General features: G+C 45.2%; 1 pseudogene across 1 annotated transcript; it reads left to right on the forward strand.

Moving 5' to 3' along the window:
• The first annotated feature begins 12401 nt into the window (after positions 1-12401).
• Positions 12402-99467, forward strand: LOC311226029 (NEDD4-binding protein 1-like; annotated as a pseudogene). Its single transcript has 8 exons — positions 12402-12419; positions 21398-21538; positions 47030-47046; positions 48598-48728; positions 76085-76181; positions 82384-82495; positions 89188-89287; positions 99317-99467. The product of its transcript is annotated as an NEDD4-binding protein 1-like (transcript).
• The last annotated feature ends 44712 nt before the right edge of the window (positions 99468-144179 follow it).

Raw genomic sequence — 144179 nt, forward strand, 5'->3', positions numbered from 1 at the left:
GTGCTGCTTTGCCATAACATTTATATACAGTACAATGCTTAAGACAAACATTGTCATTTGATTATTTGCTTTGACTCTGCCAACAGGATGAGATTATTTCACTTGTTTCAATAGATATTTCTCGGAACAAGTGACGATATCATAATGCAGATCACTATTGTCAAGATATTGTCTCTCTTTTCAAGGGAATTCCAGAAATGAAAGTGGAATTGCACTGAAATTCATTGCACGTCATCCATTTTTTCCCGAAGAGGTCTGGAAAATTTCTTGTCAAAAGGTTGTTTAGAAAGGGTTGGTGAGGGCGGTCAGGTGGCGTAGCGGAGATTGCGCTCGTCACCAATGCAAGAGGCTGCGGTCTCGACTTCCGGAGTCAGCATTGCCTTGGCTTGGGCTGATCGCTATACTAACTCGTTTGGCTGGGTTAGGGGGAGGGAAGCCGTGGGTGGGAAACTGGCGTTGTGGACAGCAACGCCTACAGGTCAGGTATGGGTGCTTGCTCAGCGGAGGCAGGACTTGAGGAAGGCAGCGTGAACTCCCATGCGTTACACTTCACCAATGAGAGCCCTCGCTGCCAAGTGAGAAGAGAGCCACTGGCTGTCGCCGCACGTGTCGGAGGAAGCGTGCGGATACTTCAGGGTTCCCTTGTACCGACCAGTAGGAGAACATGCGCACAACAACCAGGTAGGGGAGGGGTGGGAATTGGCACAACGACTAAATTGGGACGGGGAGAAAAACAGAGAAAAATCGGAGAAAGAGAGATACAAAGAAGGAAAAAAAAAAGGGTTTGTGACACAGTGGGTTATCGCCGTGTGTCAAACCAGTCACATTCAGCTTGGCAGAGCGGGACAGGAGGGATGTGTGTGCAAGGAGAGTTGTTCAAATACCATTTGAAATTGGAGGGCCAATCAATTTGCTGTCGATGTCTCCCTATTTTCACCAAATTTTGCCTCAAGGGAGGTTGTTTATAAACATCGCTTCAGCGCCAAACCCGAGAAAAGTCGGGTTTTGGTCGTTATTTCTTTTATTCGCTATTTCCATTCATAATCCATCAAGGGAGCCTGATGTTATCATTGGGAATGGGTCTGAGATCGCAAACGTCCAATACCGCCACCTAACGCCTTGCGGCCGGTATTGCACATCCTTGGAATCTCTCTGGCTTGGGCTGTACGTCGATCTAAAAAGTCCGGTCTGGGTTTTCCTTGTCGGGCAGGAGTAACGTTTATAACACATGGATTGGGGAGAAACAAGCACCGCCGATTCATGTTCTTAGGTGGATTATGTTGGCAACACGATCGACATCAATACTTGGAATGGCGATCAGATAATTGGAATATTCTTTTTGCAGTACATCCTAGTCAAGGTAAGTGCTATATGGTATCAATCTTGCGTTGATCCAATAATTCCTTCCTCGCGATCGGAGCATGTGTCTGTAATGTACTGTGTAACTTATTCCGTTGGTGACGGTCAAAGCATAGACATTTATTTTTCACAAATTGAACGATACTCAAATGGGCAATAGTTTTATATCCATAGCAATGCTATTTAATATAGTTTTAGCCCTGCAAACACCGGCATGTATCCCCATTCATGTTAAGCTGTAGGAATACTTCGCCTAAAGGTACATGCCTAAGTAAATGGAAGATTGCTCCACTTCTGCAAGGTCAATTTGCATGTTCTTGGTGTCTAGGAACATCTAGGGACCTGGGGGTATGTATTTCCAGTGTCAGAAATATTGTGTCTGTTACTAGGCAGAGTAAATTGTAATGAAGAAAGGAGAATATAAATTATGATTTATTTTTGCATCTTTGATGGTGAATAATACCATGTTAAATCTGCGGGGTACGAGAAAATGCTCACTGAGCTCATTCACCACCTTATTGAGATCATGTGTACAAAAAATCTAAGCAAATGAATAAAGGGAAGATGATTAAACAGAAGGATTTGTAGATACAGTCATTAATGATAATCGATTTTAATTATAAATTCTTATTACATGGCGTTTTAACATTCGCCGAAATGCTTGATTGTGATTGGTCAATAGCGCTCGTCAGAGGTCCATTATTACTCGATAACGGACCTCTGCCGAACAATAATGACCGCTGTGTGCAGCTGTAGCAATCAAGCCCACTGTCATCAGTGCAATCAGACCACAGACCTGCCGGCTGCCGCACCGGCGATGACAGCGGGAGTGACAGAACAGAACTGCGTCTGCATTTGATCTCGTCTTGTCGATGGTGTAAAATTAATTAGGTATATTGTTAGTAAGTTAGCCATGTAATAAGCGGGATAATGTACAGCCCATACCGAGGCGCCTCGGTATTTTAAACTCTGTGTCGGTCAATTATTTTGCGAAAATGACCTCGTCATTATCCCTTACATATTTGACCTTGAACTTGACCTTATTATGGCCACATCATACATCTATGGATAGGGAAAATGCTCCTCTTTCCAATGGCAGTGTTGAATCTGGATTTAGTCATTTCCTTGCGTTTAAATTTTTTTTGCTGTCACTAGGCCAACGGTGACTTTCATGAAGAGGGGAAAATCGAAATTGACCCAGTTTTAGCGTTTTTATCAAACATTTTGTCTGCCCAACCACAACCACCACGCACGTGGATATTTTAATCCATGGTTCATAACGTGCGTGTGGAATCTTAACACATTGGCGCCCGACCACGAGTTATACGTGTTTCGAATCCATACGTTCTGGACAGAATCACGGATAAAGCCGTGGCAAGTTGTTATTGCTTTTATTCCATTTTAATAACCTGTTCAAGGTCGCCGACCGGCACTGCAGATATACCCTACTCTGTGAATTCGAGAAGGTGCAATACCGGTCAGATCCTCTTAGGGGCGCTATCGCGATAATAGAGTGTTCCCTGTGGCAGAAGTTGTCTTTTTTTTTTGGATCTCTAATGTAGTTTTCTACTCATCTGAAGTGATAGCTATTGTCTGATGCACGGATACGTTTTGAATTGCGGATTTCACCATGCAATAAGGGGATTTATCATCAGCCAATGGACATATCGATCTACCAGATGGCGATCGATAACGGGGAAATGCTCGGGGTGATCAGCCCCGACCACGGTAAGATCCCCTTCACGTAAATTACAGCCCGATCGGACACCGTTCTGATAGCCATCCAGGCGAACGGCCTATGTGGCTAGTTAGACGAACACTGTTATTGGTAATCAATAATAATAAACGACGTCCCCCGCCCCCCCCCCCCTTCATGCATACATGCTTTGGGACAGTCCCGATCATATGCAGTTTGAGTTATTTATGTAGCATCTGTCAAACGGAAATGCCATTGGATATAACGTTAGCAGCTATTAGCCATTTATCTAGCCTCCCAGAAAATATACTAGCCCAAATCCGCTATAAAGCTTATATTCACTGCGCTATAAAATGATAACCTATTGATGCATTTTTTTTTCTTTAAGCCATTTAGAAGGGACGGTTTATGAACTCAATTGACAATGAGAACGGACAGATAGCAATACTATAAAGTATGAATGAATGAATGAATGAATGAATGAATGAAAACTTTATTTAACAGATTGCAGAATGGGTACAATACAGTACGGCTCAATACATACAATTGTTAAGGGGATGCAGACCTGAGAAAGACGTTTGTCTTGTTTCCATCAGGGTCCCCCATTTTCAATTCATATAGACATTTATGACATACACAACATACATGACATTTATGGCATAGGGACATATAGGTATTTAGTACTGATACATTTGTGACATAAGCGGTATTCAAATATACAGTACTGTTACCCCTAGATCCTGACAGAGTATATACATATGATGGGGAGGGGACTGTACATTAGGAGGGGGTGGGTGGGTGGGAGGGAAATATACATACGGCGGGGAGGGAATATATACATGCGGTGGGGAGGAGACTGTCTATTAGGAGGTGGTGGGGGTTTTGGGCATTTACGGTGGCCAGTTTCGAATTGCAGCCTCCCGTAGGTGCTCTTTAAGAGCGGTTTTGAATGTGGGCAGGGATTCACATTCCTTTACAGCTTTGGGTAGGGCGTTCCACATTGTTGTGGCATAATTGCGAAACGTGTTTAGTCCCTTGTTTGAGGCAAATCTGGGTTTAACATGATTTGTTGAGCTTCCTCTGGTGTAGTGGTTGTGGTATTCACTGACCTTTGGGAAGTATTTTGACATGTACATGGGCACCCCGGTCGTATAGTGTATCTTATTAGACCAGGCCCATTGCAAGTTGCTGTACTCTGTCGTCTACTCTAAGCCATCCTAGGTTGTCAAAGTGGGCAGGGGTGAGGTGGGTTCTGGGGTTCAGGTCAAGTAGTAGTCTGACCAGTTTGTTTTGTGATGTTTGTAATTTTGTTTTAAGCACCTTTGAGGTGCTTTGGTACCATGAGGTGCACGCATAGTCATAGTACACTTGAATGAGTGCTCCTGCCAGAGTCTTCAGGGTATTCTTGTTTACCAGAGAGGAGATCCGGTACAAGAATCTAGTTCGTTGGTTGACTTTTTTTATTACATTGGATGTTGGCTGTTTTGCCCATGTGTAATGATAGTTTGTTATCAGCGAGCCATATGCAGATTTTGCCTAGTTCCGTGCTGAGGGTTTTTTCAACCTGCAACTTGTTCTTGTCAGAGACCAGCAGGGCTGAGTCGTCCGCAAACAGGAACAAGTTGCAGTCACAGGCTGACGACATGTCATTTGCATAAATTAGGAAGAGTAGCGGTCCTAGTATGCTTCCTTGTGGAACACCACAGCTCACTGTGAGGGGGGGGGATAGAGTACCGTTTACCTCTACCATCTGTTCTCTCCCCTCCAGGTAGGATTGCATCCAGCTCACTGATAAGCTATCAAAACCAATTGCTTTTAGCTTGTCCATTAGAATGGAGTGATTGACAGTGTCGAAGGCCTTTTGTAGGTCCAGCATGACCATGCCGCAGTATTTGCCCGCGTCCACCTCTTGTTTGATGTGGTCGTTCAAATAGAGGAGGCATGTGTCAGTGGAGTGGGACGTTCTGAAGCCAGATTGGAATTCGTAGATTAGATTTTTTTTGGGTATAGATTTAGCTCTACAAAAACCCACACGTTTGTTTACATTCCCCGGTCATCTTGCCACTAATTAGACTAAGCCCAGTGGTCGCGAATCACAGGCAGGTAGTGGCAGAAGCAAAGCCTTCTTGTTATTACTAGCCGAGGAGCTAGTATTTGTTTCACCTAACACTATTGCTCCGTGATCATAGCCATTTATCTCTAAAGCTAACCACTATTTGTAAAAGCCACAACCACGTTACCATATTTGTAAATACTAATGTAAATCATTGTGTCATTGTACATATTGTGTATATCATGTTAGTAGCTAAGTTAGCTAGCTTGCTAGTGTAGCTGGTTTAAGGCCACTCTCTTTTATGTCGGTCGTATGTGAAGTGATGACAGCCGTGATTCATTTCAGCATTTAATTCTGTTGAGACATCCCAGATAGGCACATATTTAACATTGGCCAGCAGATGGCGTCAACAGCTCACATATGCCCTTCAAGCTTCCAGACAATCTGAAGTTTAGAATCATCACTGAAATATCCCATTAAAATAAAACAACACAATGAAATAATACAAAATAAACAATAAGACATCTCAAATTACCTGTTGAGACATCCCAGATAGACACATATTTAACATTGGCCAGCAGATGGTGTCAACAGCTCACATATGCTGCAATGGGGAAATATCAAGTCACATTTCAGACTGGGGCCTTCAACACATTGCTCAGCCATTACCACTAGCTCAGTCACATGTGTCCTTCCAAAAGTTCGCCACTACAGCTAAATTACATTACAACAAGTACAGAATTGCTCATTATTAACACAGTTACCATTATATATAACCCCGGTTCATTGCCCGGCAACCTATTTACAATATGTAAACCATCATACGTTCTCTTAAACCAGAAATATATTTACAGGTGATGAACGAACATCTTACCCCTTCAAGCTTCCAGACAATCTGGCGTGAAGGGGGAAGTGCAAGGGGAAATACGTCACTTCGGCAGGAAGTGACGATTTCAAAATAAAAGACTTTGAGAATAAAAGATAATAATAAACAAATTAAAATAAAACGTGAGGGAGGGATTCTTTGTGGAATGCATAACAGTATATTTTATATATACCTGCTACATACTCCCCCCCCTGAATTCCGCTAAAATCCCGAACCGACAGGACACACTAACTGGGACCTCCAACACTACGTCAGAACCGGCACGGGTTTACTTGAAGATACAAATCTCCAAAATCAACTAGAAGTTACCTGTCACACAGGTTCAGAGAAAACAAAAGGGTGTACAGTCCTATGTTCCTCCTAGAATCACTCGGTGCCTTGTACACCAAACTACCCGACTTACTTGAGTCCCATATCTCATCTGTGAGCACATGTTGTAAGTACGCCACTTACAGTGTCACAGTGCAAGATAAAAAAAAAATACTCAAATAATAAAAAAAACTGAAAGAGATAGCACAGAACGCCTAGAACAGAGCGAGAAGAGACTGGGACCTCCTACCAACTGAACGGCCCCTAAACCATTGTCTCTATCAAACGGTCAACTCTCTTAACCACCCTGCCAGCCCGTGTCCTGACTACACCCTCTGTGCCCCCTAGCGTGGGTGTTCGGCAGTCTAGGTCCCGTTCTATAATAGCCGGAACGACTACAGGAATAATGGGCGGGACCCTTGGCACTGTGTCTGATGTGTCAACTGTAGACACTGGTCTGGAGGACTGGGCACTACTTGCATCAATCACTGACACCGTCCCTGGTACACTTCGCAGACTCTGGTCCACATCAGACTGATCTTCGTCCGCATCAGCTACGTCACAGGAGCCATGACTGGAAGCCTCTTCAGCCCCACTCAACACCCATGCGCCCGTCCTATCCTCCGAACCTTCCTCCACCTCCAGAGAGTCGACGAGACCCCTCTGAGACCCGTCCTCTGATTCTCTAAGACTGTCCTCAGTCACCGGCGCGTCCCCATCAGGAGCCTCTATGGGTAGGAAGCTGATGTCCAGAATAAGGTTGCGATGCACTACTCTCGCCTTCCCCTTGTCATCTTCCAGCTTGTAGACATGAGTCTGTGGGTTGCTGTCCATGACAGTATAGACTGTTGGTTCTCACTTGTCCGCAAGTTTCTTCTTCCCCCTCTCGCCTTTGTTTGCAAGGAGCACTCTGTCTCCCACGTTCAAGCAGATCCCCTTGACTTTACGGTTGTAACCTCTGGATGCTTGTCTTGCTCCTTGACGGCATGTCTCCGAGCAACATCCGCTGCTTCATGGAGGTGGGACATAAGCGTTGTCGCATAACTGCTGTAGTCAACAACTACTGGGTCATGCAGAACCTGTCTGAACATCACATCAACAGGGAGCCTCGGAACCCGCCCAAACATCAGGTGGAAGGGTGCATACCCAGTTGTCTCATGCACCGTCGCATTGTATGCAAATGTCAGGGTCTGTATTTGCTGAGGCCACCTGGCCTTCTCCCTCAGCGGCAGTGAACGGATCATGCCTCCCAGGGTTCTGTTAAACCTCTCAGTCCCTCCGTTCCCCATGGGATGGTAGGCGGTAGTGTGTGACTTGGAGACTCCCGACAATCTAAGCAATTCCGCAATGAGCTCGCTCTCGAAGTTGGCTCCTTGATCCGTATGCGCTTCGCAAATCTATATACACAGAATACGTGATCCCACAACTTCCTCGCAACTTGCTTCGCTTGTTGATTTGAGCAGGGAAAGGCATGTGCCAACTTCGTGAAATGATCTGTCATGACAAGGATATCCACTGAACGCTGATTGTTATCCTCTGCACTCCAGAAGTCCAAACACACTAGTTCCATGGGAGCGGAGGTCCTTATACTCTCAAGTGGAGCCCTGGCAGACGGATCTGGAGTCTTGGCCAGAATGCACCTCTGGCAGCACCTCACATAGTCTTTAACTTGACCCTCCATCCTCGGCCAAAAGAAGCGTTGTCTTGTCAGGTAGATCGTCCTTGCCTGCCCTTGATGTCCGGCTAAGTCATGTACGCCCCGCAAGGCCTTGTCCACTAGCCTCCGGGGCAAGACAAACTGAAGCCTCCTCTGCTTGCTCAACGGATCCTTAGTGACTCTATAGAGCACTCCATCAGTGACCTTCAGTCTCTCCCATTGTCTGATCAGCACCAGAGCACTCGCGCCCAGACCGTCTCTCTCTCGCCTCGATGGCCTCCTCTGTTTAGTCAGAAAAGACGTGACCTTTAAGATGTCAGGGTCACTCTCTTGGCTCCTCTGAAGCTCTGCCAGAGAAAAGGCAGGCAGCGAATCCTGTCCCGGTGGAGCAAGATGTTGAACGGTTTGGACCAACTCTGTTGCCCTGGACTCTGCAGCTGCATCCCAATGGTCATGAGAATCAAGGACCGCCTTCACAGCGTTGTTACACAAGGGTGGCGAACACTGGGACTGCATCACAGCGACGCGCTATGACCTCTCCGCCCCGTTGACACTGGACCCTTAAACGGAAAGCATCTTGAACTCCGTTCATTCCAACCTCACCTGCTTGGGCGAGCAGATTGCCGTAGGACTCAGTGACCAGCCGGCGCCCAACCGTCTTGGCAAACGGATCCCGACTGAGAGCATCAGCCACCACGTTCTTGACTCCTGCGATGTGCTTCAGGCTGAACGTATAAGGAGCGAGCTTCGCGACCCACCGTTGTTCGCAAGCGTCGAGTTTAGGCTTGGTCATTATATAAGTGAGTGGATTGTTGTCCGTCCATACAGTGAAGGAGTTGCCCTTCAGCCAATGGCTGAACTTGTCGCACACACTCCACTTCAGTGCCAAAAACTCGAGCCGATGGGCTGGGTAATTCTTCTGAGAACTGCTCAGGGTCTTGCTTGCGAAAGCTATGGGGCGCGCTTTACTTTCACCAGCTGGTACTTGTGACAACACCGCTCCGAGCCCGTCCAATGAAGCATCGGTTGACAGAATCAAGGGACGTGAGAAATCAGGATGCGCCAGAACCACACAGTCCAGCAGACTCTCCCTTAGACTGACGAAGGCGACGTCACACTCTGAAGTCCAGTCATCGGTTCCCAGTCTCCTGAATGTTCCCGCCTTCACCTTCACCTTCATCCTTCCTTTCCTCTTCTGTCCCCCAGTCAGAGCGAATATCGGCTTGGCGATGGAAGAGCAATTAGGGATGAAGTGCTGATAGAAGAAGACCATTCCCAGGTAGGATTTGATCCTCCGTACTCAGGGTGTGCACCCGTCTTCTTCCATCAGATCCGTCCTAGACATGCTGGATATGACTTCCACCTTCGCAGGATCCACAGCCACTCCACTACCATCTATGATATGGCCCAGAAACTTGACAGACGACCTCATCAGATGACACTTTTTCGGACTCAACTTGAGATTGTGGTCTCGCAGCCGCTGGAAGACGACCTCCAGTCTTTGTAACGCCTCCTCTTCCGTTGATCCGAAGATCAGTAGGTCGTCCAGATAGCATAACAGGCTGCTGAAGTTCATGTCCCCGAATATACTCAGCATCATGCGCATAAATGAGGCAGGACTATTGCACAGTCCCTGCGGCATTCTATTATACTCATGCAGGCCTATCGGTGTAGTGAACGCTGTATATCTCTTATCCTCTTCAGCCATGGGAACGTTGTAGAAGCCGGACGTCAAGTCCATCATGCTGAAGAAGGTGTTCCCTCCCAAGGCAGCCAGACAGTCCGACTGATGTGGAAGAGGATGGGCGTCCTTGAGTGTTCTCGCATTCAACCATCAGAAATCGGTGCAGATCCTCAGATTACCGTCCTTTTTCCATACCATCACCAGCGGTGAAGCATAATCACTCACTGATTTTCGGATTATCCCTTGCTGCTCCATGTCTGTCAAGACCTGTCGTAGTTTCTGGTAGTGAGCAGGGGGGACTCTCCGGTAAGGAAGGCGGAATGGACGATCATCGGTCAGTCGAATGCGGTGGACGAAGCCCTTTGCCTCACCACAGTCCATCTCATGCTTGGAGAAGATGTCGGTGTAAGACTCGAGCAGCTGGACCAACTTCTCCTTTCCTGCGTCGCTGGTATGACAGGGTTGGATATCGAGTTTGTCAAGACCAACATCACGTAGCCTCTGCTAGAAGTCAGAAGGACTGGTTGCCGTATGGTGCTCAGTCGGAGGAGCCCTGTCGATCCGACTACAGCCTTGGAGTAGCTCCAAATCCTCCACAGCTAAGCAGGGAGACACATCTGCCAGCTTACAGTTCGTCTTCAGCGTAACAGGTCTATCAGACAGGTTGGTGACCTTCATGGGGACCCACCCATCACCCCACAGAGGTGTCACGACCCGACCAACCATGATATTACGTGACATGGACCTTGATGAAGTCGGCTCCACTATCACGGTGCTTCCCGGCGACATGATAGTATTTTTGGGTAGTTTACCCCAGACGAGGTGTTCTTGCATCGCCAGAAGAGTGATCGACTGCTTGAGCTTGACCGTGCCGATCTTATCCGGTAGCTCTTCACCCCTCCAACGGGATGTATTCGCCATGAGGTCCAAGAACTGTTCACACCCTGGGGATGAGGATGGACTGCAGACGGAGATGAGCCGCCAGTAATCATCACTGTCCTTCAACTTGTGCATGAGGAACTTGATCACATTTGTGCCGATGATGAGATCATCCCTCTGGCCCGGCACCACAAGAACTGGTACGATGCAGCTCACCCCATATACTTTCAGTTCAACTTCGTAAACACACTTCGGTTTAGTGAGTTTTCCTCCACACCCCACTAAAACCACGTCCTCAGTCATCGGTCTTGGTTCTTGCAATACTTTTCCCTTCAACATCCTTTCCTCTGCATCTTCACTGAAAGTACAGGCCATGGAGCCTGAGTCGAGCATCCCTTGCATCTGAAACATATTATTTACGTTGACTGGAGCATAGAACAGCTCATCATACGACTCAACTCTTTGCGTGTTCTGTGCTATGATCTTCACACCAGCCGGTGCTGCACTGCACTCTTTCACATAACACTGTTCATGTTCACTTTCAGCACTGAGGGTCTGACTGTCCTCACCCACATGTTCCCTCCTCCAATGCGGGTTAGTCAGTTTAAAGACTGCTGCTCTCTGGGTGAGCGTGCGACCTGGTCTCTCTGTCTGGGAGGGGAACTGCGACAGTCTCTACGAATATGGCCAGGTTTAAAGCAACCCAAACATAGGTGCTCCCGCATGCAGTGTGCCACAGTGGAGTGCTCCGCCGATCTGCATATCTTGCAGTTAAACTGTTGTCGTCCATACATTGGCTGGTTGTTCTGAGCCATCGGCCGGTAGCTCTGAGCCATCGGTTGATTGTCCTGAGAGATTGGCTGATTGTTCTGAGCCATCGGTCGGTTGTTCTGAGCCATTACTTGGCTGTTCTGAGCCATCGCTTGACTGTTCTGAGAGAGTGTCCTGTCAAGCAGGCCAATCAAAGTCATCAGACAGTTACCATCTATCTGAGGAGCAGACGTGACACTCGCTCCGACCTGGACAGGGGGCGACTCTGGAAGGCTAGGCGTAGACACCTCCTCAAACACAGGTGTCTGGACATGAACTGTTAAAGGTCTCCCCAGACCTGCACGGTTTGTTCTGGCGTCCAGCTGTCCTCTCATGCTGATCTGATGACGGTCAACATGCTCCTGTATTTCACCAGCTGTCCACTTCTCTGGCGCTTTGAACCGCAAGATTGCAGCAAGACAAGGATCAGGGCAATACTTTACGAACATCATGGTCACCTCTCGACGGGGGTCATCAATATGTCGCCCATGCCTGCTCAGGCCCTCTTCTGCTGCATCAACAGCCTTGTTAAGTCGGATCCAATACTCGACAGGGTCCTCCCCTGTCACAGACACAGTGTTGTAGAAATCAGCAAGAGGCATACTTGAGCATGACACGCCACCGAAATGTTGTTTCAGTATGTCAGTTACAACCCTCGGGTTCTCTTGAGGCTTTAGTAATGGGTTGCTACGGAGCGTTACTTTCACAACGTCTCTGGCTCTGCCCATCAGTCTGGACAACATCTCTTGATGCTGCTCATCCACTCCTATACCTCTCTTCCTCAGGTAGGTGTCCATGAGCTCCTCCCACTCACGCACTGAGAGCTTGTCAGACCCATCTCCTCTGTACACTGGAGGCTCCCTCACATCCGACTGCATGACCAGCTTTACACCAGTCAGATTGAGTGTGGAGTCGACGCGTGGTTGGCTCCCACCCGGGTATTGGACCCGCTCTTGACTGCCTTCATTCGCCCGGCTCTCTCCTCTCATCTGAGCCGATATTGACTGTCCCACCTGCTGGGCGATGTGTGATATCAGGTCACTCAATGCTGGATCGTTTCTGTCGGGGATGGCCGCAGGTGAAAAGGTTGGTCTGTGGGCAAAGGGTGTGTGGCTCGGTAGATGGGTTGAGGTGAAGACTGGGGAACCTTCATTGCCCGGGACACTAACCTGCTGGGTCTGACTGGGCGCTCGTGACCTCCCCTCACCTGGGCTCGGCCCTGGGGTATTAAATAGCTGTAACCCTCTCCCATAAGAATTAAGCAGCGATGAACCCCTCCCCAAACCAACACCCGGCGAGTTAAATCGAGCCAACAGCTGTGCCCCCCTCCCGGACGCAAAATCACTAGGGCCATGAACCACCCTCTCCCCAATGGCTCCCCCCTCTACAACAGACCTGCTCTCTGCGACGGCCCCCTCCTCTACAATATTGGGATCCATTTATTTCTATAAAATGAGCTATCAGCAAAGAAAGAAAAAAATATATATTCTACGGATCACAATACCTTGGCCATTACCAATACTACGCCAAAAGAGGAGAAAAATATTTGATTACAATATTTTTCTTGGCTATTCCTACCACAAAAGAGGAGAAGAAAAATATATAAGTTGGTCACAATATTTTTCTATTGGTTATTCCTATACCAAAAGAGGAGAAGAAAAATATATAAGTTGGTCACAATATTTTTCTATTGGTTATTCCTATACCAAAAGAGGAGAAGAAAGATATATAAGTTGGTCACAATATTTTTCTATTGGTTATTCCTATACCAAAAGAGGAGAAGAAAAATATATAAGTTGGTCACAATATTTTTCTATTGGTTATTCCTATACCAAAAGAGGAGAAGAAAAATATATAAGTTGGTCACAATATTTTTCTATTGGTTATTCCTTAGTGCACTGCAACCTTGCCCAGGCCCGACGGGGTCCGGCCCGGCGGGTTCGGGCTGGGTAGGGCTTTTTTTTTTATAAATAATTCGGGCTCGGCCGGGCCCGGGCACCGCCGTTTTTTATTATTATTATTTTTTTTTTTTTTTTTTTTCATATAACTAGGGTTATATGATAACCTTCGTTTTAAGATTCGCTTTCTCTTTTGCGCCAGAGAAACATTTGGATGTAATTACTGCAGCGCGCAGGGAGAAGAACTCAGGGGACAAGTTCACCTCGATTGGTTGTGTTGGAATAATTATAGCCAGTTGGCGAACGTTTTAATTTGTTCTTGGGATGTATGTAGCCGGTTTTGTTAACGGTGTTCAACGCGTTGCTGACGTCGTGGTGAGTGATATGTTTATTATTTGCTGGGTCGCGACTCGCTACCTGTTTTGTTGCTCTGCTCGAAATCTGATTTCTGTTTTCTGTTTGTTTGTTTGACTGAGTAGGCTATTGTGTGTCGTGTGTGTGTGTGTGTGTCAAAGAAGATTCTATAGCCTTCAATACGTTTTGAGGCTGATGTGTGAGTCAGTCTATATAAGCGAGCACTGGGAGTGACGGCATTGCGAAATGCTTCTTCGTTTTGTGTATTTATTACGTTCATATAAAACCGTGTTTCAAATATTTTAAACAAATACAAAAAAAATTATATTTTAATAATAATAATAATAATAATTGTTTTCGGGTTTTCATGCGGGCTAGGGCTTAAAATATTATTTACAGTCGGGCTTATTTTCGGGCAGGGCCTGAAGTTCAAGGGCTCGGGCAGGGCTCGGGCTTTATTTCAAGGCCCTTGCAGACCACTAATTCCTATACCAAAAGAGGAGAAGAAAAATATATAAGTTGGTCACAATATTTTTCTATTGGTTATTCATATACCAAAAGAGGAGACGAAAAATATATAAGTTGGTCACAATATTTTTCTATTGGTTATTCCTATACCAAAAGAGGAGAAGAAAAATATATAAGTTGGTCACAATATTTTTCTATTGGTTATTCCTATACCAAAAGAGGAGAAGAAAAATATATAAGTTGGTCACAATATTTTTCTATTGGTTATTCCTATACCAAAAGAGGAGAAGAAAACATATATATACTGATTACAATATTTTTCTATTGGCTATTCCTATACCAGGAAAGAGAAAAACCAGATATTAGAAATTAAAGAGAGAAGAAAAAAAATTCACTTCGACGACTCTTCCCGGCGACCAAGCTGGTGTTGGCACTTGCGTCGTCCTGGTCAACGGCACCAATGTAGCTGGTTTAAGGCCACTCTCTTTTATGTCGGTCGTGTATGTGAAGTGATGACAGCCGTGATCCATTTCAGCATTTAATTCTGTTGAGACATCCCAGATAGGCACATATTTAACATTGGCCAGCAGATGGCGTCAACAGCTCACATATGCCCTTCAAGCTTCCAGACAATCTGAAGTTTAGAATCATCACTGAAATATCCCTTTAAAATAAAACAACACAATTAAATAATACAAAATAAACAATCAGACATCTCAAATTACCTGTTGAGACATCCCAGATAGGCACATATTTAACATTGGCCAGCAGATGGCGTCAACAGCTCACATATGCTGCAATGGGGAAATATCAAGTCACATTTCAGACTGGGGCCTTCAACACATTGCTCAGCCATTACCACTAGCTCAGTCACATGTGTCCTTCCAAAAGTTCACCACTACAGCTAAATTACATTACAACAAGTACAGAATTTCTCATTATTAACACAGTTACCATTATATATATAACCCCGGTTCATTGCCCGGCAACCTATTTACAATATGTAAACCATCATACATTCTCTTAAACCAGAAATATATTTACAGGTGATGAGCGAACATCTTACCCCTTCAAGCTTCCAGACAATCTGGCGTGAAGGGGGAAGTGCAAGGGGAAATACGTCACTTCGGCAGGAAGTGACGATTTCAAAATAAAATACTTTGAGAATAAAAGATAATAATAAACAAATTAAAATAAAACGTGAGGGAGGGATTCTTTGTGGAATACATAACAGTATATTTTATATATACCTGCTACACTAGCCAGCTATCCCGAAACTCCTAACATGCCCCGATTTAAAATGGTTCTCTCCTCTTTGTATACCTTTGTCCTCACAAACAAAGTATTCTGCCAGGGAACTTATGGACACGACAGTAGTATAAGGTGTTTGAGCTTGTAACGTTAACGTTAGTTAGCTATCGTGACTGTGATGCACCGAGTGGGGCTACTAGGGGACTACTATCGTATCAACATGCCGTGACGTGTAGCTTGCTAGCCGTCATGATGCGTGTGCAGTGCTTTGCCCCACAGGTCTGAAAAGAGGACCTGCACATTTTACTCGTTCCCCAAACTCTTTTACATGCCCCGATTTAAAATGGTTCACGACAGTAGACATAATTCTAACGTTAGCGGGGTAACGTTAGCCAGAGCCATAATAGCCAGCTTGATACTATGACCCGCGACAGCCCACAGACCAGTAGCGCTGCTGTACTGAACAACAGGCTGCCTAGTGGTACATGTAGTTCTTTTACGGCATTAAAAACCTTATAACTACCTTGTTTCAACCAATTGTAGCTGGTCCATCGAAATCTCTCCGATGATTAAACCCACTAGCTTTCTGCACTCGTCAAACTCCATTGTAGTGGATCAGAAGTAGGGAAAAGTTACCTGAAGTGACGTCACGGCACTGATAGCGTCTGCTAAGCTTTTTCATTGGCTCCATACATGTTATTCATGCATGGACCTTTTTAACCCTTTCTGAGTGGAATTTCCGGCATCAAATGGAAAAAAATAAATAATGAAATTAGATACCAATGATGTAAACTACCCATAATTGAAGAGTAGGGTTTAACCTGCAAGTGGCACTTTAAATAATTCTAGGTTCATGTAATTATATGAGGCAATTCAAAAATGTTATTCAAAACCTTTAGGTAAATAATGTACACGTGTCAGAATGAAAACGTAAAAGCTAACCTCGATTTTGAAATTCCCCTTTGACAGATTAATCTTGCAAGATGTGACATCACAGTAACCACAGTAAAGTCATTATTTTTGGTAGTAACTAGTACTCTAACGCATTACTTTTTAAATTCAGTAACTCAATTACCGTTACTAAATGGTTTGTTACTGTGTTATTTTTATGTATTGTTAAAATGTTACCTTTTTCTGTATTGATCTGAACCGTAGTAGAGTACAGGGGAGCGTTCTCCTAACCCTCCAAGTGCCGGTCATGTACAGTAACATGCTTGTTACAGCTAGCCGGACTTTGGGGTAATTCCCTCTGTAAGGTGGTGACCAGTAAACCAGGAAACCGTTCTCTCAATGACTGGGCATTTATTTCCATTTGCAGGGTTGACAACAGCTACCTTTCTCTACCGTACACTCTGACTATATGACTATTCACTGCTTGCATAGACCACCTATATATCCCACAACGCATCACTCTTAACTCTTTAATTGCCAGACCCGAGATATCTCGGGTTAACTCGCCATGCGTTGTCTGCCAGACCCGAGATATCTCGGGTTTTGGTTGTTTTTTCTTTTATTCGATATTTCTATTCATTATTCATCCACTGACCTCGGTGTTGCCATAGGAAATTATTTTGAGATCGCCAAAGTGCAATACCGGCCGCATCCTGCCAGATGGCAGTGTCGCCCACCCTTTGAAACCTTATATCTAACTCTTACACTCAAATCTCTCCGGGCACTATATTTAGACGGAGCCGAGTAAGTCGCTTCATCAGACCACGTCGAAATGCATCTGGCACACTCAATCCATAAGTTGTGCCAAATTATGTCCGGGACCAGATGGACACCAATACTGGAAATCGCGATCAGACAATTGGAATATTCTTTTTGAAATACCCCCGACCAGAGGTAAGGACTATCTGACATCAATTTCAGCTTTATCCAACAATGTTTTGATACCGATCCAGCTGATCAGAGTTTTTAGTGTTCAATACGAATGCCGTTACTGGCAATCATAGCATCAGAAACGACCCCCCCCCCCCCCCTTTCATGCATTCATGATGAAACATAATACATATTATATACCTTTGATTTGGAAATAGTAATGTGTCCATTGAGCAACGCGAACGCCTTTAGCTAAATTTACATAGCACTCCATAACGCAGCTTCCAGGAATTTGCCCGGATCACTCTGAAACTATACTATATTCACCACGGGATAACACGCGGACGTATACATGAAAAAATTTACTCTTTTTTACATGTTGGACGAGAGATAGTGACTGTCAAATGAGCCATAGTATTGTCTCCATAGCTATAATATACCTATCTTTTAGCGTGGCCTACACGCTACAGGATGAGGATAATAGCTGGCGCTGAATGAGTTATGCCCGACGGGTCCGGTACCCGACCCAAAATTACACATCATAAATCAATGTCTACAGACTGTGTGAATATAAGTAGCGTTTTTTTTTCTTCAAATGTATCCAAGAGTAAGGACCCTAACCATGTCACAACAGCAGTCATAGTGTATATTATTTTCAACAATACGTTTTTTTTATATATATTTTTATTTCATTTTCGGATGAAAGGCACAGGTACAGGCATACAATGCACATAAAACATAATTTAAATTATTTGCCAACTACAAGCATTGGCTTGCCCCTTGCCTCATTTAAAATAAAAAATCCTACCCCCAAACCCCTGCACCAACCACCGTTGACAAAAAAATTATAATAATAATCCCCCCCAACCCACCCCGTCATAGGCCTGAAAAGAAAAAGAATTGAGCAAAGATTTCAACAAAGACCAAAAAAATAAAGGGAATTATACAGATATAATTAGTTATGTCATGCTAGTTATATAGTAGAGGTCCTTACTTGATAGAGAATATGGTTCCAGCTATCTATTGCCATCGCAGCAGGGGCGGACTGGGACACAAATTCAGCCCGGGACATTCAGACGCACCGGCCCCGAAACCGGCCCACGCACGGCCGTTATGAAACACTTGTCCAGTATTAAACAACCCAAGGCTGTGGCTAAGGAGTCAACATCAGGGAGACCAAATCTACACCCCGCCCGCACAGTGCACACACACACACACACACACACTCACATATATACCATTACTTCCTGTCATTGGCATACGTTTTCTTTTTTTTACTAACATCTTAGTGCCTCATTAGCCTAGGGATTAAGGATACGTGAAGTATTAACTACACCATAATAATCTTGAGGTTTTGATCCATAGAAATGTCTGTGCTACACAATTTCAGTTAGATTCGATTTATTGTCCTTTAATTTTGCGCTCATGACATTGGTTGCTTGCCATTTAATCAACATCGAAAGACCCCCCACTCCCGCCCAGACACCCATTCCAAGAGCCTGTTCGCTTTCCAGGTCTCTCTCTCTCTCTCTCTCTCTCTCTCTCTCTCTCTCTCTCTCTCTCTCTCTCTCTCTCTCTCTCTCTCTCTCTCTCTCTCTCTCTCTCTCTCTCTCTCTCTCTCTCTCTCTCTCTCTCTCTCTCTCTCTCTCTCTCTCTCTCTCTCTCTCTCTCTCTCTCTCTCTCTCTCTCTCTCTCTCTCTCTCTCTCTCTCTCTCTCTCTCTCTCTCTCTCTCTCTCTCGTGTCTTTCTGTGTCTGTCTGTCTGTCTGTCTGTCTGTCTGTCTGTCTGTCTGTCTGTCTGTCTGTCACTCTCTCTGTCTCTCCCCCAATTAAACTGTCCTACTCTACATCACCAGCATGTTTCGCAGCAAGTCACTTGTTCCTTCCTCTACTAAACAGGTCTGTAATTTTATATTGTTCTGCAGCTTTTACTAGCCATTTTAGTTTTTTATTCTAGCTTTTTCAGCTCCACCATTTCTTTTTTTTACAGGGGCCAATTTCGAATTGCATATCATTCTTGGTTGACACTGAAGTTAATAAAATGCCATCTGAATTATGAAAAAGCTTTCTTGATGGAGAAACAGTGTATCAAAATGCCATCCGAATGATGAAAAAGCTTTCTTGATGGAGAAACAGTGTATCAAAAAACTGAAAGAAGGAAAGATTTACTGTTTGAAATTCTCCCAGTTGTTAGATTACTGCTTCCCTCTGCTGATCAGCTCTTCCACCTTAGAGCTATATCTCCAGGCAGCTTCACGTTGTTCACTAAGCACAACATTTGACGACACAGAAGCGAATCTTCATTCAAACAGCAATGGCAGGCAGCTCGCACAGTAGAAGCAATCGTCCGTGTTATCTGATTTGGAGAGTATTCCTTCATTAAAAGGACAACAAAAAACATCTCTGAAGGCTTATATTGTCAGAGAATAGGCTACGGTGTCAGAGAATTAGGCTACGCGGTATGCTCCAAATGGCATTGAGTTTTTCTCGTTCGATGTCACGGATAGGCTAGGGGACACAAATTCAGCCTGAGACGTTCAGAGTCGCTCCGGCCCGCACGCACACACACTATTGTCACCTATGTGTGTCGTTGCGCTCTGGGTCATGTATCTGTAGTAGAGCGCTATAGGCTACATCATCTGGATGGACTGTTTCTGTGCGAGCGAGCATGCGTACTATGGAATTGAATCCTGCCGGCCCACACACCGGCCCTCACACTGGCCCACACACTAGCCCACACACCGGCCCACACACCGGCCCTCACACTGGCCCCACTGCCGGCGCCACTGCCGCCCCACAAACCGGCCCTCACACTGGCCCCACTGCCGGCCCACACACCGGCCCACACACCGGCCCACACTCTGGCCCACACTCCGGCCCACACACCGGCCCACACACTGACCCACACACTGGCCCACATATCGCCCACATTAGTGGCCCACACAACGACTCACACACTGGCCCACACACCAACTCACACACTGGCCCACACACCGGCCCACATACCGGCCCACATTAGTGGCCCACACACCGACTCACACTGGCCCACACCGGCCCGCCGTACAGACCTGGGAGCCTGGGAGATGACTGAAATCACTGCAAGAGCTAGTAGGCCATTTTTAAGCATCTTTCTGTTTCATTTTTACATCTAACTTTTTCAGCCCTACCCTACCAAAGTGGGCCGATCTGAGTGGACTAAATTGGCCAGTCGAACCCTCCCATAAAAAAAAAAGAAAAGTTAAAAAAAAAATATATATATATTTTTTCTTTTTTTTGGACCAGCCCACTTTACTTCTGGCCCATCGGGATTCGTCCCGATGGCCAGTCCGGGCCTGCATCGCAGTGCCAATTTTTTTTTTGCAGCGGTACTTCCTGCCAGCCAAAATCGTCTCTGAACAATACTAAAAGATAAAGGATCATCATCATTAACACATTGGGCGCCAATAACGTCGTACAACGGGTTTCAAGGTCAGGCGAATTCTGCCAAACCACGGCGTATGACGTTATTGATATCATATTTCATTTTCTCGCCATGGTATTCATAATTCCCTCACCCAGCCTCGGCTGATACAGTGGGAGCCTGCACAACTCTGCAACGCTTCAATACTGCCGCCTGGTGGATGATCGGCGAGTTACAACCGAAAATAGATCTCTGGTGATCTCGGTGCATCTGGGAAATGCGTCCGGCACTCACATATTGTTGCGGGACATTATGCATTCATGGACATTATGTTTTCCACAAAAAAACCATTAATTTGTAAATTTTATTGTATAATTCATCAGAATTTCCTTGATGACACAAATAAATAAACAATATTAATAAAGTTTTAGAGAAACATTTTGAGTTTATTAAATATAAAATTAAGTCAATGGTCCATACAAATCAATGTGTACGCATTGCGCTAATGAGAATTTAAGCACAAAATGTACTAAAATATTAAAATAATTAATTGTAAACAACTCATTGTACAAGAAAGAGCACATTTTTATCTTTAATATTATGGTTTGTTTACTTGAATAAATGCTAACCTTTATTTAGAAAAGATCACGGCCATGGTAAATCATTGATTTCATGAGAATGACCCAATTGAGCAACCATTCAGGAGAAGACTTTCCAGGAAAATAAATGCACCTCCAATATTAGCATGCCATTTTAGTGGTGGAGTTTCATAGGTTTATGTGGCGTTTGAGACACATTTTCAGATACAATGGAAGTCTTATGTCAGTGGTGAATTGGCAGAAAATAACTTGGTACTGTATTTGTGTTAACCAGGAGAAGCGTAGTCTGCCCAGCAACAGGGAGCCAGCGGTGAAACGGGCATTCAAGGCCTTCGTTGAGGAGCGGGACGACAAGTACACTATGGAGCTCCCCAGTGCGCTGAAGGAGGAGCTACTGGGGCTGGCTCAGAGCCTGGTAGGTACTCTGTACATACAGTACCAACACACACACTGGTAGGTACTCTGTACATATACAGTACCAACACACACACTGGTAGGTACTCTGCACAATGTACACTCTGTACATTGTGACAAGCCTGGTGGGGACCAGACTCGCCATGGTTCAAACACAAACAAATTCAAAGGTCCACACAAGAGCAATATCAATCAATAAGAATATTGATTGAATTAAAGGCAAACATCTAGTTTGATAGGCAAGAGAATGGTCATAGACAGTCCGATGGTCAACAGTCCGATGGTCAAAAACACAAAACGGGCTCGCAGACAGAAAAAGGGATTGTTCAATACTCGTTGTCCGGTCCAGGGTCATTACACAAGGGGGAATCTCAGCCAGTCCAGGGTCCAGTACACAAAGAACACCTACTCGCTTTCTTCTCACCTATCACTACCTCTCACCATCACAACTCTGAATACACAATCTCTCTCTCTCTCTCAATACCACAACTCCAACTCCTACTCCGCTCAACTTACTCCTGACTAACCAAGTGGTTTTGTAGTGTGTGTGTCTGGGGTGTGTGCATGTGAGATGTGTGAACTAATTATGCGCAGGTGTATTCTATCAGTACTAATCAGCTAGTGTGTGTGTCGGGAGTGTGTGCATGTGAGATGTGTGTGAACTAACGCTGCGCAGGTGTATTCTATCAGTACTAATCAGCTACCTAATTGACTACTCCTGTGGCAGAAGTATCTCCCATCCTTCGCATATCCATGGCAGGGGGGAGGAGATCTGTCACAACATATTCAGTACCAACACACACATACAGTATCAACACACACACACCAGGCCTGGTAGGTACTCTGTACATATTGTAAGATATAGGTTCTTTTGTTGACTGCAAGTGTCGGCTGAACAGAGATGTTGAGGCAGAGTCAAGTTGGAATTCAGTTGGTAATAGCCAAAGGAGGTTTACTTCTGAATCACAGGTAAAGTCATACAGATCTAGGGATGGGAATTGATAAGATTTTATCGATACGATTCCATTATCGATTCTGCTTAAAGATCCGATTCTTTATCAATTACCTTATCGCTTCTTGATCAATTTATAATTTAAATAAATAAATTGGAAATGCAACAGAACTAAGCTGGTTAGAATAACAACATGCAACTTGACATTTCTGATTGTCATTTATTGTTGAGCCCCATGTCAGAAAAATACAAAAACTGTAAAAAAAATTTTTTTAACTATAGCCTACACTTAAATAAAATAATGTATTTGAGATTCTCTTAAAATTTATTTATTATTTGAATTTTTTTATTCTTAAACTAATTTAATCTATTGAATAACGACCTGTTGAATGTATCTACAGTTCAATATCTTAAACTAATTTAATCTATTGAACCGTAGTTGCATTCAACTAGGTGACTTCTCTGTCTCTGGTCTTTCAGAGACACACACACACACACACACACACACACACACACACACACACACACACACACGCACACACACACACACCTAAACACACACACACACACACACACACACACACACACACACACACACACACACACACACACACACACACACACACACACACACACACACACACACACACACACACACACACACACACACACACACACAGAGCTCCCTCCCCGGTCCCCGCTCACCCCTGTCCTGTAAGGTATTGGCTTGTGTTGCTACACGGACATGTTTGTATGTTGCACGGTACTTCCTGACTTACCTACTAGTAACAGTCAACAGTCAACGTGATCACACGCTCTCCGTCTATTACTATATGTGAACTAAAGAGTACAAGGTTTACACACCAGCCCCCACCCCCTTTTTTTATTTGATTTGTACCTGTACTACCTGCTGTCAGCTGTTCTGTATCATTAGGGGATCCGCTCGGCATCACTCATGCACTCCCTCGCGTACGTGCACGTGCACTGAATAAATTCCACAAATGTACCTTTAATACCAGTATTCGTCTGACCACACCCCTCGTTAGCTTACCTTCATAAGCAGGTGTGTGGTCACCTGCTCTCCTCCTTCTCGCTTTCACCACAAGGAAGTTGCCTCGGTAGTACCCCACTTGACGTGTTGTTAAAGTTGAAAAGAGTTGTGACGAGTTTACATTGTGCTTAGTTTTTTTCTTCTCTCATAAATATTCGATAGAAAAAGCTAAGTCATAATGTATTCTTCGGAGAGTAGACCTGCTAGACCTACTCTTCATCAGCGGTTCTCCATTCCCGCCTCCGTCGTGCGTTCTGGTGCTGGGCTGTTGCCACTTTCGTGGTTGCCGACCCAGCCCAGGAGACAGCCGGTGGATAGTTTGCCTCTATGAAGAGCCGAGGAGTCGGTGCCGTAGCTCTGGCGATGGCCTGATCTCGACTCTGGTTCCTCTGGTTCCAGGGAATCGTTCGTTGGTGAACGGGCGGTTGTTTTGGAGCCGGAGGATTTGCGACGCAAACTTTTCGCGTCTGCCCGTTCACGTCGCAAGATGGTGGCATGCAGGCACGAACGGCCTGGGTTTGGGGACTTGCTGGACTTGCTTATCCTGCCGACTCCTATTACAAACAGGAGCCGTGTGCAGGGTTTCCCCCGTCATAGTGATGTTGCTATGGCGACGCCTTCCATGAGTTACAGAGTGTTGAGGTGTCGAGTTAGAGCGTAGGGCTTATGGGTCTGCTACGCTCGATTTATGTGTAAACTTGAGTCAGTTGGTCACGTGACTCACAGTTGGCATGCCTTTTTCATGACTACGACTCATGTGGGAAGGTTTCTGGGAATGTCCGGTCTTTACTCTTTGACAAAAGGAGTGACTGGATGTAAAAACATGTAAACAGGTTTTTACTCCCAGCTGTGCAGTTGGGTTCATACGGGTGATGCTTCTTCTTTATTATTATAAAGAGTTGGATGTGTCTATATGAATTGGAAATGGGGGTCCCTGATGGAAACAAGACTAACGTCTTTCTCAGGTTTGCCTCCCCTTAACAATTGTGTGTATTGAGCCGTACTGTGTTGTACCCTTTCTGCAATCTGTTGGTTAAAGTTTTCATTCATTCATTCATGGAGTTGGTTGCATCCCGCCCCTCTTGTCGTTCCCCTGGGCGTCTTGGCGATTCAATAAGATGGTCTGAATAGAGCCCGTCGCCTGCAGAGATTTATGTCTGTATTGGTACACTGCGATCAAACTGGTTTTATCCCGGGGCGTCTGGCTGCAGATAATCTTAGGAGGCTGTTGCATGTAATCGATAAAAGTAAAGACAATACAACTCCATCCACAGTTCTGTCTTTGGATGCCATGAAGGCGTTTGACAGACTTGCGTGGTCATACCTGTGGAAGGTACTTGAGGTCATGGGTCTTGGAAAGAGTTTTATTCGTATGATTAAAGTCCTGTATGCCTCGCCGTCTGCGATGATACTGACAGGCAAAAACTGTTCCACACTCTTTCCAGTCTCCAGATCTTCTAGACAGGGTTGCCCTCTGAGCCCGGGACTGTTCGCGCTTTCCCTCGAACCTTTGGCCCAATTTATTAGGCAATCGGAGGACATTGTCCCCATAATGGTCAACAATACTCCACACAAAATTGCTCTCTATGCGGATGACCTGCTGATTTTCATGGACGACCCCTCCCGGTCGGCCACAAAATTATTGAGGATAATCGACGACTTTGGTAAATTGTCAGGTTTTAAGATTAACTGGAACAAATCAGCCTGCCTACCTCTTAATGAACTGGCCAAGGCGGTACGACTACCAGCTGATATCCCCATAGTAGAACATTTTAAATACTTGGGCATAGAGATATTCCCCACGCTGAACCAAACTACTAAGTACAACTTCACGGGTACTTATGATAAAATACGCCAGGATCTAGACAGGTGGTCGTCCCTTCCTAACTCCTTACAAGCCCGGGCTTCCATAATCAAAATGAACATCCTGCCTAGGATACATTTTATTAGCTCAATGCTCCCCCTGCCCCCTCCAATAGACCACTGGCGCAAGGTACAATCGATGGTATCTAAGTTTATCTGGAATAACAAACGCCCGAGAATCAAAAGGGCTACTACTCAACGTAGAAAACAAGATGGGGGCCTCGCAATCCCTGATTTTAAACTTTATTTCTGGTCCTTTTCACTGAGACCTCTGATGTGCTGGCTAGACCCTGTAGAGGCTGTATCGTGGCGCTCCTTAGAAGCGGCGGCGGTATCTCCGCTAAGATTGCAGGATGTAGTGTACTCCACTGTCTCTATTTCGAAATGCCGGCTGAGGTATGGACCGATCATAACTCACGTGATCCAAACGTGGCGTAATGTACAGAGGTCGTGTGGGGTTAAATGCCCTTGGCACCTGGACTCTCCAATTTTTAATAACCAGCAATTACTTGTTGGACACAAGCCGGTTAATATTCCTCAATGGCAAAGGAGGGGAGTGCATTCTCTGGAGGATATTTATGATAAGAACGGCCTCCGTGCGTTTCAGGACTTAAGAGAATTTTATGATCTTCCCGGCGAGTCCTTCTTTCTTTACCTTCAACTAAGGTCAGCACTGAGAGCGCATGGCGTACCGTGGGCTCAGGCCTTGCACCCACACCCCTTCCTCAGGCTCATAGTGGACAGGACGACATCCAGAGGTTTTGTCTCCGACTTTTATACGCTCTTAATTCAATCCACGTATAAAAATGTATCATTGGATACAATCTGGCGTGTGGATATCCCGGAGTTGGACCCCGAGTTTGACTGGGATGATGTTTGGGCAAATGTGGCATTATCTTACCGCAACCCCAATCACCAGCAAATTAATTTTAATTATATTCATAGGACCTATCTTACACCTAGGAAGCTATATGCTATGGGACTGATAACCGACTCTCGGTGCACTTTGTGCTCTCAAAAGGCCACTGGCACTTATATGCATATGTATTGGGATTGCCCACCAGTGGCCCGTTTCTGGAGGTCAATAACGGACAAACTTTCAGATCTGTGTGGCTTAACTATCCCATTCACAGCTGTTACGCTACTCCTGAACGATATAACGACACTACCCGCGTCCGTACAAATGAAAAGGGTTGTCCTAGCGGGCGTCACAGCAGCGAAGAAGCTAATAGCAATGAGATGGAAGGAGCCTGAGAAGCTTACAATGATTAACTGGTCCCTAACTCTATTGGATGTGATTTATCTTGAGATATCCACAGCCCGGGTGATTGGGGTGGGGCAGGCTGGAATTGACCTATGGTTCGCAGCAGCTGAGAAGGTAAAGACCGCAGTGTGCGGCTGAGCGGGGTTGAGGTGCGTGTTCGGGTGAGTCCGGCTGTCTCTTGGGAGGGGGAGGAGGAAATGTTTTGTCTGTCTTGTCTTTTGTCTTGTCATCTTGAGTTTAGCTGGGGATATTATGGGGGGGCAGCTATTTAACTATTTCTTCACTGTTTGGCCACTTTTACACGGTCTCTGTGAGTCTATGGAACACCTCTACAGGTTTTTGTTTTTTCATGAAGGTTCATTGCTCTGTTTTCGGGTCGTGTTCTCAAAAAATGGTCCTTGTGGTGGATTGGAGATGTACGTTTTATTAATATAGGGTCACACGGCCGGGAATCGGGGCTGAACACTGGGAAAGACCATTTATTAGATAGTACCCCTTGGAATTAAAATTTAGAAGGTTGAACTCTGTTTTCTTTTCTCTTGTCTGTATAATTGTTAGTCTGTATTATTATTATTGTTTTTGTTATTTTCTTGTGAAGTTCTATGTACTGTGATTGTGGTTAATGTGTTGTCTTGTTTCATGTGAATAATAATAAAAAATTTGATCAAAAAAAAAAGATGGTCTGAATAGCCTATTGATGTGGATATGCTCAACGCACACATAGTGCTAGCTCAGGATGTTCTGTTGGACATTAGGTAACTGACTGGCGCGCCTTGGTTGCTCGGGGTTAAAACAGTGTTTTTATAAAGCAATTGGGATGGGGGTTTTCCTCTTCCGACGACCTGTGTGGTTGTCGACGGGTTCTCGTTCATATCAGGGGATGATAACGGAATGGATCTGAACATATGTGGAAGGGTCTCACGGCCTGGGGGTGGGCCGCCGGGCGCGGTTCGCACCGAAACGTCTGAGTGGCGCCTTCTTTTTATGTTTAAGATCAACACGCATATCTGCCCCTTCTCCTGGAGTTGGCAGGTCGGCGTGGTTAGGGCACGGGACTGGTTCTGGTCACGCTGGTCCGGATCAGTTAAACCCGTTGTCCGCCGGGGATGCAGTTCTGCTGTTCTGGTACCCTGAGGGACTTGGGCTTTTTTCAGGGGGAAAAATGCTAGGTCGGTCCGGGTGTCGCAGGGTTAAGCGCTATGGAACCCTTGTTGGGTACATTGTATTCTACACTGTCGTAATGGCTTACGGCCGTACCAACCTGTACACGCCCGATCTCGTCGGCTCTCGGCCGCCACGCAGGTTGGTCTTGGTTAGTACTTGGTTGGGTGACCTCCTGGGAATACCAAGTACGGGGTGTTGGGGCTGGTTTTCCATTCTTGCGCTCTTCTCTTACGCGTGGCGAAGAGGGGCCTGTTTGAGTGGTCTTTGACCTCCTTGGGGGACCCTGTGCTCCCCGTATCACCGGGCCCGGTCCGAAGTAATGTTTTCGTTGACCCGTAGGCCCGGGATAACCCTGTTGGAAACTGGAACACGGTTACTGCGGCAGTGCCGCAGGTGTGTTTTGGAGTTTTTTCCTGGGGGGTTATGGGACCAACCACTGCATAGGGTAACGACTGGGTGGTTGGTTCTCTGGTGTGTTGGGGCAGTGTCAACTCCCGGGTTAACCGGTTGAGGGTGCCCCTGCACGTTCATGACGTCTGCCAATCGTGTCAGCCTTCTCTGCCTCCACCCCTCTGGGTGGGGTTTTTTAAATGGAGGCTTGGTCATGCAACAATGCCAGCATGCGCCCCTTCCGCCGGGGCGGCTGTGTTCAGCTATCCCCTTTGGCGCCTGTCTCGTCCGCAGTCTCCAGGCTCGGGTTAACAGCCTGTTGCCTGGTCTTTTCCCCGGTGCGCTGCCTGCTTCCGTTGGTTATCCTTTTTTGTGTGCTTATGGCCATGTTGACTGCCTGTTCTGCAGGGTCAGTGTGCCAGGCGGTGTACTATTGGGGGGACAGGGCCCGCTCGGCTGAGGGGCCTTTGTCCGAATACGCTGGCGATGTGGGGGGCGGGGTCACTAAGTGCCCACCTGGTGGGGTCTTGATGCTGGCATCATGGACTTCTCCGGGCCCCCGTTCCAGGGGATCCAGTCCCTTTGGTGGGTCTGGGTCTTCCTTCGCGCTCCGCTGCTACGGCCTTGCCACAGGGTTGGGTTTACCCTTGACCCCGTGATTCTGGGGGCAGTAACGAGGTTGTTCCCTCCGTTCGTTCCCGGGTGGCATGCGGGTTGTGCGTGTGTGTAGTCGTGGGGTCAAGCCACGGTCTGCTCACCCTGTGCGTTGAGTTGCTTGAGTGCCTCTTCGCACGGTCGGGTCCGTCGCCCTCCCGGGAAACCTCTAATAGGGGGGGTGCCCTCCATTAGGGGGGGTCGGGGGGGCTCGGCCCTCCCTGTTCTGATGGTTGTGGGGGGCCTTCAGCGGGGTGTATTTGTCGGCCGGTGGCTCCGCTCGGCCTCCCTATGTGCATGAGTGATGCCGAGCGGATCCCCTAATGATACAGAACGTTAGGTTATGACTATAACCAAGTTCTGTTAATTAGGGGTGACGCTCGGCATCCGACGCCGCTGCAGCCCTTGACCTCACCTTGTGGTGAAAGCTTGGGAAGGAGGAGAGCAGATGACCACACACCTGCTTATGAAGGTAAGCTAACGAGGGGTGTGGTCAGACGAAAAACTGGTATTAAAGGTACATTTGTGTAATTTATTCAGTGCGCGTGCACGTACGAGGGAGTGCATGAGTGATGTCGAGCGTCACCCCTAATTAACAGAACTTGGTTATAGTCATAACCTAACGTTATCTCTCTCTGTGAGCTTGATTAGCTAGCGTTAGTTATCCGAGGACTTGACATGGACCACACACATTGACAGTGTTGTAAAGAAGGCACGGCAACGCCTCTACTTCCTCAGGCGCCTGAGGAAGTTCCAAGTCAGTCAGAAGATCCTTAACAACTTCTACTCATGCACAATAGAGAGCATCCTGACTGGCAATATCACCTCCTGGTTTGGGAATAGCACCGCACAAGGCCGCAGCAGACTACAGAGAGTGGCCCGTTCAGCCGAACGCACAATTGGAGGGGGGCTTCCCACTCTCCAGAACATTTACAACAAGCGGTGCATGGGTAAGGCCAAGAGAATTATCAAAGACTCCAGCCACCCAAACAACTGCCTCTTTGAACTGCTGCGGTCAGGCAAGCGATACCGGAGTCTCATGCCAAGCACAGAAAGACTCAGAAGAAGCTTCTATCCCCAGGCCATCAGGTTGCTCAACGAACAATAACACTATGCAACAACCATCAAAAGCACTCACAGCACACACATCCACACGCACACACTCACTTTAAACAAACAACTCACTGCAGCACCCACTCTACACACTTTAGAACACCTAAACACACTTTATATTTATTGGCAAATAATTTGCACTACAACCCATACCTCAGTACACCTTACTGTAAATTGTACCTAAATTGTACCTCATCACATTTCTGCTTTGCACTATATCGTATATTGTAACTAGTATATTGTATAGTATATTGTATGGTAACTCAGTTACTTCTACTATGCATTGAACATTGTACATATGTATATACTGAACACTTGTGTCTACGTACGTGACTTCTATTTTATACTTGCTATACTTATTTTATTTTATACTTATCCTTTTGTCTAGCACAGAGCGTAACAGAAAGAAGCATTTTGTATAAAAGTATTCTGTATGACAACTAATAAAGAAACTTGAAACTTAGCTCCGCGGCTAATCTTAGGTTACCCTGAATTAAATCAATGACTAGGTTCTAAAACATTGGACTAGTTTTCACTGCACATAGAAACAGCCAAACAGCGGGAGCATTTCGGGAGCATATGACCAAAACCCAGGCAATTTCGAGCCCTTAACACTTTCTCCGCCGAAAACGGCTTACGACGTGTTTCAAGTTCATGCGAATTAGATCACGGCGTACAACGTTATTCTGATCATATTTCATATTTTCGCCATGGTATTCATATTTCCCTCATGGAGGCTGGTCTGATGCTAGAGAGAGAATTAGTATCCATAACTCATTATGCAAACCACGCCCCCATTTAGATGATTTATGACCCATAAGTCCCGCCCCCTTCTCTGATTGGTCGAGGATTCAATGAGCGGGACATCCGGTTTCGAGGGGATGGACTTCCGGTTTAGGGAGGGACTTCCGGTTGCAGATGTATTTTCAAAATAAAAGTTTTTTTTTAATTTTTTAAATTTTTTTCAAAATAATTTTTATTTTTTATTTTCAGATAACCCTTAGAGGTCACGCTGGAGCTTTGAACCCGTCGGCGGACAACAAAAGAAATTAGAATCCCTCTTAAATGCTCAAAAAGGACATCTTTTCAGAAATCGATAAAAATAGAAAAATTGCCATTTCTAGTGCTTTGACATGTAAGGTATACGTCCCCCAACTTGCTAAACCTAATACGAATTGTAAATACGTTTAATTCTTGCTAGATGGCATGATTGTAATAATCTCCATTTGCGATAAGAACTACAATCGCGTCACGAAACGCACATACATGGACGCGCGCACACACACAATAGCGGCGTGTGCGCTGTGAATAGGTGTTACACTTACACCCCCGCAGAGGCGTGAGACTGGTATCAGAGCCTACCCCCCCATCCAAATTCTAAACATAATAATGTATGAATTATCTGTTGCAATAATATCCACGGGACTCGACTTTTTGCAGTCGTTTCTCCTCTCCTGCGTGAGGAGTCTGAGGACATTCGCGGACATTCTCTCAGATAAAAAAAAAAAAAGCTTACATACACATACACACACTCTCGCTCTCTCTCAATTCAAATGGGCTTTATTTAACATTAACTACTGTATGGCAGAGTGCGTCTGTGTATACGAGGTATGAATGATCACTGGCTGCTGTGTGACGAGTTTGCTCACCCGCGCTGTCGCGCTATATAAATCCAAGTCATTATTATTATTATTATTAAACACAGACCGCTTTAGTTGACAAAATTACATACATTTCGGGTCATTTCATAATAGCAGTGTGGACCAGCTCTGTAACCAGCTCTGTAACAAGTACAACGCATCTCGCTAGTTGACAGCTTACGCATGATGTAAAAATTGCAACGTTTCAACTAGAAAGGTAGGCTCAGTAGAGCCCAAATCTCTACCAGACGGGAGCTTTCTCTCTCTCTCTCTCTCTGTCTGAGAACCCAGGTTCTGGCTACTGTGTGACGCGTTTGGTGTTTTGGTCACCCGCGCTGTAGTAAACACGATGCTTTAGTTGACAGCGTTCGATGCGCTTTGTGAAGGAAAGATGACGTCGCCTCTCTCTCTCTCTCTCTCTCTCTCTCTCTCTCTCTCTCTCTCTCTCTCTCTCTCTCTCTCTCTGTCTGTCTGTCTGTCTGTCTGTCTGTCTGTCTGTCTGTCTGAGAACCCAGGTTGCTTTCTAACCTATATATATCTCTCTCCCTCTCTCTCTCCCTCTCTCTATCTATATCTCCCTATCTCCCTCTCTCTCCCTCCATCTCTCCTCTGTATCTCCCTCTCTGAGACTACTCCCGGTCTGAGTCATGTAAATCACAAATCATGTAAAACCCAGATTCGGCTCAAACAAGGGACTAAACACGTTTCGCAATTATGCCACAACAATGTGGAACGCCCTACCCAAAGCTGTAAAGGAATGTAAATCACTACCCACCTTCAAAAACACTCTCAAAGAACACCTACGGGAGACTGCAATTCAAAACTGGCCCCTACAAATGTCCTAACCCAGTTGTACAATAAAGACCAAGCATGGCTATTCCAATGTACAGCCCCACCCAACCCCACCCCACCTACCCAACCTCCTCCAATGTACAGTTTCCATGTCAAATGTATGTCAGTACTCCAATGTACAGTGTCCCCCCCCCCTACCCAACCCCCCCCCCCCCCCCCCACCTCCAATGTACAGCCCCACCCCACCTACCCAACCTCCCCCAATGCACAGTTTCTATGTCAAATGTATACTCTTCTTCTGGATTTTTTTAGTATCACAAACAGTACTGTATTTGAAAATCTGGTATGTCATAAATGTATAGATGTAGCAGTAATGTCTATCTGTATGTCATGTGTGTCATATGATGAATTGAAAATGGGGGACCCTGATGGAAACAAGACGAAAGTCTTTCTCAGGTCTGCATCCTCTTAACAATTGTATGTATTGAGCTGTACTGTACTGTACCCATTCTGCAATCTGTTAATAAACTTTTCAATCAATCAATCAATGAGACTACTTCTGTGTGTGTGTGTAACCAAATGCATACCTACATGTATGACCTATATCTATCTAATACTTTTGGATATGAGCATTCTTTTCAATAAGTATGGAAGCCTGAACACAGAATGATACCAGTATCACTGACTACCACGGCAAGCCTATAGAAAATTATTCTATTTAATAATAATAATAATAATAATTATTATTATTATTATTATAAATGTCTCTCTCTCTCTCTTTCTTTCTTTCTTTCTTTCTTTCTTTCTTTCTTTCTTTCTTTCTTTCTTTCTTTCTTTCTTTCTTTCTTTCTTTCTTTCTTTCTCTTTCTTTCTTTCTTTCTTTCTTTCTTTCTTTCTTTCTTTCTTTCTTTCTTTCTTTCTTTCTTTCTTTCTTTCTTTCTTTCTTTCTTTCTTTCTTTCTTTCTTTCTATCTCTCTCTCTCTCTTTCTATTATATTACTATTATATATCTATCTAAATATCTAAACCTCTGTCTATCTAGTGTGTGTATATGCATGGCATCAAATCAAAGTGTGTGTTGCCTGTATTGATCAGTCACACTATACCCCCATTCAGCTGTAATTGTTCCCTGCTGGGCCTTTGTTTCATGGTGTGAATTAGTCATTGAAATTAACATTGACATCACATTGAATTCTGGGAAGGAGTGTAGTTCCCTTATCATTAGCTGAATTCACTGAATTCTCTTCAGAGGCTCCTGCTGCAAATTTGTAATGACTGTACCAGAATGTTTGATAGGACATTGATTGAAAACTATCGTCTCAAATTTGACAATTGATGGCTTATTTTGAAGGTATGAATCTGTAATTTTATATTATGTAACAAAAAAAAGGGGGAAATTCTCAGGAGGAGGAGCTATTTAGGTTAGACTTCTAAGGGTTAAACATTTCAGAATGTATGTGTGGGGGAATATTTTTTAAGAAAAATACAATGTGTCTATCTTCAGAATAAATGTATGTCGACATAAATACACATTTCACAATATTTGTAGGGGAGTTAAGAATAAGTGTGTGTGTATTCCAAGGTCTTCAGAATAAGTGTGTGTGTATTCCAAGGTCTTCAGAATAAGTGTGTGTGTGTGTGTTTTCCTTGATAAAGCCATGTGCATGTTAGGGGAATATTTTTTAAGAAAACGTGTATATGTTCACAATAAAGTTTCAGAATAAACATTTCAAATGTGTGTGGGGGAATTAAGTTACAGAATGTGTGTGTGTGTGTATGGGTATATTTTTAAGAAAAATACTATGTGTCTATCTTCAGAATAAGTGTCTGTGTTCAGAATAAAGTTTCAGAATAAGTGTGTGTGTGTAGGGGATTTAAGAATAAGTGTCTGTGTTCTACATGATTCTTCTGTGTTCAGAAAATGGATACATGGAGAATGCTTTCTTCCAAGTGGTTGCTCAATAGCCTCTGAATGCTGTCTCCCCCTCCATAGGCTGAAATAACATTCAGAAACACTAGATTGGTACTGCAACGACACTCCTCCAGCGGTGTCATGGAGGAGGGTGTCCACCCTGAAAATTATGGCACACCCCCCTGGTGAGTGGATAACAAAGTATTCAGGTCCTGTCAACCGGCGTCATATATTTATGACTAGTTCACAAAAAAAAAAGCTTACGGCCCCCAAAGGTGTCTGTGCGTGCGTGTGTGCATGTGTGTGTCTGTTTTCCCCCCTTTAGTGATTAGAGGTGTCTCTGTCGTTCTGAAACCCATAATGTTTTTACAGAAGGCCCGACTGTATCTCTGATATGACATTCGGTTAGAGTGATAAAGAGAGGTGTCCGGGGGGTTGCTCTCACGTGCTTAATATCATAGTTATATTAAGAGGAAGTATGTCAACATTAGCACAGCTTACAGAGACCGTAGAAGGCGTTACTACGGTAGATCTCTCAGAATGTGATCAAAGCAGTATTATATTGGTAAATACCATTAACCCCCTGAGGTCTAGAGTTTCTAGCTCCACCTTCTCAGAATATTTTTTTTTGTTACATAATGTAAAATTACAGATTCATACCTTCAAAATAAGCCATCAATTGTCAAATTTGAGACGATAGTTTTCAATCAATGTCCTATCAAACATTCAGGTACAGTCATTACCAATTTGCAGCAGGAGCCTCTGAAGAGAATTCAGTGAATTCAGCTAATGATAAGGGAACTACACTCCTTCCCAGAATGCAATGTGATGTCAATGTCAATGTCAATGACTACTTCACACCATGAAACAAAGGCCCAGCAGGGAACAATTACGGCTGAATGGGGGTATAGTGTGACTGATCAATACAGGCAACACACACTTTGATTTGATGCCATGCATACACACACTAGATAGACAGAGGTTTAGATATTTAGATAGATATATAATAGTAATATAATAGAAAGAGAGAGAAAGAAAGAAAGAAAGAAAGAAAGAAAGAAAGAAAGGAAAGAAAGAAAGAAAGAAAGAAAGAAAGAAAGAAAGAAAGAAAGAAAGAAAGAGGGAGAGAGGGGGAGATGGGGAGAGAGAGGGATATAGAGGAAGAGAAAGAAAGAGGGAGATACAGAGGAGAGATGGAGGGAGAGAGAGGGAGATATAGATAGACATGAAACCTATCTTTCCTTGTGACAATATTGTCACCCACTGTACAAGACTGTACAAGAAATTCCTTCTGTAATGTACTGATTTCTTTTGATTTCTCTGTTTGAGAGAGAGAGAAAATAAAATCACACCCACAACAGAGAGAGAGAGAGAGAGAGAGAGAGAGAGAGAGAGAGAGAGAGAGAGAGAGAGAGAGAGAGAGAGAGAGAGAGAGAGAGAGAGAGAGAGAGAGAAGAGAGAGAAAGAAAGAAAGAAAGAAAGAAAGAAAGAAAGAAAGAAAGAAAGAAAGAAAGAAAGAAAGAAAGAAAGAAAGAAAGAAAGAAAGAAAGAACGAAAGAACGAAAGAAAGAAAGAAAGAAAGAAAGAAAGAACGAAAGAAAGAAGAGATGGATGGAGAGAGAGGAAGAGAAGAAAGAGGGAGATACAGGACAGAGAGAGAGAGAGAGAGAGAGAGAGAGAGAGAGAGAGAGAGAGAGAGAGAGAGAGAGAGAGAGAGAGAGAGAGAAAGAAAGAAAGAAAGAAAGAAAGAAAGAAAGAAAGAAAGAAAGAAAGAAAGAAAGAAAGAAAGAAAGAAAGAAGAGATAGAGGGAGAGAGAGGGATATAGAGGAAGAGAAAGAAATAGGGAGATACAGACAGAGAGAGAGATAGAGAGAGATAGAGAGAGAGAGAGAGAGAGAGAGAGAGAGAGAGAGAGAGAGAGAGAGAGAGGGAGAGAGAGAGAGAGAAAGCTCCCGTCTGGTAGAGATTTGGGCTCTACTGAGCCTACCTTTCTAGTTGAAACGTTGCAATTTTTACATCATGCATAAGCTGTCAACTAACTAGACAGAAAGAAAGAAAGAAAGAAAGAAAGAAAGAAAGAAAGAAAGAAAGAAAGAAAGAAAGAAAGAAAGAAAGAAAGAAAGAAAGAAAGAAAGAAGAGATAGAGGGAGAGAGGGGGGGAGAGAGGGATATAGAGGAAGAGAAAGAAAGAGGGAGATACAGAGGAGAGATGGAGGGAGAGAGAGGGAGATATTGTCACCCACTGTACAAGACTGTACAAGAAATCCCTTCTGTAATGTACTGATTTCTTTTGATTTCTCTGTTTGAGAGAGAGAGGGTGTGTGTGTGCAGGGGAGTAGCTGGGGGGGGGGGCGGTTAGGATGATTCCAAGGGCCCAGCAAATGCCCCAAATTTTTTTATAGATTGGGGGCCCCACATTTTTTAATAGATTGGGGGCCCACAAATTGATTCTTTCATCGGGCCCAGAATCTCCAGCTACGCCCCTGTGAGCGCACCTTTCTACTCTAGAGAGCTGTCATCACCGTGATGCGCGCTTGAATGAACTGCGAGATAACTCATAACTCGTACACACACGCACTCTGTCTCTGCCATACAGTAGTTTATGTTGTTTTAGCGCGACGTGGGTATATACACGGGCGAGGATGAAAAGCATAAGACTACTTTTAATACATAAATTAACGTTCCGCCGGGTCCCGTGTATTCTCGAGAATGATAATAATAATAATAATGCAGGACCTCTTCAGATTATATTATCAACGACAGACAGTGAGAAACACAACCCCCCCCTCTCGCGCTGAAGAATATGCATATTAGATCACTCAGTGATTAACACCTATGCGCTGTTTGTGTGTGCGCGCGTCCATGTATGTGCGTTTTTCGTGACGCAATGTAGTTCTTATCGCAAATGGAGATTATTACAAGCATACCATCTAGCAAGAATTAAACGTATTTACAAGTCGTATTAGGTTTAGCAAGTTGGGGGACGTATACCTTACATGTCAAAGCACTAGAAATGGCAATTTTTCTATTTTTATCGATTTCTGAAAAGATGTCCTTTTTGAGCATTTAAGAGGGATTCTAATTATTTTGTTGTCCGCCGACGGGTTCAAAGCTCCAGCGTGACCCCTAAGGGTTAGGCTACTAATACGGGTAGGGTTTGGAGGTATGTGCATAGGGAGTGTTATTGGTGTATGTATGTGCCTATGGAAGGTATGCGATATTACGCGTGACATAAATGTGGGTGTTATATAAAAAAAAGCTATATATTTAGAATGGCCTCTTACAGATAGTCCTCGAGCATAATGGCAGACAATATATGTACACCGGTTATACACACAGCGGACAGACTTGCTCGTATTAAGGCATTGTTACAGGCACCGTGCAGATATGGAAGTGATATTTATAATGAAGTGTGGCCGACATCCGATGGATTATTGAGTCTGGAATATGACGGAAGATTAGATAGAGTTGCAATATACAAACTGGCTCTAACGGATTTACAAGGCATTGGAAGAAGACCAAAAATCTATTTAAGTGAGAGAGAATTCTGGCAACTAAAGAAAAATTATTTTTAGGTTTTATATTGAAATTCTTTATTGGGAATAACCCCTTGAGATGTAGCATTTCGTTTTCGAGGGGATCCTAACACAATACAGCGTATGTACATTTTCAGAAAAAGAAAAAAAACACACAAAAAAAACATTGGACATCAAAACAGTCTACAACAACAAAATCAACTGAGAAATGAAATTACAAAATAAGTAAACAAACATACAAGATCACAAAATAAAATAAACAGGACAAACAAAACAAAACAAAAATCCAGCAAGGATAGGAATGGATCGTTACTTCGTACGAGATAAGTAATGAAAGTCATGATAGTATGCAATATATAAATGATAAAACTAAAAATGATAAACTAAAAATGATAAAAATGATAAACTAAAAACATGTACATGTACTATGGAAGTAAGAAGACAGCGCATTTTTAAATGAATAAAAAGATGAGATGGAACGAGTATTTGCAGGTAAGTTATTCCAATCAGAAGGGGCTTTGAACAAAAAGGCTTTCTTGGCTGTTGCTTTTGAGAGTGTTGAAAGTGTAGGTATGCAAAAATAGAGTTGGCTAGAATGCCTTAAATAATAATTGGAATAATATGGAGTCAAGTATTGTTTTAGATATTGTGGATAATTAAGATGAATACATTTGAAAATAAATTGTAACCAGTGGTGCTGTCTTCTTACAGTGGGAGATGGCAAATTCAGTGTTTCATACATTAGACAGTGATGAGTTGTAAAAGGGCATCCAAGAGCAAATCTGCATAATTTATTGTAAGATGTATTGAGAGGAATGAGATTTGTTTTGGATGCAACCTGGTAGACAATATCTGCATAATCCATAAGTGGCAAAATAAGTTGAATTACAAGCTTTTTTCTAACAGAAAGAGTTAAACAGTTTCTGGAGCGGTAGAGAATACCCACACTAAGATTAATTTTTCTTACAATATGATCAATGTGACACTTAAATGATAATTCAGAGTCGAGCCAAACACCCAAGTATCTTGTGTGTTCGACTCTTTGTAAAGGTGTACCATCTAAACTATGAATAGCACATACACGAGATTTGGCTTTAGATTTGATGCACTGGGGAGTACCAAAGATCATTGTATATGATTTGCTTTTGTTGAGTAGTAATTTGTTAGCAGCTAACCAATGTTGCAAGGAATTGAAATCAGATTGCAGAGCTAATTCAATGTGTGATTTGGAGGTGTAAATTACTGTGTCATCAGCATAGAGCTGAATACAACATTCAGAAATAATTGAAGGGAGGTCGTTTATAAAAATAGAAAAAAGAAGTGGACCAAGAGTTGAGCCCTGCGGCACACCTCTTTGTTGAACTAATAAATCAGATTTTCTACCTTGAATTGCTACACATTGCTTTCTATTATGCAGATAGGAATTAAACCATAATAAAGAATTCCTTGACAAACCAACAGAATATAATTTATCTAAAAGGAGGTAGTGGTCAACGAGATCAAAGGCCTTGCTTAAATCAATAAAAATAGCACCAGTCAAGTTACCATTATTAGAGGCAGAGAAAATATCACTAGTAAGTTTCAATAGTGCTGTAGTTGTGGAATGATTTGATCTAAAGCCAGATTGATTGGGTGATAATATATTGTGTTCATCTAGATAATATGATAATTGGTTATAAATTAACTTTTCAAATATTTTTATAGTGGAGCAGATAATTGAGATTGGACGGTAATTATTAGGTTCTAGAAAATCAACCCCTTTATGCAAAGGAGTGATACAAGACCACTTCCAGATAGCCGGTATTTCACAAGTGGATAATGACATGTTGAAGAGATCACAGAGTGGATACATGATAATGTGTGATGCTATAATTAGAAATTTTTTCTCAATGTCATCTAACCCGGGACCACTACCTACCTTCAGATCATTAATTGCAGCATGGACCTCAACAGGTGTTATTTTCTTAAAAGAGAAGGAGCTGTTACAGGGCTGAATATTGTTAAGAGCAATATAAGGATCATGCATTGTGGGAGAAGAGACAGAAGAAAAGTGTTGATTGAATGCATCCGCGACTAAATTAGGATTGTGTAAAATAATATTGTTGACTCTTATTTGGTTGGAGGATATATTTTTATCCAAACCAGTTAAATCTTTTATTTTCTTCCAAAAGTTTTTGGGATTTTTAAAATCACGAGTAAGAGACTCTCTATAATAATTGGCTTCTGCATTTCTGGTCATGGTTTTGGACACATTTCTCAACTGCCTGTACTTTTTCCAGTCAGCAGGATCCTTAGATTTACGAGATGCTGCCCAAGCTTTGTCTCTCTGCCTGAAAATACCTATAAGTTCAGAAGTAATCCAGGGGAGATGCCTTCCTTAGACTTTTATATTTTTATAAGGAGCATGCTTGTCAATAGTTTTAGTAAACTCAGAGAGAAAGAAGTCCCAAGCACAGTGAACATTTGGTATTAGTTGGTACCTATCCCAGTTGATGGAAATCACGTCATTGATAAATTGGCCAATGTTCATTTTTTTATATTGCCTGATTTTAATCAGTTTGGGTGGTGATTTAGGAAGTTTAATTTTCCAAATACAATACACAAGTGAGTGGTCACTGAAACAATCAGACATTACTCCTGATTTTAAAATTCTATCTGGATGAGATATCAGTATCCAGTCAATTAGAGATTGAGATGTGGGTGTGACACGAGTGGGCTCATTAATTAGCTGGCTTAAATTCAAATGACCAAATATGCTTTTTTGTTTGTTAGATGATTTGTCAATCAAATTTTTATTAAAGTCTCCCAGAATAATAAGTTCATTTTTATTACTTATAGAGTTTATGGTAGAGGCTATAGAATTAAAGGATTCAGCAGGTGAAGAAGGAGGTCTGTAAATATTTCCTATAGTAATATACTTGTTTTCATGCAGAGTTACCTTTACAAAAATACTCTCAAAGTGAGACGGCTCAACAACAGGTGTAATTAGTTCGGAAGCCAGAGTGGATGACACATATGTGGCTAAACCACCTCCCTTTGTTCCCCTGTCAGCTCTATATAAGACATAATTTGTGAGTTTAATTTCATTATTAGATATTCTAGTGGAGAGCAAGGTTTCAGACAGGGTTATAATATTTGGTTTATATAGTTCAACCCATGCACGAAGTAGAGTGATTTTGGTACGAAGGCTTCTGATATTCAAATGAATAATTTTCAAACCTTTAACACTATCCAGTTGTTCATACGTTTAATAAGGATACTATCATTGACCAAACATAGAGTAAAGCAGATCCATAAAATATTATAAAACACAAGAGCACACAGAGACAGGACAAACAGACAGAACACATAACTGGCACACACAGAAAACATAAAAACAAAAAACAGAAAACAAGACTGGCACATTGATCCTTGACCCCTTAGGCCCAATGATTTAGGTGAGTAGGCCAGAACCTCCACCTCACTGAGCATTGTCTGTTTATGTTATGTATATGTAGCTCAGTAGTAACTTTACAAATGGTAAGATAAGTTAGTACCACATGTGAGGTTGGAAAGGGTACAGTGTACATTTCAGTGACAAGATTCATTAAAGGGAAATATATATATATATATATATATATATATAAATACAACTAATAATTCAATATATACATATATATATATATTATTTTTATAATAATAATACCCTCAGTCCAACCTGATAACAACAAGTACAAGATAACAACCTAAAAGAAAAACTGAAATAAATTATTCCTCTTAGTGTAAAGATAACGAGACTACACGTTGCAACACTTTACAACACTATGCTACCGCTTTACGGCAGTAGAAAGTAGACGGAGGCGCCACACTTTCCGGCAAACAAAAAAGTCAGCGTACCCAACCTGTTGGACGCGAGTTTAGAGAACGAAAGAATATCAGCCAAAAAAAAGACTGACAGAAACAAGGCGATTCCACCGGTTAGTTCAAAAAGTCACTATTTTCATGTCGATGGAGTTAACAACGATCATGAAGAGGAATGTTAACAAACGTGGGATATTTTCGAGAGATTGACTTAACGTTAGTGGCGAGTGAATGGCTAAAGCTAGCCTGTTGGCATCGATTGGAGTCAGCAACATTGTCATCCAAGAACATGAGGCGACATCTTCGAAAGACTTTGACGAGAATGAAAGTTAATTACGCTGTAGTCTTGAAGAAAGCTTCGGCAGTTTTGTGGTCGCGGAACAGCTCCTCTTTGCCGTTGACGGTCACACTCAGGGTGCTTGGAAAACGAAGTGAGTATCTTAAATTAAGATCTCTGAGATGCCGTTTCACTGGTAGGAAGGCCTGGCGTTTTCTTGTCAGTTCAACACTGTAGTCGGGGAAGATGAAGACACGCAAGTTATTAAGGAACAACTATTTTTTTCACGTGCAAGTCGGAGGATCTTGACTTTATCCTGAAAGTGTTGTAGCTTTATCAGGATAGGTCTCGGGTTGGATCTGTCATCCTGTCGAGAGGTCGGATTGCGATGAGCCCTTTCAATGGATAATGGAGTGGGGAAGTTCTCCTGCCCCAGGAGTTGAGGAATCAGGTCCCGACCTTCAGCGGCCTCGGGTACTTTTATGAAGCGGAGGTTCAAAGATCTGCTTCTGTTCTCCATGTCATCAATCTTTGTCAGCAGGTAAGAGTTGTCTTTTTCAAGTTGTGTGACCCGGGTGGTGAGATCATTTACATTATCTTCATTGGCTCCAACACGGTGCTCCATTAGCTGCAGATGGTCTGCTAGTGTGGATACAGAGTTCTGAATGCCGTTCAAAGTACAAATAATAGGTTCCAGTTTAGCATCCAAGAAGGCAATCATGTCAGTTCTTATCTGTTGGACGATGGATTGAGATAAGGTTCTCATTGTGTCTTCATCCATTGTTTGTACTACAAACAAGCAGTCGTTTAGCCAAGCAGAGTTGCAACATTTTTGTGATATAAAGCCACAAGTCTTGTCTATAGATATAGAGGTTTAGGAAGTCATTAAGCTACAGTTTAAATAATGAAAGAGTCAAACAGTGTATAGATGTAGCAAAAAATGTATAGATGTAGCAGTTTTAGACGGTCTAGTCGCTAGAAAACTCAAGGATGGCCAGCTAATCAATCTGTTATCAGGGTCTAGTGATATAGAAAACTATTTTGTATATTACACACAGTGATGCCGGTAACGCGTTACTAAGTAACGCGTTATTGTAATCTGATTACTTTCCCCCGAAAATAGTAATCTAACGCGTTAATCTTTAAAAGCCAGTAATCTGATTGCAGTTACTTGTCCAAGTGGCTGTGCATTACTATTTCGTTACTATCTCATCATAAATTCATAATGCAGGCGGAATGCAGTATTTTATTTCGTTTTCGACAGTCAAAAATACATTTTGAGCTGTTTTTCTTTTGGGAGTGACGTAGTGTGGCAGTGAAAGGGTTACACAAGAATGTGTCCCGCGGGCCGCGGCGTGACTGGACACTCTGTCTGTGAGTGACTCTGCTTTGGTACAATCACATTCCCCATCCACAGTCTGCGAATCAGAGGCAGAGTAGGGCGGGTCTTTACAGCACGTCATGTGACATATGTTTCTGTTCAGACTTCCATCCCAAAACGCTCGTCAGTCACTACTTCACGTTCATATGCGGAGGAAACAAAATACTGTCTACCGCTAAAAACAGCACATCCAATTGCATTGAAAGCATCTGGAATCACAACACTAGCCGACGCTTCGACTAGTAGGTACAGGAGGACTCGGAGGCCAGCCAAACAGCAAAAGAGAGAGATTGTTTCTTTCCCTTTTGATTAATGTATAATGGTGGCAGAGCAAAAGCTCTTATTTGCCAGATTTACAGTTAATTTACATGTTAAAGAGAGACTGATTGTATGTTTATAGAGAGACATTTATAAAAACAATTTAATAGTTACAGTTGATATAATTGAATAGTTCAGCCTGCATTTGTTAGATGTGAATGGATACACTGGTTTTGTAAAACCACTGGCTGGCTGCTCTAATGCTGTGAGCATCATAGACTGTTGCTTTACCATACTTGATGGTACAGAAGCTGAAGCACTAGTTTAACAATTTACGTTATGTGCAGAGAAACAAGTTAAAAACAATTTATGCACTTTCAATAAAGCGTTTAAAAAAAACGGTTGGGGGAACGACGACGACTTCGTAACCTAGTTACTTTCAAAGTAACTAAGTTACTCTGATAATCAAGTAATCAGTAAAGTAACTTGGATTACTTTTTAAAGGAGTAATCAATAATCAGTAATCGGATTACTTTTACAAGTAATCTGTGGCATCACTGATTACACAGCACGTATTTCTATACATAACACCCCAGGTGTTAGTGGGGTTGGGGATATGGCAATCTTCAAGAGGTATGCTTTCGGCCCCGAGAGCATCCTATTTACTGTTCCTGTAAACACGTGGTTAGAGTGTCTTCACACGTGTGGAGCTGTCACGAGCAAGATGCTAAAGGTGCAAGCAGATATGGACCACCTACGGAGACGGCTCTTCCCGGACATCGAGTCAGGGGAACAGGATTGTGAATGTCCTAGCGATGGTGTGAAAGAAGGGGCGTGTTATCCATAAAGTACCATTTTAAAAAGAGTTACAGCGCTTATGTACTTTAGACAGTAATCATGACCTACTCTCCGTACGAACTCTACACTGGATACGAACTGGACTCTGATGAATCCAGCTCACCGCTACTCTACGTACCTCTAACCACTAGTGTCTCCTCCGGAGTGCAAATACATGCTTGTCTATACAGAATCGCAGAGCCAACGGTATCTCTGGAGCGGGGTAACGATGAATACCAACGAAACACCTGATCTGTCATCACAAGAGACCGTCACCGATGCAGCGGCAGGGTACACACCGCTGAATAGCCCGTGGCGCTCACACACCCCCGAATCTGGCTAGCTTGACCGCCAGGAGCTTCAGGTTCCCGATGTCGTAGTTGATCTCGGCTGGGGTTAGGCGGCGTGAGAAGAAGACGCAGGGGTGCAGCTTCTGGTCGGTGGCGGAGCGTTGGGGAAGAACCGCCCCCACTCCAGTGCAGGAGGCGTCCACCTCCACCACGAACTGGCGGGACGTGTCCGGCTGGACGAGGATGGGTGCGGTGGTGAAGCACCGGCGCAGCTCGGCGAAGGCGGAGTCCACTGCGTCGGACCAGACGAAGGGCACGGAAGGCCAGGTGAGTTGGGTGAGGGGCGCCGCAACCAGGCTGTAGTCCCTGATGAAGCGCCGATAAAAGTTGGCAAACCCCAGGAAGCGTTGGAGCTGCTTGACGTTGGTGGGACGAGGCCAGTCGGACACCGCTCTGATCTTCTCGGGGTCCACCCGGATCTTGCCGCCCTCAATGATGTAGCCGAGGAAGCCGATGGAGGAGACGTGGAACTCACACTTCTCCGCCTTGACAAACAGCTTGTTCTCCAGAAGACGCTGGAGGACCCCGCGGACGTGCTGGACATGCTCCTCCATGGAGTGGGAGAAGATCAGAATGTCGTCTAAGTAGACGAAAACGGAGCGGTGGAGTACGTCATGGAGAACGTCATTGACGAGGGCCTGGATGACAGCAGGGGCGTTGGCCAGTCCAAAGGGCATTACCTTGTACTCGAAGTGGCCGAGTGGTGTCTTGAAGGCCGTCTTCCACTCGTCTCCCTCCTGCATGCGGACAAGGTGATAGGTGTTCCTGAGGTCCAGTTTTGTGAAGATGGTGGCACCTTGCAGGGGCTCAAAAGCAGAGTCTATTAAAGGCAGGGGGTACTTGTTTTTTACCGTGATGTCGTTGAGACCCCGGTAGTCGATACAGGGGCGAAGGGAACGATCCTTCTTGGAAACTAAGAAGAATCCTGCGCCGACAGGAGAGGAGGAGGGGTTGATTATGCCCGAGGCCAAGGATTCGTGGACGTACTTCTCCATTGATTCTCTCTCTCGGCGTGAGAGGTTGAACAGGCGACTAGCGGGGAGTGGCGCTCCGGGGAGTAAATCAATGGCACAGTCATATTGGCGATGAGGAGGCAGGGAGAGAGCCTGTTGTTTGCTAAAAAACTCTCTTAAATCATGGTAGGCAGGCGGAATTGCAGACAGATCAATGTTCTCATTGGGGGGGTGCGAACCGGTGCCCTCTAGTGGCGGCCGAGCCGATTGCAGACATGCGACGTGACAGTGGGCGCTCCAGCTGGTCACTAGGCCGGTAGGCCAATTGATAACGGGGTTGTGTAACTTGAGCCAAGGCATGCCCAGGACAATAGGATTGTTGGGAGAGTTGGTAACGTGAAACCGAATATTCTCGCTGTGATTCCCGGATAGCAGAAGGCGGAGGGGTATGGTGTGGCGAGTAATTTGTGTGAGAAGTTTTCCGTTTAACCCCCTGGCGTCACAGGTTCAGTGGTGATGTTGTAACGGGAGACTACCCCGGCGTCGATGAGGTTCTCGTCGGCCCCTGAGTCAACCAGGGCGGATAGCGGGAGCGATTGGTTATTTAGACACAGCGTAGCGCTGAATAGCATGTTTGGGCCAGAGCTGGGAGCGATATCAAGACTCGAACAGACGCCCAGCGCTACTGTCGAGCCCCGTCGTCTTGGGCGAAGCGAGCACGAGACAACGGATTGACCTAATTGGCCGCAGTATAGACATGCTCCTGTGGCGAGCCTGTGTCGACGTTCGCTGGGGGGAAGGCGTGAGCGGTCGAGATCCATGGGCTCGGAGGAACTCGATAGCGTATTCGCTTACACTGCGACCTCCCTGGCGGATCGAAAACAAGCCAGAGGCCCCCTCTGAGCCATCTGGAGGGTGGTCAAATACTTTACGCATGTCGTCGACGTACTCGGAGTACGAATTGCAGAGGAAGGAATTATTAAAGTGGAGAGCGGTGGCCCATCTCAACGCCGCGCCTGTGAGAAGAGCCGACAGGTAAGCTACCTTAGACCGATCGCTGTGAAACGTGTAAGGTTCCTGTTCGAACACCAATGAGCACTGAAATAAAAACGCACAGCATTTGGAGACGCTTCCGTCATAACGTTCTGGTGCGGGGACAGGGGGTTCTCTATGCGGGGGACTCGGTGCAGCGGGGGAAGCGGCTGGTAGGGCCTGCTGTGCCAAGTGTGCCTCGATACGGCGATATTGTGTTTCTCGCTCCGCAGAGCCGCGTGCGAGAGCGGTAAGCTGAGCAATGATGTCATCCAACGAGTGAGCGAGTTGGTCTACCCGAGCATTCTGGTCGTCGATAATACTCACGGGCTCCCCTTGAAACTTCCTCTTACGTGATGGATGTGTGTCCTCCTCCTCGGTCTCGAGTGCAGCTGGTGCAGCTGACAGCACAGCCCAATTGCTGAATACACAGGAGAGGAGATAGGAGCGGTTTCAAGGGTGTTTAATGAAATGAGCAACACAGGAATTGGGGGGAATAGAACAGGGTTATGTTCTGTCTTGTGGCTGCCGTGGCGGCAGCGAGCGAGCAAGCGGTCCTTGTGCTTGTCTTGGACGCTGCTGGGCTGCAGCGGGAGAACAAGTGTTCCTCTTCGGGGACAGGAGACGTCCAGGCAGGGACGGCGGTCCTTTGGGGCACAGGAGAGAACAGGTTAGAGTAGGCAATACAAGGATGGAATCCAGCAGAGCTTTAGGCAGAGACGTCGTAACTGGGTAGTGGTAATTAATACCACGACAGCTTCTGGTCAGCGTCGAGGAGTAGAAGTAGGCATTCCATCAGGGGAGGATTGAGTGCAGCTGTGGAGAGTGAGGTGCCTGACCGCGTGTGCATTAGGGGGATGGAGTGCAGCTGGGCGTATGAGGGTAAAGGGAGGGGTGGATGGAGAAGGAGAGGACGAGGAGGAGTGTGTAGTGGGTGGAGAGGGGGATGAAGAGGAGCGTGTGGAGGACGTGAGGGGAAAAGGAGGGGGAGTGAAGTATGCCCGTGCTGTGATCATGACACTTTCAGCGTCAGGGGTCTGCGCTTTGGAGGGGCGCCGCCCCCATCGCTTCCTGATTCTACTGCGCAGGCGCACCAACCGACCTGTAGGAGTCGCTGTCCACAACGCCCGATCCCCACCCATCAGTTTCCAACCCCCTAATACTGCCAATGTGTATTAGTACGGACGACCAGCTAAGCTGAAAGCAATGTGGAGCGCTGGACTTGAACAGGCGAACCCAGCATCTCCAGTATTCGTGGTGAGCGCCTTGCCCACTGCACCACATAGCCACCCTCTTAAACTGCATCTTAAGGCAAACCAGAACTGCGATCATTTTTAATCTGATTTAGTTTATGTAACTTGTTTCTTGTTTTTATTGTTGTTTTTACCATTGATTGTCACAATGCTTTTACCCTAAGCAGGCTATTTATTTATTGAAAGAGGTTTGCTGTCTTCTGGTGTAAATTAGCTCTTGCTACATACAACCCTGCATGTTTACATTTTGTGTTTTGTACTTGATGTTCATTAACATGTGCTGTCCCTATCAAATAAACTATCAAATCAAACTACTATTTTTTTGCTTTAATCCCCAAACCCCATTGACTTTGTATTGATTTATGTCTATATATCAGGAGCTAGTATGAGGAACACCTTGAATTGTGCTGAGAAAGGACTGTACCAATCAATAGCATCATTATCAACAACTGGCTTTGTATTTATTCTATCTGTGAAATTGCCACGGAAATGACTCCTTCCCTCTGCCAGCATAACACCTCTCTCTATGTTTCTCTATCTCTCTCTAGTCACGGCCTCCATAGTTTGTTCTCGTGTCGAGGAATAGCTCTGGCAGTGGAGGCATTCTGGAAGCGAGGCCACAGACAGATCACAGTCTTTGTCCCCCGGTGGAGACAGGAGAGAGACAGACTCACCACAGGTATCGTCTATGATCACATTCAATAAAGATGACTCAATAAAGATGAAAAAACTTCAATTTAAATTGAGAAAAAGCTAAAGACCAAAACAGTAGGCAGTGAATTAGGCCTAATGAAGAGGCCTTCTGAAATAACAAAATTGAAATATCGAAATAGTTTGGGCCAGTCCTAAGTTAGTTAGACTCTGTGCTTGTTGACAAATACAGTGTTTGTTGACGGACCTGGTTACAAGCTAAATATCCAATCTAAGTGATAAAATATTAAGGTTATTTCTATCTTAGCTTGGTGGGTCGAAGCACAGCCAAACACAACATCACACACGTGGAGAGACACAGCAACGTTATGTTACTAACATTAGATTGTTAGAAGCATGTATGACTCTAATGGTTGTAGCCAGTTACAGCTTGCCTCAGCTCAGACACTGCTGTATATTTTTAACAGGCATCATGTACTAGCATCAGTGATGAGGAAAGGTTTGTAAATCACCCAATTTTAAATATACATTTTTTAATGCAGTCGAACAGCTCTCAATGTAACTTTGCTTAACAGCAGATCACAGATTTACCAACGGTACATGGCTTTACATCAGTGAGAGAGAGGAGAGATGCAGAACTGAGGAGTGTTTGGGGGCGAGGTTACACAGAGTGAGAGAGAGAGGAGAGATGCAGAACTGAGGAGTGGTTGGGGCGAGGTTACACAGAGTGAGAGAGAGGAGAGATGCAGAACTGAGGAGTGTTTGGCGGTGAGGTTACTCAGAGAGTGAGAGAGAGGAGAGATGCAGAACTGAGGAGTGTTTGGGGGCGAGGTTACTCAGAGAGTGAAAGAGAGGAGAGATGCAGAAGTGAGGAGTGTTTGGCGGCAAGGTTACTCAGAGAGTGAGAGAGAGGAGAGATGCAGAACTGAGGAGTGTTTGGGGGCGAGGTTACTCAGAGTGAGAGAGAGGAGAGATGCAGAACTGAGGAGTGTTTGGCGGCGAGGTTACACAGAGTGAGAGAGAGGAGAGATGCAGAACTGAGGAGTGGTTGGGGGCAGGCCCGGACTGGCCATCGGGAGCACCGGGAGTTTTCCCGGTGGCCTGGCCTGCACAGATAAAAAAAAAGTTGTGGCGGCGGCACAGCACGATAGTTAGATAACCTAGGTGGGTGGGGAACAACCAGGATTTCACTGTCTGCGACAGAGTTGGAGAACTATCTGACTCTCTCCCTCGGATCACACACACACAATGTATGTGCTGCCGTTTGTGATTGGTGGAGGCGGGACCAGGCGATACAACTGATTGATAGCGGAGGCGGCGAATGGAATGACAGATGGCACTCAGATGCAGAATAACAGCCAGGCAATGAGCCAGGTAGTGAGGGACTCGGGAGAGATACAGTAGAGCGAAAGTCAATTAACGTTGATGTCAAGATGGACAGTGGAAGAAAGAGAAAGGGTGGAGGAGAGAGGGATAAAACAAATAAAAAGAAAGGCCCTTACAGGAGATGCTGCTAAATCCAGCACCATTTATCAAATGTTTTCTTGCACCAAGGTCAAGGAACCAGCAGGTTAGTCAGTGATAAAAATAAACATGTGGATGTTAGCTAGCTAACGTTACCATGCAATGCATCATCTCCCCTGTCAAAAGCCCAATGTTAAATCTGCCAAGAAACAAATAAATAATTTAACCCTTGTGTCTGAAAACTAAAGTGTTATACTCTTACCATATTGGGGGACTAAATTGAAAAATGCCATAAAAAGATTATATGTTGAAATAATTTCCCACTTTCTTTTCCACAAATATTTTATTCAACTTCAGATTAAAAATGAAATACTCCCACTTTTCTGAAAGGAGTTGTTAAATCTGACATTACAAAAAACAATATGTGGTGTTTATGATTGTGGCTGAAGTTGAATAAACATTTTATGAAAGAGAAAGTCAAAATAATTCAAAGATAATTCAAATATTACACACCTTTGCCACATATATGTGACAGAGTCCAGCAATTGTGCCAACATGTCTGTATTTTCATTTCCAGATTTTTCCAGATTGTGAAAGTACAGAATGTAAGCTTTCAAATGATGTGTCATACTTTGAAATTTGAGAATGTTATTATTGTGATGTGCTAATTTTAAATCTTGTAGCAGTCTTTTTTCCCAGAGACTGAAGCAGAGAAAACATCTCTCAAAGTTTAGCCACATTTTGACACCTACACCAGGTTTCTGCTGGGCGTAAACAATACCTCCCAGCCACACCTCTCCCCTGAATAGTATTAACATAATTAAGTGCTGTGACAGCCATGCTGTCATGACAGATCAGATACAAAATCAAACACTTTGTATTGTAGTAGACTACTAGTCTAAACTAATAGTAGGAGGAGGACTAACCCAAGGAGGACAATAACACTACCTGTGAATAATGTATATTTCAGTTATTGAATTGAATTGAAAACCTTTATTTATTAAATTAAATTATATTGACCTATTTGTTTACACTGCTTGTGTTGTTTTTACTACCTGTACCACCCCCCCCCCTTGCAGTATGATAATAGTATGTAATACTGCATCTTCTGGCTGCCTCAGACCTACTCCTATCTGAGCTCCGGGAGGGTCATCAAAGAGAAGTCGCCTATTCTCACACACAATGGTGCAATGAACTACCCACCCCAGTTAGGATTATCTTTCGCCGTCGACTAAAGACGCACTTCTTCAACCATTATCTGAATTTAAAAAAGAAAAAAAAAATCTAACCCTAACTAACCGTACTGTCATGCACTTGTCCTAATAAACTAACCTACACTGTAGCACTCAACACTTTAATGAACATTGTTGCTCAGCTGATAGAGTTGTGCCCTTCCTGATGGCTTGTCGTACAGAACTTGTAAGTCGCTTTGGATAAAAGCGTCAGCTAAATGACTAAATGTAAATGTAAATGTAATAGCAGTAGTATGATAATAGTATGTAATAGAAATATTATCATTGCATGACAAATCAGCAGACAATATCAAATCAATTCAAGAGGTTTATTCGTCACATACATACCAGGGCATACAGTGAAATGCGGGTGGTCATGCCTGCATCGATTGTGCAATAATACTAATAATAAAATACATAAAAAACAGGTAATAAGAAGGCATAAGATGTGCATGATAAAAATAGACATGCTAATACTATACAGTTTCAACTCTGTCATTATGCTATACTACTATTGTAACTGAGGGGTTACAAATCCCTGACTGTATTAAAGATTGTGATAGATTAAACCACTGCTAATTATGTACTTATTATTACTTGCCAGACAGTACAACTAATTATGGCAGACACTCAGAATATACGGCACGGTGACAAAGAAATATCATTTAGAATATTTATTGTTATGCAGCAATTATACAGAGTGGGAATTAAGGTCGCGCTTGTATGGCGAAGAATATGAATAAAGTCAGTCAGTAGCAAATAGAGTTGTTCCGATACCGATACCAGTATCGGAAATGCCGCCGATACTGCCTAAAATGCTGGTATCGGTATCGGCGAATACGCCGAAAGGCTAGCCTCCGATACCATATGACGTCATTTATCAACAACACTGCGGTCTGCTGAGTGAGCATTATAAAACAAACGTGTTTTTAATCGACCAGGAATTAAAGTGTCAATGCTGTTTGTCATTTTAACAGCAGATACTTTCTTAAGTGCCATCGTCCCGAGAGAGGGGTGTTGACGGGGCGCTCTGATGGGTTCGCTTGCTGGTGTTATTTAGCATTAGCTGAAGCGCTAACCGAAAGCTAGTTTTAGCTTTAACGTTACCTTGGCTAAAGTTGGGGCTATTCATAATCCAGCAATAATGGCTGCAGACCTGCAAGCAAAGTACAGCAAGTTGGCACAGGAGTATTCCAAGGTAAATCACTTTTTCATCAGTAACGTTACATTGTTTGTATTTCCATCTAACGTTAGCTAACGCTAACCTAGCTCACGCTAATGTGGCTAACTGATCGACCTCTCGCACACAATTAATGACATGTTGCGGACAGCCATATCGGTGACAATGTTTAGCGTTTAGTGCCAAATGATAAGAGTCTGAGGCGGAGTCTCAAAAGAGAATGTTGAATATTTATTGTGCATTAAAAATCACAACAGATCCTCTGCTAGGAGCTAACTGAACCGGAGCCTTCTGGATAGGAGGAAGTGCGCAACGACGTATAACGTCCGTGCGGAATCAATGTCCCAACAACCATTCCGTGGGTGAACTCATTGAGATAGTTGTCAATTAATGATACTAATACTAATCTATACAATCACCTGTTGTTGAATAAATACCATTACTTTATAGTTATTACTAAAAAACACCTGGTACCGCTGGAGACAGGGGGTTTCCTCCCAGAGATGTAAGCTCTGGAGGAAGGAAGAATGTTCGGATACTCAGTCTGTTCAATTGAAGAAGAAGGGGTTCTCGTATAGATCCAGTCCTTGTAATCCAAAGGCTCAGCAACAAAGCAATAACTGTAATCCAATTGCCCGATAGCAATGACGATAGCCAGCTAGCTTCGGTCCACGAAGCCAGCCCGAGGTAAATCTTCAAGGTGGTTAAATCCAAACGACAGTGGGTATTAACGATGCTCTTCTCCAGGTAGTACGTTCCACAATCACTATAATCCAACCAATACTGGTTCTGCAATCGCCGCCGTAGGTTCTAATATGCACATGTCCAGTAGGTTCTACGACTAGGCCCTCCTCGTGTACTGGCACCAATGTATTTAGTCCACGCACACTGGCTAAGGTTTCACTAGTTACTCAACGAACGAACTGCTGGGTAATGCTACACACGAACGAACTGCTGTTGGCACGATTCACACTAAATAACGACTCTTTACTTCACATTAAGCTAAGTCGAACTTGACGTTATTGCATTAACTCTGACACTTTTACTATTCACTTTGCACGTGGTTCACAACACTCTGTTTAGACGAACTGCTTGCACTTCACTATTTTACCGAACTGTCACACTGCTGCTGTTCGCACCTGCCACGATATATATACTTAAGTGGCTTTCTAGTGCCAAACCTCAGCTCTTGTCTCGAATCAATGCGCCGGCTCCAGGCATGTTCCAACATGCCCAGACTCGCCCTTGAACCTGTCTGAGGACGAGACTGCCTGGCGCTGCCGTCAGGGGCATTATTCAATGAGGAAAGGGAATATTACTAGGATTCAAACGCAGGCTTAAAGGGATATAACTTGTATATATAAATAATATACAAGGTATATAAAACAATAAACGTAGATTCTCAACTTTAATCTGGCCCTTCACAACAGCCGCCTCCTAATTAGTCCACACCTAATTAGTTAAGGGAGACAGATTAATAGTCCAGTCAACTGCTCAATACTTGTTGTGAGGAGTAGGGCAATCTACAAAATCAGTGGGTCATGGTCGTCATCAGGGGAGTCAGGGATCTCCGGCAACTCTATCAGCTTCGCCACGGGTCGGGTGTAAGTCCGCCCTTGGACTATGACTTCTGCCGCTCTGACCTTCCCATCGGCACCAGTAATCACTTTGCTTACGCGGCCGGCAGGCCACGTAGCTCGGGGTAGTGACTGGTCTATGATCATAACGACTGTGTCCACCTTCAGGTTGTCCCTGTCCTTTACCCACTTCTGACGGTCGGGAAGGGATGGTAGGTAGCTTAGGAGGAAGTGGGCCCAAGACTGGTCGATCTGTGCTTGGTTGTGTCTCCACATCCTCCGTCCGTTCCTCTTGTTCTGTCTGTACACCGTCTGAGGGGGGGCCGGGTCCGGCCGCCCCATCAAGAGGTAGTTTGGGGTGCTGGGTTCGAGTTCAGCTACGTCGCTTGGAGCGTAGCTGATGGGGGTGGAGTTCGGAACTCCCTCTTCTTGAGCCCACGGTTCTCTCACAGGCATCTCGTCTAATGTCAATAGCCTCTCAACGGGCTGTACGAGAGGGTGGCCTGTGTCGCTCACCTTTGTGTAAAGGCAGCGTGTGGACGTTGGTTGGTTGGAAGGCCCGGAGAGCGGGCCTTGGAGCGTCCAGCCTAGGCGGGTCTTGACCGCGACTGGGCATCCTTTGGGTCCGATGTGGGCCGCTTCGATTGGGACAATGAGGTCCGCGTGGTCGGAGCCTATGAGCAGGGTCGGTGTGGCGCCGTCGATGAGCGGTATAGGTAGTCTGCGTAGGTGCGCGTACTTCGCCATCAGCTGTGGGATGGGGTAGTCGTAGCTCGACAGACCTATGTCATGGCTTGTAAATGCCTTAGTGATGCTGTACCGCTTCTCGGGCTGCTCGACCGCTGCTATTGTGAATGAGACGTTTTCGCCCTTTATGGTCTTTAGGTCTCGCTGAAGTACGGATTGTCATTGTTTCTTTGGTACCCCGCAGGCCCAACTGGGCTGCGGCGGAAGTGAGGAGGAGAGTCTGTTCTGACCCATCGTCGAGGACGGCGTAAGTGTCCAGGACCTTGTCCTCATAGCTCAGGAGCACTCTGACCACTTTGATGAGCACTCGGGGGCTCCCACTATACTTGGGGTCGATGTGGAGCACTCCTGTTGGTGGGTTGCCTTGTAGGGCTAGTTTTCTCCTGTGGACCCTGCGCAGTGTATCGCAGTACTCGGAGTCATGCGCGTTAGCCTTAAGCCGCTGATCCATTTCAGCGGGGGTCAGTGTCTTGTGGTCGTCGCACTTTGACAGCCAGTGTCCGCCGTGGCAGTAAAATCAGGCAATCTCAAATTCCTCTTTGGCGAGGGGGTTGAGGCTGGCCTGTGGTGACACCAACTCGGCCTGGTACATCAACGTGACGGGCCTACTTTGGTTTCCTGGCGGGCGCTTGTTGCTCTCATGCAGGACTTCTAGATGGGCGCCGTCACACTTGCCGCACCTTTACTTGAGGCGGCACTCGGCTGCCATGTGGCCGCGCGCGCAGCGGAAGCAGCGGCGTTTGTCCTTAAGCCACTGACCTATTTCGGCTGTGGTTAGGTCTTTGAAGGCGTCGCACTGTGACAGCTGGTGTTCACTGTCACAGTACTGACAGACAGCCTTCCACTTCTCCTTGGCGTGGGGGTTGTGGCTCGTCTGCCGTGACACAGCCTCGGCTTGGTGCATCACGGTCACGGACCGGCGGTTGTCGTTGAACCTTCTCGGTCCATCTTTAGGGTCAGAGCCACCCCACACGAACATGTCTAATCGTAGACTGCTGACCTCCCTGGCGAGGAAATCAGCCAGGTCTAGGAGGGATGGTTCTGGGCCGTGGGGGTCACGGTGGTCTCTCTGCCGCCGAAAGCGCTCTTGACGGGCTGGAGGGAGCTTCTCCAGTATCCGCTCCACGTTGGAATTTGCATATAGTTCATATCTCCCCTTCTCCCTTTGTGACCCCAGCATCCCCACAAGGGATTGCACCTTGATAGAGAGGTCATCTAGTGCTCTATTGTCTTTGGCTGGGGGGAGGCGGTCGATATCTCGTATTTCTTGGATTACGTAATCCCATATGCGTCCATAGCGCGCGTCGAGGGCCACCAGAGCATCAGAGTAGGGGGTTCTTGAGTTCGAATATGCCAGCGCTATGTTATGCGCTCTGGGCACTGGAGGCGACTCTCTTCTAGTCGGATGCGTTCTCTTTCCACTGCAGAATGTTCGCGCTCACTCTGTTGTTGCGCCTGGAGACGTTCTCTTTCCACTGCAGAATGTTCGCGCTCACTCTGTTGTTGCGCTTGGAGCCGTTCTCTTTCGGTTGAAGCTGTCAGCGTGGCGATCAGGACCTGCGCTAGTCTCTGGTCAGCCTCGCTGGGGGATGACGCTGATGAGGGTGATCTGGCGTTGACAGGACTTGGTGGTGACCTGTTCTCTTTACGCGCTCCGAGGTCCATCTCTAAGACGCGGTACTCTTCTCTTGGGTGCACGCCGAGGTCTATCTCGGGTGCGCGCTCTTGGGTCTCTTGCGTTCCGAGGTCCATCTCGGTGGCGCTGTCTTTATCCTTTGGCGCTCCGGGGTCTATCCCGGTGGCGCTGTCTTTATCCTTTGGCGCTCCGGGGTCTATCCCGGTGGCGCTGTCTTTGGGTATAGTCACGTCATGTCCCGCTTGTTCCCCCCTGTGAGCTAAGTCAGTTTCGCTTGAACCCACTGGGGTCTCTACTGGTGGGGCCGACAAGTCGATAGGATTGGGCATGCTTAAACTATTAGTTTTATCCGTGCTTAGCGTCTTTTTAGATAAGCTAGGAGGTAAAACGAAAGCGTAGTCCTCCAGGTGTGGAGGGGGCTGACGTTTGCGCCTAGGGCGCTCTAGTTTGGGAGAGCCGTTTGGAGAGTGTCCGCCGCTGGCCATATCACTATTAATATGATATTAAGAGTACTGATACCATCCGGCTCGAAGGACCAATTGTAACTGAGGGGTTACAAATCCCTGACTGTATTAAAGATTGTGATAGATTAAACCACTGCTAATTATGTACTTATTATTACTTGCCAGACAGTACAACTAATTATGGCAGACACTCGAATATACGGCACGGTGACAAAGAAATATCATTTAGAATATTTATTGTTATGCAGCAATTATACAGAGTGGGAATTAAGGTTGCGCTTGCATGGCGAAGAATATGAATAAAGTCAGTCAGTAGCAAACGTCAGTTGGAATGAATAATTCCTACGATGGGGTACTAGACTAAACGCCGCCTGGCGTAGGATGGCAATATAGGGGGAAACGCTGGTACCGCTGGAGACAGGGGGTTTCCTCCCAGAGATGGAAGCTCTGGAGGAAGGAAGAATGTTCGGATACTCAGTCTGTTCAATTGAAGAAGAAGGGGTTCTCGTAAAGATCCAGTCCTTGTAATCCAAAGGCTCAGCAACAAAGCAATAACTGTAATCCAATTGCCCGATAGCAATGACGATAGCCAGCTAGCTTCGGTCCACGAAGCCAGCCCGAGGTAAATCTTCAAGGTGGTTAAATCCAAACGACAGTGGGTATTAACGATGCTCTTCTCCAGGTAGTACGTTCCACAATCACTATAATCCAACCAATACTGGTTCTGCAATCGCCGCCGTAGGTTCCAATATGCACATGTCCAGTAGGTTCTACGACTAGGCCCTCCTCGTGTACTGGCACCAATGTATTTAGTCCACGCACACTGGCTAAGGTTTCACTAGTTACTCAACGAACGAACTGCTGGGTAATGCTACACACGAACGAACTGCTGTTGGCACGATTCACACTAAATAACGACTCTTTACTTCACATTAAGCTAAGTCGAACTTGACGTTACTGCATTAACTCTGACACTTTTACTATTCACTTCGCACGTGGTTCACAACACTCTGTTTAGACGAACTGCTTGCACTTCACTATTTTACCGAACTGTCACACTGCTGCTGTTCGCACCTGCCACGATATATATACTTAAGTGGCTTTCTAGTGCCAAACCTCAGCTCTCGTCTCGAATCAATGCGCCGGCTCCAGGCATGTTCCAACATGCCCAGACTTGCCCTTGAACCTGTATGAGGACAAGACTGCCTGGCGCTGCCGTCAGGGGCATTATTCAATGAGGAAAGTGAATATTACTAGGATTCAAACGCAGGCTTAAAGGGATATAACTTGTATATATAAATAATATACAAGGTATATAAAACAATAAACGTAGATTCTCAACTTTAATCTGGCCCTTCACAACAACTATAATCTAAACTATACAAGAACCACATCGGTTCTTTCCTTTAAAGTGACCTTTCCATTTAGTTTAAAGTGACATTTTGTTTATTCATCGCATACATAACAGGGCATACAGTGAAATGCGGTTGGCCATGCCCGCTACGATTGTGCATTAAAACAATAGTAATAGTAATAATAATAAAAATATAATGTACATGTACCGGTACACAACAATACAATTATTCTATGTCCCTATGCTATACTAGTACAGTGTGTGTGTGTGCTCATGTGTGCTTCTGTGTGGAGTGTTCAGTGTTCAAGACTCTGATAGCCTGGGGGAATGCCATCAATATGCACTATGCAACAATCACAACAGGTTATTTTCTTAAAGTGTCTTTTTCAAAGTGTTATGTACTAGAGGCCTGGTCACTCCTGTGTCGCCAGGGCAGGCAGGTGAGGGCTGCCAATTAGCCAATTAGTGCTGATTGGTTACCTGCTGGGGAGCTTCAAAGGGAGACCCAGAAACACACATGCATGTCTGTGCCTAGTGAAAGAGCTGTCAGGTTCTTACAGTCCTTGTCCGTTGGGTTACCAGTACATTAGTTTATAGTTATAGTAGTAGTTCCTTGGTTTAGTAGCATTTTTGAGTTAGAGCACAGGGTTTTGGTGTTGATTACACATAGGTTGCGTACCCATGAGCCAGGGTCGTAACAATTGGGCGCTCATCCGGGATCTTTTACCCCTAGAACTTTGTTTGGTGATTTTTTTTTGTGTGTTGCACGGGGTGTCATCATATTATGGTTTGGGTGGTGTTCGTTACACATGGTGTAACGTGGGGGCTGAGCCAGTTTCATCAAACAGGTGAGTATGCCGTATTTGTTTGTAATTTGATGTGACTACTTATGCTGTTAAAATATATAGTTTAGTAGGCACCACATGTAGATAGGGACATTATTTTCTGGTTGTGGGTTAGCGTCCGGTGCACCACGTACTCCTGGGGCGGTCAATGAAATGATTGTATATGATCTTTGACTGGTAGCAGGTGTGGTTGAAGAAAGTTAGGTCTACAGGGCATTAGTTTAAGGGTAGGTAGGTTAGGGCGGCCAGGAAACACAGGTAGTGTGGTAGGGCTTGATTTAGTGTTTCTTAGGGTAGACATGTGGTAGGCCGGGGTTTTCTGCAGTTTAGACGTAGAAGCATATGTGGTCACATCAGGTTAGAAGGCGCACCTGTTTGGAAAATTTTGTTGGATTTATTTTGTTTGTTTAAGTGTTTGGTGAGCATACCTGGTAGCACCTAACACCCGTATGACACGTCTATTTAGGGTGGGTGTGTTTTTTTTTTTAATTTTTTTTGTTGTTTGTGCAACCTGGAAAGGTGCGCTCCGTAGAGCTCACATTTCCACCGTGTTCCATTCTGGTTGTTATTGTTGGCAATTAGCGTTATTCATGGTTCTTCAGTGGTTCTTCGTTGTTCTTCAGTGGTTCGTTAGTGGTTCTTTGTGTCTGTGAGGTTGGGTGTGTAGCTTGGGGTGTCTAGTTCAGTGACAATGGCTTCCATCAGGGACTTTGTTGATCGCCCGTCTCATGACTTATTAGACAAATTTTCCAAAGAACAACTGCTCGAGCTTGCTGTGCACTACAAGGTCGAGCTTACTCCCAGTGAGAAACGTTTGAAACCATCTGCCTTGGGTGCTTTGCGGGTTTTGCTCATTAGGGGACAGGTGCTTGAGGAGAGGGTGGAGGAGCCTCCATCGTCTGGCGCGTCTCCGCTATTACCTGGTGTAGAGGGTGAGTGGAGGATTAGGGAGTTGGAGTTTAGGGAAAGGCAGCTAGAGCGAGAGCGTGAGGAGAGGAGAGAGGAGCGTGAGCTTAAGGAGAGAGAGAGTAAAGAGGAGCGTGAGCTTAAGGAGAGAGAGAGGAAAGAGGAGCGTGAGCATGAGCGTGAGTTTAAGGAGAAACAACTGTTGCTGGAGCACGAGCGTGCACAGAAGGAGCTTGAATATAAGTATGCTGCCTTGCAGGCGGGTGCTCTGCATCCAGAGTCACGTTCCGGGTTTGATGTAGGCAGGAATATTAGGATGGTGCCACCATTTTTTGAGAAAGACGTGGAAAGATATTTTCCACTTTTCGAACGGGTGGCAACCACATTGAAGTGGCCTGATACCGCCTGGACACTGCTGCTACAATGTGTTTTGGTTGGTAGGGCACAAGAAGCCTACACTGCTCTGTCCCTTGAACAAAGCGCTGATTATGAACTTGTTAAAGCTTCCATATTGAGGGCTTATGAGTTGGTCCCCGAGGCCTATCGTCAGCGTTTTAGAGGTTATCGTAGGCAGGAGGGGCAGTCTTATGTTGAATTTGGAAAAGAGAAGGAGAACCTGTTTGACCGGTGGTGCACCTCGCAAAAAGCAGAGTCAAGGGAGCAGCTCAGACAGTTGGTTCTCCTAGAGGAATTTAAGAGGTGTGTTCCTGATAACGTTTCCACACATCTAAATGAGCATAAGGTATCGAAGATAGCCGACGCTGCTGTCTTGGCTGATGAGTTTGTGTTAACACACAAGTCTGTCTTTGTAGAGGAGGGCCGTGTGGAGTCCAGGGGTAGTAGGCGTCCTTCTCAGGGGAGCCGGTTCCCGGCACCCGTGTCTGCTGGTCGGTTTACTTCGACTCCTAGGCAAGGTGGCTCTGCTAGTGCATTCCCAGAGGGGGTTATCTGTTTTTACTGTAAGGAGCCTGGTCATATCGTTGCTGGATGCCCTGTGCTTAAGCAGAAAAATGTAAAAACTGTGGCTCTGGTAGAAATCATAGACAGGACACCTATGCCGACATTAGAGGGTGGGGTGCGAAGTATCAAAGGTGCAGACGGGGAGCTAGAGGGCTCCTCAACATTTAGGATGGAGGGATTTGTTTCACTGGTTGGTGAATTAGGATCAACGCAGGCTATTACAATATGGAGAGATACAGGAGCTTTCCAGTCTCTCATTCTGGATGGGATTTTGCCATTTTCGGAAGATTCTTCATTGCATTCCGGTGCCATTGTTCAGGGCTTTGGAGGAGGTTTTGTGAATACTCCTTTGCATGAGGTCTCGCTAAACTCTCCCTTAGTATCAGGCAATGTTGTCGTAGGAGTGTGTTCTCACATTCCCATAAAGGGGGTGTCCTTCATTCTAGGGAACGATTTGGCCGGTGGCAAAGTGCTGGCTACTCCAGTTGTAATTCCCGTCCCTGTAGTTTCTGAGGTTCCTGATGAGCTTGCACAGAAGCATCCAGGAGTGTTTCCTGTGTGTGCGGTAACACGCGCAATGTCAAAGGTCAAATGTGACACCCATGAGGTTGTTAACTTAGATGGTGATATGACACTTAGTGACACGTTCTTTGTTGAGTTGAAAAGTGGCCCTGATGAGGGTTTTGGTAAGGTGATACCGTCTCATGAGCAGTTGGTACTAGAGCAAAACAAGGATGTCTCCTTGTCGTCCCTCTTTGAAGAGGCGGTTTTAGAGGATGAAATGGTAGATACGTCTCAAGGATACTTTGTTAGCAATGACGTGCTCATGAGAAAGTGGACACCACCTAACCTGTCCAGTCTGGATGACTGGGGCAGTGTGTTTCAGATTGTTGTTCCAGCCGTGTATCGTCCTGATATACTGCATCTAGCACATGATCATGATCTTGCTGGTCACATGGGGGTCAGGAAGACTTATGACCGTGTGCTGAGACATTTTTGTTGGCCTGGTTTGAAGTCAGATGTGGCACAATATTGTCGCTCGTGCCATGTGTGTCAGGTGGTTGGTAAACCAAACCAGAAGATCCCTCAGGCTCCTCTGCAGCCTATCCCTGCCGTTGGGGAACCTTTTGAGCGGATCCTCATTGACTGTGTTGGTCCCCTCCCTCGAACTAAGACAGGGAACCAGTACCTTTTGACTATTATGTGTGCAGCGACCCGTTTTCCTGAAGCCATTCCTTTACGCAAGATCACAGTCCCAGCTATATCCAAAGCTCTGGTTAGGTTTTTTTCGACTTTTGGCCTACCAAAGGTCATTCAATCAGATCAAGGGTCTAACTTCATGTCCCGTCTCTTTGCTCAGGTCCTCCAGCAGTTGTCTATCCAACATTGCCCTTCCTCTGCCTATCATCCAGAGTCCCAGGGGGCGCTGGAGAGATTTCACCAGACTATCAAAACAATGCTGCGGGCATATTGTACAGAGTTCGACAAAGACTGGGATGATGGAATCCCTTTGCTTCTGTTTGCTGCTAGGGAGGTAACCCAGGAGTCTCTTGGATTCAGCCCGGCTGAGCTGGTGTTCGGCCACACAGTGAGGGGTCCTTTGAAACTGCTGAAGGAAAAGTGGTTGGCTGACCAGACTCCTTCCTCTACTAATTTGTTGGACTATGTGTGTGACTTCAGGCTTAAGCTTAGTAGAGCATGTGAACTAGCGAAAGAGAACCTAAAGGTAGCCCAAGGAAAAATGAAGGTGTGGTATGATAGGCGGGCCCGACATAGGGTGTTCTCACCGGGAGACAAGGTGTTGGTTCTCTCGCCTATTCTTGGGTCTGCATTACAGGCTAAATACAGTGGGCCATACTCCATTGAGCGCAAAGTTGGTGAGGTCGACTACTTGATTAAAACTCCCGACCGCAGGCGCAAGAGTAGATTATGTCACGTCAATATGTTGAAGGCGTACAATGATAGGGCTCAGATTGACCAGTCAGGGGTCAAGCCTGTGGCTGTTCTAACAGTTTCTGCATCTCCTATTGTAGCCGACTGTTCTGTGTCGAAGGAGATTTCTCAGGGCCGGTTGCCAAACACCCAGATACTAGGTGACTTGGACTCACACCTGTCGTACTTACCACTTCCTGAGCGTACGGATGTGGTGTGCCTACTTAGACAGCATACACGTTTGTTTTCTGATGTCCCTAGTCGTACTAATGTACTCGAGCATGACATTGATGTTGGTAGTGCAGGGCCAATTAAGCAACATGCCTATAGGGTGAATCCGGAAAAACGAAGGATCTTGAGTAAGGAAGTAGACTATATGCTGAGACATGGCATTGCGGAGCCCAGTTCTAGTGCGTGGAGCTACCCCTGCCTGCTTGTTGATAAGCCAGACTGCACTCATTGGTTCTGTACTGATTTCCGTAAAGTTAATACAGTAACCAAGCCGGACTCATACCCTCTGCCTCGGATGGATGACTGTATCGATCGGGTGGGTTCAGCAGCCTTTGTAAGTAATTTTGGATTTGCTAAAGGGATACTGGCAGGTTCCGCTTACTCCGCGAGCACGTGATATATCCGCTTTTGTCACACCAGAGAGTTTCTGCCAGTATACAGTGATGGCCTTTGGCATGCGAAATGCCCCAGCGACGTTTCAGCGGCTAGTGAACAAGGTCCTGGGCGGGGTAGCGTTCTGTGAGGCATATCTGGATGACCTGGTTATCCACAGTTCCTCTTGGTCACAACATGTGGAGCATCTGGCCGAAGTGTTCAAGCGGTTGGGTGATGCTAACTTGACAGTTAACCTTGCGAAATGTGAATTTGGACAGGCCACGGTTACCTACCTGGGTAAGGTGGTTGGACGTGGGCATGTGTGCCCCGTTACAGCTAAGGTGGAGGCTATAGTGGGCTTCCCTGCTCCCATCACCAGGCGGGAGTTAAAGCGCTTCCTAGGTATGGCAGGGTACTATAGGAGTTTCTGTAGGAACTTTGCTTCTGTTGTTGCCCCTTTGACCAATCTGCTCAGTCCTAAGGTACCTTTCGTGTGGACTGAGACTTGTCAACAGTCTTTTGAGAGCATCAAGGGTATTCTGATTAGCGCTCCCGTTCTGTCAGCTCCCGATTTTCAACTGCCATTCAAGTTGGCAGTGGATGCTAGTGACCTCGGTGCTGGAGCCGTCCTCCTGCAAGAGGATGCATTAGAGGTGGAGCACCCAGTGTGCTACTTTTCTAAAAAGTTTGACAGGCATCAACTGCACTACTCTACTATAGAGAAGGAGGCGCTCGCTTTGGTTCTTGCCTTGAACCATTTTGATGTTTACGTGGGATCCTCCAGTTTACCCCTTGTTGTGTATACAGACCATAACCCTTTGGTTTTTCTTCGCAGCATGGTGAATTCGAATCATCGTTTGATGCGATGGAGTTTGTTCCTCCAGGCGTATAACTTGGATATTCGCCACATTCGTGGGAGGGACAACGTGCTAGCAGACGCCCTCTCACGATCGTAGTACCGGTGTTTGTGGTACCCGTTATCGCTGTTGTGGTAGAGGCCCTGACAACTAAGGGGTCACAGTTGTTTTTTGTTTTGTTTATGGGTTGTTGTGTAGTGGTTGCCTCTTGGGCAACCAGTTTGGTGGGGGAGGTGTTATGTACTAGAGGCCTGGTCACTCCTGTGTCGCCAGGGCAGGCAGGTGAGGGCTGCCAATTAGCCAATTAGTGCTGATTGGTTACCTGCTGGGGAGCTTCAAAGGGAGACCCAGAAACACACATGCACGGTCTGTGCCTAGTGAAAGAGCTGTCAGGTTCTTACAGTCCTTGTCCGTTGGGTTACCAGTACATTAGTTTATAGTTATAGTAGTAGTTCCTTGGTTTAGTAGCATTTTTGAGTTAGAGCACAGGGTTTTGGTGTTGATTACACATAGGTTGCGTACCCATGAGCCAGGGTCGTAACAATAGTGACCTATAGTGTGTTTGTGTGTGTGTCTCTCTGTTCTTTTTGCGTGTATACGGAATGCTCTCTACGGAATGCTCTCTACACACAACAATACAATTCTTCTATGTCCCTATGCTATACTTGCGGTTACTAACTATACTATCAAGTCAAGTCAAGTCAAGAATGCAATAATAAGAATCCAATATGATGAGAATGCGACATTTGTGCAATAATACAAGTAATAAGAGTAAGTCATATCAGGTATATGTACAAACATGAGTTTTACAAAAGCTTTTACTATACAAGAACCACTCCTGTTCTTGTTTTATTTTTTTAAAGTGACCTTACATTGTGAGCGTGTGCAGCATGAGTGTGTGTCTGTGTTCATGTTAAAGTGACTGCTAGTACAGTGTGTGTGTGCTCATGTGTGGAGCGTTCAGTGTTCAAGACTCTGATGGCCTGGGGGAATGCCATCAATATGCACTATGCAACAATCACAACAAGTTATTTTCTTAAAGTGTCTTTTTCAAAGTGACCTATGGTGTGTTTGTGTGTCTCTGTTATTTTTGCGTGTATACGGAATGCGCTCTACATCCATGTGTCTTCTCCATGGTATCTAATATCGTACAGTCTTGTTCTGAGGTGCTCTAGATGTTGGGAGCGGGCATGTGTTGTGATGTCTTTTGCGGCATCAGAACAATTGTCGCAGTGCAGGTTGACGTTCTTTTCTCCAACTCCATAGTTGGTGAAGTAATGATCCACATAGCTGATAACGACGTTGCTGCCCTTACCAGTCGACATCCCTTCATCAATCATGTAATTCACCTGCTTCGTCAGCCCTTCACAGTGGACGCCGAACAGGCCACATTTGCGCGGTGTTTGAAAAAAGATGGGACCCACTTGAAAAGGGTGAGATGGGAAGTGCACCTGACAGAGAAGATAGATAGAAAAAGAAAAAAGGACATTGAAATAAATTAAATGTAGTGCTGCGAGGGAACAGGGGAGGAAATTAGGCCACTTTACTCGCCATATGAGAGTATTTTTTATGTTTGGCGAGTGATTCATGAAGAGCACTCGCCAGTCTGGCTAGTACTAGTAAACAAAACAAAAAAATCCTTCTGCAATCTGCCCATATGCCCTTCACAACGGTGATGTTGTCATACTTGTCATTCAGAATACACCTGCTGAACCCCTAGCGTTGACATGAGATTCGATTCCAATGTATTGTCATCATACAGCACAAGTACAGTACAACCAGAATACGTTTGGCATCCAACCAGAGTGCAAATGTAACAAGTCAAGTTCAAGTTGTTTTATTTAGCTATTACATTACAGTGAAATGATTGGTTCTTTCACTGCCCAGCCCAGTCCAGCCCAACCCAGTCCAGAATAGTTCCCTCTTTCATGTTAATACTGTATGTGATATCCTAATATTTTGAATAATATCATCTACTCGCCAGTTGGCTGGTAAGCCAAAAAGTTAGTTTCCTCCCCTGACAGCAAACAAACGTTTTTTTGTCAAGTTAACAACAAAAAGCAACATTATATTGGATATTCACCTGCTGTGCGTAATCAAAGCTGTAGTGCATCGTGATATCTTGGCTTGCAGGTGCGGAAGGGCCTAGAGACAGATCCATGGCCGCGCATGTATTTTTTGTGGCTACAAACATAATCGCTGCAAAGTTATCAAAAAAAATAAGAATCTGATCAGACACAAGGGTTAAGTTGTTGTTCCCTTTCTAATTTCCTCAAAAACATCTAGTCTAGTTTAATGTGATCAATATTATTTGACAATTGATGCTTTTTGTTGGAAATTTCAGTCAGTGAGCTCATACTTTGAGCTCATTTTATAGTTAAAATGATTGAGACAACGCAATCTTCTGTCTTCGTTGTGCATGCATGCGTGTGCTCACCACACGTGATACATGTGTCACTATTCTGGCAGTGGCTACTGTTATTATAGTATTGTAATGAAAGGTCTGTTATTTAATGTTTGTGTAAAGGGCTATTTTAACTGTTGATGGGTAGTGCATCAGTAAAGTGAATATGGTATTGTGCTCTTGCTCTGTTTGAATAGGTGGAGAGAGTGGTTAACTGTATTATAATAGTAAATAGAAAAATATGTTGTGCTCTTGCTTTTTTCTTTTTGAAGGTGGAGAGAGTAGCATTGCTAGTGCCACAACAGTTTTATTTGAGGTTCATAACAGTACATTGTACTAAGCAATTGTTGGCTCATTAGTTTGTGATTCACATGCACTAAAATGCACCTGGCCTGATTGGGGCTATATTTGTGGCTATATTTTGCGATATATCTCCCGGTATGAATTATTTCCCCAGTCCGGCCCTGGTTGGGGGCGAGGTTACACAGAGTGAGAGAGGGAGGAGAGATGCAGCTTTACAGAAGAAACAGGTTAAACTATATATATATAATATGAAAATATATTTATATACTGTGGCAAACGTCGCGGTATACCACTGAGAGAAAGAGGTTGAGGAGCAGGAATCTGGCTCTGCGTCATCCGCAGCATGCGGAAACTCGGAAGTGACAGTGAGTCAGTGGCGGCCGCTGGGGCTGGTGCCTTGTAGGTCGCAGTTCTCGTTAATAGGTCGAGTTAAAAATGTAATGCTCTGAGATGCTCTGGAGCAATCTCTCTCTGTCTCTCGGATCAATCAAATCAAATAATTAACACATGTATGTTGTCATTTTAAACAACTCACCATTCATTCATTCATTATGCATCAGCAGCAACACAAACACGCACAGCTCTCTCTCTCTCTCTCTCTCTCTCTCTCTCTCTCTCTCTCTCTCTCTCTCTCTCTCTCTCTCTCTCTCTCTCTCTCTCTCTCTCTCTCTCTCTCTCAGATGATGTCAGATCCATTCAATAATAAACACATTTGTAAAGCTCGTTATTTTAAACAAGTTACCATTCATTGTCTGAGTGGTTATGTCCCACATGCGGCGAAATTAGAGAGCGAGAGCGAGAGAGAGAGAGAGAGAGAGAGAGAGAGAGAGAGAGAGAGAGCATTTTAGTAAAGTTACATTTTCAACAAGATTGCTGCTATTTAAACACTTCATGGAAACGGGGTAACGTTAACCTTATGTCGACTGTAGTATTGTATGACCTCGACATAACGTTTAAACGTTAACGTTACTCCGTTTCCATGCAGTAATTATAAAAGTGGCCAGCTAAGCTAACGGAGCTAACAGCTAGCAGTAGCTGTAACGTTACAACGTTATGCGGCATCAGTAGACAACGTATCATGTATTAAACTAGAGTTAAGATCGCTAATCTACCTTGTTGTTGGCTTGTTGATAAAGTATATCCACTCCATGGCATTGTCCATCCAGCCTGTGTTGATGTCCATCCATTGTCCATACATGTCCCTCCACACTGCATCCATATATAGCTTGTTGTTAGCCAACAAGCTGTGTGAGTGAAGAGCTGTGTCTTTGTCCATTTCCGCCTCGAACAGCCTGCAAACTACCTGGCGTTCTATCGCCATGCTCTAAGACAAACTCTAACCTTAACCAACTTTGAAAGAGTGCCTAAGCTCAGTGTAGTTGCTGTTGTTGTTGACGAGTCGACTGAACTGCTGTTGCTGTGTTGCATTCTCTCTCTAAGCCAACCCGAGAAATGCGGCAATGGAAAAAAACTGGCATCGCGTCGGCCAATCAGAGAGCGTCTCCACGAAAATGCGGCTATGGAAATTCTTCACGGAAGTCCACGCTGCTGCCTAGACCGCTTCAAATCGCGCTCGGATTCCAACATAATAGTCATATTTCAACGCACAACGCCGTATGCACTGATTGGCTGTGACGGAGACAGCGATCAAACTGTGACGCGCACTCAGAGCGCTATCGCTTCTAGCCCGGGCGAGAAATACGAAAAAATTTAAAAAAACGTCACTTCCTGTTCAAGAAAACGAGTATTTCTTTTTTAATATAATAACGTTATATTGTGCATTGGAAACACAAACATACTTAAAATGAGTAAATATTATTAATTTTAAACATGTTTATATTATTTATAGGGCTTTAAAACAAAAACTAAAAACTTATTTTTCTTGTTCTCTCATATAACCAGGGTAGGAGCTGAGGGGGGGCGGCGCCCGAGCGCCCCTAGTGGTAGAGCCGCCACTGCAGTGAGTGGCACTCGCAACGCGTCACTCGCTGTCGAGGACTTCCAGGCTGGCGAGACAATGCTGTCGCGTCACGCCTCGAAGCGAGGTGGCCAGTATACGGCGAGAGGGGAAAGGCATGTTGGCCGATTGGTGCGTGGAGCGAGGAACTAGAGCGTTTGTAACGTGTCCTTATTTCCCGATTCCACGCACATTGTCCGTTGCGGACAGAGTGGTAGCATTTAGATAGATGTTTAGTTACTGATGAAACACACACATGCGCAGCACATAGGCAGACACACCTCATATGCACACATGCATGACACACCCTCGGATAGGTACGGATAGGTTACACCTGCGCATAATTAGAGACACACACTCACGTGCGCACACCATTCATAAACACTAGTGTAGAAAGAGTTAGATGAGCGTGTTGGAGGTGGTTGTTGTAGAGAGAGAGATATATTGTATTCAGAGTTTTGTGACAGTGTGTGGTGGTAGAAGGAGAGAGGAGAGCAGGAGGTGGTTGTGTGTGTATCGAACCTGGACTGGCTACGAATCTCCCTTGTGTACTGACCCTTGGACTGGATGACAAACCTGAGTATTGAATAATCCCTTTTCTGGCAACGAACCCCCTTTGTGTTATTGACCCCCGGACTGTCTGACCATTCTATTTTGCCTGTCGTACGTTTGTGGTGACTGGGACATTTGGACGCACAGTCTGCTGGTGCATGCATTTGTTTGGCTATTATTTGTGGTTAATAAATAAAGTAAACAAAAGAGACTGTGTGTGGAAATTAGAAGTTCTTGTGGGTTTTTGGACTGTGGCGAGCACGTTTTACACACGGTTTGTTACAATACCTTAAAAAGTCATACCGCCCAGGCCCAGCCCTAAACATGACCAACACACTACATCAGTCAACATAATTAGCATAACAAAACTGAATTGCACTTCAAAACAGTCGGTATTCTGGGTCTCCTGGACTGGACTTTAAATCTGACCTCGCCCCCCTCATGTGGGGTACCACAGGGATCTGTGCTAGGGCAACTCCTTTTTGCCATTTATATGCTTCCTTTAGGCCTCCTCATCAACAAATTCACCGGCATTAAATATCACTGCTACGCAGACGACATACAGCTACTTTGCTCTTTCAAACCAGATAAGTTGGAGAAACTCAGCCTTCTCCAGGAGTGCCTGCTCAGCATTGAGAGTTGGATGGGGAGTAACTTCCTCCAGTTAAATGCTGCAAAAACGGAGGGGCTGATCGTAGCAGCTGAGAAGTGTGCAGCTAGAGTGGCCACCCACTTGGGGACCCTCAAAGAAAACATACGCCCCCATCTGAGAAACATGGGTGTTGTTTTCGACCAGGCCATGCACCTAGACAAACATGTCAAAACACTTACACGCACTTGCTTTTTTCACCTTAGAAATATTGCAAAACTCTGCTCAATCATATCTCACTCTGAACTAGAACTGTCCGTGCATGCTTTTATTTCCTCTAGACTTGATTACTGCAACTCACTTTTCACCTGTCTCACTAAATCACCCATAGACAAACTGCAAATGGTCCAAAATTCTGCACTGGCTCCCGGTACACTACAGAATTCACTTCAAAGTCCTCACTTTTACTTTCAGAGCACTCCATGGTCAGGCCCCTATCTATCACTGAACTCATCCGTCCCTACACCAACACCCGCTCACTCAGATCTGCCGATCAGCACCTCCTGGTGGTCCCCAGGTCCAGGCTTATAACAAGGGGTGATCAAGCCTTCGAAGTGATGGCACCAAGGCTCTGGAATGCCCTGGACCTGGGAACTGCCCCCTCAGAAAACTCCTTTAAAAAACAGCTAAAAACACACATGTTCAGGGCGGCTACGTGGCGTAGTGGGCAAGGCACTCGCCACAAGATGCTGGAGACACATTTGCTTTCAGTTTAGCTGGTCGTCCGTACTAATACACATTGGCCGTATTAGGGGGTGGGAAACTGATGGGTGGGGATCGGGCGTTGTGGACAGCGACTCCTACAGGTCGGTTGGTGCGCCTGCGCAGTAGAATCAGGAAGTGTCGGGGGCAGCGTGAGCCTCCCACGCGTTACTCCTCGCCACTGAGAGATCGAGCTGCGCAGGTTAAAAGATGCGACTGCTGTTACCTCAAGTACCGGAGGGGACTTGTGCTATGTATGACTTAGTCCACATTGCAGCCGGCTTGTGGGAGGCAAGAAACAGCGTCCGTGACAGGGGAGGGTTGAATTGGATGATACGAAATTGGGATGGGAGAAAATATAGAAAATGGGAGAAAAAGTGGATAAAAAAAAAAAAACACACATGTTCAGACAGGCTTTTGGTCATATATAGGCATCCATTGACTGATGATTTTATTTAAATTATTTGTATTTTATTTGGTTCACTGTTTTTAACACATCCAGTGCCATTCACGAGAGTTCTCGATTCTGTGCCCCCAACGGTTCAGTGCCAAAAAACGAAGATTCTCTGGGTAATTTTTTCTTTTTTTCGATTTTAATACCTGATTCATTCTCAGGGTGCTGTGTGTTGGCAGTGTGCAGTACCGGCCGCATCCTACCAGGCGGCGGTATCGAGCTACATTTCTAACATTGTATCCCCAGCTGTGGAATGACTCCAGGTCTCAGATTTCATTTCTTGTTCTCGGCGAAGCACACAGTTCAGCTGGTTACATCGAAGCCTGTCAATTATGCTTGATCCGTATGTTATGGTCGTTTATAACGTCGATCAAATGTGGATTGGATCTACCAGATGGCGATCAAGAAATTGCAATATTCTTTTCGGATTACTTTCGGCCGAAGGTAAGATCGATTTGAAGTCAATTCTAGCCTGATCCTGCAATGCCTTCTTAGCGATCAGGCTGGTAACCGTGTCTAGTGTTCAATGCGAATGCCGTTACCGACACTCTAATAATCAGAAACTACCCCCCCCCCCCCCTTTCATGCATTCATGATGGAACATAATACAGATCATGTGGACTTGAATCCGGAACAATAGCGGGTTCAGGAGAGGAACGCTAGAGTCCACAATGTAATCGATGTGTAGGACTATTACTCAGCATTTCATGGATTACGATAGACCGCCCTAAAACCATACTTATATTCACCACGGTATAACACGGGAACGTATGGATGGAAAAAATATTTATTTTTTGCATCTTGACCGGAAGAAACCCAGTGTCAAATGACTATAGTACTGTATCCATAGCTATAATATAGAATATGGTTATAGCTCTGAGTCATTCCACCACTCCAGTCCAATTTGGACTTTGGGATTTTTTTTACCAAGAGGTATTACTTTTCTGAACACCCCTCAAGATGAATGACATATTTAACTTCCAGAAAAATATATTTTCCCATCTCAGGCATGAAATCTCTATTATTTTTGGTCATTATTGTATGATATGGACACCATTATTCTTCAACCCCGTTACGGACACTCTGGGAGCTCTCTGAATAAGATTAAAACATGTATTTGTGCTAAAGTCAACATTTCTATAATAATTAGATGTCCTTCACACCATTTCTATAATTGCTCGTCTAAAAATTACGTAAAATCCTACACTTTTGCTATTCTGAACCCTGAAATTTGCCTTTTTTTGACAGCGGCCGCAAGCTTTTTCTGATGTTTGATCTAAACGTTTCAGACAAAATTATTCAAAAGTTGAATTTGTTTTTCATAAACTTAAAGAAATAATTAATAAACATGTAGCTGTAACAGGGTTGAGTCTAGGGTAACATGTGAGCACACACACACAGCAACATGCACATTACAATTAATATGTATGTGGCATAAGCATGTTGAAAAAGCTCAATAATTGATTTAACTATTATTGTATAACTTCAAAATCAGTGTTAAAATCACAACCCTGTTACAATCTCACAACCCTGTTACATTCAAACATTACATTCAAACGTAACAGGGTTGAGTGTAACAGGGTTGTGATTTTTTGCACAAAATGGTTGCTACTCCACATGTGGTGAATACCAGGAGAGCATATGGCATGCATGATATTAACTCTTTCAGTGCCACTCACGAGATTTCTCTGTTTTTTTTTATAGGTGGTTGCATGCCACTCACGAGATTTCTCGGAATTATTATTATTATTATTTTTTGCGATCTGAAAAATTATTGCATCACCGAGCCTACCCGAGTATAGCCGAGCTGCGCCGGTGATCACTGTGGAAAAAAGCGCCCCCTGTCGTCTCCCAGATGACATAAGTGATTTTGGAATGGACTCAATGAAAATGAATGGGGAAAAAACTCCGGTACTCCACATTTTCCAGTTCACTGATCCAGCCGGGGTTACCACAGTTCATTCTGGAGCCTCAGATCCCCGCGGATCATGGAGATCTATTGTGTCGCGTTGGATCCATACACGTATCGATTTTTTCGAATGGTGATCAGGAATTGGAATATACCAGTTGGATACCATCTGATGTCAGGTAAGGACTCTATGTTATCAGTGGTAGGATAATTGGAGTAAGTTTGATGAAGTTATAAGCTGTTTTGTGAAATGTCTTCTTTCGGTTTCACTGTAAAAGTCTGTGAGGAAATCAACGGAGCGATTATCAGTGCGCGGCCGTAATGTGCTTGCGTGCACGTATAATATTGATCATCTAGCGTTTATTTGAAAACGATTCATAAAAAGGCCGACAAATATCAACGTTGTGGAATATTCCACTAAAAGACGATTTTCATAGAATGCTCCAGAATGAGCTGTTTTTTATATCAAAACGGGGGCTTTTCTAACTGCTCTGAAACGGAAACGACGCGATAAGAAAACAATCTGTCTTCACAGCACTGACTGGAAAATAGTCTTTGATAATGCGATGGGCAGATTAGACACATAGCCATAATTTAAAACATAGATTAGGCGATATTAACGTTAACATTGGCGCCGATGGTGGCATTCAAGCGGTAAAACGGAAAACCAGGCGTGGCACTGAAAGAGTTAAGAAAGCATCTAAAAATGTTTTATAACAAAGATCATATTCACAAGTAATAGTTTGCTATATTTTTTTCAAGTAACGGTGTTGAGTAATTATGCTTGACTACCATAATATTACATGATAAATGACTGAAAACATAGTACAATGAGGTAGCTACTTGCCTGTTTCTGGTGTTGTGTTCTCCAAAAGACTTCAAAGTTGTCACTTCCTGTTTCACATGCTTCTATGGATTGAACCATTATTTTTGTGGGGGGGGAGAATGCTCAGTGTAACAGGGTTGAGGGTTACTGAGGGACAGACTGAATAATGTTATTTTAATGAATATGTATTCATTTATTTTGAAATAAATCATTACCAGCATTAACAGCACAGATGGATGTGTATGTTCATGGAAAAAAGTATGGACTTTTTTACAAATTTTCTTGGTCATATCCCAAATACATTTTCATGAAAAACATGTCAAAAACATGTCAAAAACATGTCATGAGGGACATGTCAAAATACATGGTGTCAACTGAAATAACAACATAATGCATAATAAAAAAAATTACATTCATGCAATGTTTTTACACTTTATTAAAGAGGACATCTCAACTGAAATAAATAGCATTTCAAAGCACATTTTGGTAACTGATTAGATAAAAGACACTTAAAAACATCAGAGGGACTCAAATCGGACCAGATTGGTGGAATGACTCCTCTACAAACAAGGTGACCATTTACATGGGGTTAATAGGTGGCATGAGGGGTTAACGATGAGTAAGAGGCGTGGCACTGGATGTGTTAACTGCTGTCTGTTATTGTTGTCATTTATTTCAGATTATTATAAAAAAAAGTATGTGTTATGCTGCAGTATAAAGCACCCTGTGCATTCGTGCTGTGAAGGGTGCTACTGTATATAAATACAGGTCATTCATTCAAGTACCATAGACTCTAGTCCTGGACTTTTCAAGGTAGTAGGCTTCCAGATTCCATCAAATGTATTTTTCAGTTTTGAAACCTATCAGCTCTGTTCGATACAGTGTGTGGAATGAGGATCTGAAAATCTGTCTTAAAGGGGACATGTACTAAAAATGTAATTTTTCAGTCTCTAGCATTGTATTATAGTAATAGGAGTTAGTATCAATGTGTTTTAGTGTCTAAATACCATATTGGCGGATTGCTCTGATTCAGCTCAGATCATTTCCTTCTCCAGTAAATCAGGCCATCCTGATTTGAAGGCCTGAGTCACGTCATTCAGGCTCTGGGTAGCAGACAGTGATGTGATTGGCTCTGTGGTTGTAGCTAATGCCCGCCCACATTCTACCTAGACTGACTGTACACAGCGAGTGGAAACCACTTCCTCATACTCTGCATGGGGAGAGAGAGAGAGAGAGAGAGAGAGAGAGAGAGAGATAGAGAGCACTTGGGGGGGGGGGGGGGACCTGCAGCACCATGAACGAAAGAAAAAAAAAACCACAAGCTGCCGCGCGGACTCTCATCACTGAGAGGGAGAGAAAGGAAGAAAGAGGGAGGGAGGGAGAGAGGGGGCCTTGTCAATAACGGCCTGTCTTTTTTTCTCTCTCTCTCTCACTCTCCCACCCCCTCCCTCTCTCTCTCTCTCTCTCTCTCTCTCTCTCTCCCACCCCCTCCCTCTCTCTCTATCTCTCTCTGTCTACCAGTGCAGACTGTGTGGACTGACTGTCACTCAAAGTGCTTATGGGCGGAGCCAGGCCATAACAGCCTGAAATCTTGAGGCTGAAAAATGATGGTTTTGAGTACTTGATTAGAAATATAAAACAATGCATTTTTTGGAAAAAAAAACTTACAAATGTCTTCAATAGACTAACAGGAATTGTGTAAAGTTGCCCAAATAGTGCTAGGAATAGCAGTACATGTCCCCTTTAAACGTAACTTTTTTCAAATCTATATTTGATTATGCAAATGAAGATCGATTATTGAAAATATATTGTTAATAAGCCCTAGTGTGTATATAGTGTATGTCTAATGTCTTCCTGTGTTTCTGCAGAGCAACACTTTATGAACCAGCTACAAGACTTTGGACTGCTCTCCTTCACACCTTCTGGAGAGTTCTGTGGACAGAGGATCTGTTCAGATGTCAACGGGTACACACACACACACACACACACACACACACACACACACACCTTCTAGAAAGGTCTTTTACCAAAGGATATCCTCACATGATGACGGGTACACACACACACAGCCCCTTTCAGCGTTTGCTTTAGCCTGTATAACTTGTTAAAGAAGAGGGTGGGGTTTTACACATTTAGGACGCTTTGATTAGCTACAGCATACCAGACAAAACCAGTCAATCCCAGATGAGTAACTGATCAGGTCAGATTATAGATGTAATACATCCCCAATCTATATCTCTTTTATCTCTGCCTCTATTCTCTTTTTCTCACTCTGCCTCTCTTCTCTATCTTCTATATATCTTCTCTCTATCTTTTTTTTTGTATTTTATTTTTTTATTATTTTTTAAACAAACACATAAACAAACATGACAATACACAATAGGATATACAAATACACATATGCTCCAGCTCGTACCCCCCTCTCCCGGACCCCCCATTGGATAATCCAACCATTATAATTTGTTCCTAACCAGACACTACCATTATATGCTGGCTTTTATTCTCTCCACCACTTTTAACCACATTGCCATTTTGGATTCATTGAGACCCAAAATTCTAGCTGTTGATATTTCTTGATAAATCACATCGAGATATGTAAGAATCCAGACCTTACGGCACATTTTTTCCGGTTGAAACCATCGTGATGCTATCAGCTTTTTAGCCACTGTGATACCGGATAAAACCAATCTCTTTAGCTGTGGAGGTACTGCATGCTCAAAGACATCATTCAGCAGTAATACAGAGGGGTGTACAGGTATATCCAGAGTTAAGAGATTTGACAATTGCTGGGTCACTTCTTTCCAAAATATCTTAACTGGTGGGCAGTCCCAGTACATGTGCATAAATGTCCCTTCGTCCCCATTTGTACATAAGGAGCATTTGGAGTCTTGTTTAAGACCCATTTTGTTCAGTCTTATAGGAGTCAAGTATGTCCTGTGAATATAGTTAAGATTGATTTGTTGATGGTCCGGGTTCCTTGATGCAAGGCGTACATTTGCCCAGGCTTCTTGCCAATCAAAGTCTATCTCCAGGTCTGGTATATCCCTCCTCCAGACTGAGTCTAGATGTAGGGTTTCATACGAGGCCGTTAGTAATTGATGATACAAATCTGAAACAAAACCTCTCGATGTCTCTTTCATAGAAGAATTTGTGGTATCTGTGGTGTACAATTGGTATCCTTAATGGAACACCGTGAGCCTTCAAACATGCCAATAACTGTGCGTAAAAATAATATGAGGACTTGGTGAGATAAATTTTTTTGCATATCTCATCAAAACTACAAAAACCCTGTTTGTTGAAAACGTCTCCTAATGTGTGTATGTCTTGCTTTTCCCATCTAGGGAATCTTATAGGTTGTTTTCCAATCAAGAGTGCATTGTTATTGAATAAGGGAGTATGATTATGCCATTTATGTGGGATAGAGTCTTTTTTTTGTGTTTCACGCCATATCCGGATTGCATGAGTGATTATGGGGCCAAATTTCCGTTCGCATTGCTTAATTGATAATTTGGTGTACACTATGTCCTTCAGCCTATGTGGAGCTACTATATTTTCTTCTAAATTTCTCCAGGATACTGATGCTTGGGGATCAAACCATGTTGTCAGTGGTCTTAAAGTGTATGCCTTAAAATAGTGGTGGAAATCTGGAAATGCCATACCACCGTCTGCTTTGTTTCTCTGTGCGGTGGATCTTTTTATACGTGGTGGTTTGTTATTCCAAATAAATTTGTATGTGGAGGAGTGTAATTCTTTCCAGTAACCCTTTGGAGGGGGTAACGGTAGCATTGAGCTGAAGAAGTTGATTCTAGGTAGGACGTCCATCTTAATTATTGATATCCGTGCTTGTACTGAGTTTTTAAGTTTTGACCACCTGACAAGGTCGTATTTGATTTTGTTTTGGATTTTTATGTAATTGTGCTTCACCGTTTGGCTTATGGTAGGGAATATTTCAACTCCCAAACATCTAAAGTGTTTTACCATCGGTATCTCTTCTGGGAGGGTTATATTTCTTTTTGCAGGGGCGTTAAGTGGGAGGAAGGCCAACTTCGGCCAATTTATCCTAAATCCCGATAAATCTCCAAAGTCCTCAATCAACTTGAGAAGATGAGGCAATGCGGTGTTGGGGTTTTGCATGAACAGTATTACGTCGTCCGCATATAAACTAATTTTGTGTTGTGTGCCCTTGATTACGATTGGTTCTATGGATTGGGATTGTCTTATATATTGTGCTAAAGGCTCTAATGATAGATCGAATAGTCCGGGACTAAGGGGGCAACCCTGTCTGGAAGACCGTGATACTGGAAAGATTTCGGAGGTGATTGTACCTGTTGTAATCATGGCCGATGGGTCTTTGTATAATACTTTAATCATATCAATGAATCCTTTTCCTAACCCCATCCTTTCTAACACTGCCCATAGATACGACTATTCCAGCCTGTCAAAAGCTTTCATTGCATCCAGGGACAGCATCGCCTTAGGTGTGTTGTCTTCCTTGTTAGCATCTAGTACGTGTAGTAATCGTCTTATGTTATCAGTGATCAGGCGGCCTCTTATGAAGCCTGTTTGGTCCGGATGAATTAAAGACGTCATATGCTTTTGTAGTCTGATGGCTAATACCTTAGAGTACAGTTTGATATCGGTTCCGAGGAGGCTTAAAGGTCTGTAACTACCGCACTCGGTGGGGTCTTTGTCTTTTTTGAGGAGGACTGTTATGAGTGCAATATTGTCATTCTTATGGAAGTTCCCCTCCTTGACTGAGTATAAAATCATATTTAGTAATAAGGGTCCAATTATGTCCCAACAAGAGAGGTACATTTCTGGTGGGATACCGTCTCTTCCAGGGGCCCTTCCACTTTGCATTTCAGATATGGCCTCCCTAAGTTCATCTAGTGTGATCGGTGTTTCTAACTGTTTAGCGTCATCCTCTGAAAGTTTAGGGAGGTTAATTTGATTAAGATATGTGTCCATCTTGTTTTGATCGAAGGTCGTTTCTGATTTGTATAAGTTGGAGTAGAATTCTTTGAATGTCGTGTTTATTTCTTTGGGTTCTGTAACAAGTCCTTGTTGTGCTCTAATGGTAGTTATATCTGCAAATTTTGCGTTGACTCTTAGTCGCATAGCTAATAGGTGACTTGGTTTGGAACCTTGGGAGTACTGCTGTTGTCTTGTGCTACGTATTTGCAATTCAGATTGTTGGCGTTAATCTCTTTTTTTAGTATATTGACTTGATTTTCCAGTTGAACCGAGTTGTTGTATTGCAAAGAATTAAATAACGTTGAGTAAAGTGTTTCCAGTTCAGCCAGTTTTGAGCATCGATTCTTGCGTATTTGGGAGGAAAAGCTATCAGTGAAATCCTTGATCATTCCCTTTGTCGACATCCATAATATTTTGGGGTCCTGCACCGAATTCACATTTATCCGTAGGAATACCGTAAGAGCTTCTTTGATTTGTGTAATGAATTCCTTGTTATTAAGCAGCATCGTGTTAAATCGCCATCTTGGGGCTCGGGATGATAGTATACCAAATGTTCCTTTTAAGAGTAAATAACAGTGATCAGACAATGCATTGGGTATCATTTCCACATCGTAGTTATCAAATAGTCTCGGGGTTGTGAAAACGTAATCTATTCTGGATAATGTATTATGTCTCGCAGATCGACAAGAGTACTTCCGGGTCATGGGGTTGAGTGAACGCCATAAGTCATTTACACCTGTAATCTTCGACCAATCCTTTAATGCATTAGATGCATTTTTTTGTTCATTGGAAAAGGAGGGGTTTGATTTGTCCATCCTTGGGTTCCAAATGGCATTAAAATCCGCTCCGATTATAAATGAGTATTCGGGAAGGTCTAACATTGCTCTGGTAAGTGTAGTGAAGAAACTAACTTCTTATAAATTTGGGGCGTATACCGCTACCAACGCTATTTTTCTGTTCTTATGTAAAATCTTAGCTATAGTTATCCGACCATCTGCATCAGACCATACTCCCTTCAATTCAATATTCAACTTCCGTCTAACGACTATGGCTACTCCCCGAGTTCTCGTTCCAAAGGAAGAGTGACTGATGTTATGATATGTGTTGTCCGCTAACATATCTATGTCTTTCTCTAAAATGTGCGTTTCGCTTAGCAGAGCTATGTCCACCTGTTCTTTTTTCATCAGTGTGAGCACGCTTTTTCGTTTGTGTTGTTTATTTATTCCACCAGTGTTCCATATCATTATGTTCAAACTAGCCATAATCTATACATGTTGTTGTATGGTTGTTGGTAATGCAATATTTTTTTTGACGCTTCTATTGAGGCTAATGTGGGCAGGTCTCTAAATGGCTGGAATAAGGGGGGGGTGAACGGAGGGGGGAGGGGGTGAAGTACATAAAACAAAATAACCCTAACGTCTTGCACAGACGGGTTACACATAAAACACATATGGCCCATCCCTAATGGATGGGCTAAAATGATTAACAGAGCATACAAACAATAACCCAAGGCCACTCCATTCAAACCCATTAGCCCAAGGGTCTGGGTGAGTAGCCCAACGTTAACCGCATTTCCCTAGCCAAAGATGAGGGAAAATATAATATAATAATATGAGAGAGAGAGAGAGAGAGAGAGAGAGAGAGAGAGAGAGAGAGAGAGAGAGAGAGAGAGAGAGAGAGAGATAAGGAAAAATTAAATAAATGAATTGGAACAAACAAACAAATGGAATGGATATGAGATTGAAAAGAAAAGAACAAGAGATAAATGAAAAGAAAGGAAGACTGCATCTGCATTCTGCATGCAGTGTCCTACGTGTATTCAGTCAGGTCCCGGGTAGTCATAGCAACGAGGACGCCTTGGTGATGATGACGTCATCTTCAAGCGTCATTGTTTACAGCAGCTCGGGAAGCACGCTGGATACTTGGAGTCAGTATCTCCTCCTGAGCGTCATGAAAGACGTTTTCGTCGCCTCCACTAAGCCAGTATGTAATACGGGGATTCCTGTACATAGTTCCATCAATATAAAGTTTATCCATGAACATACGAGCATTCCGTTTGTTTTTCCTCGCATCCGCCATGACCGGGTAGAGCAGCCTGCGTCTACTCATGATCTCTGCCGGGAACTGGTCACTGATGGAATATTTGGATCCTTTCAACTCTCTTCCGTTGGACATAATAGCAGATTTCATCTTTGAATCGATGACTTTGGCCACGATGGGACGGGGCCTCTGCTGGTCGACTTTGGCTTTCCCTAGGCGATGGACTCTGGAAAAGCGGATAGCTTCGGTTTCAGCCGACTTCATTTTCAGGTTATCTGACAGGAATAACCTAAAAAGTTCCTCGGATCTCTGGTGAGTTTCATTTTTAGTTTCAGGAAGACCGTGAATTATTAAGTTGTCTCTCATGCTTCTACATTGTAGGTCAAGAATGTTATTAGCCATGTTGAAGTTTTCTTTTTGGAGATTACCCGTCAGACGTTGTAATTTGTTTACGTCGATCCTGAGTGAGGCATTGTCTGCCTTTAGTACCTCGATGAGTGAGTTGTTGTACTCCACAGAAGCTTTTAACTCCTTGACATTGTTTGTCAGCTGTTCGAGTAGATCAAGCTTCTGGAGTTGATGTTTAATAGATGTTAAAGACTCACGGATGTCGCTGGTTGGGTCATCCGCATCACTCGAGCCCAGCTCATTTCTTGTGCGTTTTTATATTGGGTTTGGTGCCCGCCATAGCGTTTTCTTTATAAAACGTGTCAATATAGGCTTCCAGTCCCTCCACCGTCTCGTTAACAGGTGAATCCAGGTTGGAAAAAGTTCAGTTTATCTCTGATCAAGGCATATATAATGGCATTTTAAAGGGAAGTTTGGCACGGGGTGCAGCTCAGCACTTCAATCAGCAGCCATCTTGTTTCCCATCTTCTTCTCTCTATCTTATATCTTTCTCTCACACACACATCTACTGTATGTCTCTCTATCTTATATCTGTCACACATCCCACCTCTCCCTCTCTGCTGTGTCACACTGACTCAGGATCAGCTGACAGGGTGGTCTTTCCTAGTGAAAGCCTCTCACATCTCAGCTTGTCCCATACATAGACTTTGTGGTTACCAGACTAACTGTAACATATATAGATATACACTTTGTTGCTTGCATTGTGGCAAATATGTAAGAATGGATTTCTCTCTCTGTGCTCAAGGTTCTTGCTCCAGCTAGCAGAGAAGACGTGTGGGGTCATTGTAACCAACGACAACCTGAGGGACTTTGTGGACACCTCAGATGCCTGGCGCGGGATCATTCAGGAGAGGTCAGTGACATCACATCCGTTCCATTATCTGTAGCCAATAGAACATGAGAGGGAGGGGGTTATAGTAAGTAACATCAAAGCTGTCTGTCTATATGTACTAGGCCGCTATGCTATTATGTCTATTAGGGGTGTAATGGAACGTAGACCAAATGCGTCCATATTTTTATAGGATTCTAGCACATTTTCATAACAATAGCGAATATTACCGTTTTCATTGAGGTTTCTTACAAATTAACAATGCTTTTTGTTGTCCTTTATATGCCTATTATCATTAAAATCTTAAATTGTACCATATGTCCCCCTTTAGACAACATATGTAACGCTACCAGCGCACTTTTGTCAAGATAATTAGTTTACCATTCGCCATCGCTATACCGAGGTTGCAGTATTAGTTTACCGCTGTTCAGATCACGACGAAGAATAGACACATCCCAGTGACCTGTGACCTGTGCTAAGGATCTTGGGAAATGTATTCATGTAGTTTTCAACATTTCCACCTTTTAATTTTAAACCAATGCTGCCATCTACTGACAACAGAAAGTGTTGTCTAATTGTCACCTTGAGAGCCACTTCCGTATACAGCGTCGCCCGAAACCCATTCTAGAGATTCTCACTTTTTACTGGGAATGGGGCGTGGCCGTAGTTGGTCCCAGACAATAAGAGTGGCTGCGATTGGTCACCGTGACATTAATGATACACTCGGCTCACAATTCTGTTCCAACCGTGTTACTGGGTTCATAATTTGGTTCAAATTATGATGTGGGGAAAAAATGGTCTGTCTCTACTCTAATAAAGTCATAGCACCTTATCCGATAAAAGGATCCTTTTTATATAATTGATCATATTAAGGTCTTAAGTTAAGTTATACTTTATTAATCCCCTTGGGGGAAATGTGTTCTTTGCAATTGACTCATTCTAACTATCTACGTATGAGCAGTGGGCAGTCACACAGTGCACCGCCTGGGGACCAGCTCCAGTTGTAATGCTAGTACCTTGGTCAAGGGCAATAATAATAATAATAACTTTATTTGTATAGCACTTTTCATACAGAGGTTGCAGTTCAAAGTGCTTCACAACAGTAAAAAATACAGGCATAAGCAAGCATAAAAAGATAGACAGGTAGAATCACAGTGTTTCACATTAGGATCTAGCATCCCAATAGGCTCTCCGCTTACAGTTTTCAGTAACACAAATAGTAAAAATAGTTTAAAATGATTCAGTTTAAAAATAGTAAAATAAAAATAAAATAAAATAAAATAAAAATTATAAAATAGAACGGACATAAAAAATACAGGCATGAGCGAGCATAGCAAGATATGGCAAGTGACAACAATGCATAAGTTTACAGACAATCCATGCTGATTGATCTGCCATAAGCATAACGTTTACAGACAATCCATGCTGATTGATCTGCCATAAGCAAGTAAAGTTTACAGACAATCCATGCTGATTGATCTGCCATAAGCAAGTGGACATAGACATAAGATTACAGTCTGTTCTAACAAACCAAACTGCCATGTATTAAAGTTTACAGACAATCCATGCTGATTGATCTTCCATAAGCATAAAGTTTACAGACAATCCATGCTGATTGATCTGCCATAAGAAAGTTTACAGACAATCCATGCTGACTGATCTGCCATAAGCCATGTATTAAAGTTTACAGACAATCCATGCTGATTGATCTGCCATAAGCATAGTGTTTCACATTAGGATCTAGCATCCTAATAGGCTCTCTATTCAAATAATAAAAATAGTTTAAAATGATTCAGTTTAAAAATAGTCATCAGTAAGAAGTAAAAAGTGCAATAACCGACGGACATAAAAAATACAGGCATGAGCGAGCATAGCAAATAATAAGAATAGTTTAAAATGATTCAGTTTAAAAATAGTCATCAGTAAGAAGTAAAAAGTGCAATAACCGACACATGAATTTGATAGGCAGTGTAAAAGAGTAGGCAGGGTAAGAATAAATACAAGTTGTGTCAGGATATCCCTGATGTTTCCTCTTGCCACTAGGTGGTAGCAGATATATATCAGTGAAATGCCTGAGCAAAGAGATAGGTTTTAAGCTGTCTTTTAAAGATGTCTAGCGAGTTGGCTTCCCTGATGTTTTCGGGTAGTTTGTTCCATAGTTTTGGGGCATAGTTGATAAAGGCTGCATTACCGATCCTCTTTTGACTGCTTCTGGGAGCCTCTAGTAGTCCAGCAGCTGATGATCGCAGTGTTCTTGCTGGTGTGTAATTTATTAGAGTGTTGGCGATGTAGCTAGGTCCCTGTCCATTTAGAGCTTTGTATGTAAGGAGAAGGACCTTAAAGTCAATTCTAAATGTTACAGGAAGCCAGTGTAAAGCGGCTAAGACTGGACTAATGTGCTCTCGGGCTGCAGAGTTTTGGATTAGCTGAAGCCTCTCTGTGGTTTTCTTAGGGAGACCTGTGAAAAGTGCATTACAGTAGTCTAACCGGCTAGATATGAATGCATGAATTAGCTTCTCAGCATCGTTCTGATTAATAAATGGTCGTACTTTTGCTATATTTCTGAGATGGAAGAATGATGTTTTCGTCACTTTGCTAATATGAGAATTGAAGTTCAGTTCTGAATCTATGACAACCCCAAGACTAGTGACCTCAGATTTGATCCAAGGGGTTAGTCCCCCCAGGTTCTTTATTAATGTTTCTTTTTTAGTTTTGGAGCCGATAATTAGAATTTCAGTTTTGTTCTCGTTTAGTTTCATTTATTTATTGCCAGTAAGCAGTCTGTAATGGAGCTAATCGCTGTATCATTTGGTTCAGCAGATATGTACAGTTGTGTATCATCCGCATAGCTATGGAAATCTACATTATGTTCTCTGATGATATCACCCAGCGGTAACATGTAAAGGGAGAAGAGTAAAGGACCTAAGCAACTCCCTTGTGCAACTCCATAGTTGTTGTCGTATATATCAGACATGTGATCTCCTAGTTTAACATAGAATTTCCTCCCTCTGATGTATGTTTTAAACCAGCCTAGCACATGGTCTGAGAAACCGACATGGTTTTCTAGACGATCGATTAGAATATCGTGATCGATTGTATCAAATGCTGCACTGAGATCTAACAGGATAAGGATGGAGATCTTATTCTCGTCAGAGTTTAGTCTGAGGTCACTGATTATTTTGGTGAGGGCAGTTTCAGTGCTATGATATTTTCTGAATCCTGACTGAAATTCTTCTAAGATGTTGTTTTCTTCAAGAAAGGAATTTATTTGAACTGAAACTATCTTTTCAAGTACTTTACTAATGAATGGTAGGTTGGATATTGGACGATAATTTGCCATTTCATGGTCAAGGGCAATGGCAGGAGTATATACCTAAAAGGCATGTCTTTAGCCCATTTGTGCGGGTGTCTATTAGAAGTGTTACGGTAGTTAACCTTTAGTTGAAGCAGATACAAGTGGGAGTGTCTATTTCTTTTTTCTTTTTATTGATGGATTAAAAACACACAACAAGGATCCAAAGGATAACATGAGAAAGAGTAAAACCCTTATTTCCGTCATGGTCCCAGGCCACAACAAAAACACGACAATAACACAAAACACATAAATTTTAAAACATTAGAAGACTAACCTATCGCTAAAATTGTATACCCCACAATAACTAAAAACTGATTGGAAACCCATTCAAACTATAGGGGGCTATTCCTCTATTCTGTCAATGAGCCACTTCCTGACGCTTCTCTTGAAGCTGTGGAGGCTCGAGCTCTGCTTGATGGGGATAGGCAGCTTGTTCCAATCCTGGGCTCCAGAGAAAGTAAGGGAGCACTGGCCCAGTTTGGATCGGAAAGAAGCAGGCTTCAGGTTTGCTATGCTTGCTCTAGTTCTGTGGTTGTGGGATTCGTTGACCGGGGTGAAGTAGTTCTGGAGGTATCTAGGGGACCTTTGGTTTATAATATTGTGCACTATGTTCAGTCTGAGCTGGGTAACTCTGGCCTCCACAGGAAGCCAGTTTAGCTCCTGAAAGTGACTCCTCCCTATGTGGGTGCGAGGGCCAAGACCCATTACCACCCTTACCAGCTTATTTTGGGAAACCTGAAGCTTCTTTTTTATGGTCACTGACAGGCCCTCGAACCACGACACGCTACCATAGTCAAAGTGGCAGAGTACTAGGCTATTTGCTAGTAGCCTGAGGCTATCTCTGCCAAGGAGGTTGGCTTTCCTAGCTAGGTACCTGGTGCGGGCGTTGACTTTGCCCAGTACTTGGGAGGCCATAGCCTCCCCATCTAGGCTCCCGTCTATCATACAGCCTAGATACTTCGCTTTTTTTTGCTGTTTTAGGGTTACAGCTCCTAACTGGATGTTAAACTCCCGTGCTTTCCTGAGCTTGGGCTTGGAGCCTAATAGTACTGCCTCTGTCTTACCTAGGTGAATAGAAAGCCTGTTGTCCGAAAGCCGTAATATTAGACATGTTACGGTGGGCGCCTGCGTGGCGCACCGCATAGTGCCTCGCACACCCACGCGGCCGTCCCGGGCTCGCCTCCCGCTCCCGGGGGATCATTTGTCGCATGTCTTCCCCACTTCTTCTCCCGTTCACCCTCTCCTCCTCTGTCGGTCATGTCTGACCATGAAAAAGCTGGAAAAACGCAAAAAAATATTTAAAGAAATATATATATGTTACGGTAGCTCACCTTTAGTTGAAGCAGATAAAGGTGTGGGTGTCTATTACAAGTGTTACGGTAGCTCACCTTTAGTTGAAGCAGATAAAGGTGTGGGTGTCTATTACAAGTGTTATGGTAGATCACCTCTAGTTGAAGCAGGTGAAAGTGCATTAGAAGTGTTATGATAGCTAACCTGCAGCTGTCCGTCTACTCCCTGGGCCCTCATTTATCAACGTGACGTACGCACGGATATGTGCTTAACCCGTGCGTACGATCATTTCTAAGCAAAGTGTGGGATTTATCAATTTGAACTTGTGCTTGACTTTGTGCGTATATTTAAGCACAGGTCGGACCATGCGTAGTTGGCGCCCGGTGGTAGAATATTTTTACAACGCGGAAATAAGCACTGACTGCGCTCCGCGTAACTCAACTCGTTATTATTTTGCGCATATATTGCAGAAATACGGGAACGTTTTGATTATATTTAAAAGGCTTTGCCATTGTTAAACGTAATAAGTGGAACCCCGAAGCTGTAAGCAGAATACAAGTCATATGAACACCCACGATATAAACGCATTGCAACGAGAACAGACAGAGGTTATTTGTTGAGTGTATGTGTATACAAAACCCTTGCAATAAATGTGTCTTAAATGAATGAAAAGCATACATGCTCTGGACACAGAGCATATCGTGTGGGTGATATCATGACTTGTATTCTGTGTCAAAGCCTAAATCAAAACGTCCCCGTATTTCTGCAATCTATGCGCAAAATAATAACAAGTTGAGTTCTAACAAAGAACGTATTACATGCTGGTAGGCTGATAGAGTAAACTATGATATGAATATGAATATGATATGATATAAAGGTATACTGGTCCGTCCGCGAGGATATCGAGGACTCGAGTTGGAGGACCCTGATGTAAACAAGACAAAAGTCTTTCTCTGGTCTGCATCCCCTTAACAATTGTGTGTATTGAGCCGTACTGTATTGTACCCATTCTGCAATCTGTTAAATAAAGTTTTCATTCATTCAGCCATTAAATGCAATTTTTTGAGAATATAGGCTAAAGCGACGGCCTATAGCCTATACATATTATTTAATGTTTTCATAAGCGTAAAGATACAACAGCTAGATTAATGATCAAGTTAGTTTACTGTATGCAGGCTTTGCAGGGCTGTGTGTTATTATATGCGCAAGTTACTGTTGCATAATGTAAGCTATGGGCTGGCTGCTATTATATGTACTTCATATAGGCTGCCTAATACCAACAACAAAATAGATTGTATCATATGCCTCTACACACATTATATTATACACATCATATTATATCTTGGTTCGGCAGCGCCTCTGTGAACAATCTCTCAGAGTTTGCTCCATCAGTAATCAGTAATGTGAACGGGATTCCACTTGGTCAATGTACAGATAATCTGCGATGCGCATTTTGGCTGATAATGTGCCGGTGGCCGGAGTCTCATTCATATTCACTTAAATGCAGATCATAGTTATCCACTGAAGCCATATGACTCTGACCAGAATGGGCTCATGACGAGCGCACATAAAAGGCATTAGAGCGCAGAGTTGTCTGTGAACTTGGCAACTTCATTGGATTTATTTATTCTCTAAAAATATCTATAATCATACGATTAAATATTGTTTAAAATAAAACGCTAAATACTATTATTCTGTGTGTCATGTTTCCAAATAAGATTGTTCACAACGGGAAATGCTGTATACGTTCAATTTGTTGGTTGGACCTCTGTGATCAATCTCGCTCTCAGTGAAGTCTCTCAAAGTTCGCTCGGGTTAGTCCACTTTTCCACATTTCATGGGGGTGTTCCATTACCATATATGGTTAATCGGGGCGGTTCTGGTATGCAAATACTTAAAACAGTGCACAAGCTCAAACGTAGGATCAAAGTCATATTTATCAAGACAGGTGTGCGTAGGACCTGTGTACGCACGTGTGATAAGTCCCGTTTTTTTTGTGCGTGCACACATTCTAAATTCTGTGCTTACGTATGAAAATAGAATACTTTCTGAGAAAAATTGATAAATGAGGGCTCTTACCGTTTACATTTGTGGAGGATCATTTTATGATCCCTGACGACCCTCTGGGAAGATATGGACCCCCCTCCTAGATGTCTTCCTATGCAAAGACAACAGGTAAAGTGTGTGTGAGTACCCTCAGAAAGTATTCAGCCCCCTTCACTTTTTTCCACATTTTGTTGATTTATAGACTGAATTTTAAATGCATTGAATGTATTTGATAGCCTGAAGATAGTGGGATCATATGAAACCAAAGATGGTTTCATGACCAGCCATGTCATTTTTATGTTAGTCCCGTGTAGTTTATGTTAGTCTCATGTGGTTTATGTTAGTCCCATGTGGTTTATGTTAGTCCCATGTGGTTTGTTAGTCCCATGTGGTTTATGTTAGTCTCATGTGGTTTATGTTAGTCCCATGTGGTTATATAGTCGTACTGGCGAATCGCGTCTCGCTCTTTCGCCATATCGAGATATACCTCATCTCCAGTACCTACTGTACTTCATTAATGAAAACAAAGCACACATGCATTTGACCAGGCCCCGCCCCAGTGTCCCCCTATAAGGCACCAGGCATGGTCACACTCGCCCTTCCTCTTTTTTCGTTTTCCATCATGGACGTGCTTTGCATCCCATGAACTAGCTGTTATGAACAGGGTGTCCGCGGGACCTTAAAAAGTCTTAAAAAGTCTTAAATTCAACTATCAACTATTAAGGCCTTAATTTGTCTTAAAATGTCTTAAATCCGACTTTCGGAGGTCTTAAAAACATGCCATGTCATCTTATGTTTCATTGTGAAATCTGGGGGGAAACTATTATTAACGGGAGATAAAGTCAGGCTTTTTTTTCTCTTTCACGCAAACGGTACGCAGTGGGGCGGAACCAATTTATGGTCCTTAATGTGTGTCGCCGTCGGGAGCTATTTCAGAACACCGGAGCATAGGTAACACGTTATTCAAGCCGTAGCGATAACGCTGACGTTTAGTTTAGTTTAATTGATTTGTATTTATTTGCACTCGTTAATTTAACATGGGAAAGTGCAAATTTAATGAGAACTGGCTCGAAAACCCTCTGTTTGCACCGTGGTTGGAAAGTACGAGGCCCGCTGCAAACTCTGCAAAAAGGATTTTAAACTGGGAACGATGGGAATAAAAGCAGTCGAGTCACACATGCACAGCGCTAAGCATGTTACATCTGCAAAAACCCGCCTGCAGACAACTTCAATATCAAATTTCTTTTCGACGCCGTCCACATCAACTGCTCAGGGACAGGTAGGTCTACCACCAATTACATCTGCACCTGTCCGGGTAACGTTCGGCTCCACGCCAACCCTTGAAGCTGAGGTACTGTGGGTTCTAAATACGGTCGCAAAGCATCAGTCCTACAATGGAAATGAGGGACTAGGAGAGGTGTTTCAAGCGATGTTCCCTGACTCTGTTAGGATCAATGCGTAACAGTACTGTATATTTGCATATCATGTATGTCACAAATGTAACGGTAATATATACCTGTATGTCATGTATATCCCTATGCCATAAATGTCATGTATGTTGTCCATGTCATAAATGTCACTATGAATTGAAAATGGGGGACCCTGATGTAAACAAGACAAACGTCTTTCTCTGGTCTGCATCCCCTTATTATTGTGTGTATTGAGCTGTACTGCATTGTACCCATTCTGAAATCTGTTAAATAAAGTATTCATTCAACCAAACCACAAAAACAAAACAACTGGATGAATGAAAACTTTATTTAACAGATTGCAGAATGTGTACAATACAGTACAGCTCAATACACACAATAATAAGGGGATGCAGACCAGAGAAAGTCGTTTGTCTTGTTTACATCAGGGTCCCCCATTTTCAATTCATATTGACATACACAACATAGAATAGATAGAATAGAAATACTTTTATTATCCCGTGGGAAATTTGACACTGCAAATCGCTCAACATTTAAACATTTAGACAGGACAGGTCACGAATTAGAATAATAACACAAATCAATCAAGTTGCCTAGGATAAGAGTAGAGTGAAATAGAATAAAAATGAAATAAAATATACAGAAATAAATACAGTAAAAACATACATGACATCATGACATACAGGTATATACTGTAGTACTGTTACATTTGTGACATACGATATGCAAATAATATACAGTACTGTTACCCAGAGATCATAACAGAAAATATTATATATATATGATGGGGATGAGACTGTACATTAGGAGGGGGGGGGGCCGGGTTGGACATTTACGGTGTCCAGTTTCGAATTGCAGCCTCCCGTAGGTGCTCTTTAAGAGCGGTTTTGAATGTGGGCAGGGGTAAAGTGGGTTTTAGGAGTGAGGTTAAGCAGTAGTCTGACCAGTTTGTTTTGTGATGTTTGTAATCTTGTTTTTAGTGCCTTTGAGGTGCTTTGGTACCATGAGGTGCAGGCATAGTCGTAGTACCCTTGAATGAGTGTACTGAGAGTACCCATGATTTTTGCCATTTTGTTATCGTGAAATTGGTATTAAATTTAATTCTGAGTGGCATTAAAAAGTCTTAAAAAGCCTTAAATCTGACTGGGCTAAACCTGCAGATACCCTGTATGAAATGCAGAGAGAAATTGAACAATGTTGGGTTTTCGCCGGAGATTTGCCAGCCCCTGGAATCTTCTCGGCATGTTCCAATGGCACGTCGGGTCTGTCCTGGGGTTTCCTCGTCTTTTGACAGCAGATCGAGGGACGTCGCGCGATGTTTAGCTATCGGGCTAACTCGCGCTCAGGTAGGCTCTGTGCCATCAGGCATTAATGCTGGCGTTTGTAATACTGCTTGTTGTCCTGTGAGACAACCGAGTTGTGTATTGGCGCAAGGGGCAGGATATATGGGTAAACGTGACTCTGAGTTGGACGTTTTCCCGGCTATCCTGGAGCGCGCTGCTAATGCTAATGCTGTAATGCTGGGTCACTGTTCCACTGTTCCCCGCTGTGGGATGTCACCGCTTTTCCCTCATCTTAACCGGTTCATTGATGAAGGTCAGTCGGTAGCTAATGTGGGGGGTTTTGCTGAGACTTATTTACCCTTTTTACGGGTAAATGGGCTGACAACAGGGCGCAAGGCAGGTGTGCCTTGGCTTGAGAGCCAGGTAGCATCGATCATTTGCCCTGGCGGGGTTGAACGGTGTCCCACCCGGAAGCCGACGCTTGAGAGCAAGTCGGCCCGGCAGATGGCAGTATGGACTGATGATGTTTATACCGCCATAGGATGGAATTTAGCTGCGGCCAGTGTCGTGGCTCAGCTGATTGTTTTTCTGTCCACAGTGGTGTCGGGTAGTGGGGCTGCAGGGCCAGCCGACGCTGAAAACATTGTGTGTGTTTTTGGGGTTATAGAAATCTTGATTCAGTCGCAAGCTATATATCAGGATGCTATCAACACTTATTAATAGGCATCTCTGGTTGAAGCAATCTTCCCTTGGGGAGGAGGAAAGGTTTCTTCTCCTTAAGGCTCCTCTTTCCGCGGAAGGACTTTTTTGTCGTTCTGCGGAAACGCAGGCGGTATTTGACCTGGGCCCCACACCGCCTCACACCATGCAGCCAGAGGTGATAGCACGGCCTCGTCAGCGACTATGGCGAGGCCCTCGACCAGCGGCCATGTTTCCCCCGCCTGAGGTACCCTGGGCTCTACGTCAACAGGTGTCCACAAGGCCGACAGCCTTGGCGGCCGAGGGATCGGCTACATTGGATGAGCACGCCCTAAGAAACCGTCGCCGTCCTGCTGTGTGCAGCCCACTCTCCGATCACTCCCTCCCGCAACACCAGCGGAAAAGGGGCTCTGATTTGTTTCCTTTGGCTGCGGGCCGCAGGTCTTCAATGAAGCGCATGCGGCCCCACGTTTCGCTTTTCATGGGGACAGGGGCTGACACCCAGTTGATGGCTGAGTCTGTCCGTGAGAATGTTGTGCTGTCACATGGCTCCCTCGCCACGCGTTCTGCGTCTGCGATTGGTGAGCCTGGTGTTACGTCTGTCACCTTCAAAGGTTGTCAACAGGGGGACTCGAGGCCTCTTTGAAATAATGCTCAGCGCGGGTTTCCCCGACCTCGCCTTCGCCAGGCCGGGTATCGCGTTAGTGCCTCCCACTCCAGAGAGCCCGGGAGTGGTCTGGCAGGCGCGCGTGATTTGGGTGGTAGTAATATCACTGCAGGGCTACGGTGTGTAGGAACCTTGCATGTCCAGCTGCAGAACAGCCCCTCAGCGGTCCATGCTGGAGGGGTGTTCAGTGGGGAGGTCTTGTCACCTGGTATGATGTCAGCTTCTCCCATATCAAACCGGCCCTTTCTGTCGGGGTCCCCCCTTGGGTGCGATTGCCTCGTGGGTTGTATCAGGGACCGATGTCCCGACTCCACGCCCTGCCCGCACGGTTAGCGGGTCCAGAGTTGGCTACGCACAGCGGGTGGGACCGGGCCGCCTATCTACAGTTCCTTGCGGGCCAGCGCCAAATGGCGGCGGGTGCGCTTTGGGACTATCATCACATATGGCTACAGCAGTGCCATATGTCGAGGAGGATGGAGAGAATATTGAGGCGGGGGCTTGTCTTACAATTCGCACAACCCCACCCTCCGTTTTCAGGTTTGGTGCAGACCCTGGCAGCAGTGACAGCTCTGGCCGACGAGATCCAATCTCTGTTGGTGAAGCAAGCCGTAGTCGTGGTCCCACGGGAGGACGCGATGTCGGGCGTCTACTCTTGTTATTTTCTGGTGCCCAAGAAAATGGGAGGTGTCAGACCTATACTGGATCTGTCCGCGTTCAATCGTCTGATTGTGGCGAGACGGTTCAGAATGTTGACCGTCAAATAACCTGTTAAACGCTGTCAGGGTGGGAGACTGGTTCACCTCCATAGACCTGAAGGATGCGCATTTTCACATCTCGATTTTTCCTCCTCACAGGAAATACTTACGGTTCCTGTTTCAGGGCGTGGCGTACAAATACCAGAGGTTGCCGTTTGGCTACTCTCTGGCCCCCCGCACATTCACCAAGTGCGCAGAGACCGCGCTGGAACCTATACGTCGTCAGGGGACGAATTATTTTCTATCTCGATGACATTCTGCTCCTCAGCCGGTCGGAGGAGGTCGCCAGGTCTCATACCAGGCTGGTGGTGGAATTCCTCACCAAGCTGGGTTTTGTTGTGAACTGGAAGAAGAGTACGCCTCTTCCCAGTCAACAGGTGGAGTACTTGGTTCTAAGCTCAAGGCCCATGAGGGCAACCCTCTCGGAGCAGCGGCGAGTGTCTATCCTCGACGCGCTCAGGGGTCTCCGTCCTGGCAGGACGGTTACGGCGCTGTATGTGATGTGCCTGCTCGGTATGATGGCATCTGCTCACTCTGTGGTCCCTCTTGGCCTCCTCTTCATGAGGAGGATACAGAGGTGGTTTTCCAGTATGAAAATAGACCCGGTGAGAGACAAGTGGAAACGTTTGAAGGTTCCCTTGTTGATACGGGGGGATCTCGCCTGTTCCTTGGTCATCGCGGGCTCTCTCAGGCGCATGGGTCTCTGTGGCAGTTCCCTGTGCTGGGCCAGGCTCTGATGGTTTGGCTGGTGAGAGGATGAGTCTGGGGAGGATGGACCCTTCTGTGGTCGACACCATCCGGAACACGCATGCTCCCTCCACTATCGCAGTTTACGCGGGTAGGTGGCGTATTTTCCAAGAGTGGTGTAAGGTGGGGGGCTGGGACCCGGTGTCCTGCCCCCTGGACGCTGTCCTTTCCTTCCTTCAGTCTATTTTGGATAAACTGTCGGCTTCGACGGTGAGGGTATATGCCGCGGCTATATCCTCTTGTCATGAGGGGTTTGAGGGCGTTACGTTGTTCAGCCACCCTCTTGTGAAGCGTTTCCTGCTTGGCGCTTGGCGCCTTAAGCTGGTGGAACATTCTCTGTCTCCGAGTTGGGACCTCCAACTGGTCCTCGGCCGTTTGTCCGAGGCCCCGTTTGAGCCTCTTGAGCAGGCGTCTTTGGAACAGCTGTCTTTCAAGACTGCTTTCCTGCTGGCCATCACCTCTGCTAAGCACGTGGGTGAGCTTTGTGCTCTCTCTGTGCGGCCTGAGTGCTTGTCTATTCGTGTCAATAGCGGTGCGACTCTGAGGCCTAATCCAGTCTTCGTGCCAAAAAATATCCGGAGTTCTTTTCGCTCCAGGGATATTGTGGTTCAGGCGTTTCATCCGCCTCCTCACGCTGGTGAGTTAGAGGCGAGTCTTCACCTGTCGTGTCCAGTCCGGGCTTTGGGGGTTTACCTCAGCCGGACTCAGGACCTCAGGGCTACCGATCAGTTCTTTGTTTGTTACGGTGGCTCTCGCGCTGGTAAGGCACTGTCGAAACAGCGCCTGTCACATTGGTTGTGCGAGGGCATTGCCCTTTGCTACACGTTGGCTGGGTTGGCCCCCCCTGGGGGTGTCAGGGCGTACTCCACTCGTGGGGTGGCGGCCTGTGCCGCTTTGTTAGGGGGGGCCTCGGTGGAGGACATCTGTGCTGCGGCCTCCTGGTCCTCCCTGGGTCCCTTCGTTAGGTTTTACCTCATGGACATGACTGGGGGTTCTGTCTCCCATGCGGTTCTGAGGTCTGGGACCTCCCCTGCGTCCCGCCCTTCTGTGGGTTAGCAGGGGTGTGTGGGTGTGTGCCACGAGGTGATGTGTCACACGTGATCCCGCCTGTGCTGTGCGTTTTTAGGGGTCTCTAGTTCCCTCTTTTTCGCACTTTGGTGGAGTTGACTGTCAATGGAGTTGACTGCCGCCCCCTCTTCACTAGGAAGGGGGGGTGACGGGACTCCCCTCCCCCCTGGTGGTAGGGCTTGCGGGTCCTCAGGGGGTACATTTGTCGGGCCACACGTCCGCTCTGTCCCATATCTCGATATGGCGGAAGAGCGAGACGCGATTCGCCAGTACGAATATAAAACGATAGGTTATGTATATAACCTAGTTATATGAGGACTGGCTGAGCGTCTCGCTCTTAGCGCGCCCTGAGGTCCCTTGGTGGGGTTTTTCTTGATGGAAAACTTTTTCCAGAGGAAGGGCGAGTGTGACCATGCCTGGTGCCCCATAGGGGGACACTGGGGCGGGGCATGGTCAAGTGCATGGGTGCTTTGTTTTCATTAATGAAGTACAGCTGCCCTGTCAAGGCTAACCGCAGTAACTCGAAAAAAGTCTAAATTGAGTTATGAGTGAAATTGACCTTGGCAATAAATGTTTTATCTTGTGACCAAGTTTCAGAGGTTAATGGCGCTCAGTTTTGGAGATATGGGGGTTTAAAAACTGCAGTAACTACAAAATCACACTCAAAACCCAGGCAGACCGCAGTAACTTCCAAACAGTGAAAAATGGCTTTAAAGTGTTTTGACTTGCCATCCAAAATGTGTTATAGGTAGATAGATGATAGTACCCAGATTGAACATGTATTAATGAAGTAATCTTTAGGCATACAAAAATATGACATAATTATTTTAATTAACCCCAAAAAAGCAGATACTGCACTCTGCTGCACGATTTCCTTAAATAATTATACAGGTAATGTACAGGCAAAGTGCAGTAACTTCAAATACAATGTTGTTTTCCCTCCAGCTTTCATAACTTAACCTAGCCATTTTGAAAATGAAATTGAACAGCTGAATATATTGGAATGATGATAATCCAAATCAAATTACTAGGTTAAGTTATGAAAGCTGGAGGGAAAAGAACATTGTATTTGAAGTTACTGCACTTTGCCTGTACATTACCTGTATAATTATTTAAGGAACTCGTGCAGCAGAGTGCAGTATCTGCTTTTTTGGGGTTAATTAAAATAATTACGTCATATTTTTGTATGCCTAAAGATTACTTCATTAATACATGTTAAATCTGGGTACTATCATCTATCTACCTATAACACATTTTGGATGGCAAGTCAAAAAACTTTAAAGCCATTTTTCTCAGTTTCACTGTTTGGAAGTTACTGCGGTCTGCCTTGACAGGGTAGAGTAGGTACTGGAGATGAGGTATATCTCGATATGGCGAAAGAGCGAGACGCTCAGCCAGTACTCATATAACTAGGTTATATACTACATGTGGTTTATGTTAGTTCCATGTGGTTTATGTTAGGGTGCTTTCACATATAGTTTTGGTGGACTCGGTGCGGTTCTGGTGGTGAAGTTGCAACATTGTTGCATTTTTCATTTGGTTCGTCTGCATTCACATTGCAATTTGTCAAGCGCACCAAACTTTCTGAACAATGTCACACGGTCGAAAAGGGCGCTCGTCAATTGGACACAATTGAGAGTGGAAATCCCTCCCCTTCAGGAAGTGAAATCCGTGCAAACACAAACAGCGCAAGAAGTGTGATCGTAGCAGAGACGTGGCATTGATCCATCGTTCGATTATAACTAGGGATGTCCGATATTATCGGCCGATATCGGCATTAAAATGTGATATCGGAAAATATCGGTATCGGTTTAAATTTTGTTTACTTTGACTTTTTTTTGTTTTGTTTTTTTACATTTCTAGAACCTTTATTTACCCAGGCAAGCAAGTAAGAACAAATTCTGATTTAATTTATTATCAAAAGTATGCATAATGTAATGTTAATTACCTGAAATTATTCCGTTTTTTGGGGGGGAAACCCTGCATATATCGGTATCGGTTGATATCGGTATCGGAAATTAAGAGTTGGACAATATCGGTATATCGGCATCGGTAAAAAAGCCAATATCGACCATCCCTAATTATAACCCATTACCGCCATCCTCTCGCTAAACAACTTGTACACCTCGTTGTTTTTGTGAGTGCCCACAAGCAGCTGTTTTATTTGGTCTTGTGCCCATATGTGTACAGTGTGCTTGTTTTGCAGTGAATGCCGCGTGCCGCGGTAATAATAATAATAATAATAATAAGCTGCAGTGTTTTTTTCTTCCTTCTACCCAAGATGCAAAGTTTATCAGGAGACATGTTTAGGCTACAGTGTGCTTGTTTTGCAGTGAATGCCGCGTGCCGCGGTAATAATAATAATAATAATAATAATAATAATAATAATAATAATAATAATAATAATAATAATAATAATAAGCCGTAGTGTTTTTTTCTTCCTTCTACCCAAGATGCACAGTTTATCAGGTGACTTCCTATATTTGGTCCGCGTTTGGTCCGATGAAGCGAACCGAGACCTATGTTTTTTGGCGGACCAGAGTTTGCGTGTTTGGTCCGCACCAGAGTTCGACTGCGCATTCACACAAACCCAAAAAAGCGGACTATCGAATTCTGGTCCGATAGTCCGGACCAAACAGCTCTGGTGTGAAAGCGACCAGTCCCATGTGGTTTATGCTAGTCCCATGTTGTTTATGCTAGTCCCATGTTTATGCTAGTCCCATGTGGTTTATGTTAGTCCCATGTGGTTTATGTTAGTCCCATGTGGTTTATGTTAGTCCCATGTGGTTTATGCTAGTCCCATGTAGTTTATGCTAGTCCCATGTGGTTTATGCTAGTCCCATGTGGTTTATGTTAGTCCCATGTGGTTTATGTTAGTCCCATGTGGTTTATGCTAGTCCATGTGGTTTATGCTAGTCCCATGTGGTTTATGCTAGTCCCATGTGGTTTATGTTAGTCCCATGTGGTTTATGTTAGTCCCATGTGGTTTATGTTAGTCCCATGTGGTTTATGCTAGTCCCATGTAGATTATGTTAGTCCCATGTAGATTATGAGTTTATACATCCCTTTTTTCATGCACCACAAAGATATAATTTTTAGGTGAAGTGAAGTGGGCTGAATACTTTCCCAGAGTGCTGTATGTGCACTGTGCCGACATTAATTTTACTTTATTGTTCGTCTACGTCTTCACACTATTTATTCTGAATACACTACTTTTGTATTCATTGTACTTCATTCAGGATAAGAACAGTTAATGTAAATGATAAGGTATATTTCTCCTTTAGACCAATGTGTGTCTCTCTCTCTCTCAGACGAGGTCCCTCCACCATTCCCCCCCTCCTCCCACCAGACTTCCGCACCACATCAGCCTCCCAGCAGCAGCCTCTCTACGTCCAGGCTCTCACCACCCAGCCACCTCCACCACCTCCTCCTCCCTGCTCCCCCACCCTCCCTTCACGCATCCCTCCTCCTCCTCTCACCGCGCCCCCTCCCCCCCCCCCTCTCCCACCTCAGCGGTCGCCGGGAGAGACGTCGGAACTGAAGACGACGCTGTACGTCATCTTCCCCGACCAGAAGCTGCGCATTGACCGTATCCTTAACGACAACCCGTACATGAGAGACCTGAACGCCCTGTCAGGGTTGCTGCTACTTCTAGGGTGAAATGTCATGTCGGGTGGGGGGGGGCGGTAGCTGATCGTCTGTACCACAGAGATGTGACGAGCGCACACAGGACGTGATGGGAAATGAACAGTTAGGATCACAAGGCGGGAACACACACTGGACGTACAACACACATTCATTCATCCACACACTACGCACATGCACAAGAGGAGAGGAGGACACCGTGATTTTCTCATAATTGTTACAACCATGGTAACGTATCCGTCAGTTCCAAAAGTTCATCCTCTTACAAACTTTTCAGTCCCGTTAAAATGGACACAAATCTGGCGAAGACGGACACATCATCAGCCCTGTTCAATAAACTGATATTTCTCATTTGATTAAAAACAAATGTAGACGGACAGACACGATGGATGGATGTAGCCGCGCTCTGAGGGAGGTTATTTATTATTTGTTTTTAGAGTGTTGAGAGTTTTTCTGATGTTTGGCATCTTCACCAGTGTTTTTCTTTTCTTTGTTTAAGCCACCGGTGATTCAGTTAAACGTGTTGTCAGGTAACATTCACATTCCTCCAAACAGCAAATATGTTTTTTTTGCAGATGATTCCATTTAGAATTTAATTGAAGCTTCAAAAGGAAATAATTAATGATTTATTCAGTGATGGAAATCTGTTTCAGTACAGTAAACAATAAAATCTACCTAGACATTTGTTCAAAAGAACAAGTGCCTTTAACACTTTGACTGCCACTCACGGCTTTTCTCGGATTTACAATAGTTACGTTGAAAGCCACTCACGAGATTTCTCGGAATATATATATATATATATTTTTTAGCGATCTGAAATCATATTGCATCACGCGAGCCTACCCTAGCCTACCCAAAGGCCGCCGGCGATCAGATGTGAAAAAAGCGCCCCCTATCGTCTCCCAGATGACATCAGGGATTTTGGAATGGACTCAATGAACATGGATGGGGGAAAAAAATTATTCCAGTCCACATTTTCCAGTCCACTGATGCAGCCGGGGTTACCAGAGTTCATTCTGGAGACTCTGAGCCGCGGCAAGCATGAGATCTACTGTATACACGTTAGATCTATACCAGTGGTGTCGTTAGCCCTGGGCTTCCGGGGCTTTAGCCCCGGATGTTTTTCTCCTAGCCCCGGATCGAAAAAAAATTATTTTTTTTAGATGTCAGCATCCCCATTGTCTGTGCTGAATGTTTGTTAGTGTTTGGTATTTTTTGTTGGTTTTTAGTACTTTTAAACATTTTTAGTAAGTAGTTTTCATTTGATCCTATACTTTTTTCATTCACCGATTTGTGGACTTTTCTTTTTAGTGTCCTGAAAGGCTCCTTATAAATCAAATGCATTATTATTATTATTATTATTATTATTATTATTATTATTATTATTATTATTATTATTATTATTATTATTATTATTATTATTATTATTATTATTATTATTATTATTATTATTATTATTATTATTATTATTATTATCATCATCCAGGAGGGAAAAGACACTTTGGATAGTAGGGACTGCATCTCTGCCTGTCCTGACCAGGAAACACTTTGCAACTGTGATCTCCTCTGGCAATAGTTGGATAGTGTGGCGAGGGGTTGCAGCAATTCCACTGAGAGAAACTGGTCTGAGGCTGGATAACATGCCTGTATGCCTCTCATAAGTTGTTATCCAACTCATGAGAACCTGCTCTCAAGCTCTTGCAGCATTCTGTCGACGACTGGATAGAACAGTCTCTGTCTCAGCTGATCTCCTGAGCTGAGGTCTGAGCTTGTGCCACAAGATGACTCAACTACATACTCGTCCATCCTTTTCTGCTTCCTCCTTTGGCTGGTAGTATGTTCCTCAATCCAAAGGCCATTACATATGGCCTTTGTCCTGTCATACATGTCCACTGCCATCTCTGAGGTGCGATAACCTTTGAGTGTGTCCTGCACTGTGCTTTTAAATAGTACAGATATTGAAGATGTGCACTTTAACGCAGCAGCACCTGGAGCCATCCATACCCATGTCCAGTGTCCTATAATAAGCTTTAATCGAACCTCGGATAGTCCGGTTGGTTTGGGGTGTTGTGAAAGCTCATTCACTCTTGCAAGTGAACCCTGCTGCGGTTCATTTGAGATGTGAATGCAAAGCGGACCAAAGGCAGGAAAAGACCCAAAAATCAAATCTTTTTTTTATGAGAAGACTGAAACATATGTATATAATGAAACACACAATACAGTTTTTTTTCGATTGCCTAAGCATGATTTTGAAAACGGGGCCCAGTGTTTCAAAACACACAATTAGCACAACCACACACACAATTATCAGAACACCTCAGATCCTTTGCTAAATTAAACACTTGTCAAAACCATACACTAATTTTGTTACCATATGAAACACACATTTCATATGACTTAATTCTGTTTGAACCAGTTACACACACTGCTGTGCTTAACCTAAAACACATTTAGCAATTCTACTTCTCAGTGATTAGAGTACTGTAAATGAAGTATGCAGAGAATGTGCAAATATACAATAAATTCACCAAACACTACACAAGACCAATGCTGTAGACTGATGAAAATATAATTTATGTATCTACATATACCCAAATCAATGATGCAGACTGATGAAAGAAATAACATTTTCTCTCCATATACCCAAATCAATGATGCAGACTGATGAAAATATAAATGTTCTCTCCATATAACCAAATCAGTCAACATTTCAACATGGAGAATCACAACAATACATGTCCCAGTTTTCATGCTACTATGTGCATAACACTGTAAGCTCAGCAAATATCAGACAAACATAAAATACTGTATCCAGTACAGGTTCAAATTACAGTAACACACTTTTTTTTTGAAAAAAATTAAACAGAAAATACTAGACATTATCTCTTTGCCTAGCTGAATCTGGCAAGATAATTTTTTGTTGTGATTCTCCATGTTGACATGTTGATTGATTTGGGAAAATGGGAGAAAATGTATATTTTCATCAGTCTGCATCATTGGTTGTCTTGTGTAGTGTTTGGTGAATGTATTGTATATTTTCACGTGCTCTGTGTACAGTACTTCACTCTCCTTCCATTTTGGTTGAAGACAGGTGAACTCACCTGCTGCATTTTTATAGTGCTTAAACCTGATTGGTGTATCTACAATTAAGCAATGGTGTGTTTGTGCATCTGATTGCTGTGTTTAACCAATTGGCTCATATGTGTGGTAATTGACATGGCTTAAACCTGACATGGCTTAAACCTAATGATTTTCTGCCCTTAAACGAGGCCTCACCCCCTAATTTTAGTAGCTCCCACATCGCACGCACCTCCAAGAAAGGAGGCGGAGTTGCTCTAATTTATGACTCTAAGCACAACTTTACATCCGACGCAAACTGTAAGTTTTCCTCGTTTGAGGTGCTCCTGTTGCATCCCTCTCCACCCAACAGAAAGTGTGGCGGTCTGATTCCTACCTCCACTGCATCCTTTGTAATGGCTGTCCTATACCGCCCCCCAGGCCCTTACACCCTCTTCCTAGATGAATTTTCAACTTTCATCTCTGAGCTTGTTATGCGCTCAGATAACATTTTAATTGTTGGTGATTTTAACATTCATTCCAATAAAACTCTAGATCCCCTAAATAAGGCTTTTACCGACATCATTGACTCTGTCGGTCTCATTCAAATCGTTGACCAACCCACTCACAGTGGTGGGAACACCCTTGACCTAGTCCTAGCCTGCGGTCTCACTGTGTCAAATTTGACCGTCTCCCCCTATGTTCCTGCTCTCTCAGACCACTACCTCATCAAATTTCAAATTGATCTGACGGTTTCTCGCCCAGACAGTGTAGAATCCTACATGAGCCGTCGTATTAACGCCTCAACTGTCCCAATTCTAGTTAACTGCCTACCAGACACCCTCTCTCCCTTCCTCTCTTACTCTGGCCCCCTTGATCTCTTTACAGACAAACTTAATGCCGCCCTTCGTAGCACCCTCGACATTGTCGCTCCCCTTAAACCTAAAATTAAACGTGCTCCGCAAAAACTAACTCCCTGGTTTACGGAGGAAACGCGCTCCTTTAAAAAGGCTTGTCGCAAACTTGAACATAAATGGCGTTCGACCAAACTCGAAGTATTCCGCCTCGCCTGGAATGATAGTTTACGTAACTACAAAAAGGCACTCTCACTTGCCAAAACCTCTTATTTTTCCAGGCTCATAAATGAAAACAAAAACAACTCAAAGTTTCTGTTTGACACAGTTGCAAAACTTACGCAGAAACAACCAAGTGCCCTAAACCATGCGTTCTCGGCTAACGAATTCATGACATTTTTTACCAAGAAAATTGACCTCATTAGAGATGAAATTGTTGCTTTACTCAACAATCAGAGTCCCTCCCAACCTTTGACGGGCATTCCCCCTGACTTTGATTCCAGTCATACGCTATGCTGCCTTGAAAACGTCTCACTTAGTGCCCTCTCTAAACTGGTTGGCGCGGCTAAACCTTCAACCTGTCTGTTTGACCCTCTCCCAGCAACTCTCATCAAAAAACTCTTCCCAACTCTAGGCCCTGCCCTACTCAATATCTTCAACACCTCTTTGTCTACTGGCGTGGTGCCCCTGGCCTTTAAATCAGCCGTCATTAAACCATTACTTAAAAAACCGAACCTCGACCCTCTAATCTTGAAAAATTACAGACCTATCTCCAATCTCCCATTCCTATCCAAAGTGTTAGAACGGATCGTCGCAACGCAACTTACTGACCATTTATCAAACAATAATCTTAATGAATCATTTCAATCTGGCTTTAGAGCCTTACACTCCACCGAAACGGCGGTTACCAAAGTCACAAATGACTTACTGCTCTCTCTTGACTCAAACCTCACCTCTGTGCTCTTATTACTTGATCTCAGTGCAGCCTTTGACACTATCGATCACTCGATTCTTCTAGGTCGGCTTGAGAACCATGTTGGCATTCGGGGTCTCGCACTAGCTTGGTTTAAATCCTATTTAACTGATAGAACACACTGCGTGGTCTATAATGATTTAACATCTGAGACCCTCCCAGTGCAATGTGGTGTCCCACAAGGCTCTGTCCTGGGCCCTTTGCTATTTTCGATTTACATGCTACCCCTCGGCGATATCGTACGCAAATTTGGCATAAACTTTCATTTTTACGCTGATGACACCCAATTATATATACCTATTAAGCCAAATGATTCCTCCCAACTACAAAACCTTGAGGCCTGCTTGCTTGCCGTCAAAAAATGGATGTCGCAAAACTTTCTACTCCTTAATGCAGATAAAACTGAGATGTTAATTGTTGGCCCCCCAAACCACAGAGGCCTGTTTCAGGACATCTCCCTCAACTTTGATACCTGTCATGTATCCCAGAGCTCCACCATAAAAAACCTTGGAGTCATTTTTGATTCCTCCCTCTCATTTAATGCACATATAAAAAACGTCACCAAAATTGCATTCTTCCATCTTCGTAATATCGCAAAAATACGCCCCATTTTAACTCTGGCTGATGCTGAAACCCTGATTCATGCTTTTGTCTCATCACGTCTGGACTACTGTAATGCACTTTTTTCAGGCTTACCTAATTCAAGCATCAAAAATCTTCAACTCGTGCAAAATGCGGCTGCACGGATACTAACTAGAACTAGAAAATTTTATCACATCACACCAGTTTTGTCCGCCCTACATTGGCTTCCTATCCAAGCCCGCTCTGACTTTAAAGTGCTACTCCTCACCTACAAAATTTTAAATGGGCTTGCACCGCTCTATCTATCTGATCTCATCTCCCGATACTCGCCCGCTCGTGCTCTGCGCTCACAAAATGCGGGGCTTCTATCGACCCCTAGGGTTAAAAAGAAATCCGCCGGCCACAGAGCCTTTGTCTACCGCGCTCCCTACCTGTGGAACAAATTACCTGCCGTCATCAGGGGCGCCTGCTCTGTCGAAGCTTTTAAATCCCTGCTTAAGACTCATCTTTTCTCTCTCTCCTTCAACCTACCTTGATCTCACCTGGTCGGGGACTGACCTTTAGATTAAAATGTGTAGTTTAGTTATGGTACAGGGTACTACATGGTACCACTGGGTAGTTTACTATAGGGTAGTTTAGTTAGGGTACAGGGTACTACATGGTACCACAGAGTACTACTTGGTACTGCATGGCATTACAGGGTACTACATGGCTTACACAGCTCTACATGGCACTACATGGAACTACAAGGCACCACAGGGTACTACATGGCACTACAGGGTACTACAGGATACTACGGGGTACTACATGGCACTATGGGGTACTATAGGGTACTACATGGCACTACGGGGTACTACATGACACTACAGGGTACTACATGTCTGCTCCTTTGCAGCACCACAAACATGGGAACTCTCTAACTCTTCCCCCCCCCCCCCCCCCTCTCCCCCCCCCCCCCCCCTCCCTCCCCCTTCTCTCTGAGTACCCGTCTCCTGGCGCTGACCAAGGTGATGGATGCCTCGGGGTCTTGGCCAAGCTTGTAGTGACTGCTCTACATGCACCTCCGAGGCATTGGATCAGTTATTCACCGCCGTCTGTCCGTGGTCCTGTCAACTGATTAACAGACTGTTAACAGATTAACAGTCAACGCGGTTTCATTGCTGGGTTAAGTACTTCTATTCTATTCACATAATACGCTTACTTCATATATCTACTCCATTCACATATATGCCTACCACTTGTATCTATTGCTATGTCCGCCTACTACAATCTCATGAGCTGTCTAACGCCTGTCCCGTCTCCCTGTCTTCCTATGACCTGCTGTCCTGGAGTGTTGACCGGAGTGTTGGACGTCCCGTGACGAAGGCCGGGAGATTGCGACCCCCTCTGCGTGCCCCCCTGTCTTCGGAGGTCTCGTAGTGGTGACCGGAGTGCCGGATGTCCCGCGATGATGTCGGGGAGTTCGCGACCCTCTCTGCGCCTTCCCCCTGTCTCCGGCTGTCCCTGAGCAACGACCGGAGTGTTGAATGTCCCGTGACTAAGACGGGGAGGACGTGACCCTCTTGCGCTGCCCCTGTGCTTCAAATAGATCCGCTATCAACTCTATCTTTAATCTTTCAAAATGTTCAATTGCTATCGCTATTAGCTCTATCTTTAATTTTTCAAAATGTACAGTTGCTATTGCATGCACTCATCTGTGTTTCACCACACACATGAGTGCATGCTTACCAACTGTCCGTCTGCAACACTACTATCACCGACATATAAGAAGGGAGATCCCCCCTTGAACGGCCCTTCTAAGGTTTCTCTCCTCCACATTGCCTGTGGAGCTTTTTTTCCCCTATTGTTAGGTTTTAGTGAGTTTTTCCTTACCTTCGCGTGGGGTATGTCTGGGAGTGCTTGCATTCTTTCATTTATTTGCATTCATCTAAAAAATGTTTGGACCCTATGGTGTTCTTGTTCTGTTCTTGACTTATTGTTATGTTGTCTTCTTGACTTGTTTAAAGAAGACCTGTACGGCCCATGGGGACATTAACGTGTGTTGTCGGGCCCTATAAATAAATTTGATTTGATTTGATTTAATTTGACATTCTATGTGTAATGTAATGCAAGTGTGTTTAGTGTTTTGCAAATCACTGTGTGTATTGTTTTGCAAAAAGTGAGGCTGACATTGTAGGGGTGCAAATCTGGGCCTATATTTTGCTCCTTGAGTGTAAGGTTTTGATAATTGTGTAATACTTTTGATTTGAGTGTTTATGCAATTGAAGAAAACTGACAGATGAACTGTTTATTTATTTTGTACATAGGCTGTGCATATGTTTGTTTGTTTGTTTATTTGCTTAGGTGTATGATTCTTAACTGTCTTTTTATTTTGTTATTGGTGTATATGTGTATGTATGTACAGTATATGTATATATATTATATATATATTTATGTATATATATGTGTATATATGTATATTTGTACTCCTGTTGGGGCTTCTTGGACCAGATCAATGTTTTATCTGGCTAAATAAATAAGAAACTGATGATTTGGTCCTGTTAACTTTGAATTTTCTATGGGGACTGACCAGATCCCTCTCGTGGACCTGGACCTCACTTTGAGAAGTCTGAAGCCCCCAATGTTTTATAACCCTAAAAACGCCCCTGATCTATACACTTATCAATTTTTTCGAATGGTGATCAGGAATTGGAATATACCAGTTGGATACCATCTGATGTCAGGTAAGGAATCTATATTATCAGTGTTAGGATAATCAGACTCGTTTTGATGAAGATATAAGCTTTTTTCTGATATGTGCTCCAGCGGTTTCACTGTAAAATCCATGAGGAAATGAAAACGGCTATTATCAGCACGTGCCTCGAATGTGCGTGCGTGTACGTATAATATTGATCATCTAGCGTTTATTTGAAAATGATTCATAAATAGGCCGACAAATATCAACGTTCTGGAATATTCCAGTAAAAGACGATTATCACAGAATGGCCCAGAATGGGCTGTTTTTTACCTCAAAACGGGTGCTTTTCAAAATGCTCTCAAACGGAAATGAAGCGATAAAAAACCAATCTGCCTTGACAGCACTGACTGGAAAATGATTCTTTGATAAGCGACGGGCAGATTAGACACATAGCCATAATTTAAAACATAGATTAGGCGATATTAACGTTAACATTAGTGCCGATGACGGCTGAGGACGCGACCCCGGTCAGACGCCTCTGGTTTTAGCTCCGCAACGATGTACACACTTTTAGCTATTATGTTTGTTTTTTCTACTTTTTTATTTAAAGCAACACTGGCGGGTACGTCATACGACCGTCAGACACTTATGGACCTGAACCCCGGGCTCAAAGAGGAGTTTGGAGACACTTTTGACCTAGAATGGCCAGCAGAAATCAGACGGGAAAATGGCGGCAAGGAAAATAACAAAGGCTACGGCAGGAGGAGACACAGAGGGAGACGTGGAGGTATCAGACTGAGACTAAAAAAAGCTGCTTACCGCCCAGCAATTCCATCCATCTTTCTGGCGAATGCCCGTTCGTTGGAGGGTAGGATGGATGACCTAAGGGCGAGGGTCCGGTTCCAACGGGAGATGAGAGACATCAACATCATGTGTCTCACGGAGACATGGCTCACGTCGGCGACTCCGGACAAAAGCGTATCTCCCTCTGATGCCTTCACAGTCTTACGTGCAGATCGTACCGCTGCCTCAGGAAAGACCATCGGCGGCGGGGTCTGCCTCCTCACGAACAATTCCTGGGTTAATCCCGAGGGGGTGCATGTTCTCTCAAACTCGTGTTCCCCAGAGATGGAACATCTTTCTATCCTGTGTCGTCCGTTTCACCTCCCGAGGGAGTTCACCGCGGTCATCATGACCGCCGTATATATTCCCCCACACGCGAATACGGGCAAAGCGCTGGGAGAACTACACGATTACCTCAACAGACACCAGATCAAACATCCAGACGCAGCGATGGTAGTGGCCGGCGATTTCAACCAGGCAAACCTGAAGAGAGTGATGCCGTCCTTTTTTCAGCACATCGCTTGCTCCACCAGAGGGAAAAACACACTCGACCACTGTTATTCCCCGTTCAGAGCCGGCGAACCACGACTCCATCTTGCTATTTCCGGCTTATAAACAGAGATCACGTGACGCCGTCGTGTCACGTGAGACAAAGAAGTGGACCGACGAATCAGAGGCCACGCTCCAGGACGTGTTTACAGATACGGATTGGGATATGTTCAAAGGAAGCGCCAGTGACGTCAGCGAGCTCGCAGACACAGTGGTGAGCTACATTACAACAATAGCCGATGGTATTGTCCCCAGAAAAACGGTGCGGATTTTCCCAAACCAGAAACCGTGGGTGGATAGCACTATTAGAGCAGCTCTGAACTCTCGTACCACCGCCTACAACCTGGGTAGAGAGTCAGGAAACATGGAGGAGTATAAGGCTTCAGTCTATACTCTACGCAAGGCTGTTAAACTTGCTAAGAGGACATATGCTGACAAACTGGAGACACAAATGGCACAAAACGACACAAGAGGATTATGGCAGGGACTGAAGACAAAAACTGACTATAAAGTCAGCGCCCCCTCAATGGGGAGCGACGACGCCTCCCTCGCGGACAAGCTCAACATCTTCTACGCTCGGTTTGGTGTAGACAGTGGCGCTACTGGCTCTCCGGCTAGTGACGTCACTGGCGCGCCGGCTGTTGTGGAGGGGGGGGGGGCAACCGCGGGGACGCGGGGACGCTCTCTCGTTGTCGGAACACAGTGTGAGAAGAGCATTTATGCAGGTGAACACCAGGAAGGCTGCTGGCCCAGATGGCATAACAGGACGCATACTCAAGTCCTGTGCCAACCAGCTGGCCCCAGTGTTCACCGCCATATTTAATCAATCCCTGGCGGAGTTAGTGGTCCCTGCCTGCTTCAAGATGTCTACCATCATCCCTGTACCGAAGAAACCCTCCCCAACATGTCCAAATGACTACAGACCGGTGGCACTCACCTCTGTGGTCATGAAATGTTTCGAGAGGCTGGTCAAGGACCACATTTGTGCCTCCCTCCCCAGTGATATGGACCCTATGCAATTTGCATACAGGACAAACAGGTCCACCGACGACACGGTTTCCCAGGTACTGCACAGCACCCTCTCGCACCTTGACCGTCAGAAGGGGGGCTATGTGAGACTGTTGTTCATTGACTACAGCTCAGCGTTCAACACCATAGTCCCCACCAGACTGGTGGACAAGCTGATCGAGCTAGGTCTGAGCTCCGCCCTGAGCGCCTGGGTACTGGACTTTCTGAGCGAAAGACCCCAGGCGGTCAGGGTGGGGGGTCAGACCTCCAACACCATCACCCTGAGCATCGGGTCCCCCCAGGGCTGTGTTCTGAGCCCCCTGCTGTACTCACTCTACACACACGATTGTGTGGCCAAGTTCAGCTCCAACTCCATAGTGAAGTTCGCAGACGACACGGTGGTGGTGGGGCTGATCTCGGACAACGACGAGAAGGCCTACCGGGAGGAGGTTGAGGTACTGGAACGCTGGTGCCAGGACAACAGCCTGCTCCTGAACATTGGTAAAACCAAGGAGCTGATCGTGGATTATAGGAGAGGACAGCAGGAGACGCACACACCACTGATGATTAACGGGGCTACCGTGGACAGGGTGAGCAGCTTTAAGTACCTGGGGGTCCACATCTCAGAGGACCTGACATGGTCAACACACATAGACACAGTAGTAAAGAAGGCGAAACAGCGCCTCTACCACCTGAGACAGTTAAGGAAGTTCAGAGTATCGGGGAAGATACTCCAGTCCTTCTACTCAGGAGCTGTAGAGAGCATCCTGACCGGAAACATCACTGCCTGGTATGGAAACAGCACGGCACAGGACAAGAAGGCCCTACAGAGAGTGGTGCGCTCAGCCGAGCGTACCACGGGTATTGCACTACCCCCCCTGCAGGTTCTATACAACAAGAGGTGCAAATCCAGAGCCTGCAGGATAATGAAAGACCCTCACCACCCCAATAACAGCCTGTTTCAGCTGCTGAGGTCAGGCAGACGCCTGCAAACCCCAGCTACTAGGACAGAGCGGCTTAGGCTCAGCTTCTTCCCCCAGGCCATCAGAGCCATGAACAATGAACATTGAGTGCTCAGAACATTGAACTATCCACACACAAGCACACATGAACACACACACGACACGCACGCTGTGCACGCTCACACACGAGCAGCCACTTAACACTTTAACATGAGCGGGCACACACTCATGTCGCACACACGCACACTTATGGCCAAAGGAAAGGACACTTTAAATTAGAATAACAGGAACAGTGTATTGCACTACCAAAGCTAACTAGCATGTCCCATATGCTCTGTAAATAACTATGTACAGATACCGAGATGTCACTCCATGTTACCTGTTACCTGTTTACTGCACAATGTTGTTTTTTCATTTTTTTATTCTATTATATGTTGTACCACTGTATTGCACATCGTTGCGGGCAAGACCACCCGCATTTCATTGTATACCTGTATGCCGTGACAATTAAAACTCTTGACTTGACTTGACTTGACTTGATGGTGGCATTCATGCACTAAGTCGTGCGCCCCCTGGTGGCACTGAAAGTGTTAATGGTTTCATTTACAAATATTTCAAAATGATTCTAGAACTGAAATAATAGTGAATGTGAGCGTGATTTACATATAAAGATATATATGTCTCTGTTCACAAAGTTGTCTTCCACAGAGTTCATGTTCACAGTGCATCTCAGAAGAAGGTTGGAAAAAGTGATAGAATTAAACCGTTAAATTATATGTTACACCCGCTAAGTTCCTAGCTTTAAGAAAGACACAAGAGTGTAGGTTAATTTAACAATAGTAATTATTATATAAAAAGGGGTGGACAAAAATACTATAAGCCCACTTCAACCTCATGTCAGGAACCCCAATCAGCATTGACCGGGCAGGGTTTGATTCACGGCAACCTGGTGATACTTCACACAATGAAGGAGAATGATATCAAATGTCAATAAATAGCACTTCATACAATATCAAATGTCAATAAATAGCACTTCACACAATGAAGGAAACTTTATCACACATCAATAAATACCACTTCAAGAACTGTGTAAAAAGAGATATCAAACTTCTCACAATGAAGTAAACGGATATCATACCACTCGGTGATTCAACTTTATCAAACATTGGCACACGTGTGCACAGTGATGGGCAAGCTACTTGGAAAATGTAGCAAGCTACACTACAAGTTACTCTCGATTAAATATAGCTCAACTACAATGGAAGCTATCCCCAGAGAAATGTAGCAAGCTACACTACAAGAACATGGCAAAAATAGCTAGCTACATCGGCACTACTTTTTTTTTTTTTTTTTTTTTTGTGATCAAGTTTCCACCAAACAAATAGGCAGGAAAAAAATCTCAGTTTGATTGTTTATTATAAAACTGAAACAAGCCCTCGGTCAGGCTTTTTGTGTCATCCTTTTAACATGAACTTGTATTATGTACAAAATCCAGGAAGGCAAGTTTAGCTGGGTGCAGCCTCTACAAAAGAAAAGAAAGAGACCATTTGGTTTTATCAGTTTTTATAGTATAGTTTGTTGATTACTTTTGATGCAATAATGGTCTTTTTCTTTTCTATTCTATCTTTATGTATTATTTATCCCTAAACTCTGCATCTTCTGAAATCTGCCCACTTTATCAACCAAAAACACACTTCTTCAATATCTGAATTGTAACTGTTTTACTTCATTTGACTAGTATTATGCTACCATGTATATGTAACTGGGCCCTATTCCCCGTACCTGGTTCAACTAAGTCGATCAAGAGTCCCATTATCCAGATTCAATTAACCCGATGTTTGAAGCCGGGATTTTCCTGTTCCTCGAAGGTGGATTCAGTCTCGTTAACTCGAACCAGACTTGATACTCAGGATCAGTGCGCGCGCCCGCCTCAGCTGAGAAGACAGCAAGTGTCGAGAGCAGAGATCCTGATCTTCTAACGGCATTGATTGATTGATTGATTTAAAACTTTATTAACAGATTGCAGTACGGCTCAATAGCCTCGCCGACAAGTTAAATGCATAATCTATAGGCAAATTTTAAGTCCCTCATTACCCCAATCAATCAGATTATATTTCTTTAAACGTGCCCTGCTGGCAGTAGGTTCATGGAATGGATAATCAAATGAGATCTTGCTAGCGAAAGTAATTAGTTCAACAGTTTCAGAATAAGGATACGGCTCTCTTATCCATTGATGGATGTATGGTTGATGTTTCATTTGTCTGCCACCGTGGTCTGATGGTCGAGCATTTTGTCTTTCACACGGACGACCCGCGTTCGAATCCCACTTCTTATAATACTTCAATTTGGTGCACGTTGAGAGCTATATAAAGAATGACATCCTCAATGCATGTAGATTTATAATATTTTAACTTAAAACTAGGCTACTTTTGCGTATAATCATTAAAATTATATTCCAAAAAAATCATATTGGAAACGCGGGGACTCGAACTCGGGTCGCCAGCTTGCCAGGAGTGAACACTGCCGTTGGACCACTGTGCCAGATGTGATATATCCATTGTGTATCCAAGACCATCAATGGACAAGAGACCCGTGTTTAGAATATTCTTCTTTTGAATGACGTTTTATCTCTTTATTCTCAAATGCATTAATCCCAGTTACAATATCACAATAACGTGTGAGTGATGATACAATTCAACAATCCTCAGATTCCTCGTAATTCATAATCCACAAAAACCACAATCCACGCATAGACACTTCAATTTTATGCTTGAATGAAACACAATCCAGGCGCTCCCACAGCGGAGAATATGAAAGGAATCAGAGCCAAACAAGCGATAGGTTTCAATCATTAAAAATATCCCGCAGGATTCACATTTGCAATGCTGCGCGTTGTTAAAATAACCACATAATGTGTACATCGCACCTAGCGAGCGTCACGGTATATATAACGTGCATTATTTAGGACAACATGAATTTAGTATCAGCATTTTGGGTCTATTTTACATTTCAAAAGCCCCCTCTGGAAGAATGAAGCACAAAAACGTAATTCAGAATGGTATAATGCAGATCCTAGACTGTGAGAATAATTTCAGGAAGCGAGCTGTCATTCCTTTGCGGGGGCGTGGCCATGGTTCATCCAGCTAACTGAACTTAAGCCTGCTCTCGACCAGGCTCAAACTTTTTGATCTGTTGTCATGGTGATTTGGACAATCGAGCGTCGGGGAACAGAAAGGTCCGGCTTAAGTCAGGCTATACTGGAAATTATCCGGCTAACTCAGTTAGCCAGGTACAGGGAACGGGGCCCTGGTCTAAGGCCACCCTCTTTAATGTCGTCGTGTATGGGAAGTGAAGAGACAGGCTGTGATCCATTTCAGCATTTAATTCTGTTGAAACATCCCAGATAGGCACATATTAACATTGGCCAGCAGATGGCGTCAACAGCTCACATATACCCTGTCAGCATTCCAGATAGTCTGAAGTTTACAATCATCCACTGAGATATCACATTAAAATAAAATACACAATGAAATAATACAAAATAAACAATAAGACATCTCAAATTACCTGTTGAAACATCCCAGATAGGCACATATTAACATTGGCCAGCAGATGGCGTCAACAGCTTACATATGCTGCAATGGGGGAATATCAATCACATTTCAGACCGAGGCCTACACATTTTGCTCAGCCATTACTTCTAGCTCAACCACATGTCCTTGCAACAGTTCGCCACCACAGCTAAACCACATTACAACAAGTGCAGAATTGTTCATCATTAACACAGTTACCACTATATACAACTCCGGTTCATTGCCCGGCAACCTATTTACAATATTTTAACCATCATACGTTCTTTTAGACCAGATATATTTACAGACACTGAACGAACGTCTTACCCCTGTCAGCATTCCAGATAGTCGGGCGTGAGAGGGGAGGTGCAAGGGGAAAAACGTCACTTCGGCAGGAAGTGACGATTTCAAAATAAAAGGCTATGAGAGTAAAAGATAAAAATAAACAAATTAAAATAAAACGTGAGGGAGGGATTCTTTGTGGAATACATAACAGTATATTTTATATATACCTGCTATATATATATACTACTACCAACTATGCTAATATGTCTATACTACTACAGTATGTACTCAGAGTATAACACTCAAGCTTGACACTGACAAACAATACTACTTATCCTTGGCTGCTAGATATGTACCACTCCTGCTGACTTGTTGTACACAATTTGTAAGTTGCTTTGAATGAAAGTGTCAGCTAAATTACCAAATGTTTTTAAATATGTAACTCACAAAACATTCCATGGCCCCAAAATCATGTGGGGACTCCCCCTGGGGGTCCTGTCCCACAGGTTGAGAACCACTGCTTTTCCCACTTTTTTTCTTTTCTCCACCCCCATAATATTGTTCATTTTCTGCCTACAGTGAAACATCATCATGATAGCAGCTATCTGTTAGTTAAAAAGGTGTACCGACTTGTGTGCTGTTTGGGAACAGTTGATTTTCATCAGCTCACCTGAATGTGTTCTCAAGTTAGTGCTGGACGTGTTGAGAGCAGCATATGTTTTAGCCGTTTTTTCAGTCAAACTCATAAATGTGTCCCAGATAGGGCCATGGAGAGGCATTGTTGTTATTGACATCATCATCTTCATCAATGTCATCGAACCCCTCTGCCATTTTGCGCGGACTGGTTCATGTAATCCGTTAAATTGCATTAATTCAGTACGTCTGTGTTTTGATTTTCACTTCCTGCTTTGCGGCTGGAGTCCCGCCCTATCCTGCCTCTGATTGGCCTACCCGTAATGTTTTGGCCTATCATACCCAATCGTGAGTCGTCATATTCATATCTAAACCAACCACCAATCATAGTGAGTTTTTTACGGGGAGTTTTTTTTTCTATTCACAAATCTTCTAGTCTAGACTGTTTCTCCCGAAAGTAGCGTGTAATGTTTCATCGTCGCTACGTCACTACTTCGTTCTATAAATAGCTCCGCTACAGAGACCGCTACCCTGGTTAAAAAGTAGCGACGCTACCAGCACGCTACTGAGCATTGTAGTTAAGCTATGTAGCGTCGCTACTTGTAGCTAGCTACTGCCCATCACTGCGTGTGCATAACCACGGCATCCATATAATAATGGCACACTAGGCCTGCCCGTATTCACGTCTGACAGAGGTACCTGGTACATGGGTTGGTGTTATGGTGTGGGGGGAAACAGACACACAAATAAACAAACAAACGTAGATAAAGAAAACAAATCCGCTCCAAGGGCAAGACCCAATTCTTTTTGCCGGTCTACCGGCCCACTGGCCCGGGCGGATTAGACATAATTATAACTACCAAACAATAACTAAAAGCGTGTTTTACGACAAGAGCAGCTGGACCACTGGTGCTCTGCCGGGAAACAAACACAACAGTATTAAAACACTTTATTATTAAAACAATAACACACATAATTATTAGACAACATTACATGCTAAAACAAAGTGCTACATTAAAATACCTGGTCCGTCGGTGGTCCTATTATCCTACCGACTACCTTCAATCCCGCTGGGAACCAGGCAAGTGATCTGGAACAAACACTCCATGTCACCCATATTGCACAGCCAGGGGTGTAGCTCCAGATTCTGGGCCCCATGAAATAATGTATTTGTAGGCCCCCAGTGTACTAAATTTTTTTGGCCATTTTTTTATTGATGAAAACGCATAATATGGTTTTTACCTATACATTCGGATCAGCAGTTCAGCACCTGCACTGTTGGTGGGTGAGCCTAGTAAAGGATGTCGCATTGCGTTCATCTTCAATGAATGGACCAATGCAATAGTCTACCAAAGCCCCCCCTCTCTCTCTATATCTCACACACACACACACACACACACACACACACACACACACACACACACACACACACACACACACACCACACACACACACACACACACACACACACACACACACACTTCAGAAACAAACATAGTATCAATGAGAGCATCAATAATACACCTGAGTGATGTCTAGTAAAAAAAAATGGAATCATCCTAAGCTACCACTCCCCAGCTACGCCCCTGCGCACAGCACATATTAAAACCCGCTATTCCTAAACCATAATACTACCAATGCCTACCTTAGTGTGTAATGCTTGTTCCTGCATCCCGGAATGAGGTGTGCACCTACCTCACTGCACCGGCCGCAACAAACAATTCCAACTAACGTTCCTCCCGCAGTTAGCCCCCTATAACGGAACCTGGCTCATTGAGGCCCCTCCTCTTTTCTCATTAATGCCACCCGCCACATATATTTTGAAAATTTATAAATGAAGAGGTTGAGTCCCGGTTTGTAGTATTGCAATAGACAACGTATGGGCTGGCCTGGGACCAGTGTTCCTATTCCATGACAATTCTGGTTCCAGTGCCGACTGCTGGGTTTACACATTGTTGTCAAGGAAACGCTTGGTTGTTATTGTGTAGAGCTAATGATTTATAGATCTTGAGTTACAGCAGGAACCATTAGCAATTTATTTCCAGGGTTAATTGCTGTGCCATCTGGATGAAGACTGAAGTTGACATTTACCAACAGGGGTATTTAGTCAGTAAACCTACATCTTACACTGAGTTCCATTCCAAAAACCATGAAACACCTAATCTGACATGAACTGGCATGAAAGTAAAAGTCATAATCTCAAAGTTTTTACCCATTTTAGGACTTCCGTTTATAAAATCTGAAGATCATAAGGATGCCCTAATCTGTATAAAGTACATGGTTTCTGGGTGAAACCATCTACTCTGAACTCTGTGATATTATGAGACAGGTCTTCAGGCTGTACATTTTCCATCACTCTTATCTGGCTCATGTGTCTTTCACATAGGACGCGACTACAACACCACTGTGCTCAGAAACCTATTGTTTCTAATGGCTTGCACCACAACAGCTTAGAATAGAATAATGATCTTTATTGTCATTGGTACAATGTTACAACTCACTGGGTTGAGCAAAACACAGGCGCTACGGATCCCCATGCCTCCCTATAGAAACGAAAGGCAGCCAGCCAGGCAGAGGGATAGTCAGAGTTCGCACAAGGTCCTTGAAGTGCTTAAAGTGCTTGATTTTTTACACACAAAAAAAGTTGAGTCCTTGAAAACAGCAGATTTTTTTAACAAGGTGCTTTAAAAGTAATTGAAATTCAAATGAACCATTCACATTGAAAGTGTTGTTCATCCATGATAAAATTGTTCTGAATCAAGAAATATTATTTACATTTTAAATTTTTTTTTATCCTCTCTTTCTCCGATTATTTTTTCTGTTTTCTCCCCGTCCCAATTTTAGTCGTTGTGCCAATTCCCCCCTCCCCTACCTGGTTGTTGTGCGCATGTTCTCCTACTGGTCGGTAAGGGAACCCTGAAGTCATCCGCACGCTTCCTCCGACACACGCGGCGACAGCCAGTGACTATTTTTTCCGCCTGGCAGCGAGGACTCATTGGTGAAGTGTAACGCGTGGGAGGTCACGCTGCCTTCATCAAGTCCTGCCTCCGCTGAGCAAGCGCCCGGACCTGACCTGTAGGCTGCGCCTCGGTGTTCCAGAACACAGTGTCGGTCAATTATTTTGCGACAATGACCTCGTAGCTATACATTATCCCTTACATATAGCCAGTCTGCCAGCACTATAACCCTATGGACATTACTATGGCCCATTCAACATTGATTATCGTTCAGGATGTGGGAACGTTATATTTTTTCATTCATACATTGTTGTGTTAATACCTTCGAGAATATAAGTATGTTTTTAATCTTTTCTGCTGTAATTCCAAAAACTAGTTATAGTCCCTGAAGCATATATAGATTATCGATTGGCGTTTCTTTACCATACACGCTATATTAAACAATTCAAATGTATATGATCGGTATACATTATGCTTCATCATGCGTGTAGGAAAGGGGGGGGTCGTTTATAATTCCTTGATCGTCAGTAACGGTGTTACGGACGGTGTCCTTATGTATGTATATAGAGGGAGTAATGTATGTTATCTGTTGTATATATAGGCATGTTTTTTTTGTGGTTGTCTTGTCTCCCTCTTGTGTCTACATATCCCCACTCTCAGGTGTCTCAGTTCCAGCAACAACAGCAGCAGCAGCAGCAGCAGCTGAGACTCGTCAGGCAATCAGGCTCCACACTCCTTCATATACCCATTTGTGTGCAGTGTTAGTTAGCTCCCTGGTTCGTTTGGTTGTGGTAACTATGCTGTGTCTGTGTGGGAGAGCTCTTTGATGTGTTTTGGTATAGAGCTGAGGCTCTTAGCTAGTTTTGGTGTGAGAGCTGGTCAAAGCTCTGTGTGAGCTCATTGTGTGTGAGAGCTGGTGAAAGCTCTGGTTCATTGTTTGTTAGCATAGGAATTTTTGTCAGTGTTGTGTATTTGGTGTAGAGCTCGTACCTGAAGCTCTGGTTTATTGTATTGTATTTAGGTCATTAGTTTATTGCACATTTCTGTTAACATTTGTTCTCTTGTATCACCCAGCCTATGGTGATTGTTTTTCTTTGTTTATTAATCTTTTGTTTCGCACACAGGGACATTGAGGACAGGAAGATACCCTGGGTCTGTGAGAACTGGGGTCTGGAGCACAGCCCAATTGCTGAATACACAGGAGAGGAGATAGGAGCGGTTTCAAGGGTGTTTAATGAGATGAGCAACACAGGAATTGGGGGGAATAGAACAGGGTTATGTTCTGTCTTGTGGCTGCCGTGGCGGCAGCGAGCGAACAAGCGGTCCTTGTGCTTGTCTTGGAAGCTGCTGGACTGCAGCGGGAGAACAAGTGTTCCTCTTCGGGGACAGGAGACGTCCAGGCAGGGACGGCGGTCCTTTGGGGCACAGGAGAGAACAGGTTAGAGTAGGCAATACAAGGATGGAATCCAGCAGAGCTTTAGGCAGAGACGTCGTACCTGGGTAGTGGTAATTAATACCATGACAGCTTCTGGTCAGCGTCGAGGAGTAGTCATTCCATCAGGGGAGGCTTGAGTGCAGCTGTGGAGAGTGAGGTGCCTGACCGCGTGTGAATTAGGGGGATGGAGTGCAGCTGGGCGTATGAGGGTAAAGGGAGGGGTGGATGGAGAAGGAGAGGATGAGGAGGAGTGTGTAGTGGGTGGAGAGGGGGATGAAGAGGAGCATGTGGAGGATGTGAGGGGAAAAGGAGGAGGAGTGAAGTATGCCCGTGCTGTGATTATGACAGGACCCCCCCCCCTCTACGGGCGCCTCCCAGCGGCCCAGGCTTGTCAGGGTGAGCCAGATGAAAGTCCCGGATGAGACCCGGGTCCAGGATCATCGGCCGGGAGATCCAGCTCTGCTCCTCCGGGCCGTAGCCCTCCCAGTCGACCAGGTACTGGAAGCCGCGGCCGCGTCGCCGCACGGCCAGCAACTCCCGTACCACGTAGGCCGGGTGGTCGTCTATCACCAGCGGAGGAGGGGGCTCTGGAGCAGGGGGAGACAGGGGACTGGAGACCACTGGAAGGAAGGGTGAATGCGCATATGGGGGGGGAGCTGGAGCTTGACAACACAGGGATTTATGAGGGACAGGATCTTGTAGGGCCCCACGAAACGGGGGGTTGGTTTCCGTGAGACGGATTTGAGTGGCAGGTCCCGAGATGAGAGCCATACCATCTGACCTGGTACATAGGCGGGAGCCGGGGTCCGGTGGCAGTCGGCGAAGCGCCGGTTCTGGTCCGTAGTGCGGAGCAGCGCAGCCCTCGTCTCCTCCCAGATCGTCCTGCAGCGGCGGAGATGGTCTTGCACCGACGGCACGGCGATCTCCTCTTCCTGGGCAGGGAACAGCGGGGGTTGGTAGCCCAAAGATGACTCAAAGGGGGACTGACCTGTGGCCGCCGAAGACAGGGAATTGTGAGCGTATTCGACCCACGGCAGGAAGGCCCCGGGCTGTCACACAGCGGAGTGCGGATCCCAGGTCCTGGTTGGCCCGCTCCGACTGGCGATTGGTCTGTGGGTGGAACCCAGAGGAGAGGCTGACCGTGGCCCCCAGAGCCCGACAGAAGGCCCTCCAGACCTGGGATATGAACTGAGGGCCCCTGTCGGAGACGATGTCTGCCGGGATCCCATGGAGTCAGAAGACGTGGAGTACCATCAGGTCAGCGGTCTCTGCAGCAGAGGGGAGTTTGGGAAGAGCAACGAAGTGCACAGCCTTTGAGAAACGGTCAACAATGGTGAGGATGGCTGTGTTACCGTGTGAGAGGGGAAGGCCGGTGACGAAGTCCAGGGCGACGTGCGACCAGGGCCGACCGGGGACAGGGAGCGGACGAAGGAGCCTGGCGGGCGGTCGATGGGAGGCCTTATCACGAGCACAGACGGTGCACGCCAGGATGAAAGCGCGGATGTCCTCTCTCATGGTGACCCACCAGAAGTGCCTCATCAGCAGGGATAGTGTCCGGTCGATCCCAGGGTGGCACGCGAACCGGGAAGCGTGAACCCACTTGAGCACATGGGAGCGGACAAGGTCAGGGACAAAAAGCCGGTTAGGTGGACCGTTACCTGGGTCCGGCTGGGCACGCTGTGCCTCCCTGACAATGGACTGGATCTCCCAGGTGGCGGTGGCCACCAGACAGGATGTGGAGAGGATGGTGTCGGGGTGTGTGGGACCCTCCTCGGGGACGAACTGCCGGGAGAGGGCGTCTGGCTTGGTGTTCTTGGAACCAGGCCAGTAGGTCAGGGTAAAATTAAACCTGGCGAAGAACAGCGCCCAGTGAGCCTGGCGAGAGTTCAGGCGCTTGGCCGTTGAGATGTAGGCGAGGTTCTTGTGGTCCGTCCAAACCAGGAAGGGGACCTCCGATCCCTCCAGCCAGTGCCTCCATTCCTCCAGGGCTTGCTTGACCGCCAGGAGCTCCAGGTTCCCGATGTCGTAGTTGACCTCGGCTGGGGTTAGGCGGCGTGAGAAGAAGGTGCAGGGGTGCAGCTTCTGGTCGGTGGCGGAGCGTTGGGAAAGAACCGCCCCCACTCCGGTGCAGGAGGCGTCCACCTCCACCACGAACTGGCGGGAAGTGTCCGGCTGGACGAGGATGGGTGCGGTGGTGAAGCGCCGGCGCAGCTCGGCGAAGGCGGAGTCCACTGCGTCGGACCAGACGAAGGGCACGGAAGGCGAGGTGAGTTGGGTGAGGGGCGCCGCGACCAGGCTGTAGTCCCTGAAGAAGCACAGATAAAAGTTGGCAAACCCAAGAAAGCGTTGGAGCTGCTTGACGTTGGTGGGACGGGGCCAGTCGGACACCGCTCTGATCTTCTCGGGGTCCGCCCGTATCTTGCCGCCCTCAATGATGTAGCCAAGGAAGCCGATGGAGGAGACGTGGAACTCACACTTCTCCGCCTTGACAAACAGCTTGTTCTCCAGAAGACGCTGGAGGACCCGGCGGATGTGCTGGACATGCTCCTCCATGGAGTGGGAGAAGATCAGAATGTCGTCTAAGTAGACGAAAACGGAGCGGTGGAGTACGTCACGGAGAACGTCATTGACGAGGGCCTGGAAGACAGCAGGGGCGTTGGTCAGTCCAAAGGGCATTACCTTGTACTCGAAGTGGCCGAGTGGTGTCTTGAAGGCCGTCTTCCACTCATCTTCCTCCCGCATGCGGACAAGGTGATAGGCGTTCCTGAGGTCCAGTTTTGTGAAGATGGTGGCACCTTGCAGGGGCTCAAAAGCAGAGTCGATTAAAGGCAGGGGGTACTTGTTTTTTACCGTGATGTCGTTGAGACCCCGGTAGTCGATACAGGGGCGAAGGGAACGATCCTTCTTGGAAACGAAGAAGAATCCTGCACCGACAGGAGAGGAGGAGGGGTTGATTATGCCCGAGGCCAAGGATTCGTGGACGTACTTCCCCATTGATTCTCTCTCTGGGCGTGAGAGGTTGAACAGGCGACTAGCGGTGAGTGGCGCTCCGGGAAGTAAATCAATGGCACAGTCATATTGGCGATGAGGAGGCAGGGAGAGAGCCTGTTGTTTGCTAAAAAACGCTCTTAAATCATGGTAGGCAGGCGGAATTGCAGACAGATCAATGTTCTCATTGGGGGGGTGCGAACCGGCGCCCTCTAGTGGCGGCCGAGCCGATTGCAGACATGCAACGTCACTAGTGACACCACCCCCCACATCGTCAGCGTATCGGACAGGGCCCATGCAAGAGCAGGCCCTTCCCCCCTAAAGCACGCCACCCTGAAGCACTCAAAGAGGCTACAACCCCACAACACAGCGGGACCAGGCAGTGCCCCGGGGAGACAACCCCCAAAGAGGTCGATCCCTCAATCCAGGCAACAGGAAAAAAGAACTCAACCTGTGTCTGGAGCACTGCGGACTAGACAGGCGCCTAAGGGGTCTGCTGAAAACAGCACCCCGGCGGAAGGGGCGTTCGGTATGCTGTGCACCATGTCGCAGCCTCCACAAAAAAAACCTGACCCTCTAGAGAGGCCGAGGCAGAGAAGGCTGACATGATTGGCAGACGTCATGAAAGGTGCGGGTCACACTCGCAGGCAGACGGGGTCAAGCCCGGCCTAACCCGAGAGTCGACTCCGCTACCAACACACCTGGAAACCAACCACCACCCTATGTTTAGTTTAACAGGAGGCGGTTGTTCCTATAACCCCCCCAAGAAGAAACTCTGAAACACAACTGCGGGTATACACCGGCTATACAGCAGTACAAGTGTTTCAGTTCTCAAGAAGGGGTTAACCCAGGCCATCAGGTCGACAAGAACGAGTCCGGACCTGGGCCCGGCGGACCGGGATGTACACAGGGATGCCAGAGGGGTACAAAGAACCACCTCGACAGCCCCCTCCCAGCCCCGCCAAGCAGGAGAAGAGAGGGGTGAAAAAAGAATGGAGAAGGACCAGGCTCCTTTAGCACAGCGCAAAGTACAACACAATATGGACCAAGCAACAGTGAAGGATAATACGCAGTGACATAACCACGAACACTTCCATAACATCAACCCCTGCAACGCTTGGGCCAATCCGGCATTTTCCCCCCGAAAAAGCACAAGTCCTTCAGGGTACCAGAACAGCAGATCTGCGCCCCAGCGGACAACGGGTTAACTGACCTGGTCCGGCGTGACCAGAACCAGTCCTGTGTCCTAATCATGCCACCATCCCCAGTCCTAAGAGGGGGGTAGGTACGCGTGTCGATCTAAAACATCACAGAGCGTGCCACCAAGACGGTCAGAACATAAAAGCACTGCGCCCGGTGGCCCACCCCAAGGGCGTGAGACCCCTCCGCCAATGTTTTGATCTATTCCGTTATCTCCCTCCAGAGATGAACGAGAATTCATCGAGACTAACCTAGTACACTGGCGCTCGGAAGAGTCAAACTCCATCCTAGTTGCCCCATAAAAAACGCTGTTTCCATGATGAGCAACCAAGGCGCGCAAGCCCATGCGTGGTTCCACACAGAAGCACCCAGGGCCAGCACTATGTACACATCGAGACCCAAAATATATCAATCGTAATTCTAACAAGAACCCAGATAACGTTCCCTCCAAGCCGCCTGGGAGAGCGGCAGGAAGCTGGCCAAGAGACACCGATATGGGTCCCACGTGTCCAAGGGAAAAACACCCCTGTCAACCCTGCTCTGTATAAAAGAGAGGAGACAGGGAACCCACAGAGAGATTCCCACGTGAGTAATAATTGAAAAGATATATGTAACATTGAGCTACGTGACCAAAAGCTCAAGACATATGCAACAGAGCGCATAGCAGAAAACGTATTTTATTTTTTTTAGGTTTATCTTTTTTTATTGGAAGAATTTGTACATATTTATACATTTCAGTTATCCAAATTATACAACTTCCATTTCCTTCCCCATTCCTATCCCCTAATCCCACCCCATCCCACCCAGTGAGGGCGACGACAAACATACATGTAAAATAAAAAATAAAAAATAAATAATTTAAATAATTAAACATAAATACAGATGTGACAGACAAAGCTACGCAAAAAGAAAGTAAATTTAAAAGAAAACAAAAGAAAAAAAAAAATATATAAATAGGAAAGACCGTAATAATAATATATAATATAAGTAATACTCTCCATTTTAGTAGCGTAATTTCCAGATGGTAAAACAAATAAAATGGAAAGTAAATTTAACACCCTTAGCAGACCACCACAATGCCATCTCCCCAGCCATACGTGGGCTAGCAGTGTCAGGAAGGTAGATAGGGGGAGGAGGGGGGTCATGGGGTCCCAAGTTTGGAAGGAGTCATATGGGTTTTAAAATGAGATAGGAAGGGCTGCCATGTTTTGGAAGGTATCTGTGTGGCCTTGTGTTGTAAATCTGATTTTCTCTATGTATAAGAGACATAACATCCCTCATCCAGTGTAAGTGTGAAGGGGGAGTGGCTGCCTTCCAGTTGAATACGATGAGGCGTCTGGCAATAAGTGAGGCAAAGGCCATGGCATTGGATTGCCCAATAGATATTGCAGCGTTCTCCGGTGTCAGACCAAATAATGCAATAAGAGGGCATGGGTCAACATTCATAAAAAATATGTCTGAATAAGATTTAAAAAGTCCAGAAAGGGGCCAGTGCTGGACAATGCCAAAACATATGAATAAGTGAGCCAGGGGCTTGGTGGCACCGGTCGCATGTGGGATCCATGCCAGGATTTATCTTCGCAAGTCTAGTGACCAATATAGACGGTGGAGGAGCTTGAACTGTATCAGTGAATGGCGGGCACATATTGAAGAAGAGTGTATTCGGGCAAGAGCATTTTCCCATTCTTTGTCTGTAAATTGATGATTTAGATCGGACTCCCAGTTTTGTCTTATAGCCAATACTGAGGAGGGTAGGGATAGGGATATGATGTTATATAGTTTAGATATTGAGCCTTTGATTGCAACCTTCACCTCCAAGATGCGGTCGATCACATTTTTTGGAGGTGTATGGGGGAACTGAGCAAATTTGCTCTTAACAAAATCACGTATCTGTAGATATCTGAAAAAATTCGTTTTTGGTAATTTAAACTTTAGGGACAGTTGTGTGAAAGACATAAATGAACTGTCTTGGTACAAATCATAAATGCTCAGCATGCCATTCTTAAACCAGTTCCTGAAGGTTTCATCCACCATAGAGGGAGGGAAAAGGAAGTTTTTGTGGACAGGTGACGATGGTGACATGGCGTGGAGACCAAAGTGTTTTCTGAACTGGGACCAGATCCGGAGGGAGTGTTGTACTAAGAGGTTGTCTGTGTACTGGGCGGTTGTGACTGGGAGCGAAGAGCAAACTAAGGATTGCAAAGATGTTCTTGAACAAGATGCCCTTTCCATGTCCACCCATGTCGGTACCCACTGACAGAGTCCGTAATGGGAATGACTCCAATAGAGATTGCTGTGAATATTTGCAGCCCAATAGTAGGCCAAGAAATTGGGTAGTGCAAAGCCTCCCTGCGATTTAGGCTTCTGGAGGGCCATTTTATTTATTCGGACTGGGCGTTTATTCCAAATAAAATCTGATATTGCCCTGTCGAGGGCTTTGAAAAATGACTTTGGAATGAAGGTTGGAATATTTTGAAATAAATACAGAAATTTTGTAATGTGTTCATTTTCACAGTATTCACTCTGCCAACAAGTGATAAAGGAAGTGACGACCATCTGATAAAATCCTGCTTAGTGCGCTCCAGTAGAGGGGTGAAGTTGGACGCTATGAGATTAGAATGTTTATGTGTTATCATTATGCCAAGGTAACGGAAGCAGCTTGGGGAAAGCTTGAAGGGGAACATAGCTAAAGAGTTTATGGGGAAAAGTTCACTCTTGTTTAAATTTAATTTATAACCAGAAAAGACACCAAACTCGTGTAGTATGTGAAGGACACGTGGAAATGTGGCCACTGGATCCACGATATACAGCAGGACATCGTCCGCATATAGCGAGATTCTTTGTTTCTGTCCATCTCTAATGATGCCATGGACATGGTGGTCCATGCGAAAGGTAATAGCTAGTGGCTCGATCGCTAACGCAAATAGTAGCGGGGAGAGAGGGGAACCCTGTCTTATACCGCGATGTAGGGGGAAATATTCCGAAGTCACATCATTTGTTCGAACTGATGCCACTGGAGAGGAGTATAAAAGTTTGACCCAGGACACAAATTTCTCGCCAAAACCGAATTTCTGCAAAGTATAGAATAAGTAGTCCCATTCAACCCGGTCAAAGGCCTTCTCTGCATCTAGCGCAACAACGACCTCTGCAACGGGAGACTCGGTGGAAGAGTAAATTATATTCATAAGGCGCCGCAGGTTGAAAAAAGCCATTCTATCCTTCACAAAACCAGACTGATCTGGATGGATAATACTTGGTATAACAGATTCCAGTCGTCGAGCGAGTACCTTTGCTTCAAGATCTTTGCTTCATTGTTGAGGAGAGAAATAGGACGATATGAGCCACAGTCTTTCGGGTCCTTATCTTTTTTTAGGAGCAGGGATATTGAGGCTTGGTAGAGAGTCGGAGGAAGCGAGCTGGATTGAAATGATTCCTCAAACATTGAAGCCATAATGGGACATAACTGGGTGGAATATTTTTTAAAGAATTCCACGGGGAACCCGTCTGGGCCTGGGCTTTTCCCACTCTGCATCATAGTTAAAGCCTGTTGAATTTCATCAGCGCTAATGGGCTCTTCCAAAAGCATCATTGAATCATTGTCTATGACTGGTATATCCAAATCTGCGAAAAAAACTATTCATGAGAGATGGGTCTTTAGGGGAATCAGAGGTATATAGTGAAGAATAAAATGTTTTGAATTTACCATTTATTTCCAATGGGCCGTATAGATCTCTCCAGTGGCAGAGTTAATTTGCGTGATCAAGTTCTGAGCGGTGCTGTGTTTTAGCTGTAGGGCCAGCACTTTACTAGGTTTGTCACAGAAAACTTCTTTTTAAGTTCTCACGCACCGCATAACTCATCTTGACAATAACAGAGGTCCACAACATGGAGCCTGAAAATAACTCACGGAAGTCTCACAACCAATAGAAACGCGCCCAGTGACGTACTCTATGGCGGGGGGAATTCCGTGACCCACCTGCCCAAATATGGCGTGGGACCAGGGAACTCCCCCCCCCCCCTCTCCCTACCCTGTGACACGCTGACCCAACAGCGTGACAGGAAGCCAGAAGGACAGGAGGTCCAACCCGCTGACCAATCATAAAAAAGGGGAGGGAGGGTTTATCAGTTCACCCCCTCATGACCCCACACCCCGGATACGATGAAAAACAACCAGCAGCGATGATACCCGTGTACCTAGGATGCTACATGAAAAGCCTATATCCACTAGGATAAGCTAAACCAAATGCACGCCAGCCACAGACGACAACTAGTTTGCGAACAGGTATTATATACAAGGCTTTAGGCTCATGTGCGAAACACGTCACCCGTGTTTATGTCTAAAGAAAAACACAGACGTTTAAAGAGAGGAGGCAGAGACCTCGGTACAAGCTACATATATGAGCACTTCTGTAGGCAACACTCTAACCAAGTTGTGGACTCGATGCCATGTTTCCAACGTAACAGAATACACACAACCCCCTCAGATAAAAAATGGTAAAGTTTACCATTGCAAGAAGAACACAGTCTTCTTCATGATGAGGGAAGACAAGTCTTTCGACCGAGTGCTAGCCACAGGCCTTGCCAAGCACACATATAGCGACCAGAAAGATTTACACCTACTCCTACTCTCCTAAACAACGCACAACCCCACAGCTAGGTGAGGGTTTACACATTGTATCCCCAATATATAACAGTGAATAAACACACAGTTTGTAACAAAAAACAGTCCCCCACCAGGAGGGACCTTTTATTTAGTAACAAAATGATATGTTGGGGAGGGGAAGGGGACCACTTCTGAATACAGTCTATGGTTAGTTTATGTAAGATGGCTGATGTCTTCTAATATGACCTCTTTGACATGCTGACGTGGTCTTATTAAATTACTCTTATTGTGAATAAGATACAGACGAATACCTTTGCGTTTAATTATTCTTTATTGAAGGACAATGACATATTTATGCATCCCATTACATTGTGTGATGTTACATTAATATGTTGCCATCTTGGGTCCTGTGATTTGATCCCTACTATTAGCCTAGTATCCTAGTGCCTAGTAGCAAAGTAGCCAGTAGCCTAGTAGCCTATTAGCCTACTATTAGCCTATTATCCTAGTAGCAAAGTAGCCAGTAGCCTCTTAGCCTGCTATTAGCCTAGCGTCCTAGTAGCAAAGTAGCCAGTAGCCTAGTAGCCTATTAGCCTACTATTAGCCTAGTATCCTAGTGCCTAGTAGCAAAGTAGCCAGTAGCCTAGTAGCCTCTTAGCCTGCTATTAGCCTAGCGTCCTAGTAGCAAAGTATCCAGTAGCCTAGTAGCCTATTAGCCTACTATTAGCCTAGTAGCCTAGTGCCTAGTAGCAAAGTAGCCAGTAGCCTAGTAGCCTCTTAGCCTACTATTAGCCTAGTATCCTAGTAGCAAAGTATCCAGTAGCCTAGTAGCCTCTTAGCCTGCTATTAGCCTAGCATCCTAGTAGCAAAGTAGCCAGTATCCTATTAGCCTATTAGCCTACTATTAGCCTAGTATCCTAGTAGCAAAGTAGCCTAGTAGCCTCTTAGCCTGCTATTAGCCTAGCGTCCTAGTAGCAAAGTATCCAGTAGCCTAGTAGCCTATTAGCCTACTATTAGCCTAGTATCCTAGTGCCTAGTAGCAAAGTAGCCAGTAGCCTAGTAGCCTCTTAGCCTGCTATTAGCCTAGCGTCCTAGTAGCAAAGTAGCCAGTATCCTAGTAGCCTATTAGCCTACCATTAGCCTAGTATCCTAGTAGCAAAGTAGCCAGTAGCCTAGTAGCCTCTTAGCCTGCTATTAGCCTAGCGTCCTAGTAGCAAAGTAGCCAGTAGCCTAGTAGCCTATTAGCCTACTATTAGCCTAGTATCCTAGTGCCTAGTAGCAAAGTAGCCAGTAGCCTAGTAGCCTCTTAGCCTACTATTAGCCTAGTATCCTAGTAGCAAAGTAGCCAGTAGCCTAGTAGCCTCTTAGCCTGCTATTAGCCTAGCGTCCTAGTAGCAAAGTAGCCAGTAGCCTAGTAGCCTATTAGCCTACTATTAGCCTAGTATCCTAGTGCCTAGTAGCAAAGTAGCCAGTAGCCTAGTAGCCTCTTAGCCTGCTATTAGCCTAGCGTCCTAGTAGCAAAGTAGCCAGTAGCCTAGTAGCCTATTAGCCTAGTATCCTAGTGCCTAGTAGCAAAGTAGCCAGTAGCCTATTAACCTACTATTAGCCTAGTATCCTAGTAGCAAAGTAGCCATTAGCCTAGTAGCCTCTTAGCCTGCTATTAGCCTAGCGTCCTAGTAGCAAGGTAGCCAGTAGCCTAGTAGCCTATTAGCCTACTATTAGCCTAGTATCCTAGTGCCTAGTAGCAAAGTAGCCAGTAGCCTAGTAGCCTCTTAGCCTACTATTAGCCTAGTATCCTAGTAGCAAAGTAGCCAGTAGCCTAGTAGCCTCTTAGCCTGCTATTAGCCTAGCGTCCTAGTAGCAAAGTAGCCAGTAGCCTAGTAGCCTATTAGCCTACTATTAGCCTAGTATCCTAGTGCCTAGTAGCAAAGTAGCCAGTAGCCTAGTAGCCTCTTAGCCTACTATTAGTCTAGTATCCTAGTAGCAAAGTAGCCAGTAGCCTAGTAGCCTCTTAGCCTGCTATTAGCCTAGCGTCCTAGTAGCAAAGTAGCCAGTAGCCTAGTAGCCTATTAGCCTACTATTAGCCTAGTATCCTAGTGCCTAGTAGCAAAGTAGCCAGTAGCCTAGTAGCCTCTTAGCCTGCTATTAGCCTAGCGTCCTAGTATCAAAGTAGCCAGTAGCCTAGTAGCCTATTAGCCTACTATTAGCCTATTATCCTAGTGCCTAGTAGCAAAGTAGCCAGTAGCCTAGTAGCCTCTTAGCCTGATATTAGCCTAGTAGCCTAGTAGCAAAGTAGCCAGTAGCCTAGTAGCCTAGTAGCAAAGTAGCCAGTATCCTAGTGTCTTAGTAGCAAAGTAGCCAGTAGCCTAGTCTTGTGTGAGGTGTTTTCTTAATCTTCCAGAGTATCGACACTTTTACTGTACAGCTGACCATTTGCTTCATCCCAGACATACCATCGATAGAGGACTGACAGGTCAAACACTAGAGCTAGAATATCTGACAGGTCAGACACTAGAGCTAGAGGACTGACAGGTCAAACACTAGAGCTAGAATATCTGACAGGTCAGACACTAGAGCTAGAGGACTGACAGGTCAGACACTAGAGCTAGAGGACTGACAGGTCAGAGACTAGAGCTAGAATATCTGACAGGTCAGACACTAGAGCTAGAGGACTGACAGGTCAGACACTAGAGCTAGAATATCTGACAGGTCAGACACTAGAGCTAGAGGACTGACAGGTCAGACACTAGAGCTAGAGGACTGACAGGTCAGACACTAGAGCTAGAATACCTGACAGGTCAGACACTAGAGCTAGAGGACTGACAGGTCAGACACTAGAGCTAGAATACCTGACAGGTCAGACACTAGAGCTAGAGGACTGACAGGTCAGACACTAGAGCTAGAATATCTGACAGGTCAGACACTAGAGCTAGAGGACTGACAGGTCAGACACTAGAGCTAGAGGACCGACAGGTCAAACACTAGAGCTAGAATATCTGACAGGCCAGACACTAGAGCTAGTCATTTAATAAGACATGTCAGCATGTCAAAGAGGTCATATTAGAAGACATCTGCCATCTTCCATAAACTAACCATAGACGGTCTTCAGGAGTGGTGCAGTGTCCACGTCTGCCTGAGCCTTATATAGATGGAAGGCAGTGATCCAAAACCACTAATCACACACACACACACATTCAGAGAGAGAGAGAGAGAGAACCTACGTCACATGCACACCCCTCATAAATCAACTTCACAATTTCATTCTAGTAATGAAACCCTTACTAGCTTCATGTGGGGATACTGTGATTGAACTTGCAAATCCCTCCCCTTTTCCTCCTCTCGTCCAATGTCCTGTCTCCTGCTGTGCCACATGTCCTTCCCCCCTCCTAGGCCCTCCCCCACCCCTCCCTGTGCGCGCAAGGCGGCGGCCGGCCATAGATTGATGGGGAAACCTGGCCATGTTGATCCCTACCGTCACCTTCGGGCGTGGGGTGGCTGGCTGCGGCGGACGAGGCACTCCCTCCACTCCTGGCCTTCTTTGACGAAGGCCCAGCAGCGGCGACGGTGGTGGCGGCGGCAACGGTCGCGGTCCTCTGCCGGCGTTGTTTTCATCGGCCATCACCGGTGGCATCGGGTCGGGGGAAATGGGGTTGGAGCACAGAGCGCTCATCCTCCATCTCTCTGCAGGCAGCCGTCATCTGTTGCATGGCCGACCCGAACAGCCCAGCATCGGAGAGGGGGGCCGTGAGCAGGGGAATCCTCTTCTGTTCCGGCACCCTCGCCTGCTCCAGCCAAAGGTAGCGCTGGGATAGAGTGGCCAGGGTGTGCCCCTTCCCGGCGGCTATCGCCTGCAGCTGGGTAAGGTGCAGGATGGCTCCAGCCACTTGGGTGTGAAGATATTAATGATGGTCATCCAATACCGACCCGCTCGCCGTCATCCCCGACATGTAGCGCGCTAGCTGCGCGATGTTAGACGTCGCAGCTAGGCTCTGAGTCGCGGCGATGTACGCCTGGTCACTCCAATTAGCCATCTGCCTAGCCGATTTCCCTTGGGGAACCGGCTTCCGCAACGGCTCCCACACCACTTCGGGACAAAGTATGGATGTCATCGGGCTATCAAGCCGAGGCACCCCGTCCTTTAGTCCCTGGACCAAACCCGCCACCCGCGTGACTGGCACGTAGGTGGGGGTAAGGCCAGTGATGCAGGAGATTACCTGTCCCTGTTTCACGTAGGCCTCCATTGAAGGGAAGAATAGGCAGACAACGCCCGTCTCTCACAGGACGACATTGCCACAGATGACCTATCATGTCATCAGAAACAGGTGCAGGCAGAGGCTGCGGCAACGCCACGCCATTAGCGGCTGCGGCGGCCGCCATGAGCTCGGGGAACAAGGCAAGCAACTCCCCTTGCTAACCTTCCTCCATGTCACTCGCGTCCCTCACGTACGGGAGGCTACCATGTCGGGTGCCACCATCCGACGCGGCAGATAGCTGGGCATCTTGTCTCAGGGTCGGAGGTTCTAACCCAACACCGGAGAACAAGGGACCCCAAGGAGACACAACACTCCCTGCCACACCCCGAGGGGGAGAATGATACGACTCCATTGGGGCATCAAACAAGAGCGCTCTCGCCCCCTCCATGTGATCGGAAATGGAGACAGGGCAAGATCACTCTCGTCTGGCTCCAGCACAACCCCAAAGCCAGGCCGTTCGCCCCTGCAGCTCGTCGCCCTACGACGGGAGCAAGCAGAGGCGAAGAGTCTGCGTCGCAAATCCCCAGCCACCAGAGGAGCTGTCGGCCTATCGGCTGACTGTCCACTGGTGGGGGAACCAGGGCCGGAACTAGGCCATCTCACGGGAGACGGCGGCTCAACGGCCGCTCGGAGAGGCAGACTCACCACCGGGCAGTGCCCGGGCGTATCTGACTGCCACAACCGTGGAGTCAGAGCAGCTCCACGACGCACGGCGGACGCGGCAATGGAGAAGCGCTGGTGAAGGGTGCCGTTGTGAGCGCTCGAACCCCCCCGAAGGTGCAGACATGATGACTTAGCTTTTCACGTAAATTGGCGAGAGAGAAAAATAAGATACAATGTCCACGTAGCTCCTTTCCAACAACTATTTCGGCACTAAACTCAAGTGGTGTATACAGACACTTGTCGTGGTGAAAATAGGGAAGGAGCTGTTAGTATGGCCAGTTTGGCCACGTCCCCACTTATGTAGAGGAGCGGATGTGGGTGTGGCCAGGCGGATGGGTGTCTACATGTGGAGACATTTGATTCAGAATTAGATTGAAAGGGATAAGGTTCCACTACGAGCAGAGCATAAGCTATTACGATATATAACTTTATTTTGGCCAAAGTGCACATATGGTTTTATGTATGTGAACAAATGCATAAATACAGCAATTTACACTAAGACTAAGTTATCTTTTGGTGCTTGGATAGAGTATTTAGTATCTATTTCTTTTTATTAAACCTTTATTTAACCAGATGAGTCCCATTGCAATTACAATATATATTGGTCAGGATAGCAACAATTAAAACACATATAGCAGAACATGCAGCAGCTCACAGAATCATACGCCTAAGAAGACAGACAAGAGGAAATGGAATCTAGCTAAAGAAAGCAATTACAAGTTCCAGTTGAATCTGCTTCCAAACCCTTCACAAATTTTTTTTATGTCCTAATCTGAATCAGCTCATCTAGCTGCACATCTTTCTGCAAATGGTTCCAGGCTGCAGGGGCAGCGAACGCAAAGGCCTGTTTGCCAAGTTCAGTGTGCACCTTAGAACCTAAGAGGGTGTCCTTTGAGCGTTGAGTTTTATGTGAGATATACCCACAAAAGTAAGAGAGAGGCAGACCAAGAATTGAGCTATAAATAAATATTTGCCAATGAGTGAGTCTGCACAAGGGAAATTAAGGCCATTGGATTTTGGTAAATAGGGGTGCAATGGTGATAATAGACCAACCAGCTCTATCCTAGACTAAGTTCTCTTTTGGGTTATGCATGATGTATAGTCTTTAGTATAGACTAACCTAGCCCTGATATGGCACGCTTTGGGAACAGATATCGTAAGGTTATCCTATAACCCTAGTTATATGAATACTGGCTGAGCGTCTCGCTCTGCCTACTGAGATATATCATTATCTCCAGCACCTAGTGTGCTCTGGGAAACAAAACAAATGCACCCACTTGCACGTGACCACGCCACTCCCATGCGTCCTCTATATTATGCCGGAAGTGGTCACGCCTCACCCTTCCCAGTTCGATTTCCATAAGCGGAAAATATCCAAGGGACCTCAGGGCGCTGAAGAGTGAGACGCTCAGCCAGTATTCATATAACTAGGGTTATAGGATAACCTTACGTTATATATCATCTGGCTTCGCTTCTCGCTCTGCCTACTGAGATAAAGGGGAGAGCGGACGTGTGGCCATGTCAAATGCACCCCCTGAGGGCCCGTAAGCCCCAGCCAGGGAGGAGGGGAGTCCCGTCCACCTGCCTGTCCTAACGAAGGGGGCAGTCAACTCCACCAAAGTGCGAAAAAAAGGGGAACCAGGCACCCCCGAACGCACAGCGTAATCGGGATCACGTGTGACACAGCACCCCGCGGTCCACACCCACACACCCCTGCTAGCCCACCTGATGGCGGGATGCAGGAGGGGTCCCAGACCTCAGGACCACCTGGGAGACAGAACCCCCAGTCATGTCCATGAGGTAAAACCTAACGAAAGGACTCAGGGAGGGCCAGGAGGCCGCAGCACAGATGTCCTCCACGAGGCCCCCCCTAACAGGGCAGCAGAGGCCACCACACCACGAGTGGAGTGCGCCCTAACGCCCCCGGGGGGAACCTGTCCAGCCAACGTGTAGCAAAGGGCAATGCCCTCGCACAACCAATGTGACAGGCGCTGCTTGGACAGCGCCTCACCCGCGCGAGGGCTACCGTAACAAACAAACAGTTGATCGGATGCCCTGAGACCCTGCGTGCGACTAATGTAAACCCCCAGTGCACGGACAGGACACGACAGGTGAAGGCTCGACTCCAACCCACTAGCGTGAGGAGGAGGATGAAACGCCTGAATCACAATATCCCTGGAGCGAAAAGAGCTCCGGATATTCTTTGGCACGAAGACCGGATTAGGCCTCAGAGTCGCCCCGCTATCGGCCCGAATAGACAGGCACTCAGGCCGCACCGAGAGAGCACACAGCTCACCCACGCGCTTAGCGGAGGTGATGGCCAAAAGGAACGCGGTCTTAAAAGACAGCCGATCCAACGGCGCCTGCTCAAGAGGCTCAAACGGGGCCTCCGACAACCGACCCAGGACCAGTTGGAGGTCCCAACTCAGAGACAGAGAACGCTCTAGACTGGAGGAAGGAAAGAACCGAGTCCAAGGGGAAAGACACTGGGTCCAGGCCCCCAACCTCACACCACTCCTGAAAAATACGCCACTTCCCAGCGTAAACTGCGGTAGTGGACGGAGCGCGCGCGTTCCGGATGGTGTTAACCACAGTAGGGTTCAGACACATTTCCTCCAGATTCACCCTTTCAGCAGCCAAACCATCAATGGCTGCCCTGTGTGCCTGAGAGAGGGCCTGCGACGACCTCGGAACAGGCCACGCCGGGGCCAACAAGAGCTGAATCAGGGCGGGGAACCACACAGCTGTGGCCCGGTCCGGCACGACCAGGATCAAAGTCCTGCGCTCCCGACGTACCCGCTCCAACAGCTGAGCTATCAGGTGTATGGCGGGGAATGCGTACAGAATCCCGGGCGGCCACGGATACATCGAGAAGGCATGTTGAGGAGTTGTCCTTCCGACTGACCGAGAATCACAAGGGGCACTGGTGGGACTGTCTGCTCGCAAACAGGTCAACCACGGCCTCCCCGAATCGGTCCCAGACCTGTCTGACTATGTCTGGACGTGGTCCCCACTCGTCGGGGTGAGGACCGCCCTGCGACATCACATCTGCACCCACATTCTCCCTGCCAGGGATGTGGAGAGCCCTCAGGCTGTGCAGATTGAGAGATGCCCATAGCCAGAGCTCGACCGCCGCCCGGTGCAGACGGGGGAGCGTACTCCCCCCTGTCTGTTGCTATACGATGCTGACGTCGTGTTGTCCGTCCTGATCAAAACATGCTTGTCCACCACAAGGTGGCCGAGCCGCTTGAGGACCAGAAGGACTGCCTTCAATTCCAACACATTGATATGTAGTGCAGACAGGGCAGCATGGTCCTGCCATCTGCCCCCTACTGCGTGGGCCCGACACGTCCCCCCCCATCCCGTGAGGGAGGCATCGGTGAAGACCGTGACGTGTGATAGCCTGCTGCCCATGGGGACCCCGCTGGTGAGGGCCCCAGGCCTCCCCCAGTGGTTGATATCCCCCAGTACTGACACGGGAACCTTCAGCCGCTTCCACTTGTCTCTCACCGGGTCTATTTTCATACTGGAAAACCACCTCTGTATCCTCCTCATGGAGAGGAGGCCAAGAGGGACGCGTGTAGCTGAATGTCAGCGGAAGAGTGCAAGAGCGCTTCCGCATTTTGCCCTGATTGGCCGCGGTAACGCCCTCCAAATGCGCATTTTCTTTCCCCCCGCTCAGACGCCGAAATGGAATGCATGTAGTACATTGCAACACAACGCAGCATTTCCGCGTACATTGCAACGTAACACAACGCAGCTGTCAACTGTACTTTACATATTATCCAAACGCGGACCACATAATGTTATTTCCCTGTACATTGTAACGTTAACACAATGCAGCTGTCAACTGTACTTTACATATTATGGAATACATGTATATTATCGCGAAGCGATTCACTCGCTGTCAACTGTACTTTACATATTATCCAAACGAGGGCCACATAATGTTATTTCCCTGTACATTGTAACGTTAACACAATGCAGCTGTCAACTATACTTTACATATTATGGAATACATATATATTATCGCGAAGCGATTCACTCGCTGTCAACTGTACTTTACATATTATCCAAACGAGGGCCACATAATGTTATTTCCCTGTACATTGTAACGTTAACACAACGCGGCTGTCAACTGTACTTTACATATTATGGAATACATGTATATTATCGCGACGCGATTCACTCGCAACGCCATACTGTTATTGTTTTTTCGGTCATTCATAAAATTGATTGAATTAAATTGATTGAATGAAAATAACAGATTGCAGAATGGGTACAATACAGTACGGCTCAATACACACAATTGTTAAGGGGATGCAGACCAGAGAAAGACTTTCGTCTTGTTTACATCAGGGTCCCCCATTTGACAGCCCTAATTAGAACCTTTATTTAATGGTTAATATTTTGATAAAAGGTAATTTACTATATTTGTATGGCATTTACACTTAAAGGAGAAAAACAAAAGTAATATGTAAAATAATAGTGAATTTCCTGTGAAAAAACATTTATTTTTTACAGTACGTTACACACACAAATGCTACATTATGACACATTTTACAAAGAAAGTATATTTAGATTCAAAGACTATTTTAATAGCTTTCTTTGAATACACGGTTTCTCTCCTGTGACGTACAAATGTTCAACAAAACCGCCAACATTGACTCAGCTAGACCTCTTTGTTATATCTGCAGCGCTAACAGAAATAAAAACAACCCAGGCCTATGTTAAAGTGCAGCTTGGCTTAGAGGATAATGTCTTGTATGAACTACCAGTAATATAAATCATATTAACAACAAAAATGTGTTCCATCTTCATGTCAGATGATTTTCAAAAAGGAAAATGTACTCTGTTGTCTACTCTAAGCCATCCTAGGTTGTCAAAGTGGGCAGGGGTGAGGTGGGTTCTAGACCCATGTTACTGACAGACACTCTATATCAGTGTCAGAGCCGGCTACAAGGCTGTAGCGGCTCCGCCACTGATGGGTGCTGCAAGCGCGAGCGATCACGACTCCATTTTTTTAATCCCTGCATACAAACAAAGATCGCGTGACGCCGTTGTGTCACGTGAGACAAAAAAGTGGTCTGACGAATCAGAGGCCACGCTCCGGGATGCGTTCGCAGATACGGACTGGGACATGTTTAAAGGAAGCGCCAGTGACGTCAGCGAGTACGCTGATACCGTTGTGAGTTACATAACAACAGTAGCTGACGGTATTGTCCTCACAAAGAAGGCGCGGGTTTTCCCAAACCAGAAACCTTGGGTGGACAGCACTATTAGAGCAGCCTTGAACTCTCGCACCACGGCTTATAACCTGGGCAGAGAGTCAGGAAATATGGAAGAGTACAAGGCTTCAGTCTACACTCTGCGCAAGGCTGTTAAACTTGCTAAGAGGACATATGCTGTGAAACTGATGACACAAATGGCACAAAACGACACAAGAGGCTTGTGGAGGGGACTGAAGACAATAACTGACTACAAAGTCAGCGCCCCCTCAATGGGGAGCGACGACGCCTCTCTCGCGGACAAACTCAACTCCTTCTACGCTCGGTTCGGTGTAGACAGTGTCGCCGCTAGCCCTCTGGCTAGTGACGTCACTGGCGCACCGGCTGTTGTGGAGGGGGGGGGGGGCAACCGCGGGGGGGCGGGGGCGCTCTCTTGTTGTCGGAACACAGTGTGAGAAGAGCATTTATGCAGGTGAACACCAGGAAGGCTGCTGGCCCAGATGGTATAACAGGACGCATACTTAAGTCCTGTGCAAACCAGCTTGCCCCGGTGTTCACCGCCATATTTAATCAATCCCTGGCGGAGTCAGTGGTCCCTGCCTGCTTCAAGATGTCTACCATCATCCCTGTACCGAAGAAACCCTCCCCAACATGTCCAAATGACTACAGACCGGTGGCACTCACCTCTGTGGTCATGAAATGTTTTCGAGAGGCTGGTCAAGGACCACATTTGTGCCTCCCTCCCCAGTGATATGGACCCTATGCAATTTGCATACAGGACAAACAGGTCCACTGACGACGCGGTCTCCCAGGTACTGCACAGCACTCTCTCCCACCTTGACCGTTAGAAGGGGGGCTATGTGAGTCTGTTGTTCATTGACTACAGCTCAGCGTTCAACACCATAGTCCCCACCAGACTGGTGGACAAGCTGATCGAGCTAGGTCTGAGCTCCGCCCTGAGCGCCTGGGTACTGGACTTTCTGAGTGAAAGACCCCAGGCGGTCAGGGTGGGGGGTCAGACCTCCAACACCATCACCCTGAGCATCGGGTCCCCCCAGGGCTGTGTTCTAAGCCCCCTGCTGTACTCACTCTACACACACGATTGTGTGGCCAAGTTCAGCTCCAACTCCATAGTGAAGTTCGCAGACGACACGGTGGTGGTGGGGCTGATCTCGGACAACAACGAGAAGGCCTACCGGGAGGAGGTTGAGGTACTGGAACGTTGGTGCCAGGACAACAGCCTGCTCCTGAACATTGGTAAAACCAAGGAGCTGATTGTGGATTATAGGAGAGGGCAGCAGGAGACACACACACCACTGATGATTAACGGGGCTACCGTGGACAGGGTGAGCAGCTTCAAGTACCTGGGGGTCCACATCTCAGAGGATCTGACATGGTCAACACACATAGACACAGTAGTAAAGAAAGCGAAGCAGCGCCTCTACCACCTGAGACAGCTAAGGAAGTTCAGAGTATCGGGGAAGATACTCCAGTCCTTCTACTCAGGAGCTGTAGAGAGCATCTTGACCGGAAACATCACTGCCTGGTATGGAAACAGCACGGCACAGGACAAGAAGGCCCTACAGAGAGTGGTGTGCTCAGCCGAGCGTACCACGGGTATTGCGCTACCTACCCTGCATGTTCTATACAACAAGAGGTGCAAATCCAGAGCCTGCAGAATAATGAAAGACCCCCACCACCCCAATAACAGCCTGTTCCAGTTGCTGAGGTCAGGCAGACGCCTGCGAACCCAAGCTACTAGGACGGAGAGGCTTAGGCTCAGCTTCTTCCCCCAGGCCACCAGAGCCTTGAACAATGAACATTGAGAGCCACAGAAACTGAACTATCCACACACAAGCACACACAAGCACACACACGACACGCACGCTGAGCACGCTCACACACTAGCAGCCACTTTAACACTCATGCCGCACACACGCACACTTATGGCCAAGAGGAAAGGCCACTTTAAATTAGTATAACAACAGGAACAGTGTATTGCACTACTAAAGCTACCTAGCATGTCCTATATGCTCTGTAAATACTATGTACAGATACCGAGATGTCACACCATGTTACCTGTTTATTGCACTGTTGTTTTTTATTGGATTCTATTATATGTTGTACCACTGTATTTTTATTGGATTCTATTATATGTTGTACCACTGTATTGCACATCGTCACGGGCAAGACCACCCGCATTTCATTGTATACTTGTATGCCGTGACAATTAAAACTCTTGACTTGACTTGAGTGATGTCTGTTTACTGCAGAGTGGCAGCGCTAACAGAAATAAAAACAACCCAGGCCTATGTTAAAGTGCAGCTTGGCTTAGAGGATAATATCCTGTATGAACTTCCAGTAATATAAATCATATTAACAACAAAAATGTGTTCCATCTTCATGTCAGATGATTTTCAAAAAGGAAAATGTACTCTGTTGTCTACTCTAAGCCATCCTAGGTTGTCAAAGTGGGCAGGGGTGAGGTGGGTTCTAGACCCATGTTACTGACAGACACTCTATATCAGTGATGTCTGTTTACTGCAGAGTGGCAGCGCTAACAGAAATAAAAACAACCCAGGCCTATATTAAAGTGCAGCTTGGCTTAGAGGATAATGTCTTGTATGAACTACCAGTAATATAAATCATATTAACAACAAAAATGTGTTCCATCTTCATGTCAGATGATTTTCAAAAAGGAAAATGTACTCTGTCGTCTACTCTAAGCCATCCTAGGTTGTCAAAGTGGGCAGGGGTGAGGTGGGTTCTAGACCCATGTTACTGACCAGACACTCTATATCAGTGATGTCTATTTACTGCAGAGTGGAGGGACTGGGAGACTATGAGCTTCAATGTTTTTTTGCCCCACTAATGTTCAAAGCCACCGACGCGCTCAGGTTGTGTCGCTTTGCAGGTGGCCCAGCTTGAACTCGCCTCCTTGAGCCGGCTGGCAACTTCCTGCGTGCCACTGCAGTTGGCTGGCAGCCAATGATCGGGCCTTGACGCATCGCAGCTCGGCGTAATGCGGCAGCCCTCGTCGACAGGCTCCCGGACTTGCCGAATGTGTGGTAGGCTGACGACAATGCGGAAGGGTTTCTCTTCAGCAGCAGAAACTGTTTTGACATGGCCGCGAGTCCAGCAGTGAAGAGGGGGTCGCGACTGTGTTGCCTCATATCTGATATCATCTCCTGGATGGCTTCTGTTGACACAAAGACACCCGCATATAAACAACTACAGTATGTCACATCTTATGGTGTGTGTGTGTGTGTGTGTGTGTGTGTGTGTGTGTGTGTGTGTGTGTGTGTGTGTGTGTGTGTGTGTGTGTGTGTGTGTGTGTGTGTGTGTGTGTGAGTGAGAGAAAGTGACAGACAAAAAAAGACAAGTTCATAACTGACCGCTGGTGTCTTGCAGCTGGTCCATCGGCGTACTGCTACTGCTTGGCCCAGGGATGGCTTCTGTTGACACAAAGATACCCGCATATAAACAACTACAGTATGTCACATCTTATGGTGTGTGTGTGTGTGTGTGTGAGTGTGTGTGTGTGAGTGAGAGAAAGTGACAGACAAAAAAAGACAAGTTCATAACTGACCGCTGGTGTCTTGCAGATGGTCCATCGGCGTACTGCTACTGCTTGGCCCAGGGATGGCTTCTGTTGACACAAAGACACCTGCATATAAACAACTACAGTATGTCACATCTTATGGTGTGTGTGTGTGTGTGTGTGTGTGTGTGTGTGTGTGTGTGTGTGTGTGTGTGTGTGTGTGTGTGTGTGTGTGTGTGTGTGTGTGTGTGTGTGTGTGTGTGAGTGTGTGTGTGTGAGTGAGAGAAAGTGACAGACAAAAAAAGACAAGTTCATAACTGACCGCTGGTGTCTTGCAGCTGGTCCATCGGCGTACTGCTACTGCTTGGCCCAGGGATGGCTTCTGTTGACACAAAGACACCTGCATATAAACAACTACAGTATGTCACATCTTATGGTGTGTGTGTGTGTGTGTGTGTGTGTGTGTGTGTGTGTGTGTGTGTGTGTGTGTGTGTGTGTGTGTGTGTGTGTGTGTGTGTGTGTGTGTGTGTGTGTGTGTGAGTGAGAGAAAGTGACAGACAAAAAAAGACAAGTTCATAACTGACCGCTGGTGTCTTGCAGCTGGTCCATCGGCGTACTGCTACTGCTTGGCCCAGGGATGGCTTCTGTCGACACAAAGACACCCGCATATAAACAACTACAGTATGTCACATCTTATGGTGTGTGTGTGTGTGTGTGTGTGTGTGTGTGTGTGTGTGTGTGTGTGTGTGTGTGTGTGTGTGTGTGTGTGTGTGTGTGTGTGTGTGTGTGTGTGTGTGTGTGTGTGTGTGTGTGCAAGGGTGGTATTACTTACCCTGGAATGACTGGCATGCTGGCTGAGCAAGTCTCAGGGGTTGAAGGAAGTCCAAGGAGACGGTTCCTATAGTATTATACAGAATATAAGAAGAAGACATGACAGTGTGGCCATCACAACTAGAGGATGAGGTCAAGTTCAAATGGTCCAAAGCTGGATTCCGATATCTAAGCATTGTAATCACTCCCACCACAACAAAAGCAACAGTAACAATGGGGGGCGGGACTTGCGTTCAGTGTAGGAAAGGTCTATTATGGTTTATTATTGTGAAAAGAAAGGTATTAGCTTTACCTCCTGATGTTAATTTGAGCAGTTTTGCTTTCATCTCCGGAGTTGTGGGGAGTAAAGTGCTGGACATATCCACAGTGTAAAACTTGGCCACTGCTGCCAGATGTTTACACGGAACCCCAGTTTGTCCTGCCGGGCATGAGCACAGCTCCGCCTCCATGTCCACGATGTATGGCTCCGTCACTGAGCCCTTCACCTCGTACCTGTTGTCCCCAAGCTATACAAATCATAAGTCATACAAGTAAGGGATAATGTATAGCTACAAGGTCATTGTCGCAAAATAATTGACCGACACAGAGCTTAAAATACCGAGCCGCCTCGGCGAGGTGTTTTAAACGTCAGTGAAGGTCAATTATTTTGCGATGATGACCGAGTATAGCTATACATTATCCCGCTTATTACATGGCTAACTTACTAACAATATACCTAATTCATTTTACAAATCGCAGTTGTTCTGTGGCTCTGTCAGCCAAATAAAGTGATTATTATTATCGCGGGGAGCCCGGCAGGTGTATCTGATTGGCTGCACTGAAACAGTGTGTGTCAGTGGGGCTTGATTACTCCAGCTGCGAAAAACAATAATCACCGGTGGTTATTGAAAAATAATTCACCGCTGTCGGGGGCTATTGACCAATCACAAGCAAGCATTTCGGCGAATGTGAAAACGCCATGTAATAAGGGACATTACACAATGGCTACCCAGATAGCAAAAGGTGTTAATTCAATGTTGATTTATGGTCACAA

Source organism: Notolepis coatsorum (assembly GCF_963971535.1).
Source record: "Notolepis coatsorum genome assembly, chromosome: 3".
Classification (NCBI taxonomy): Eukaryota; Metazoa; Chordata; class Actinopteri; order Aulopiformes; family Paralepididae; genus Notolepis; species Notolepis coatsorum.